Source organism: Magnolia sinica, chromosome 9, assembly GCF_029962835.1.
Source record: "Magnolia sinica isolate HGM2019 chromosome 9, MsV1, whole genome shotgun sequence".
Lineage (NCBI taxonomy): Eukaryota > Viridiplantae > Streptophyta > Magnoliopsida > Magnoliales > Magnoliaceae > Magnolia > Magnolia sinica.
Genome location: NC_080581.1, coordinates 88,102,916 through 88,216,639, shown reverse-complemented (window position 1 = coordinate 88,216,639; position 113,724 = coordinate 88,102,916). Strand labels below are relative to the sequence as shown.

At 39.5% G+C, this 113,724-nt stretch overlaps 4 protein-coding genes across 8 annotated transcripts; 2 read left to right on the top strand and 2 right to left on the bottom strand.

Annotated features, from left to right (window-relative positions):
* Positions 1-9,569: 9,569 nt before the first annotated feature.
* LOC131255992 (ras-related protein RABB1c-like) lies at positions 9,570-18,264 on the bottom strand. The gene is made up of 6 exons (XM_058256966.1): positions 18,016-18,264; positions 15,690-15,829; positions 11,969-12,051; positions 11,293-11,497; positions 10,835-10,903; positions 9,570-9,875 (listed from the first exon to the last, which is right to left on the bottom strand). The coding sequence occupies exons 1-6, from the start codon at positions 18,059-18,061 to the stop codon at positions 9,783-9,785; spliced, it is 636 nt and encodes a 211-aa protein (XP_058112949.1). The 5' UTR covers positions 18,062-18,264; the 3' UTR covers positions 9,570-9,782.
* Positions 18,265-21,658: 3,394 nt separating this feature from the next.
* Positions 21,659-34,992, bottom strand: LOC131255991 (probable galactinol--sucrose galactosyltransferase 2). 4 transcript variants are annotated; one of them, XM_058256964.1, is made up of 14 exons: positions 34,539-34,992; positions 32,193-32,437; positions 31,671-31,761; positions 31,510-31,558; positions 30,643-30,734; positions 29,869-29,976; positions 29,172-29,300; positions 28,646-29,056; positions 27,102-27,243; positions 26,942-27,009; positions 26,495-26,629; positions 25,883-26,112; positions 24,240-24,328; positions 21,659-22,223 (listed from the first exon to the last, which is right to left on the bottom strand). In XM_058256964.1, the coding sequence occupies exons 1-14, from the start codon at positions 34,853-34,855 to the stop codon at positions 21,936-21,938; spliced, it is 2,394 nt and encodes a 797-aa protein (XP_058112947.1). In that variant the 5' UTR covers positions 34,856-34,992; the 3' UTR covers positions 21,659-21,935. The 4 variants fall into 4 exon arrangements, with proteins under 4 accessions (XP_058112947.1, XP_058112945.1, XP_058112944.1 ...); XM_058256962.1 differs by lacking the exons at positions 30,643-30,734; positions 31,510-31,558 and adding an exon at positions 33,360-33,456 and having other exon boundaries at positions 34,539-34,774; XM_058256961.1 differs by lacking the exons at positions 30,643-30,734; positions 31,510-31,558.
* A 3,552-nt stretch (positions 34,993-38,544) lies between these two features.
* LOC131255989 (protein DNA-DAMAGE INDUCIBLE 1) lies at positions 38,545-63,397 on the top strand. 2 transcript variants are annotated; one of them, XM_058256959.1, is made up of 16 exons: positions 38,547-38,751; positions 38,868-38,900; positions 39,413-39,543; positions 40,566-40,674; positions 42,778-42,894; positions 49,020-49,085; positions 50,204-50,266; positions 50,340-50,384; positions 53,800-53,861; positions 55,630-55,723; positions 58,346-58,438; positions 58,516-58,585; positions 58,804-58,868; positions 60,072-60,129; positions 61,188-61,213; positions 63,140-63,397. In XM_058256959.1, exons 1-16 carry the CDS (start codon positions 38,686-38,688, stop codon positions 63,266-63,268), a joined length of 1,227 nt encoding a protein of 408 aa, XP_058112942.1. In that variant the 5' UTR covers positions 38,547-38,685; the 3' UTR covers positions 63,269-63,397. The 2 variants fall into 2 exon arrangements, with proteins under 2 accessions (XP_058112943.1, XP_058112942.1); XM_058256960.1 differs by lacking the exon at positions 61,188-61,213 and having other exon boundaries at positions 38,545-38,751.
* Positions 63,398-81,275: 17,878 nt separating this feature from the next.
* LOC131255988 (subtilisin-like protease SBT5.3) lies at positions 81,276-108,922 on the top strand. Its single transcript, XM_058256958.1, has 11 exons — positions 81,276-81,646; positions 81,870-81,979; positions 82,127-82,224; positions 82,319-82,483; positions 85,780-85,888; positions 101,921-102,458; positions 103,005-103,099; positions 104,254-104,499; positions 104,622-104,736; positions 104,976-105,189; positions 107,804-108,922. The coding sequence occupies exons 1-11, from the start codon at positions 81,560-81,562 to the stop codon at positions 108,346-108,348; spliced, it is 2,322 nt and encodes a 773-aa protein (XP_058112941.1). The 5' UTR covers positions 81,276-81,559; the 3' UTR covers positions 108,349-108,922.
* Positions 108,923-113,724: the final 4,802 nt, after the last annotated feature.

Here is a 113,724-nt window from a genome sequence, read left to right as displayed (position 1 = left end):
GACACGCGAACCTTTGACTAGGTGTTGAAACTACTCAGAGTCTACCACCGGAGCAAAAGCAAGGATCCATATTTGGAAAAAGTGGTGATTAATATATGTTTCAACACCTTCATCCATTGCATTTTTCACCTAATTAAAAAGGTTGGATAGTAAATAAACATTGTGGTGAGCATTTCGGTGGGCTTAAAAAGTTTTAATGGTAGATGTTCAATCACCACCTTTTCTTCTAGTGTGGTCCACTTGAGATTTTGATATGCTTAATTTTAATTCTTATGCTATAGTATGACCTGGAAAAACAGATGGACGGAGTGGATATACAATACATGCATCAAAATAGCCCGATGGTAAGGGCTGCGGAGGTGGATTGTGTACTGAGTAAACTCTGCGGGGTCCGCTATGATTTACGTATTTTATCCCATCCATCCATACATTTTATCAGATGATTTTAGGGCCTTATGCGAAAAAAATGAAGTATAAAAAAAGCTAAATTGGACCGCACCACAGGAAACAGAGTGAATTGAATGTGTACAGTTGAAAATTTCTTGGGGGCATAGAAGTTTTAGATCAATCTTATATTTGTTTTTTCCCATTCATCCATGTTTTTGTGATCTTACGAGAAGTTTGGATGACAAATAAACATCACTGTGGGGCCTAGCAAAGTTTTAATGGTGGAAATCATTATTTCCACTGTTTCCTGTGGTATGGTCCACTTGATCTTTGGATAAGCTTATATTTTGGGCCCAACTCCTAAAATGATCTGGAAAAACCGATGGACGGTGTGGATAAACCACGTATAATCACAGTGGTCCAAACATAGTTTACTCAGTACGATAAGAGCGTACCGAGTAACTCAGTACGCAATCGGATTTCCAGGGCTGCACCGTATTGGGTGAGACTGGTGCGCCATCTAATCCGCTCCCTTCCCAAAAGGACAGAAGTCACAGAACGCTTATGTTGTACGCACTTTCCCGTTTGGTGGAGACTCCTTTCTCGAGATGAAAAGGAAATCATGCCCAGCCACATAGAAGCTGATTTTTCTAGTCTGACATGTGCACCCCATATTTTTTTCATCCAAACCGTTAGTTTGATGTGTCCCATCATAGATGGACTATTTATCAAAATTTCCTTCGATTTCTACACTACAGATAGGCGGAAAAGAATTAGAAATAAAGCAACGGTTCATATTCAACCGAAAATAATCCTAACAATGATCAATTAGACTCTCCAATCCATAAAGATAATAGAGCAAAGGCAACATACCAATGGTCTGGATTACCAAGAAGTGGCCCCCACATCCCCATAATAAAAACCTATGTACAAATTACAAAAATGCAGGGCCCACGTATGATATAATTTCGCCATCTCACAGAAGGTCCCAAAATCCACCAAACCCAAATCGAAAATCCACCAAAACCACTCTCAGATCTAACTCTCTCTCTCTCTCTCTCTCTCTCTCTCTCTCTTATCTTTTCACGGGCCGAGCATCAAAGAGGAAGAAGAAGAAGGAAAGCCCGAATAGCAACAGAGGATGTGTTGTACGGGCAAGGTGTGCAGGATCTGCACGTGTTTGCTCCTGATCGTTGTTCTGATTGGGTTGCTATTCGGATTCGGGGTTTTCAAGCACGGATTTCACAAGATCAAGGAGACGCTTCATGAGGATGTCGGTAGAAAGGAGAATTTTTCTTCTTTTCCAGCCTCAGGGCGGCCGTTCTTGGGTTTTGGTGCTCCCGTTCCTTTCTAGGGTTTTTTTTTTTTTTTGGATTTCTATGATTTTTTTTTGCCATTTTTTATGGCTTCTATGTAATGAATGACGATTGGTTTGTCGTAATAAATTGTAAGAATATGGGTTTTTTTTTTTTTTTAATTGGAATCTTGATTTTATTTTATTTTATTTTATTATTAATGAGATGATAGGTTTCATGACCATTGATCTGGGACATGTAAAAGAAAAGCGAAAAACAAAAAATCGTGAGTTTGGAAGTAATTGGGAGGGATAATACGGTATGTCTAGCCATGGCTAGTTCTTAAGGTTTGAAATAGCCTAATGTAAGGAATCTTTTGGAGTTGAGGAATCTGAATGGGCCCAATATTCTAATATCCACTACCTCACAAAAGAAATTTTTACAAATGATTATTAATGGGCTTGGGCTACTAATCTTGGCCGTTAAATTTAGGGTCCAATGTTAGGGCTGAGTGGTCCAAGATTAATGATTAATGGCTCATCCTGGCCGTTGCCCCAATCCAACCCATTAGGCCATGGGCAAGGTCCACTCATTTACAACTTGTTTATTAGGGTTGGACTAGGGCCAAGGGATCAGGCGGCTAAGGTCAACGACCATCAGACTTTGTTGAGGCCATTGTTAGAATTTTACTCCAACACCAAGTAAAGATTTTTCAAATCTTGGCTTAAGATCACTAGATTAAAGTGATTTTTTAGAGGGGAGGGCAATTAAAGGTATGAGAACCACATTATGAAGTGTCCAAGCTAATGATTAAAGTGGAGTATGATCAATGTGGGGGTTTACACTTATCTTGGTGTAGTCGACCTCAATTACCGAGCCACAATATGTTGGCACACTTGCACGAGTGACATGTGTGGCTTTTAGCATGCTAAGGAGACATCTAGAGAGACCATCATGCTTAGAATCATACAAACGCATATATAAAAAAAGGTAGTGACATGTGTGGCTTTTAGCATGCTAAGGAGACATCTAGAGAGACCATCATGCTTAGAATCATACAAACTAAGGTAGAGCGGGTCGCGGACAATTACATGGCCAAGATGGATCAGAAAAGGCCCGGTCGACGACAGAAGTGATCCAGACCATTGAACCTTAAATCGGGCGTATCTTACAATCCAGAATGAGTTATCTGACGTAAAATCTATGATTTTGGGGTAGAACGAGCTACTAAAGCCAACCAACCCCACTACGCCGGGTTGCGCAGCTCGGAATTGCGAAAAACCCCTAGATTGACGGTCGTTTCCCTGTTTTAATTTCGTTTTTACTATAAATAGTAAGTTTTAGTTTGATTATAACTCTTCATCCGTCGGGCTTTAGGAGTTGCGCCCAACGTGAAAAGAGCTTAGAATAATTAGGAGAACGGTTTGGTGAAGCCAAATAGGACACTTACTATTTTTGGCCGAAAACCTTGCGCACTAGTAGACATCATGACCGTCTATAAATAGTAAGTTTACTATTTATAGTAAGTCGCGGATTCTAAGAGTTTGAGTTGTAGTTTGATTCTAATTTCTTTCCCATTGCTTGGTAGCCCTATTTAAAGGGTTGTAAACTCGTTTTTATTTATCAAATTAATCAATTTTGAATTTATTAAAATTTATTTCTATTTTCTGCTTTTTTTTCCTCGTGGATTCGAGAAGTCTCTGTGAGGAGTCCAGAGAAGCTCCGTGGATTCGGAGTAGTTATCCTCATCACGTTCATCCCTGCGTCACAAACGCATATATAAAAAAAGGTGAACATTATTTGCAAGACACGTGACTCATGTACTCATGACATGTGTGACTTTTAGTGTGCGAAGGAAGTTTTCAAAGACCTACTAATGTTGAATTCTTCACAAATCAACTTGTGCATAGCATAGCAATCGATCAACCTGGATCTTTCATCTTGCTCGGGTGGTAGACTCTCAGGAGTTTCAACACCCAGCCAATGGTTCAAGTATCCATAGGTGGTGAGATCTCACTACAATGTGGACGGGGGTGTAGAAAATAAAAATAAAATAAAATCTTGGATCAACCTGAAAAGGAAAATTTTCCTATAAAGACATCTAGAATAATCTTAGAGGCATTAATGAATTAGGAGAAAATAATTGAAAACCATCCGTAATTAGAAGCAGATCACATTAGATGACATGATATACCAAGGATTCCAAATCCTGCTAGGATATGACCTCTACATAATCGAAGATTCATGCAGCAAACCACGAGGCTTGAGCGCAGCCAGGCCCTTGCCATAAACCATTAATATCTCTATAGCTCGACACTGCCTTCTTCTTAACTTTAGTCACTTCACTTCTGTCCAGCTATGTTCAGCAAATTTAGAGCCATTAGGGCTTGTTTACTCTTTTTTAGGGTGAATCCACCACTATTAAGCACATTAGTCGTTTTACTACGTAATATGGTGAAGTCTCGACCCAGGATTTCTTAAAGCTTAAGTTGTTTAGGAACTTCCTCATGGGAATAGCTTTCACATGGGATATTAATCTGCCTCCCAACTCAATTCATCCCTAGTTTGAGATAGAGGAGAGATTTCATATACAATTCCATTGAATAGAGTATAAAGTTTCCACGGTCGATCTATCTAGACAATGACAGATGCGCTCAGTTTAAGAAAGCAAAGAATTGATGCTCTACGGCTTTACTTGAGGCCGAGTTCGCTAAACTTAGCCTGGACAACATGAATTTCAATCTTCGCAAGAAGTTCGAAGGCATGCATTTTGGAGGGGTTTTTTTTTTTTTTTTTTTTTTTTGAAATTGTTAGATCAGGCCACCTGTTATGAATGGATTCTTCAAAGAATGAACTCTTCATAGAATATATTTATCATTACCCTTACTATGAATTGGTCGTTGTTGAGGTGGTGGCCAAATGAACAAATGAATGTTCAGTCTTGAAGAGAGCAGAGGCATAAACCTTTGCTAAAATAAATCCTCGGAAGGATACATTTGAATTATCCAAACGGTACTCTTTCAACATCTCCAATGACAATGCAATCTTTGACCTCCTCTTCAAAATCAAGTTTATCAAATTGCCAGAATATCAAAATATTCATTTGGCCGAATAGCAAAAGAATTACAAGCTGTGTAAATGGCATAGGTCTGAAACTCATTCTATCAAAATTTGTATCATTCTTAGGAATATTATTTTAAAAATATTTACAAGTGTCAAACCCCAAAAACGACACCTGGGTCCCTGACTCCGCTCTTGGGATGTGACTTGGGTAAGGATTTTTATTTTTTATTTTATTTTTGCAGTTGACAATGATCCCTACAGTTATGATATCAATGTGATAAAAAAGCAACTTATGACCTTTTATTCCACTACGAATCATTTATAATTACATTGAATATACAAGTTTTAAATATATGATACATTGTAAGATTTTCAAAAAAATGAAACATCAAAGTATGCTACGTGAAGTCCATGTTACGATACTCCTGGTACCTGCCTTGCCCCCAAAAATGAAAATAAAGAGGTTAATTAGCTAAAATCCCAGCGAGTGCATCTCATGTGTATAGTGTTTCTATGCCATGTCATGAAACTCACAAATACCAGGGCAGGCAATGTATCTTAATTTGATGCAATATGATGCAATGTCACATCATGCCGATAAATGTGATGCACTGCAATGAAATTCTAATGCAATCATGTATAGCACACCTCCAAGGCCAAGTATTCAACACATCCGTCTAGAAATCCAGCACATGACAGTACAATTACCATATGGAGAGCACTGGGCCGATACCCGAATGCACCATGGTGTATGGTCTCACATACCCACCTCATTGATGGGGCCAAATATACCATGACCGATAAACTAATCCACCAAGCCTCCACTAGCATACCCTATTATACTTCTACGCACCAGGAAGTCAACTTGAACCCATATCACACATCCACCGGTGTTAGGCTGGTCAGACCTCTTTCCACCCAACCTCAGCAATGAGAGTCGAATGCACCATGACCCATGTGTCCGCTCGGCTAAACGATGAGGCACCTAATGATACCAATGTGGTTTAGAGAACTTCACCTCTGAGGCTTAGTGTATTAACTTTTAGTACTAAATCATATTTTCTAGTGTTCTTGGGCCACATATACAATTGTGGTATCCAAACTATCAAAAATTGACGCAGAATTAACGTGATGAGGATAACTACTTCGAATCCACGGAGCTTCTCTGGACTCCTCACAGAAACTTCTCGAATCCACGAGAAAAGAAAGCAGAAAATAGAAATAAATTCTAAAAAATTCGAAATTGATTACTTAATGAATAAAAATGAGTTCACAACCCTTTAAATAGGGGCACCAAGCAATGGGAAAGAAATCAGAATTAAACTACAACTAAAACTCCTAGAATCCGCGACTTACTATAAATAGTAAACTTACTATTTATAGACGGTCGTGATGTCTACTAGTGCGCAAGGTTTTCGGCTAAAAATAGTAAGTGTTCTATTTGGCTTCACCAAACCATTCTCCTAATTATTCTCAGCTCTTTTCACGTTGGACGCAACTCCTAAAGCCCGACAGATGAAGAGTTATAATCAAATATAGTAAAAACGAAATTAAAACAGGAAACGACCATCGATCCAGGGGTATTTCGCAAATTCGGCTTGCCCAACCTGGCGTAGCGGGGTTGGTTGGCTAAACTAGCTCGTTCTACCCCAAAATCATATATTTTACGTCTGATAACTCATTTCGGATTATAAGATATGCCTAATCTAAGGTCCGACGGTCTGGATCACTTCTGTCATCGACCGGACCTTTTCTTATCCATCTTGGCCATGAAACCTGTCCGCAACCCGCTTTACATCAAAAATCCACAACCATCACAATAATGTTATAATGAAGCATTCACACTGCATGTCATGCATGATCCACATCCAACAATGCAATGCAGACATCATGATATGAATGCATGCATGTATAGTGCGCCTAATCAACTAAGGCTCCAAATATGTATATACAATATGCCTAATCAACTAAGGTCTCCATCCTCCACATGTTAAGCAACATAAAGTAGGCCCATGAGTACACATAAAACCAGTCATAATCATGTCTCATAAGTGCATAAATAATCACAACAACCATGGCCTCTCAGCCAATGTCTAATCCATATCACATATACCATGCACTTACTAGGCTGTGTATTAATCCCCAATAGAATAGCATCCATAATCATGAAGCCATACATATGACCTCCCATATGCCCCATATACACATGCCATATATCGAATCAACCATAATGTGCATGTATGCATGCTCAGTATATCAAAATGCCATTGTGAAATGTAAATGCGCTCAGTTAACCTTATTACCATTACAAAAATTTCACGCCATCATACAAACCAATGCTCTACCTTAGCACTTAATTTTATCCAAGGATCTCATGATTCAATAGTTATCATACCAAAGCTAATCCACACATTCCAACATATTTACGCATAGTGAAGCATCAAATATTACATGTCATTACATAGAATTAAGTCATACAGTTACATTAGCATAAGTTAAGTGGCCATAATTCATTTTATTCATTACATAGTTAAATGGCCACAATCTATGACATACTAAATTTCACCAAGTTTATCTAGTTTCATTGAACTTTTACATAACTTCTCGACCTAGTACTACCCAAGTTTTAGATAGTTTTATAACATTTGTTTTTAGTTTAATTATAGTTTTACCCATTTTAATGAGTTTTACATACTTCTACTTATTTTTACTAGAGTTTGTTCCTCTCTAATTTTGCCCAGCTTTGCACCCAAGTATTAGATAATTTTATTAGAGTTATAAATCATGTTAAACATTCATCTGTCATTTTGAAAATTAGTCGGCTAATTATAACAATTTTAAATATGAGTAGTTTGATTAATCCCATACCGAAGATAAATAGTCCAGTTTGAATGATTTCAAGCATGAGTGGTGTGATTGTGCTAATTTTGAAGATGAAAAGTCCATCTTGCATGATATTAAAGATCAATCATCATTTCAAACCAGTACCGAATATGATGGGATCTCTTTAATTCGAACGATGAAAAGTGGAATCAGTCCGTTTTACATAGTTGTACACACTTTTTACAAAGTTTTAACGGCTATACCCATCATTGCTCAGTTCTGCCCAATTTTTACCCACTATACTAAGTCTCACCACCTTCAACCTGTGATACCCAAGTTTTTATTTTTATTTATTATTATTTTTTTTTCATTTTTAGTATTTTACTCATTTTACTAGAGTTACCCAATTCCATCCAATGTTACCTAATACTTCCACCCTAGTTTTATCCATTGTCTTGAGTTTTACCAAGTTTTATCCAATGTTACCCAGTTTTACCAAAGGGTTCAAATATCACCACTTCCAACATCAATTGTCTGACATGGGTAGTCCTATTGGACCAATTTTAAAGAAAACGTATTTTATCATTTGTCTAAGATGGGTAGTCTGATTGGACCAACTTTAAAGAAAACGTATTTTATCAGACTAATCTTGAAGATGTGTAGTCTATTTGGCCCATAGATCAATGATAATTTGAATGATATTAAGTATGAGAAATCCAACTAGGTAAATGTGACATACCAATGGCCGGATTACTCCAATGATGAAGTTGAATGGTAATAATATTCAATTTTTAAAAGATCGTGAGTTGTATTGGACAACTTTTACTTCTACCTTGCTCTACATAAGTTTAAACATTGGTATACCAACTTTTAACAGTTGTACCCACTATCATCCAGTTCCACTGGACTTTTACCTAATTTGCTAGAGTTGTACCAAAATGCATCCAAGTTCTTGGCTAGCTTTATCTACATTTTATCCAGTTCCACCCAATTTTTACTGGATTTTATCCAATTCCACCCAAGCTTTATCCTATTTTAGGAGACTTCTACATAATTTAACATAGTTCTACAATGTTTGACCAATTTTATTAAACTTTATCTAGTTTGGCGCAGTTTTACCAAGTTTAACCCAATTCTACTAGAATTTTACTCATTTTAATAGAAAATTTACCTCATATGACTCATCTTAATAGAGTTTTACCCAGTAATTCCATCCTAGTTTTTTTTTTTTTTGCAGGCACGGATTCACGCGGTAGTGGGATTTCACTACGTATGGGTATCGAACCCAAGACCTCATGTTGAAACTCCACAGAGTCCACCACGGGAGCAAAGACTCAAACCCTAGTTTTTGGCACTTTGACATAAGTTTTACCAAGTTTTACCTTATTCTAAACAAAATTTACCAATTGGACCACAATTAGCCCAATGTTGACGATCAACCATCTAACCAAAATGATTTTGAAGATTAGCCCTCCTACTAACCATAAGTATAAGCTCTATGTGACCCGACAATGATGGTGTGAGCTCTATGTTGCCCAACCGTGATTTGTATGCAGGTTGTAAGTGCTGGTACACAGAACCTCCATCCATCAATATGCCTGATCATTTTGGCGCCGGCAAATCCAAAACTCAAGAGGGCTACACCACAAGACAGTGAAGAATGAAACCCTTTTGGGCCCATTAAAATTTTTGAATTGGAAAAGTTTCAATAGTCGCTGTTTCCATCCCAACTATTTCCAGTGGAATGGAAATAATTGGGATGGATCTGCCTCATTTTTTGGTATGAGGTACTAACATGATCAGGTGAAGCTGATTAATGGAGTGGATGTTACATGGACATCACGATGGGGACCTCACGGAGCTGGGGAATTTGACTGATTCGAAAGTATGTCATCATTCCCAGAGAAAGTGAAAGGATGCAAATGAATAAAACTTCTTATATTCTATTCTTTCAATGCCAAGGGGAACACAAGGGGGCACACATAATAGATGGGTAGGACATCATTAAAACACCATGGTGGGCTCCACAAAATGTTTTGTAGGGCTTTGTAGTGGATCCAGCCTCTTTGCATATATGCCACTTTGGCTAGTGTCAGGTTCAAAACAATCTAATTCAATTCACACAATCAAAAGAAGAAGAAGAAAAATAAATAAATAAATAAATAAATAAAAGAACTTATGACAGAATTAATTAGTCCTTTTTGGCAGCAGCATTCAACTGCAACATGCTCCAGCTTGAGGGGCGGAGCCATCTCTCCCTCCTGATGAGCCCGGGATTCCTCCATACCCAACCTTGATTCCGTAGGACTGGGAGAAGAAAACCATAGAAAAAAGTGTCAGAAAAGGTTGCAAGCAAGGGTGGTGGAATGGGTCAGGTGGAGCTGGGCCAAAGGATGCCAACTCCAGCCAATGAGCTCGGGTTCTGTGTCCCAGCCTGGCCCACCCAGCTGAAGTCAAGCTCATCTCATCCATAGTTTGAAAACACAAAACTCAACTAAAAAAAAACCCAGTCGAGTCGAGGCAAACAATTTTTATTTTTATTTTTCCAAATTAATGGAGTTTTCTTTGGAGTTGAATGAAGTTTTTCTCGAGTTTTGACTGAGTCAGTAATGAAATCAGGTTCTTTTCAAGTATTGCTAAAATACGGTTGTGTGGATGCATGCCCATAATATTCAGTTCCAATTAATTATCTGGGCTAAAAGTTCAAGCTTTATATCCAACCGATGGGCATCTAGACTCGGCCTAAGCCCAGCACAAAAGGTGCGTAACATCCTAAGGTAATGTTTGGGTGTGCTCCCGATCCGCATGGGAGAGGGGATCTGCTGAATGTCAAACTGTGATAGAGATGAGAATGGGACCCCGCCGTAATTGATCATCATTCGGCAAGGAGGAAGCTGGAAAAAGAAAGCCGCTGCCAGACATGGTTTCCATTTTCCGTGCTTCCCAAACAATAGGCATGTCAATCAATTACGCTTAGGAGCCTCACCAACTGCAATTTGGCAGTACGCCCAAACACACTCCAGAGAGCATATCAGCATATGCACCATCTTAAAAACTGAAGTTGGATACAAACACAAACTTCATTTTTCACATCATTCCAAATAAAACATGCAGAGTTTCAAAAACACAGACACAATGGTCTAGAAAACCAGGGGCACTCTTCGAAATCTTGGATGGTTGAGATTGTTCAATAATTGGTTTGTTTCCTTAATGAGACTGAAAATGTAATCCATCTGGCTCATGAAATGAAGAAGCAGGGAACTAACCTCATTTGATACGTCAAACACCCCATCTTGAATCTTCTTGTAGATTGTCACTGCTGTGCTTATGAATGCCTAGAAAGTTTTTGTAGACAACAAGAGAGAGAGCCAAGGTTCAGTCAGCATAGCATAAAAGCAAAAGATTCCATGTTTCAGCATAGCATAAAAGCAAAAGATTCCATGTTCCTATTCAAACTCAGGAAATGGTACACTTCACAATCTCTAACAGTCCATTGGGCACAAATCACGTTTGCATTAAAAATGGGACACTATCGGCATTCTGGGAGAAGAGGGGATCCCTGTTTGAATGTTGATAAGGATTCTGGCCAACTGCCAATGGATGGTGGAGATTTTCGAATCTGACCCCATATATTTTTGCTGAACACTATAGTCCAGCCCTAGAATAATGAATGAGATTCATACAGAAAACGTTCTTCAGCATGGTTAGTTAAAAGGATTATCACCTCCTCGACGTTCTGAGCAGTTTTTGCAGAAGCTTCCATGAATATCAATCCATGCTCCTTTGCAAACTGCTCGCCCTCCTCTGTGCTGACAGCCCTTCTGTGTGCAAGATCACATTTGTTCCCAATTAACATGATTGTCATGTTAGCATTAGCATGCTGCCTTGCATCTTCCAGCCAGCTCGCAAGATGGTTGAATGTCTCTCTCCTGAGATTAGCAAACAAAGTAAAATCATTTAATTGAACTCTCGAAAGAGGAACCACAAAGCCTACTAAGTAGGACATCAAATCCTACTACTCCCAACCATGTCAACGTGGCACATGAACATGACATGAGGGTCCTCCATCAGGCAGGCTCCAACATGGATGTGCCATGGCATGAAAATCAGGCCTGTCCATTCATCAGGTGGACAACATGTTTACAGAATAAATGGACAGTTAAATAACAATCTACATGTGGGCTGTATTTTCGGGCAGTCGCATGACATACATGTGGAAGCTTGCCTTGTGTGCAACCAGGGTCCTGCATTGACAGGTGGGGAGTAGCTTTCGAGTTCATAGTCTAGTAGAGCCATAGAAGCAGTCTCCTCCTGGATTCATAAAATTCAAACCCTCGATCTTGTTTTCTATGTGGGGAACATGAAAAGTACCATCAATGTGCTTCGAATAGGGATGGTACCTCGTAATATCGTAGACAAGAAGTGCACCAGCAGCCCCTCTATAATAGGACCTTGTGATGGACCGGAAGGATTCTTGGCCCGCCTATCGTATGATAGAGATATCAGCATCATACGCATTAAATACCGATCAGTAGAAAATGAATTCATGGTTTCTTAAAAGAATGGTTGAAATATTACACTGATGAAATGTCATACTTATTAATTAATCTATATGATCATTGGCCTAGTATGCTAGTATGATAGAGTGCTATCATCAATTTCTGATGCTAAAATCAAGCAACCACACTGCAAATTAGCCTTTAATATCTACACATCATGGTCAAAAGACTTGACAACTTGGACAGACTCATGTGGCCCTGAGTCGAGTTGTGACTGGCCTGAGCAGGGGATGACTCAGAGGTGACTCGTGGTACCAAACCGGATTGGGTCCCACTGAGTCTGAGTTGACTGTTCACTCTTCCAAGTCACACCGACTCAGATGGGTCTTAAAACCATGCTACATATATAAAGACCAAGATCCAAGATATCAATATCATAAGCTAGAGTAACCGACGTATTCATTATGAGGACTATCATTCCAACATAAAATTTAATCAGCAATCACTGAAGTACATCATATAAGGATGTTGAACTACTAAGAATTTCACAAACTCTTGGGCTGTATCCATGCTTTCTGGAAACAGTCCCACACAAGAAATTGAAGATTTCACTATGAAAAAGGTATTCTACTTGAACACCAAGTCCAATCTGGTGTAAAGGTCTGTTTGGAAGCTATTATATTTGCATTGAGTAGAGTGACCATTAGCAGAAATGGCCATTTTGCTCGATTTGGCCACTTGCCACATTGAGCAAGCTTGGCATTTTCAAACATGCAGGACTTTCTCCACTACACTTAATGCAGCATGCAGTTTCCACTCAAACGAACACCTATTTTGAAACATTAAGTTGCAACAGCTTAATTAGAGCAAAATGCATATGCCATTCCAAGCAGTGCCTGGATTACAGACTATTATAGACACGGTTCATGACAAATGGAAGAGAAATTGGATAAGCCCTGGCCCTCAGCGGACTAAGAAGGTCTGAGTACCAGAACTCACACTGTGACTTGTGAGTTGAAAATAAAAGCGTATCATTAGAATTAAACAACATGGTAGAGAATTTCACTTGGTTATCATTAGGGGTGGCAGCAACGCTAGGCTAGGGCGGCCGGGCTAGGGTTGGCCGTAGCCCAGCCGTAGTCCACTAAGCCTTGGCACTAATCAAACTAAGAAGGCCTCGGCCCTAGTCCTAGCCCTACAGGCCCAAGCTGGGCCGGGCAAGCCCTTTAAGTAAAAGAGGGCGACATGACCAAAGGTTTGAAATAGTCCAAATCTAAGAAGAAGAAAAATTGTGTCTTATCTCCTCCATCCGTGATGAATCCCCTCATATAAATGGTTTTGATCATAGAAACAGGATCCCATGTCTAAAAGTGCCTTTAAACTACACACCTACGTCGAATGGAACCACTCACAGGTCACGAGAATCTTTAATTGTCCATTCTTTTGTATAAAGGTGACCCACGTGATGACTGGACTGAACGAACAGGCAGGGCCGAGACCGGCCCAGCCATTCACATTGAAACTAGCACGGTCCGGCCGGCCAGGGCTAGATCTCAAGCCAGGGGGCCAAGTTTAGGGGCCCAAACCCTGGCCCTATGGGGCCAGGTTGGGCAGGCCAGAACATTGCCACCCTAGTTATCATCTGCTGGAAGTTTTATCTACCCCAAGCCTTAGTACTTTGGTTTCGGCACACAGAGACTTTGTGTCTAACATTCAAGCCAAAAGATCCAAAAGATAGGATCTCAATATCATTTTGATTCCAAATGGGGAGAACACTAGGTAAGTCTTTTCACAAGTACGCAGGGTCAGTATCAGGCATACTGTATTCGTATGTTCTTTACTCAAATCTTATCATTTGCTTAGTTCATAATCCATGTTCAGTTAAACCAAATGGAAACCTTACTCGATTAGTATAACTCAGTGGCTTTACAACGTATATATGCTTAGGGTTCAATGGTACCAAATATCTGGAATTTTGTGATATTGGGTGCAACCAAACACACTTTTAAGTAAAACATGAACCACTATAAAGCCATTCCTTTCCTTCAGTAATAGTGCTTGAGCTTTAATGAGAAGGAGGCCTCTGTATTACTACATTCATCAAGCCTATTCAATGATTAGAACTTTAGGCGGAGCATGGAAGGAGAGACTGGGCTGCATGCAGCCACTTGTAAGCAATCGGTTCTCTTTTAGGAGGCAGGGCCCACCATTTGTATACTGTCAGGTCAGTTGGACACTGCTTTGGTATGTAGGTGCCATTGTGGCAACTGTGTGCAAGATGCAGGACAATCATCAGGTTTGATCCACCATTAACATGCTGTGGTCCAAAGTTCAGACCGGTCCAGTCACTAGGTAGATAACACGTGGGGATGATTTAAATAAGTGAATTATGCCTCGGTGTAGTTATACTGGAAAGTGAGAGTTGACTGCTCATAGCCAACTTATGTTTTAACGTCTCCAAGACCAGGTTCGGGCACGATGCATTCAGCACATAGCTAGAAAGGTAGGCTATGATATTCTCATGGGTCAGATCCCCAACTTGCAACCCAGCAACTACTGGTCAATTCCATATTGCTCACAAAAATTTAACTGCAGATAACATGCGTAAAACCCATAAAAACTGGCTGTCAGTCACATATGTACCAAAACCTCTAATTATAACATGGATCTCAAGCTCTCTAACTCGGAACAAGATTAGAGGTAAACCCCATAATCCTTGAGATGACTCCATGAGAGTGGATGTTCGAGGCACCAAAAAAGAGTTGACGTTCAAGGCACCAAAAAATAAAAATAAAAAATGACGCCATCATATTTTAAGGGATTTTAACTGCAAAATTCCTCAAGAAATCTGATTTTACCAAACAATGCCTCAACTTATTCAAAAGATCAAAATGTTCTTTTTTTAACAAAATTTTTTTGCTTGCTCTAAAAAAGAAAAAAAGAAAAAAAAGTAAAAAGGAAAAAAGAGAAGACCGAACATCCTATTCTACCTTTTAAAGCCTAAAAAGCAGTGGAGTATAACATCCAACAAGTAGACCTCATCATGACAATCATATGAACTAAAACTAGGGCAGATACAGTTATCAGCTGGGATACATTTTTCTGAGTGGTCTACATTGTTTTTGATGCTGGGATTATTTTTCATGGTGGGGCCCACCTAATGATTGGATCAGCCTGATTTTTTATTTGCATGGTTATCATGGTGGGTTGCACCCGTAGGAATTGTTGGATGTCCTACACACTGGACCCTAGAATGCTCAACTCTGCCACTTTTTAGAAAGAAAAGGTTGATGAGGGACTTTTGGCCGATTCAGTGACCATAAGGCATGTTCTAGTACTTTTACAAAGTTCAGCCATTTTCCTGTAAAATCAGAATTCCTGAGGAATTCTGCAGCAAATATCCCTATATGCAAAGTAAGAAAGGGGCAGAATAAATTTATCTCGACAAGAACCACTTAGACAGATAAAAATAAAAAAATAAAAAAATAAAAAAAGGAAGAAAGATGTTGATTTACTAACAGTTCAACGAAGCAGGGGCATTGAATTGAAAATCTATACAAGAAAATACGTTCAAAGATTCATCTTGCAACCATCTTCCAGGAAAAGAGACAAGATTACGTACCGTGTCCCATATTTGCAGCTTTATATGCTTGTTGTCAATTGTAATCATTCTGGCTCCAAATTCAACACCAATGGTTAAGTCATGCACTGGTTGGAATCGCTTGTCAGTGAACTGTAGTAGAAGACATGATTTTCCCACTCCTATGAAATAGAAAACGGAATGCAATAGTGTCAAGCCAAATGGTAAAACTTAGACATAACTTGTCTTAAGCACTGAAAAGAAACCGAAAAAAGCAATTTGTCTTAAGACTTAAGCACATGGGTTAAAGTGAGAACTGAGCAAGAGGTGTCAAGAAAGCTTTAGCATTAGTAAAACCAATGATAATAATTAGTGAAAAAGCATTCATATCACTTGCCCGAAATACCTGGCTTAACAGTCCTAATCAAACAAGGGGCAAAATTCTAGAAACCACACCACACCAGCAACAAACTATTTCGTCAACAAAATGCAGTTTTTAATTTTTGGAAAGGTAAAAAGAATTGGACAGTAAGAGTTCTTGTATATGTATGTGTGTGTGTGTGGAATTCTCTATGTATTTTGTTGACATTCTCCATCTCTAAAGATCCCACTGTATCTCTGTATCTTTACTCAATTTAACTTACGTACATGATATTCTCTATCTCTACGCTAGAACAACCCTCAAATAAAGGGTGTCCCACAGCCCATTCCAGAATATAGCCTTTTACATTATGAAAAATCTGCCCCTCCAATTTCACTTTATCATTGAAAGTTTATTTCTTTAGCAGAAATACCCAAAATGCATGTGAAATATCCACTATAATCTCTAACCAGGCAATCATAAAAACGCAAACAAAATACAGATACAGAATTGCTAAATCCCCAGGAGAAGTCAGCAATGCCATTCATCAACACGATGCAGATACAAATTTCCACAGCATATACATCGTAAATTTTATTTATAATGAAAACGAAATAAAGGACACCCAAGAAATCCCATCAGCCTACAGTGTGGTTACTACACAGTCACAAAGGATATGCACTATTTTCGACATGTCTATCGAAATTGCTAAAAACAAATAAATTATTTAGAAAAGCACAAGAACAGTGGGACCACAAGAATAACATTAGTTCCCAAGCTTCCACAGATTTCAACATGTATCAGAACAGAAAATTCGAAGTACAAGAAAACCTTACAAGATATTGTATCATAAACAACCACTGATTCTAAATCAGAAGCAAGCTTAACGTGTAATAAACAAAATTCTAAAATAAAGAAGAAAAGTAACACAAAAGAACTGCTAAAATGCTTCAAAGAGATGGCTGGATTTCTGTATTTAACCAGCGGAAACACGAGAAGACAGAGAACAAAAGTAAATGCTACATTCAAATGCAGGCTTTGTTAGCCCCACATCCACCTATACATGTAGCACATGTGCCAGCTTGAAAAGCTTGTGGGACATATGTGCAAAGCATAAGCTGGGCCCCGCCGTGAAAGGTGGCCATCTGCAAAGGTCAAGCTGATCCACTCATCAGGTGGTCAACACTATATGTGTGACCTGTCCAATTAAGGGACAGCACAACATCTGGACAAGATCATCTCCTCTCTGGTGTTCCGCAATGGCTAGGCTGGTACATATTCCACATATTGAGGTGATGTATGTCTACCAAAACAAGAACAAAATCCAAAAACCTTACAAGGTTTTGCATCAAAAACATGATCAGACTCCATGTCGATGTAGACTCAAACAACATATCACACCACAACTCTTCCTAAAATTAAAACCAAAGCCTTTTAAACAAAAACCAAACCAAATTCGTATAATATCAGAAATCCCAGTACACAAAAAACAGAAGCTTCAATTCCATGATTACCTCTAATTAAACAGATATTGCATAGAAATTAAAAACTTGGAAAACCCACCAAGGTTCTATAGGGGGTGGAAAACACTTATCTAGATCCCAACATGGCCTTAAAATTCAATACATAGACTATGCAAACTTCCATATAATTAATTCAAAAAAAAAAAAAAAAACTTGAAGCATAAAACCCATCATGCCCTTGCAGCAAGATATCATGATTAGATCTCACAGCTACGCCAATTCCAGATTCATAATATTTCCAAAAATTAAAACCCATCAAAATGGACCGATCATCTATTGCGTGAAAAACCATCCAATCTCATCGATCCCATCAATTAGAAAACCCAGGAAAAACTCAACAATTGTCTTCATAATAATAAAAACCCAATCCAAGAATCATATACTTCCACTACATCCAATTCAAAGAAAGAGAACAATACAGAAAACGAAATTCAAAAAGAAAAACCAATCCACGATTCAAAATAATCAAATAAAAAAAACTCACCAGTATCTCCGATGATTATATACTTGAAAAGGTAGGCGTAAGACATAATTCCTCAGATTCAGATCTCTTAATAGAGACAGATGTAAAGAGATTTACAGAGATGAGAAAACAGAGCTTTTTCGAATGGAAGAAAACAGAATAACGGAAAGGGTTTGATTATTATATATTAAAGAGAGAGAGAGAGAGAGAGAGAGAGGTGTTTGTGTTTTGAAAGCGAATTCCAAAGAGGCGTGGATATTCGAGAGCTGTCATCAAACCGACCATGATATGAAAGCAGTCTCCAAAAACAATATGGATTTGTATAATACGTTTGCGGTCGCAACTTTAACAGTGTCCCGTTACAACTATAATTTCAAATGAGGCCATGATTCGGTAATCCAGACCGTTCGTTTTATGGATTCTATCATGGATTAAAGATTAGTTGAAAAATATTGAAGAATTCATTTAATATCAGATCATTGGCCTATCACATAAATGGTAGATGATCGACAAAGGATGAGAGATGTCTGAACAAACTCCCATACCAGACTATTGGAATCAAACGGTTAGTGAGAAAACACGTCTACGGTCCAAAATAAAACAATGTGGTCCCACTTCTGATATAGATGGATGAGGACGTTTTTCAAGTTTTGATGCATCAGGATCTTATATTTCCTCCAAGGTAAAATTCTAGACGTTGGATATCTAGGATCTTTCAATCTGGAATAGTTTTGGTTGGTCTGGATTAGCCAACCATGGGCCCACTTATAGCCATCAGTTTGGATCCGATAAAGCGACCCGATGTAGAACCGTGGGGGTGATATCGGGCCATATACCCCTACTGAGGCGCGGATTTGCCTCCGACCCCGACTGGAGACTGGAGAGAGTCCCTGCCGTTGGAACTTAGGTGAGGTCCACGGCGATGTTTTCGAGGAATCCACGCCGTCTATCCGTTTTTCCAGATCATGTTTGGTCATGAGGCAAAAAATGGAGTAGATATAAAACTCAAGTGGGCCACACGATAAGGAAAAGATGGGGATGGCAATGCCTACTGTTGAAACCTTCCCCGGGTCCGCCGTGATGTTTATATGCCATCCAAACCGTTCATAAGGTCATTACCAGTGGAATGAACTGAAAACATAAAAATATCAGCATGATCCAATACTTTTTCAGCCACACGATTGTTTAAACAGTGAACGTTCAATCCCCACTGCTTCCTATCGTGTGGCCCACTCGAGTTTTGGATCTACCTAACATGAGCTGGCAAAACGATTTGACAGGTTGGATTTCTCACAACCATCACGATGGGCCCCATCTAGGTTCCTACCATCTTTCCCATACGTGGTTGTGGCCCACCTGACGATTGGAATGGAAACAACCCAAAGCGAAAAAAAATCCAACGGATGATAAGAATCCCCTCCAACGGATGTATTTCTAGCAAGTCTGATAGGGGGATGCCGTTGATTCGCCCGTGTAGGTGTGGAAGAGGCTATTCGCGGTACAACCTGCCAACGTATCACACGTGCCAAATCGGGGCCGCTTATCAGGTGGGGACCAGTTCGAGCATGCCGTGGACCAAAACCTAAGCCAGTTTAGTTATCAGGTGGGCCACTCATATGTGTTGCGTATCTGAATGTAGCGGGCCGTTATCTTTTTCTTTTTTCTTTTTAATCCTGACCGTAAACTTTTTTGCATTGGACCACGACTATTTAACGGCTGGAGTGAATATATGTTCACCCAGAGATCACGCGGGTAGACTCGTTGGGTGGACACGCGTGTATGGGAAAGGACGGTTGGAGTAATTGACCAGCGGTCTTCATCCAACCGTACACGCGTCGGTGACATGATGAATGGATAAGCATGTTTAGGTGATGGAATGCTAGTGGGCCCCACCCCTTCAATGATTTTTTTAACTCTGGTGAATCGCGTTCTTGAAGAGGGGAGAAAAGGGAGTACACGTGGCAAGGTGGCAGGTGTTGGAAAGATCAGGGCCAATCATTAAGTGGGGGCTGACTGCATGGGGCGAAAGTTAAGCATAGCCACTCATCAGGTGGGCCACAGTTATAAGAAGAAATTGGACGTTCGAGAGAAAACCGCCAAGACTGTACGTGTTTGACCCACTGGATCAGTGGACCAGATTGGATTTTGAGACAGGGCAGATTCACATAGGGCCCCACATGTTCGGATCTTACTCCCGCTTGCCGAAAGTTACCTGTCCCGCGATTCACCCGTTTAAATCCATCCTCACGCGAATGGACGCGGATTGCGTCCTACCCCCACCGTCTCCAGCTGGGAACTGGCAGAGCTTTGACTGGCCACCGTGATGTATGGTCTTATCCACACCGTCCATCCATTTTTTCGTATCATTTTAGTTTGTAAGACCAAAAATTAGGAATACCACAGGCTCATTTGAACCACACCATAGGAAGCATCGGTGATAATGATTGTCACCGTTGAAACTTTTCTAGGGCCCACCGTGATGTTTAATTTCCATCCAACCTATTCATAAAGTTATATAGACCTGCATTAAGATAAAAAACAAATATCAACTCTATCCAAAACTTCTGTGGCCCCCAGAAATTTTCAACGGTAAGAATTTAATCCCCAATGTGTAGTACACTTGAGCCTTGGATCTGCCTCATTTTTGGGCTTATACTCTAAAATGATACGAAAAAATGGATGGACGGTGTGGATAAGATCCATACATCACGTTGGCCGCTCAAAGCTCCTGTCCGTTCCCAGCTGGAGACGGCGCAATCCAAAAGTTAACTGTCCCGCGGTTCACCCATTTAAATCCACCCTTAGGCGCATGGATAAGGTTATTTTGGAGATTGTCGTTGTTCACACAGACATACAAAGTGGTCCGATGGTTCAATGATCCAGACCGTTGATATGATTAGAAACTGTGATCAGGTTAAAAAACTCAGGTGGGCCCATGATTTAGTGATCTGAACGTGTTGGATGTGAGCCCCACTGTGTGTAGACTCTTCACCAAAGATCTGTCACATCAGAAGATCCTAAAACCTTCAACTAGGTGCCTGAAAACAAGATCAAGAAAAAGAATACAGATTCCCAGTTGAGAAAATGCCAGAGACTGGATGGCTAGGATCTTCCGATCTGAAACATTTTTGGTGCATTGCATGCATGGTGCATCCACAATGGGGGTCCACTAGATCATTGGTCTGGATCACTAAAAAGTGGGATCCGCTGTAGCCGCAGACGATCTGGGTCATTCATTTAGTGACCTATAAATCACATTGATCAAGCTATGAACAGCATGGATTTTTGATCACCTAAAGGTGGGCCCACTTGCTGTTGTCTAATAGATTTTGGTGCATTCTGTGATCTGGACCATTAAACAGTAGGCCCCACTGATCCAGATCATTCATTTAGTGGGCTATAAATCACATGATCAAGCAACGAATAGCCTGGAATTCTGATCACCTAACGGTGGGCCCACTCGAAGTGGTCTGGCTGAGCAAACATCTGCACAGCAACTTATCCACATGTACTTCAATCAAGACCATCAAATGGCATGCCCCACAGCAGACCATAGCCTGAGAATCATACTCATCAAACAACATTCACCATCTGATTTCCAAATTCCCAAGTTCATTCATGCTACATTCTACCAATATTACAATCTCATTTGTATCCAAATATATTTCGAAACAACATTCACCATCTGACTTCCAAATTCCAAGTCCATTCATGCTACATTCTACCAATATTACAATCTCATTAGCATCCAAACACATTTCCAAATTGGCGCGTTCAAAATTCCCATTGAATGGGCAGCATTTTCAAATAACGAATTCTATCAAATTGCAATTTGATCAATTTCTGATTCAGAGACTTTTTCATTTATTACATTTATTGTAACGATGATAAATGGGCATAAGAAAATTGCCACGAACAATGTAAGACTTGGCCTAGAAAAATTAGGACTTGAAATGAATTGCAATTTCCCAGAAATTCGTTTTCTGCGGGACGATCACAGTCAAAAAACAATCCCGATTGTCGAATTCGAATTCCACTTCTTTTGAGTTCACAGTGCAGAAAGCTGGTTTTGTGCTTGAGTATGCTCCGAAAGGGCCTGGTCCTTTACCTTTGATGTTCAATTGGCAGTTTGAAGAATTGCCAGTGAAGTCCATCGATTCAACGGCTCCTCCGGAATTGTACATCTCTGTCAGTCCGATGGGCGCGAACTGGACGGTTTGATTGTAACTCTGTTGACAACATATGAGAAATTATTTAGGAGAAAGTGGATTATGTAACTCCAACAGTTCATGGACTAGAGCAAAACTCAGTGGCGTCGACTGAACTTGACTCGGCAAGATTTTTTTTAGCTGAGTCATTGTGGAGTAAGCCCGACTCAGCTTCTACTCAGCATGACTCGCCAAGTCAGTTGAATCAACATGACTCGAAGGGAGCCCATAGTTCTAAAATTCGATAACTCCACTTGAAACTCAGCTGAGTTGACTCAATTCAACTTGGCAAGATTTCGAGACAAGTCTTCGTGAAATGTGGTTGTAAGCTTGACTCGGCATGACTTACCCAAGTGAACTTGACTCGAAGTCACTCACTTGTGAAGCTTTTTAAGCCAAAAAAGTAAGAGCTCCCAAACCCAAGACCTGAAGCAGGAGCAATGCTCTAACCAACAAGCCAAGCATCATTTGTTTGCTTTTTAATTATCAGATAAAGAGTCTAAGTAAAGACTCTTTTGAGTCTTTGAGTCAACCTGACCCAGCTAGCATTAAGTGGAGTCGAGTGACAACCTGGCATGTGTAGCGTTTATCCAAGAAGTGCATCGGTGGGCCCCACTGATTAGATGATCTGGCCAGGAAGTGGGACCAATCAACTCATCAGAAGGGTTGCATGTATGGTGCAGATGGGCCAGGTCAAGTTAGGTTGAGGGGAGTTCCAGACCTATCTTTGTAGTAACCAAGAGTCCAAGACTAGATTTTCGTCTGAAACGCAATCCATTAGTATGTGGGATTGGTCCGGAGTGGGTCCAAGTCCAAATAAGATGGGTCTTGGTTGGGTTTGGATTGGATCTCGGACTAAAGGGGGTCCAGGACTGACCAAATTTATGTTAAGCACCAAACTACATGTTTTTTTTTACGGAGGTGCTTGTATTCTACTCAATCATCTTATTTATCTTAATTGAAGGAATTTTAAAAGTCCATTCCAAACTAAGTCCTGGTCATTTTTGCATGGTCCAAATCCAACCCATTAAAAAGTCAGATCTTATGGTTGGGTCAGGTACACTTTGAGAGGTTCCACAACCACCCATTTGATAATCTAGGCAGTTTATTTGGACCAAACTTGATCTAGTAGGTCCAGTTTCAGATCCAAACCAAAGTATCATCAGATGGGGTCCTGTTGTGATAGATGTCTCGTATTCTACAGAACAGTGTAGGGGAAGTTATATATAAAGCCCTAGCCCCCCCTACATGATCCGATCTGAAACCCGATCCCAAGACGACCCAACCCAACCAAATCCGATCCAAAGACCTGACCCGACTGAATAGGATATGTTGAGTACGAAGTTGAATTAAGGTTACGTAAAAGAAGCTTTTTCGAGATTCTTTAGGTGTTAGAAAGTTTTAGGGCTGTAATCCTTCTTTTAAGAAGATAGTGATCTCGACCAGGTCTCATCCATGGAGTAGGTATAATGCCGAACCATGTAAATTTTCTGTGTTTTCTGTGTTGGTTTTCTTTGTTACATTCAGTTTGTTTTTTACAGGTCTAATGACCCACTATGTCAACTTGATCCATTTGATATATACATTGAATGTGGATAATCAGCAATCTTTTTCTAATCCATACATTTTTCTTGTAAACATGTGACCAACTGATAAGATGACTTGCCCCTCCCTGACACACTGACTGGATATTGGCCAAAAGCACCGGCATAGAATGTGTCCACATATGCATGCCATCTGAATCCTACTTTCTGAGAGATCCAAGCCAGAAGAACAAGCTGATGTGATCATCAGGTGGGTCTCACATGTATGGAGAAAATGGACATCTACCAGACCTTGACCAAGGGTCCACATCTAATGCCCCTGTGCAATCCATCCAATGATGGTACTGTCCTGATTGTCAGGCCACAATACCAATCAGGGCACACCTGACAAACGGCTGGATCTCACAATCATGGTTGGCATTGGCATGTAGGATTGGATGAGAGAGAGAGAGAGAGAGAGAGAGAGAGAGAGAGAGAGAGTTGATGAACTAACCCTGATTGGAGAAACTGTAAATATTTCACATTCCAAGACCTTTAATGAGACGTTGAATGACCTGTTTTTTGGCAAAGTAGACAAAGATCCTGAAATCAAGTAAAAACAGGGGCAGATGTTAGACTACAGATTTTAATAAACATAGAAAATGTGGTGGTATGTTTATGCATTTCTTTTACATTTCAAGTGCACGTCGAATTGAAAAAGGTAAAGCAAAACCAATTACATATCTTAAGCTGTGTTTGGAAACTGATTGGAGAGGCACGCACATGTAATATTTACAATGTGCCCGCACATTACACTTGAATTCTTAGCTTCATGTGGGACCCATATTTAGATGGAAGATTTGAATAAATATCAAACATTGCAGTGGCATGTTCAATCATTTTTTCCTAGAGAAAATCGTTTTCACATTTCAAATGCACCGGGAATAAAAAAACTTTAAGCAAAACCATAGCAAGGTGCACGCATGTAATATGTATAATGTGTTTGCCCCACTATCCTTGAGTGGTTAGTTCACGTCATGTGGGGCCCACATAGGATGTACCAAGCTCTGAAAATACCCTCCATGGGATAATATTAACCCTTCAATCCATGGACTCCAAATAGATGACAAAGAGAAGAAACACAACATTGGTCCACATTCAACTGAAAATGGTAAAAGATGACAGAGAGGATCTTCCAATCCGAAGATTTTCGAGGCATGGTCTACCCAGTGGGGCTCATTAGATCAACAGTCAGATCATTGATCTATGGACCCCACTTGCATAAACTGAATGTAAGGACACTATGCATATCCTTGGCACAATGACTAGATAAATACATTGTATATCACACTTGAAAAGAATATCACCAGAGGACTCCAAAACTGATATATTAGCAAACAAGTTTGGCTAAAACTAATGAATTTCAGATGAAAGAGTAGCGTCAGATCCTTTATTCAAACAAAACTCTGCCTATCTGAAATATTTCATGGCTCTGTATCTTGTACATGAATAGGTTCTGGTGTCTGAAAATGATATGAGGAATCGGTCAGGATGGGACCCTAGAAAAGCCAACAAGCTGACACATCCACGCGTGTGGCCATATGGAGGTTTGCGTCAGGTTGGCAACCGGTGTGAAACTTTTGCCGTAACTTTCATCCTGAATCCTGGTGCTGATCCCATTTCATTAGGATAAGCCTTAGATGACGATGATGATAATTTAAAAATGCATTTTTGGATAAATATATGCAAGTTTTCTAAGCCCATGCAAGCACACATACCAATATGGCATACGTGTGAGAAACATGGTTTAGATCTTCTGCCCTGAAGATTGGGCTGCTTCACTCCTCAGGTGGGCCAAAGTGCATAAAACAAATGGATGGCTGGAAAATTTTGTTTTAGCCATCTGTTCAGTTTGTGCAATGTGGACCACCTGAGGGTTGAAATGGCCTGAATGTTAGGCCATAGTATCTAAACAGTGTGGCCCGTGCAATGGAAAACTTGGATTCACAGTACACACCATTACATTTCGGAAAATGTACTCAAAGATGTACTTAGAAAACTAGAAATATGTAAGGACGTGTTACCATCACAGAACTGACCATCCAATGTTTCTATATATTCTAAGCAATAGAATAAGATTAGTGAGGCGGAATATACCACCATTGAAGGAAAAGATGGCACAGGCTCCTGTCCAGTTCTTCCCAGCAACCTTATCTAGAAACTCGATATCAACAGGACTAACACGTTCTGTGAGGCATGACTCCTCAGGATGTGCATTGTTCTGATTCTTCGGAACAGTGGTGGTACATGGCCAGGTTCCCGCTCCTTGGCAATTGAAAACACCTATAACTCCAGTTAATGTGTTCAGGTTCCATATCTTCAGCAGACTGTGGTAAGCAAATCGGTTATGAGAAAAGGAGTAGGAAACTAATGGTGTGCTTCGTTGCACCATGTTAGACTATATAGTTTTCAATGCATGTGTTGCAGTATATTTGAGTGTAAGAGTGCACATATATTCAGCTGTCCTGTGGTCCACCATATCCTTGGAGATACTTGCAAGGATATGGTGCACTACATGACAACTGAACATATTCCTCTGTCAACACTCAACTATATTGCAATGCACATGCATCGAAGACTGTATACTCCAACACACAAATATCATGAGAAAATAAGGGTGCGTTTCGTTGGACCAACGTGTCACGAAATTTCATGAAATTAGGTACAACCAAACAGGCCCTAAGCTAATACCATGTAAATGAAGTATACCTTTTCCCGTCCATAACTGGGTCATTGAATAGACAATCTCGCGTGGGCCGCCCAGGGTACTTGGCTCGGAGGAGTGACCCATCAGGAAGCACAAGCTTTTTAAGAACTTCAAAATCATGATGACCTGGCTTATCACTGCAAAGCATGATGCCGAGGTGGGTATGTGATTATGCATGGCTAAAATCATTTAGGGCAGGTTTGGATGCACAGGCAACTTGTATAGAATTCAGTTAAAATCAGTGATGTTTCCTAGTAATGCATAATGCAAAAGTAGACTTGAAATTGCAGTTGTATGCTTTCAGGTCCAACTTACTTCTGATATGACAATTATCAAGGAAACTACAATTTGGTTATTTCCACTTCATGAGATTAAAATTGCAATTCAATTTGATTTTGCATCCAAACAAACCCTTAAGAAACAAAGCATCGATTGCAGATGAAACTTACCTAACATAGACTCCACAACCCCCCACAGCTCGAGCAGCTGCATGAAACTCAGCTGAATCATGGAGGCTCTGAAATTCAGTTAAGTTAAACTAGCATCCCAAAAAAAAGGGCAAAAAAGAATAGCAGCATTTTTATTATAGATAGCGAGGCCATATCTTACATAGAACATGTCCCAGTCCGGGACCATGACTTCTCCAAGAAAGATGCTGTTGAAAGCCACAGCGGCAATATGCAATGTCTGAGACATTTTGTTTTTAGGATAGTAATCATCCGATGCTCTCGTAACGGCACTTACTTTTGAACTGAAACAATGTGTAAGCCAGAAAATTCACAGTTATTACAGGTATTGCATAATGGATCCAGACCATTCATCAAGTGGGCCCCATGATGCATACACCATGGCTTGGAAAGCAGGCCATTTAGACCAGAGTGGTCATCAGGTGGATCACACGTTCATGGGAAGGATGGACAGTTGAAAAGATTTAGCAACGGTCCATGTTCAGCATAAAATTGGGCCCACCAGATGATCTATTAGCCTGACTTTTGGGTCACGATACATCCATGGTGGGGCCCACCTGATGAATAATCAAGATCTCATACTCATTCCATGTTGGCATGTGTGAGCAAGTAGGACCCAAAAGACTACCCTTATGAAGATGTATATGCCATGGCACAGAAACCATGCAATTTAGGCTAGACTGGCTGTCAGGTGCATCAAAAGGATGAATGGTTGGAAAGATCTAGCAATTGTCCACATTCAGCATAAGTTGGGGCCTACCGGATGATCCATTAACCTGACTTTAGGGTCATGACACATAAACGGTGGCAATGTTTACAATATCGAGAATATTAGCAGATATATCCCACGATATATCTTGTATCCCACCTGTGCGATACGAAATGCACAACTAGTGTGATACATCCGACCTATTCGATCCGGTGAGCATTTTCGATTTTCGATTCATTATTTTGCTGTAAATCATGTTAAATCAGTGTCAAATAGTTACAAATCTACATAAAGAATCATGGATTTGGAGCTTCAATTTCGAGATTTGGGGAGATGAGACAAGTTGCGGAAAATTGAAAAAAAAATAAAATTTTTCCAAGTTCTCACAAATCGATTGCAATCCCGATGTCAAAACACAAAATCAAACATGCATGTAACCTAATCTAGTGATTCTTCTTTTGCTTTTGAATGTATTGCTTATGTTTCCATACATGCCTTTTTACATTTATAAATTATATGAATAGACTTTCAATATACTTGCATCAGTTTAGTCAGACAACGGATAGATTAGGACCCCATACAAAGGAAACTTATTATGTGTACTTGTTTTTTTGTAATGTTTTGATTTCCAAGTGTGTATTAATGTCTTTTTTTAACAATTCCAGAAATTTCATTGAAAAATTTGACAAATTTCCCAATGTTTTCCCCACATTTCCGAGCAATAATGAAATATTATAGGATACAACTGATATATCCCATATGCTAATTGATATGTATCCGTATTCCAAGGGTGCAATACATTACATGATAATGATATGGAAAACATTGCATGGTGGATCCCACCTAATGAACTACCTAGATCGCATGCTTGTGGCCATGTGGCATGCGAGGGAGAGTAGGATTCAAAATCCTACTCTTATAAGTAGCCTTTACATTTCGCTTGATAGATATTTGCGATTTCAAAACTGTTTCTTTACCTGTAAACAGAATCTGTGTTATGGGCCATGCAACAGATTATACTGTTGTCTCGAAAGTTCCTGGATATGGAGTTTTCGAGTGCTTCATGGAACTGTCGAGTCAATGATACCCGGCCTCCGAAGCCCATGCCAAGAGTTTCCATTAAACTCTGCACATCCACCTTAACCCCGTCCACATTCTGAGAATCAAGATATCTGTGTAGATCATCATAAAATTCAAATATTTTAGCAGGATCAATCATACCAACACCATACTTCTCCATGCTGTCCATAGATATATCCCTTATATTTGTTTGAATTCCCAGAGACTGAACTGGGTACACTAGTTTCGGATTGTATTTCTTGGTTCCTGGCGCATTTGGATGGAGCCCTCCCCAATATCCCATCAACGCATGCCACATGTATACATACCTGAAAAAGCAGTAAATTCCAATGATCAAGAACTTGGTTGTGGGGGACTAAAGCAGGGTGAAGTCCTTGTGTAACGCATAGAAGATAAACACCCATAAGGAAAAGGAATTCATACTTCAAGCCAAAAGTCCTTTTAATGGATGTAACGAAATCCTTTAGATCACTAGGTCCCTCATCAGCATCCCCTTTTGAAGTTCGTCGAAACTTGTTGTTTTCTTTGATACTAAGTAATCTGGCCCCAAACCTGTAAATTGAAGGAACATAACCATTAGATAGCACTTGAGTGTAATCAATCTATGTAATGGTATATAACACAGTGATTGTGGGAGTTTTATGCTCTCATAATCTCATTGCCAGTCCCAACCCGGGATAAAGGAGGGTTGCATTGGGTCAGCAGCCAGTGTCAATCTTTTTCCACAGCTTTCATCATGAATCCAGACAATATGACATACCAAACTCATGCTAGGGCATTCTCTATAAGTGACCCGCTGCATCAGAACCCAGGTGCAGAAAAAAAGGGGCAAGGGTTGGCTAGGACATCCCCAAAAGTGATGCGCCATAAAAATGCCTGCTTGCTGTGAGAAGTAGGCAAGTATTCCCACGCCATTGTGGTCTAACTGAAGTTATAGCTCTTGATAGAGTAGAATGATGGAAAAGGATTCGTGTAGCCGACACAAATTAGTTGGATTGAGGCTTAGATGATGATGATACTTGTGTGTGTGTGTGCGTATCAAAAAATTGTACATGTTGATTAGGCCCACATAAATGGAGCTCATTTGAAAATGGATGGAAGAATTTATGCATAAACTTACTGAGACCCTTCAACGCATGGTTCACCTTCTTTCTGGAACTCATTAGCTGTATCTTGCCAACCATCATCTATTATCAGAAACCTTGCTGGAGTTCCACCTTCAGATAAACTATAAATCGGCACAAAACATTCTAGTAAGACAATTTGGAAACTTTTCTGCAATCAACTGGGTATAAACTTTTCTAGTTTACCATATGTTTGAGTGTTCGCAATTACCAAGGTCAATGGTACTCACAAGCTCATTGAGATATTTAGAAATAGGGAAGTAAGAAGAGGCGAGAATGTGTATCTTATCCTTCTCTGGAATCCTTTGTTTATAATGATAATCAGCTACAAGAGATATGGTGCATAGCAGGAAAACCGAATATACTAATACTTCCACGGTAAAAAATACCGCAATGTACATACATTGAAGGCTTTACACTCTAACAAGATAAAAAGGGGCCTTCCGGTTATCGTCTCATACAAGTTTTGAGCAGGAAAATGCTAGCCCGCATAATGCAGGTTGCGTCTTCCGCCCCAAACACTAAGCATAATAAATTGGCATAGGAGGATCCAAACACTACCTAAAGTAGGATAGAGAAAAGGCAAATATAGAAGAGATAATTAGATACTGACAAAGATTGTCTCAAGTAAAACTGCTTTGTATTAGATGGAAACCGTAGCGTTTTTTTTTTCCCGAAAGATGAAGATTAGTGTTTTGAAATTATATAAGAAAAAAAATTTGATAACATAACATGGCGAAAAGGATATGTACAAGGGGATGGCAGTTCACCTCTTTAGGCCATCTATAATTCCTTGAGGACTAACTTCAGTATAAAAAGCATCCCACGTGCACCAGCCAAACCAATCTAACATTTCAGGCATCTGCTTGAGCAAGCAAAAAAGGCCATGGTTCTCAATATCAGTAACATTTCGCTAATGAATATGACAGAATTGAGAGGCCAAGATACTTTGCTATGGAAGCTCATGGCCATCATTCAAATATGCAAGAAATAGGTGTGTGAAACATATTATTTTACATTATTAGTCAGACAAATTGTTAGAGAGGCTCATGAGCTACCTTTGAGATGGCTTGCTTGTATCCAACATCTCCACACCATGCACAATGACACACTATTGGAGCACTCATAGTGGTTGATCCAGTGGGCCACCATGTTGAGCGACTAAATTGAAAAAACAAATCATGGTGATTTGATAATCCTAGCCATCGTGCTATGCAGCTTTCAGTTGGGGAAGCACAACTTATTTTTCAATTATTTATTTCGCGATCACTAATATCATGCTAAGATGGTCCAATCACTATGTGAGATACAACCCCCTTTACAAGATGGCCCACCAGATCAAATGATTGAGATTGCACTGTTATTCTTCAATTATGTGGCGGAGATGCTGGGTATGAGCTAGCATTCATCTTCAAGGAGGCTTGAGAAGACACAAACCTCTTTAGCAAATCTCAATTTGTTATATTAGTTAACCAAATGCAAGAAATGGGAAGCAAGATGCTTAGTGTTTTATTTTTATTTTTATTTTTTATTTGGTAAATTGATTTCACACTATAGGCAGTGATGACTGGTTAATCAAGCATGCAAGTCCCAACATTTTTTGTTTTTGTTTTGTTTTAATGCAAGTCCCAACTTGCCCTCTTGTCTGCACGATGTGAAAAGCTTCCCTTGTGCTTCTCCAAAATCCTGCAAATGGCTAAAGGTCCATAAAATGGTTGATATAAAGAAAAATTCAAAATCTTAAAAGTATTGAGAATTTGACAATCCGATCTATTTCATGCCATGAGAGGGAGCCTACTTCATAGATTCCGTCATCAGATTAAACGGATTGTCTCCATAGTTTATAAATACAGCTTCAAGGAATCGGGATGCCACTACATCAGGATCACCTAAAACCATATCAAAACACATCAGAATATCTCCCATCAGTAGACACTGAGATGCATGAGGTCTACAAACCTAGCACGCCCACCTACCTCAACATACGCTAGATCGAAGCCATTCATGGGGCAAGTCCCACCATGCTGATGACCTGGCTCAAGCACACTGGCCATGTATGTTGAATGTAGACCATTTACAATTTTTCAAACCATCCATTTTTCCATAAACACGTGGTGTCTGATGAGTGGACCTGATGGATTTTTCAGCCAGGGAATCTCCACTATAGGGCCCACCTGATGAACAGCTTATATCTTGTGGGTAGGTGTTGGGTAGGATTAGCAAACCTCTGAAATATAGATAGAGATGACTTTGACAAACAAACACAATTTCTTGTGATCAAAACTAAAGAATGATTGATACATTTTTTTAACAAGCTCACCGCTTTCTATGCAGAACTCAATTTCATTAGCTGAGTTTCCTTGCAAGCTGCTTCTAAAATCACCATCTAACACTGGTAAAAAGAGGATATAGGAAACCTCACGACTTCCCTCATCAACAGATGAGTCTTCCCTTGCTTCCAAGAGCAACATCTGTGTCTCTACAGGAACGTCGCTTCCTGATTTCCCCATTCGGGGTATCATCCAAAATATCTTAAATCTGAACAAGCAAAGTAGTCTATAACCCCTGCATTAGGAAACACATAAGTCAATTGCATTGAGCCTGTGTCTTTCTGTTTGAAATCCAATTTCAAACTTCACTTCAAATGGAAATTCCAAAAGAATGTCTACGCACACAACCACATGCCAATCCATGCATCAGGGGACCCCATTGTGAAGATTACCTGGCAGCATGTAAAGAAACAATGAGCGGAATTAATTAGTCATCACTTGTCCATGTTCAATGAACATGTGCGGCCAGTGTGTTGAGGCAACGGGTCTGATTTCTGGGCCAGGTCATCTATGTGGTTCGCCTCACTTGATGCACGGCTCAAGATATACATCACACGTTTAATTGAAATGTAACTATGATAAACTTGTGCCATTGAAGAACATATCGAACATGCCAAATGCAAATCATGCACTTCATTTAGAGAACTAACTGGCACCTGCACCACTCCTTGTGGGACAGAGCATTTTCAGCCCTTGGATTTTTTAAGCATCTAAGGCCTGAAAACACCCTGTAACACAAAGAGTGGTGCAAGCACCTCTAGGTGATCAGTTCTCCTTCGATTAACTATACTTGCCAATGAATTTTTTATTATGTCATAAGTTAATCAATTCAATATACAAATAAAAAATTCAGCCACCATTAGGAAAATAAGAAACACAGTTTCATCCCATGAAAATCAATGCTACAGTGCTATATACCATTTAATGAGGAATGAAGCATGTCTTGGTTAGTGTAGCTCTACTTTGATTTTTTTAATTGATGAAAAAGGCATGAAACTTTGCATGCTGCAATCCGAAGCCACCATCTGCTGATGTGTGGTGGGCCTCTTCTGTCAATGGATCTCTTTTCTTCCTTCTTCATTTCTAACATTGCCCATCCTGCCATTTAAGTTATTCATCTATTGAATTCTTTAAAATAAATAAATCTCTTTTCTTACCTAGAAGAATGACAATCTTCGACAATGTTGTGGTTGTGTTCTAGGAATAATGTGGTTGAGGAAGTGAAGCATTTCATCATGGAGAAATATAACCGGACTATTCAGATAAAAATTAAAAAAATACAAATTTCAATCAAAATGAAAAAAAAAGAAAGAAAGAAGAAGCTGAATGGTGGAAATCAACATGCTGCAGACACCCACTTGAGAAATCACTGAAATAGCTGCATTTATCCCAATGCTGATACTAGAAACAATCTCCAAGATGTGTACACACATGCATGCAAATGGAAATGAGTGTACTACTAATTTACAAACAACCAGAAGCAACTAAATCAATCCAATAAAATTGATGCATTAAGGCTGTGTTTGGATGCCTTATCGAGTTAAACTGCAATAATTAGTTTAACGAAGTAGAACTGTGGAATTGCATTCTTTCCTACATATTCATCTTGATGGACTAGGCTCCAAATTGCAATTTTTTGTTACTTTTCAAGTCGGCATCAAAGGAATGTAACTGCAATTTGAGCACTGGTTCCTCGTTACGAACACTACGGAAGGCAATTAAAATTTGGTTGTTTCCTCTCTATTGAACATAATCCATACTGCATCCAAACGCAGCCTAAAGGATAATACAATCTCTAATTTTTCACAATTTCAGAATTTTCTGCTTCTCAAAACCAAACAGCCATTGTTTTTTGCAGCGATCATAAATCATAACATAACCCAAATAACAGACGAGGCATCATTTGTATATTCACTCAAGCAACATGACATTTTTTATCAACCCAACAGCTTGACAAGGTGGGTCCTGCCTTTGGGTGATTTGGACCGTTCTTTCGGCAGGACCCATTGTGGAAAGCCCTTGTCACAGAAAGCTCTTCCATCTGCTGACCTAACCGTTGGTCTGGTGGTCTATGCAAACAGACAATTTCTCCAATGGTCCACATTCATTGAGGAAAAAATATCGACTGATCATACAACTACAATTTGCAGTGGGGGAGAGTTTTGGGGGATGGCCAATTCATGATTGGGCAAACCTGATGAACGAATGGATCACAGAAAGGTAGGCCCCATTTGAAGCCAGAGCAAAATAAACAACATTTTGCTATCATCAAAATTCTGGAAAAATGCATAAATCTCTCTCTCTCTCTCACTCTCAAAAAACAGGAAAAAACTTACTGAAGAACGCCAAGCTTGAAAACATGCCGACAACTCTTCTCGTCAGAAACCGCACCCAAGAACGCCGACGTATCCACCGACGGCGTGACAATGACATTCTCCGGCACACCCGTCAACGCCTCCTTCCCATTAATCCTCAAAACCCCATCACCAACGACAGGATTTACAGTTTTCAGGCTCAAACACATGGAATGCTTCCATATCTTCCGAAATCTCAAAGACCCATTTGGAAAACCAATGTGATTTGGTGGTAGGAAGAGAGAAAATGGGGCATTGAGTTGCAACGATGGCCTCAAAGACGTAGAAATCATGGTCATTTATCCTGTAGATTTTGAATTCTGTAGACCGTTGGATAGAAGTTCGTTGGAATCTCCCGGGAAAAAGGATACAGTGAGAGCGGATGTGCTTTGTCTGTCTACAGTTGAATGACGAATTGCACATCTAATCCGCTTTCCAGACTTGGTATCCATGTGTTTATTCTTATTTATTTATTATTTTATTATTTTCTTTTTGGGATTTTGATAGAATGAGGGGCTCCACATGTTAGGTGGAATGCGCGTCCTCGTTTCCACCGTTGGATTGCAAGCATGTGATGGATCTCGGCCATTCATCAGCTTTGATATATTCCACTCGTTACCTGAACTATACCCCATGATCTTTATCTCATTAAGTGAGCCGCACTCAATAACACGTGTTAGCTGGGTAACACGTTTAAGGGTGTTTCCGTGACCGTGGGCCCACCTTGATAAGGTCACACTAACCTGGATGAAGGGAGAAATACAAATATCAGCTTGATACAAAACTTCTATAGTCCCGGGAAGATTTCAATGGTAGATAATCAATCCCTGCTGTGTTGTCCACTTGAGAATTGAATCTACTTTAGTTTTAGGATCATGATCTAAAAGGATCTTACTCTTGCTCGGGTGGTAGATCAGGAGTTTCAACACCCGGTCAAGGGTTTGAGTATCCATAGGCAGTGTGAGGGTGTATGCGCGTGTTTTTTTAATTAATTTATTTATTTTAAATTTTGAAATTTTTTAAGGAATGGTATGGTAAAACTGACGGACGGTGCGTATATATACTATATACATACGTTAAGGTGGGCCTTTATTTATTTATTTATTATCAAGATAATAAATATTTATGTTTTGCCTTCATCGTCTACGTTAATATTTTATGTTTTTTATCCTTCATATCTAGTTCTTGCTTTCTGGTAAAACTGATGGACGGTGTGGATATATACTATATACATACGTTAAGGTGGGCCTTTTTTTAAATTTATTTATTATCAAGATAATAAATATTTATGTTTTGCCTTCATCGTCTACGTTAATTTATGTTTTTTTATCCTTGATATCTAGTTTTTGCATAGGGAAATAAAGCTCGCTGATCCTGAATGATCTTGGGAGAACATCAATTAAACGGTTAGGATTTTTCCGTCAGCTAAATTTTAAGGGAATCCCCTATCTGTGATGGCGCCCATCAGATCAACGGTCTGGATCACCGAGGCATGTAGAGCCGGAAGAACCAGAACATGATGATTTTAGACAACCGAAGCATTAAAAATCAACGGTAGAAAGGAAAGCTCTTGATGGTCCACATTAAATTGAGGAAACTAATGAAAAATCGACAGCTAAAATATTCAGTAAGTCATCCATGGTGGGCCTCGCTATATGAAAGGCTCCGATGGATTTATAACTCTGCCACGCGTACTGTAGTGAGATGGGTGCACTATGTTCCAGTTTAACGTATGGAAATAACAATTATCAGTACCGCAGCTGTTTGATCTGGGATCACGTTCCGTAATCCAAACCGTTGGTCTAACGAGATACAACAACAAAGGTGACTCCTCAAAAATCTTAAATTTTCCTGGACGTTTTAATCACTGACCCCACAAAGAAATAGTAAAATATACGGTCATTATGAGGAGAATCTTGCTAACGGTTTGGATCACTAAACCTGGCTCTAAATCAACGGCAATTGTCCCGACGTATTATATATCAATCCGTAGTAATGCATTGTAGTGAATCTGTTTGCAAGAGTAGATACCGTAGCTGACAAGGCAAGGCTACCTAGCAAAACGTAAAAGATTCTTAAGTAAGATTTCAAATCCGGAGCCAACAAGCACGTTCCGGCAATATCCGAACCGTCAATTCGATTCTGGTGGACCTGATTATTATGGTAGCCGAAATTTTCAGGCCATGCCTCTGATCAGATCGGTATGAACGGCTAGAAGGAATTTGTGACATTCCACGTGCAAATCTGGCCTCCACTCTCTTGGGGGGAAGCGGATTGGGTGGTGACGCTCACATAGAGGTAGGGCTGTGAGTGCCAACATGATTCATGTGTTTTATCCATGCCGTCCATCCATTTTACCAGCTCATTTTAGGCCAGGAGCCCAAGAATAATCAGATCTAAAGCTCAAAAGGGATCACACCAAAGGAAACGGTGGTGATTGAATGCCCACTATTAAAAACTTACTAGGGCCACAAAAGTTATGGATCAACCCGACATTTGTGGTGGGGTCCACTTGAGATTTGAACATATTCATATTTTGGACCATGGACTAAATCGAGCTGCAAAAACTGATGAGTAACATAGATATAAAGCACATTTATCAAGGTGGCCCTACTGTTAATGAAACACCCACTAACGGAAGCGGATTGGCTGGTGTACCACACATCAGCTATATAGCTGGTGCAGATACGTGTCGTGCGAAGACGAGCGCCGACTCTCCTCGAGCTCCGAGTTGCACGGACGGTTCAAAGGAGATCAAAGTTACATGGCCCCCACAATGATGTATTTATTATATCTACACCGTCCATCTATTTTTAGGGATTATTATAAAGCATTAGACAAAAAATGAATTACATCTGAAGCTCAAATGGATCACACCAAAAATACATGGACGGAGAGAAACAACAAATTCTGATATGAAACTTCAATGAGCCCAAAAGGTTCCAATGGTAGACATTCAGTCCCTACTGTCTTTTGCCGTGTGGTTGATCTTTAGATCTGTCCTATTCTTCAGTTCAAGACTTAAGACGAGCTCTCCAAATATATCGTCGGTTTGGATATAACACATACCTTATGATGGGACCTACATAACTTGCTATGTCAATACACCGGGTACACCAGCCAATCCGCTTCCCCGCCAAAATGTTTTTCGGATAATACCTAATCCACTCAGAAATTCTGATTAAGTAGTAAAATGTATAACGAACAAAGTATTTAAACTCATTTAATTATCTGATTATGGGATTGATGGACATTCATTGGACGGCTAAGAATGAAAATATCCATCTGCCGTGTTTCCAAACACGGGCGTCCACGAATCAGAGGTTAGTTTGCTTAACCAATCTAACCGGTTTTATTTATTTAATATATGCCACGTGTAAAATTCTGAGTGCCAGCGTCTCATGCGCCTTACGTAGCCTGAGTATTATGGAAGCTGTTTGCATACGGAGTAAAATATGTGGGCCCTCCGTGATGTATTTGTCTGATCTACACCGTCCATCGGTCTTAACAGCTCATTGTAGAGCAGGATTCCAAAATTAAAGCATATCCAATGATAAAATAGACAATACAACAAGAAACAGTATGAATTGAACATCTACCGTTGAAAACATCCGAGGTGCCACAGAAGTTTATTTTTTTATCAACCTTACATTTGTGTTTTCCCTTCGTCCATGTCTGGGGTGACCTTACCAACGGGTTGGATGATAAATGAATATCACTGTGGGCCCTAGGAAGGTTTCAACGGTGGAAGTAATAATCCTCAATTTTTCCAGTGATATGGTCTACTTGAGGTGTTGGTATGCTTGCATTTTAATCGCAACCCCTAAAATTAGCTGAAAAAACGGATGGACGGCGTGGATAAGACACATACATCCACGGTGGGCCCCACGGAATTTACACAGTACGCTTTTCAGCGAGCAATCGGCTTCCGAGTGTCATGTAGCTCCTTTTTCTTGTGTCTTTGTTTTTTTCTTTGCCTTTTCAGCTCTCTTTCCTTCTCTCTCAAGTCAAGTCAACAAAATTGAAGAAATTACTGAGAGAGAAGCTTCATAAATCCCTTCCAAAAGCCCTAATTTTCAGAAATCCAATCTAATCGAAGAAGAAGAAGAAGAAGAGGGAGGGAGGGAGGATGAAGATCACAGTAATGACAGCCGACGAGCAATTCATCACCTTAGATGTCGATCGTGATGAATCGGTACGCTCTCCAATTCCCATCTACCACTATAAAAAACCCTAACTCTAACGGTCCTGATTATTCGATTTTTTTCTGATTTTCTTCTACTTATTGATGATATATGTTGTGTATAACAGGTTGAGAATGTAAAAGCGCTTCTCGAAGTGGAGGTTAGATTTCCTGAAAGATTTTACTTTTGTTAGTTTTTTCTATTTATTTGATAAATCTTGAGAATTGATATTTAGGCCCATCTTTTTTTTATACATACACCTTCTCTCTACTCTTGATAATGCAAATAGTACAGTTTTGTGTTGTTTCAATCACCAGAAGTAGATAAAAAGAGGGTCTTTCTGTCGAATTATGGGGGCATATGCTAATCCTCCACTTTTTTTTTTCTTTTGGTATACTTGTGTACATCTGGTAAACATGTGTCTCAATCTAAGGCGTCATGTGGCGGGGTGTAACCCGAATGCTGTGATGAATGGATAATCCCGGTCATCCGATCAAATTGTGGACTAGTTTAATATTTTGGGTTCTGCTCCATCCACAGCAGGGCCCACAGTTTGGACGGTTTGGATTGAGATGGTGTATGACTGCATGCGTATGGTCCACTACACTGCAAGAGTATCACATAATTCATTGGTTATTTTGCTGTTAATTGCTTGATTTTCCCTGCGCGCAGACTCGTGTATCCCTTCAGCAGCAGCAGTTGCTTTTCAATGGGAAGGAGATAAGGAACACTGAGCGTCTGAGTTCTCTTGGTGTTGGGGAAGGAGACTTGTTGATGATGAGTACGGTTTCACCCGCAACTCGGTATTGCACTTTCTCTTCCCCCTTTAAATCCAAAAATCTCTTTTTATATTTCAAACTATTTGGAACTCTACAACGAGTTAGTGATATAGAGGAAGAGATCTGAGAAGGGGAAAGAAAAGGATTCCATGAAATCATGCATCAGGGGTTTTAGAAAGAATGCAAATTCCAAGTTGTTATGAATTTTTTTTTTTTTTTCCATAGGTCCAATTTCCGTCCTTTTAAAGATTCTAACCATGTAAACTTCCATGGAAAAGAAAAATTAAAATAAAATTCAAGTGATATTTAGATGTATCCAAATGACCCATTAGTTCCCCAGGTGATTTTTGTGGAGTTGCATATTGAATCCTATTTGCACCCATGGACGCACTTTTTGTTCGTTTTCCATTGTAGTTATGTTCTTGTTACTCTTGTGCTGCTGTTTCTCTCATCCTACAGTTTATTTAAGATGTTATGCTAGTTATCATTGTATTTTGCCAGGCACAAGGTAGCTTTTCCTTCTTTAACATCTTCTTTAATAATTTTATACATTTATGCCTTTATGCCATTTTCATAGGCTAAACAACTAAGAAATGCTTCTTGATTCTGACAATTCTTGGCAACGTGGGGCTTACGTCTCTGTGTCTGTCTTCAGGAGAATGGACTTTGAGAGTTGATAGGTTCTGTTTTTGCTCTGGGCAAAAAGAAAGAATATCAACATTTGGGCCTCTCAAGGGAAAAAAGAAGAAGAAGAGAATATCAACTTTTGATGTTTTCTTCTCCATGAAACAATGGAAAAAGGTTTATGTGGAGCCTGTGAGAACTTGTTGGAACACACTCTGCAATTCATTCAGTTAATGCGATGAAAAACATAGCCTTGATAGCTTCTTGTCTTGGCATGCATAGTTCTGCTTTTTCATTTAATTTAGTTTTATTATACATCTTGCTTTTCATGGCTTATTCTTTTGAATTATTCTTCTGTCCATCTGAAGTGGCATTTTGGATTCATTTTTTATTGCTGATTCCTTTTAATCCATTTATTTCAGTGCTCCTACGAATGATTTGAGCTTTAACCCAGATGGCTCTGCTGTGAATCCCGAGGCCTTCCAGCAGCATCTTCGGCGTAATGGAGATATGATTGCACAACTACTTCAGGTAGGTTGGGTCATCCTTTTTTTTTTTTTAATTTTATTTTATTTTAAAAAAAAAATTAATTTTTTAATTTTATTGACTGTCTTATTTCTACTATCACAAAATACTTCTGTTTGGTTGAAGAACACACGCTGACCTTACTGCGTAATACGTTTGGATTCATCCATTTCTTTCTATTTCTCTAGGAGGGTTGCCAGTTTCCACAGGCCACTAGAAAAGACAATAAAATTTAGGTGGACTGATTGATAATCTAACCAAAAGTTTTTTTTTTTCCTTCATGGTAAATACTTTTACTAAGGTAAGGCAGGTTACAGTCCACAGTCAAAATTTGTCAGAACTTGCACATAATGAGTGGTCTTCTTTCCATTTGTAAAGGTTCCCATAAATTTTAGAGTCTATTATGCTTTCACAGAACTTGTATGAACTTCAATATGTCTGTTGGCCAATCTGAAGATTTACACAAGTAGTGGGTTGGCAGCTGGTTCAGGTTTAGCCCTCATTTTCTTTCAAAACTGATTCTGTACTTTTTTGTTCTCTAAAAAAGAGACAGAATCAGGTTGAAGGAAAACAAAAAAGATTAAAAAATGAAAAAGTTTGGGCAATTAAAACCAACAAATTGCGATCCCAGGCAATGTTCCATAGTCTCCTAGGTTTGGCTTATCTAATCCTAAAGGGGCAGCTTTCTATAGCTCAGTCTTCCACTTGTCTGTGTCATATTGTTCGGTTTCATGATGCTGGCTTCCAACCCTATGCAACCCTCCTTTATCTGGGCTGGGGACTGGCAATGAGAGTACAAAATTCCCTAGACACAATGTAATAGACTGTTACATAGGTTGATTACAATCAAGCCCTATCTAATAGTCTATTACATAGGCTACTAGTCTAGAAATGTTTCCAGCAAGATCCAGCAATCAGGGGATGGTTTCCGGTGAGATCTGGTGTCGTTGGGAGGTTCCTTGTGCACTTCCACAACGTTGAAAATTAGATCTGGAGGTGTTTCCGGCAAGTTTTGGCTGGTCTAGGCTGGTTTCTAGCTAGATATTGTGGGGCTGGAGTCTCCTCTGGTGCAGATCTAAGATCCCTTGTTTCCCGAGGAAATTGCCAGGGGAGATATCTCTTCTGGATGAGACAGAGATGCGTTAAGATTGCATCTGTAGGGCGGTGATGGGGGGTTTATCTCACGTTCACCATCTTACAGGGAGGAAGTAAAACGAAACCAAAAAAAGAAAAAAAGAAGAAAAACAAACTTGCATCGGCTTTCAAAACCAGAGCTCTCTACATAAAATGGGAAGGAGAAAGAAGAAAATATGGGAAAAAATGGATGGATGCCAAAATGTTGTGTCTACACCGTGGAACTTTACTAATGATTGAGAAACTTCAATTCTAGGAAATGGATTAAAGATGACTCCATACTAGTAAAGCTGGTACTAACTGAAGCACGCCAACAGAATGTTATTAGATTGATCAAGTAATTCCATAATGACTGTTTGAATGCAAATGATTGGACTTTCTCATGTCATAGGAAAGCCATGCAAAAGGCACATTGGGTTACAAACCAAGTACCATATTAGTTAGATATATGGTTTGGAATTATGTTCCCATCTTCTTCTTCTTCTTCTTCTTCTTCTTCATTTTTCTAGAGTTATGATCCTTGTAGGCGTGGTGACTGAAATGACTCTTAATGGTTGGCTTAGATGACTCTTCAACCTCTTGTTTTCATGTGTTTTTGTTTCCTTGATTTAGAAATTTTCATTTACCATTCTGAAAAATGTTAGCCCCTCTTTTTATGCAATTTAGTCGTTATGGATTCTTTTTTGTTATGTAATATGTCCTGTAATTACCACTGGTAACTAATTTTATCTCTTGGCAGCTTTTCTGCTTCTGCAAAAACCTGTTTTGTATATTTTTTTTTATTGCAATGTACCAAGAGGAAGTAAAATTTATAGAGGTGGATGCTTTGTGAGCAGTTATGATTAAGAACAACGGTTTTCTGTATCTCAAATGTTTCATTAAATCCAGCCTTTTGACTTGTAATATCTCATTCTTGGTATGCCATTACTTTATTTGGAATTCATATACCCTCATTAGTATTTGTTCAACTTGTAGAATGATCCTCCATTAGCACAAGCTATTCTTGGGGACAATATTGAGAACCTGCAGAACCTTTTAAGGGAGCGTCATCAGCAAAAAATGGAGTTACAACGACGACAAGAGGAAGAGCTTGTAAGTAGTTCACTACAGTGTTCACATGTTCTTCTAGCTTGGCTTTCTAGGAAAAAAGTGCTGGCTCTTCTATTTCCATTGCAAATATTGAAATTAATTGTTAGATTTTTTCTTTTTTTCTTTTTTTCACCAATGCTTCTAGTTGTACAGATGTTCCGCAGTTGAAAAATTGTCAAAAGTTTGATCAGATTTAGTTTTAAGTGGAACTGAGCGCTGCTTGTTGTGTGGCTTGACATGCTTCTTATATTCACTGCAAGGAATCAAAGCTGCAGAATCTGAGTTGACTCTGCTAGAGAATGACTGAGTTGCTTGCGTGAAATTCAGTTTCACTGAGAGGAGTGAAGCAAAACAGAATGGAAATTGAAACCGAAATGAAAAGAATTCAAATTGGAAATTTATGCATCAGATCTGAAGTAATTGTTTGTAGCAATCCTTCCTATAAACTACACACAATTGCAGAAGTTCAAAACAGTTAAATGGACTGTTGAATGAAGTTCAAACAGTCTTCTAGGGCATCACACTAGTAGAAAGGATGGAACCTAACACAGCTAGAAAACTGAGATGCAAGGTGGATCAAAGAAAAGAAGAGTGTTGATTGCAGGCAAACCCATCAATCCCTTAGTCTATACTAGAGATCATAAAACCACCATCTTCTTTTCTTCCAAAGGCAAAAGCACAAAAAACAACTTTTATTCACGAAGTAACATCATGCTTTCACATGTCTAATGTTAGCTCTTGCATGATACGAAAGAGATGCCCAAAAAGTAATGAAAGGATGAAAATGCTCACCCTAATGGAGGCTGGTTTTTCAGTCATTAAAATTTCATAAAAATGAAATCGAGCAATAGGATAACCAGTCCTATCAATCATATAAGCACAATGTCTACACGTGTGGCCAAGTGACATGTGATGAAGTGGGGCCCACCTTGAATCCCTTTTTGATTTCATGCGTGCAAATGGCCTGGTTGCACAAGAATTAGGGCATTGCACCACTATTTTGGAGAGCATCACACCTCGCCATCTATTTAGAGTGGTATTCAAGTTATGGAAGATGAAGGTAGATTCTTGTTGCATCTAAGAAGAGAAAATGGCTTTACAGCATTTCCAGTTCTGATAACCAAATTGGCATGCTTTGGTTTTTTCTGGAGTCTATGCTGGTTCTAATTGATATTTGGATGGCGGCACCTTGGGGATCCATCAGGACTCATAAGTTTGATGTGAGGTGTGATAGTGCAAGATACATGATGGTCCATCTGGCTAGAGAGAAATAAAAGGGTCCTCAGCAGCAAGGGGATTTTTAATCCCTTAGTTCTTTGGGCGAAGTGTAATGTAAAATTCTCCTCTTGGTTATAGTAAGATTATCTTCGATGGTGTTCTTTGGGTAACCCTGGGCCAGAAGGGTGTGGGAGGCAGTAATGTTTGTGTTCTCAGTGCCATTGGTCATATATTGACTCCAATTTCTCCAAGGCAACGCTTTTGTAAGCTGTTAAATTCACTGTGGACTTCGTTTATTCATGGCAATTTTTAAGGGGATTCTTCAAATGCCAATTCTTGGGTGATCCTTTATGTGGAAGCTTGCAGATTTAATCCAGGAAATGGCGGAACTCCGTGTGAATCAATCAGTCTCTTTTGAGTAAGTTCCTAGGGAAGCCAATGCCAAGGTGGATAGTCTTATCACTCTTGCTAAGGCCATAGCTGTTAGTGTGATCCTTTATCCTTCGAATCTTCAACAATAGAAGAAGCAATCACGGCTACTTTGTTTTTAATTTTTTGTTTGCTCGGGATCCTCTGTATTTATTTTTGCTCATTGCTTGGTTGGGGCGTTCTTTGACACTGCTAATTGCATCTTATTTGCTTTCTTTTTGCTTCTAATAAAATTCCTCATTAACCATAAAAACCCCACAATCTTGATGCAACCCGGTTATCAAGTCAATGAGATCTTTACACCTAAATCACAAAGAAATGGACAAGAGTAGACCCACAAGAATATTTAGAATGGAGAGGGAGTGAACTTATTGGTATTAAACTTCTTCTCTTACAATACTTGAAATACTTACACTTAGAAAAATATTGGAATGACTAACTCCTACACCAAGAAAAATATTGGAATGACTAACTCCAGTGTACGCAATATCGATACTATCGGCCGATATTATCGTTATCGCTGTCCAGCGAGACGAAACCCGCACGAAACCACTCGGAAGTTCCAAAAAAGAGAAAAAATGATTTTATCGTGCGATATATTGTAGGATATCGCCCCATTATGATCGATATCGTGGATATCATCGATACCATCACTCATCGTTGGATCTGTGGGGTTCGTAATTACCAAAAAATCATAAAAAAAATATTTTAAAAAAAAACAGAGGAAAAGTTGGAGGGAGGATTTTAGTACCTGTAGACTCAGATTGCATGATCGGAGGTTGAATTTGATGGGCCACTCCATCAACGGCGGTAATTACGATTTCCCTCTTTATTTTTTCTTTGAATCCAACGGAGACTTCGCATCAAAACGAAGATTTCGGCAAAGGGATTTCTGCAACCGAGATTTCGACGAGAAATCGCGCGTATTGAAGACAAGATTTGAGATTTTTAGGGTTCGGAATCTCCGGAACCCTCTTCCCTCTTTCGAAATGCGGCTTCCTCCGCTGAAATCCCTTTAGAAATCCGATTGCGTACTGAGTTACTCGTACGCTTTGATGTACTGATGAAACTCCGTGGGGCCCACTGTTAATGTATGTGGTTTATCCACGCCGTCCAACTGTTTTTACAGATCATTTAAGGGGTTGATCCCAAATTTTAAGCATATCCAAGCTGAAGTGGACCACACCATATGAAACAGTGGGAATAATGATTTCAACCGTTGAAAGCTTTCCAGGCCCCACGGTGATGTTTATTTGTCATCCAACCTGTTCATTAGATCACATTAGGATGAAGGGAAAACATAAATATAAGCTTGATCCCAAACTTCAGTGGCCCTCAGGAATTTTTCAATGGTATATATTCAATTGACACTGTTACCCATGGTGCGGTCCATTTGAGCTTTAAATGTGCTTCAATTTTGGGATCAAGCCCAAAAACTATCTATTAAAATGGATTGAAGGAGTCGATAAAATATATAAATCACAGTGGGTCCCACGGTTTTTACTAAGTGCATAAAATAAAACGCACCCGTAAATGCAGTCGGTGGATTGGTGCTACATGAGAAACTAACTTATTGGGTGTTACGCTTGATACAGGGACCACGTCGATGAGATGTTGTAGATCCACTCTGTTCATTCGTTTTTATAGCCCATTTTATGATGTTATCCAAAAAATCAAACACACTAAAATATCAGGTGGACCGCACCACATCAAACAGTGATTAATAACACTTACCATTAAATGATATGCATCTGCTTAATTTTTCTGGTGTGGCCCACCCAAAATTTATATCTGCTTAATTTTTGGAATAATATTCTTAAATTATATGAAAAAATAAATGGACGGCCTGGATAAAATATATATACAGCAAGGTGGACCCCACGAGACGGGCTGATGTACCACACAGGTTGTGTTGTAAGAAGACGAGCGCTGACGCTCCGAGTTATACAAATGGTTCAAATGAGATCAAAGTTACATGGGCACATAATGATGTATTATTATATCCACTCCGTTCATCTATTTGGCGAGATCATTTTAGATCATGACCCTAAAAATAAGTCATATCCAAAGCTTAAGAGGACCACACCACAAATAGCTGCGGGAACAATGATTCTCACCATTAAAATGTTTGTAGGACCCACCATAACATTTATTGTCCATTCAATCTGTTCATGAGGTCACACATACCTGGATGAAGAGGAAAAAAAAATATCATATTGATCCAAATCTTTTGTGACCCCAAAATGGTTTCAATGGTAGACGTTCAATCCTCCACTACATTTTGCAGTGTGGTCCACTTGATAATTGGATCTGACTTATTTTTCAGCTCAAGTGTTACGACTAGCTTGCCAAATGGACAGCCAGTTTGGATATAAAATATACCTCATGATGGGACCCACAAAACTTGTTGACATCAACACACCAAGGTGATGTGTGGTACACAAGCCGATCCACTTATGCGGATTTCCTGGAAAGCCTTTGGCAGGAAATTCGCATTGGAAACCTAGGTGGGCCCACCATAATGTTTGTAAGAAATCTACCCCGTCCATCCTTTTTGTGAGCTCATTTTAGGACTTGGGACCAAAAGTGAGCAAGTTCCAGGACTCGAGTGGGCCGCACTAAAGGAAAAGGTGGGTAGGGAAATTCCTACCATTAAAACCTCCCTGGGTCGACGGTGATGTTTAAATGCCATCCATACCGTTTATAATGTCATTCCTACTGAGATGAACTGAGAAGACAAATATTACCTAATTTAAAACTTCTGTGGCCCCACGAATATTTCAATTGTTTACGTTCAATCTTCACATTTTTAGCACACTTGAGTATTTGATCGGCTCATTTTTGGTACCATGTCCTAAAATGAGCTCACAAAACAAATGGGTAGGATGGATTTCTCACAAACATCACGGTGGGCCCTATCTAAGTTTCTAGCGCATGAAACGGTATAGGCCACAACGTCCCTATCATTTATATGTATATTTATCCATTTTTATTTCTTTTGTTTTTCAATAAATTGGTTGTGTTTTCATACATGTCTTCCATACATTTATAAATGTCATGCATTCAATTTAAATATAGTTGCATTAGTTCAATTAAACATCACATAACTTAGGACCTTATACAAAGAAAATTTATTATGTGCACCTTTTTTTTTGAGATGTTATGATTTAAAAGTGTGTATTAAGGTCCTTTTTAACAATCCATGAAGTTTCATTGAAAAATTCAACCATTTTCTCAATGTTTCCCCATGTTTCCCAAAAAGTGCGATACATTATGCGATACAAACGATATATCCAGTGCGATAACCGATACGTATCTGTATCCCAAGGGTGCGATACATAGCGCGATACCGATATTTCGAACACTGACTAACTCCACCACCTCCCCTTTTATAGACCCTAAATGGATCTTTAATGAAAATCCCCCCAACTAAGAGATTGATTTAAATCAATCATAATTTATTTCTAACCAATCTAATCTACGTAGGATGGTAAGAGCCTAATAAATAGTAAAAGCAAACATAGAAAGTAATCTTAATTATATCTCTAAATGAACCCCCATATCTTCAATCACATGAATCACATCCCTTTATCTTCAATCACATCAGTAAATTGCAATCACATCAGTAAATTGCAATCCTTCTTTTTGTCCTCCCAAATCTATAAATAAACAGTCCAAAAATTAGCACAGTTGGGCCCTACAATGGGATATTGGTCTGTCTTGCTGTGGTACAGTGGGTCTAGATGGGCCTAAGGGGGTGACCATAGGGCATGCTTTGATTTTGAGGGTGTGGCTTGCCTTATGAGTGGCTGCCCGATTTCTTCACCAAGTGATCTTGAATGTGGGGCCCACAAGATAGGATACAACCGGCTGTAGATTATCGGTTTTCAAAAAAGAAGAAGAATATGGTATTGCACTTTCCTAATTTAACTAAAACTCCAATTCCTTGCTTGCTAACCAAGTTTTATACTATAGAGGAAACTAACCAAAAAAAGCAAAAAAAACAAAACCCATTTATGTGTATGGATGAACAGTCTCTGCATCTGACCAATGCAGATGTATGAACAATGAGCGCATGTGAACAGTACACACACAAACAATGCACTCATGTGGGGTCATAATCGAATCTCATCTCCTGTGGGGCCCACCAATCTGATCTCATTGCAATTGGGGGCCACCAATCTGATCATAGGTGATAGCTTGTGATTCAGGACCTCAATGAATTAATTCGTCACCATACTGCTCGTTGATCTAGCTGAACTGAATTTGTTATAGCAGTTTTGGTTCTTAGGCTAGTTTCACTCTGAAACTGAATTTGTTATAGCAGTTTTGGTTCTTAGGCTAGTTTCCCTCTGAAACTGAATTTGATAACTTGATTTACTGTTTCTTAAGATTATTGACAGAAGTAATATGTTCTAGGCTGGAATATCTGTTACACAAGCGATCAATTCATTAATGGTTTTCTTTTTTCTGGTTCGCAGGCACTCATGTATGCAGATCCTTTTGATGTTGAATCACAGAGAAAAATTGAAGCTGCTATTCGGCAGGTCAGTACTTTTTTTTGTTATCTTTACTGGTTGCGTAACCTATTAAACTTGTTAGTATCATTACTCATGCCTGTACATGGATACTTGGTTTATGGTTGTTTCTCTCTTCTGGGTTCCATTATGTGGGATGCTGGAAATATGGACTCAATGCAATTAATAGTGAATCTAGCCAGAATTGGTGAATCAATTTGCAGCTTGTAGTAGGTGGTGCGAGTTTAGGAATATGATTTGTATTTTTCTTTTTTCTTGTTCGGGAGGTGGTTTCTATCATTTGGTGTTTCGATGGTTGAATTTGGCTATCTAGAAATTGAACATTTCATGATAATTGACACTCTTTAGATGTTTTCATAGTATTCTAACTCAATGATGTTTTTCTTGTAGAACTTCATTTTTATGTATTGTTGCATTGCTTTTTTAATTTATTAAAGGTCCTTTGCCAATAGTGTATACATTTGGAGAAATTTCTATCCTTTTTTAAGTAGTAGTAATTTGTAGTCTCAGGCAATGCTATTTAGGCCTGATGGGTTACTCCTGCTCTTCACCCTTGATAAGGACATCGTATCTGTCTCGCATACATTCATGGGCTTGGGCATGTCCATGTGCACACCCACATGTTTCTCTTCTCCCCTTTGCCATTTGTTGAAGTCTACAATTTGGTTGATACAGTTCACGTTATATATTGGCATTTGTCTATCAATGATCCTTATTCATCGGAAGATTGCTATTCTCTCTTCCAGTGTTGCTAGGACATGAGTTGCGTACTTTGTCTACTCGATTGATGGGTCTTTGCTTTTGGGTGAGCTTATACCAGCCTGATATATATTTTCATGTTTCTGCTCCAAAGTTACCGCTGAATTTTGGAAAGGAAGAAGTTTAAGTGTCAAAACCTTCTGCCAAGAATCTGAAGAAGTTTCTGATTGTATGTTCTAAGCCATGTAATAGTCTTCTGCATGTCGATATTGAGAAGGGACATCGGGTCACTAGAAAACATTACTCCTTTCCCTTTTTCTGTTGAGAAGTATCTTGGCATTATCAAAGTATTGTATCATATCTTCTTAAGAAAGTTGTGGTCTTGTTTTCACTACTTTGATTCTTGTTACCATTCCTGTGGATTGCAGAAAGGAATTGATGAGAACTGGGCTGCTGCACTAGAGCACAATCCTGAAGCTTTTGCACGGGTGGTATGAGCCATCTCCTACTGGTTGTGTGATCTCTAGTTTTTCCATGTCCAGGCTTAATTCTGTGTTTTTTCAGGTCATGTTATATGTGGATATGGAAGTCAATGGAGTACCTTTGAAGGTCAAGGCACTATATCTTATTTATCTTTCCTTGGTCTAGGCACAATTGATCTCACTATCGTTTCCCTTTCTGTTTAAATTCTTTGCATGACAAGTAAGATTTGTAATGGTTTCTGTATGCCTTCTTTTTTTTTTTTTTTTTCTGGTGATAATGTGTGAGAGCAATTTGGCTGAGCACACTTGAAGAACTGTATTGTACAACACAAGAATTCTACGATTTGGGCATGAGTGTTGGGTGTTAACCAACATGCTGTTCGGCTCTTATAATATTTGAGTTTATCTTTTTTATTAGTTATTTATTGTTTATGTTATTATAATGATGTGCTTTTCTACTCTGTATGCTATTTTGCACTAATCCTAATATGATACACACACATGAATTTTTAATGTTATTTCAAGGATAATAAGCAGATGGACAACATATTTATGGGTTGGGTTATGGAGGAAGGTGTGTCTGACATCTTGCATCTGTTTTTGACACCAACACACGTCTAACTATATTGTTTTACCTTCTTCTTTTTCTTTTTTGGCATTGGCATGTTTATGTATAAGTTAGCTATGATTGTTATGGATCGGTTGGTTCAATCAAATATAGAAGTATTGACAAAATTTATGGACATCATCATCATCTAAGCCTTATCCCAACTAATTTGGGTTGGCTACATGAATCTGAAAAAAAGTGTATACCATTTATGGGTCCAGTAGCAGTCAGGTGCTCAGACTAGTCACGTCTTCTCCTAGGGTTGTGATTGTTGGTAGGACATCCTTGGGATGCTTGACTGGAACATCAATAGTGCTATGTCGGTCTTTTTCCTCCTGCTACCCTGTAGTGCGTCTCCTTTGGCTCCATCTTCTGCTGGGGCTCGCTTATTGTTTTCTGCGCTAATAGTTTGGTTGAGTTGTCAAACCTGTTATAAATCACTTTATGCTGGGGCTCGTTTGAGTTGTCAAACCACTAAAAGACTCTTTCCCGCTAATGTTTCGCCTCGCCTCCAACCAAGAAGAAGCAGTGGCTGATGTTTTTTCCTCCAAAAACAACAAGCCAGTTTGGAACCTGAGGTGCAGAAGAAATCTGGAGGATTGGGAGATCCCTGAGCTCGTGAATCTGTTGGAATGCATATACAAAGTCACTTCTAATCAGGAAATGGAAGATAGAATCATCTGGAAGCTGCATAAATCATCCTCCTTCACTGTCAAATCCTTCTACAATCAGCCCCATCCTTCCTCGAATCTCTTACCTGATCAATATCCTGCTCATGTCTGGTATTACTCAGCCCCTCTGAAGATTGTAGCTTTCAGTTGGTTGGCAGCGAAAAACAAAATCCTCACGGTTGATAACTTGTCGAAGAAAGGGATGGTGCTCCCCAATATCTGCCTTTGCTGTATAAAATCCTCGGAATCGGTTGATCATTTACTGATCCATTGCTCATTCATATCTATCATTTGGGTGGAGTTTCTTTCTCGCTTCCAAATTTGTTGGTGTTTTCCAGGTTTTGTCGACCTTCTCCTTGAAGCCTGGCACGGCATCAAGATTGGGAAGAAGAAGACCAGGATTTGGAGAATGGCTTTCCTCGCCAATTGGTGGGCTGTCTGGGTTGAACGCAACGACAAATGTTTTAGGAACTGCTCTAGTCCAGCAGAGGCTGTAGCTTCTAAAGCTAAACGTTTCGTGATTGAATGGGCCGCGAATATTTCTGCTTTAAAGGATGAAGATCTCTTATTCCTAGGAGCTTAATGCCTTCGCCATCTCAGCGATCAGTTTCTCTCCTTTTTTTCCTGTTGCTGTTTTCGTTTTTTTTCCCTCTTTTTCTCTCTTTGTTTGGTTGTTTGTTTTGTTTTGCGTTTTCCTCTTAATATACATCAGTTATCTTTCAAAAATAAAATAAAATCACTTTATGCATTTTGAGTGACTATACACTGATGACTTCTCTCACATAAAGAAGGATTTTGCAATAATCTGTATGCGTCTTATGTTTTATATTATCATTTATCGTTAGTCTTTTATTTTCTTTCTTCTTTTTTTGGGTGCTTCAGATTAATAAAATCCACTTTATGTTGGTAAATAAGGGGGATGGAAGTTTAGACTGCAAAAATACTTGAAATCTTTGCTCCAACATTTACTCTTCCACTACTATGGCTCAATATGATCGTTTAAATGGTTCTTTCCAATTGTTAGCATCTTTAAAGTCTTCACAGGATTTTTCCCTCTTATTACCCCAATACTACAAAGGGAAGCTTCAAAGATGAGCACGAGCCCCTAAGATTTGTTGCATGCAGAAGCAGCATCAAAATTTTGCTTTCAGCTGATGCTACTAGATTTTTCTTGCCAACATCTCCTGTTTGTGCATTGACATATGCCCATGATAGCTGGGTGGGGAATATGTTTTGTTAATGATTGTGGGTTGTACCACTGTACAGCCCACATATTTCCATTTTATTATATTTTCCATTATTAGAGGTTAGGTACATAGTAGGTATGCTTGCTTTTGTTATTAAAGGGTATAGGCGGTGTTTTTGCTTTTGTTACTTAAAAAGATGTATTCATCATTATTCATTAAGTTTAATATAAAAAGGAGGGGTGGGAACGTTTGGTGTATTCCAAACCCTAACCCTTCTCTTTTTCTTCTTCTCTTCTCTCTTTCTTTGACTCTCTTCTCTCTTCTTCTTCTTGTCAATTAAGCTTACAGGTTAAAAAGTCATTGTGATCCATAGTTGCATTTTTTATTTTTTTTTGGTGGCCTCAGCATGCTTCTTATCTATTAGTTGCTTAATGTGGTTGTCTTGCCATACCCGCTCCAGTGGAGAAGTTTGAGAATTATGGCATCCCTAATCCCTATTGTCAACCCACTGGGTCTGACATCTTTGCAAAATGTGAACTTCAAGTCATGCATCATGTATAGCTTAGGAGACTACTTTTGGCTACTTTTAAGCATTACATCATAATGCAGAGTTATGATAAACATTCAAATAATGTCCTTTGCTGCTACTTTAAGCTAAATTATTGAAACCGTGGGAAGAAATTCCTCTTTTAGTAATTAAATTGTATGTTGGTGATGTGTGGCTTACTCCAATATCAATGAATATCACTCTGAAAACATACTCTTCTGTAACTGAACTCCTGAAAGTTTGGCTTGTGTTGAACAATAGTGGGCTGATACTTCTGATTATCTACCGGATATTTATTTCAGTTCTTTCTATTAAGTTGGTTTACTTCATTTGTTTAATTCCAGTTAATAGTCTTAAAAGAGCACATCTTATGCCCTTTATTTATTGTTCCTTTTTTGATAGTTTTCTATTTCTTGTCTGCACTGAGATTCTAATTTGTTTGGTTGTAAAGAATTGGATTTTCCTTGTTCTTTAGCACAGGGTATAAGAATCTGTCTTTTCACTGCTATTATCTGTTTTCACTGTTTTAGGCATTCGTGGATAGTGGAGCACAGTCTACAATAATATCTAAAAGTTGCGCTGAGCGTTGTGGGTATGCCATCTTATGTTCCTTATTTTACATGGTTGACTAGTAATTGTCATGTCTAAAGTTGCTGTGTGATATATCAGATAGGATATTAAAGCAACTCAAAGAAAGTATAACTAGATATGCAACTGGAAGGAACACGCAACTAGATTGATCATATGCTTCATATAGAAGGCTGTTTCAGTTACTTCCAGCCACTACAAGATTCCTGTAAATTTGTCTTGCATTTTGCTGGCACTATCGATGTTCACCCTAGCAACTTAAATCCTGTATTAAATATCTCAATGTTCTGTAAATGCAGATGTATTGAGAGCTCTTTTATGGAGAAACTATTTTATGAAATTTCCGTTGTTGTATAGGGTATGGAATCTGTTACAGAAAGATCTGCTTGCCAGTCAAGAATTTAGATCTACACTCTTGCTTTGCAATTTTGAGTTTTGCAAATCCTGAAAAAAAAAGAAGAATATAAATATATATATATATATATATATATATATATATATATATATATATATATATATATATATATATATATATATAAAAGACAATCAAAAAACACAATGAATGCCATGTTTTAGACATACAAAGCACTCTCTGTTACTTAATGGAGGCTATTTTGACACTAATTGTTGGGAGCTAAAGATTTTGTTTCATTTATGGCTGAACTTTGGAGATTAGCAAGCATCATTAAATGAGATGTTTAGTTTGATTAGTGTCTTGGACGCTTCTTTTTGTCATATTTCTTGAGCAGCCAGTGATGTAGCAGATACTCTTGCTAGGAAAGGTGGTTTTGGGTTGTCTCTTTATATTAGCGATCTCTACGCTTCTTTCCTGTTCTTTCTTATCAACAAAAGTTGCTGTCTCTTAAAAAGTCACCATGATAATAAGAGTAGACAAATTTTATATCTGATAGACTGCAATGGAAGCTGGGCCTTGGATGTGATGTGCACAAGTAGAGCTTTGTGACCATTACCAATAGATCAGAGAACTGTGGGGTTATTTGAGTAGAAACTGAAACCTTTCTCCACAAGCATGCAATTGGTTTTCATCCTCAATAAAGGGATCAAATTCACCTGATCCTTCTGTCAAAGATAGAAATCAAGCTGCTTGAGAGAGGAACGCTGGGTGCATTCAGTATTAGAAGAGAACTTTCATGACCTTGTCATGTTGGCTTTACTGTGTTAGTTGCAATTTTGAGGAACTTCAATCAATGTTCCCATGTGGAATTTTGTAGATGAAACCCGTTGATCAAGACTCCTGTAACTCCTATCATGCGTTTTGTGAGATGGAAGGTAGGCTAGCATTGATGCATTGAAAATGGAAGCTTTTATTATTTCAAGTCTTCTACTACATAGATATCACTGTGTTCTTATCCATGTTGATGTGATGTCAAGCACACGGAATTTCCACCTTGAGAAAAGTGTCCAACATGCAAGCAATGTGCAAAGGCATTGAGATATTGATGGACCTCTTGATAGAATCGGTTGATCATTCTGCAACACTTTTAAAGTATTGTTCTGGTTCACTGGTTGTGCAATGTTTTCTAGAAAAATGAGTAAATTTGAACAGATGATGCAATATCTTCATCATTTGGATTTTCTTCAATCAGTTTATTACCACTATAGTTCCTTTAATTTCAGAATTGATGGGGGTGAACATTTGCCATTAACCATATATGCATGTTGGAGGTTCACCTATCCACAACCAAGTCTTACTGGTTTCTTTAGGCACAGCTGTTCACTGATCCTGGGTTTACTCGGCAATGTTTTTCTAGGTTATTGAGACTCTTAGATCAACGTTATAAGGGGATTGCTCATGGAGTTGGTCAAACAGAGATACTGGGGCGAATCCATGTTGCACCAATTAAGGTTATTTGTTTACCAGACTTCTACTAAAGCAATATGTATAGCAGATTTATCATTCTTGTTGTACTCCTGTACCTGTATTGCATAATCTGCATGCTATGGAACATTAACTTTAATGGATAATGAAACTCATGCATCTATTCTTTTCTGATAATCATGCATGTTTACCTGTATCTTCCTTCTAATAATTCATTCAAGTGGTACACATTCAGACATATGTCAATAGTGCAAGATTTGCAGAATACTGAGATTTCTACAAGTATTACTTCAAAAATGTATGCTGACATTAAATTGAAAACATCTAGATATCATTTATTTATAGGAATTAGAACTATTGGACATCATTCGATCTGTTCTCTCATTTATTTGCAGGACTTAAAACTATCTTAAACGTCATTTGGTGTCCAGGAAATCTACAAGAACTTGTAATTCATTAATATTTCATTGCTATTCTGTTTCATACCATCAAAATGGTGTTGAGAGGTTTTGAATTAGAATCTTTAACAAGTGTTTTAAAACCTTCCAAGGACCCCATGCCAGTACATTATTAGCCATTTTAAGGTACTGTATTGGGTTCACAGTTGTTGGTGTAGTAGTTTATTTTCCATGGAAAGATGGTCCCCTAATTACCCTCATCATTTAAACTGTCATCATGGATTAGCAGGTTCATGTAACTTAGGAAATTGATTGTTATTATTATTATTACACCACCACCACCACCACCACCACCACCACCACCACCACCACCACTACCACTACCACTACTACTACTTTCCGCGGCTGCCAGACACCTCACACAGATAAAACCTATAAAAACTGCTAGAGATCTTCCCAACTTGACATTACCTCCTGCAGAAACTCCCTGGAATTGCTGATGATGCAGTCCTTGGTTAATGATGCAGCCCTCGGTTAATGATCACACAAATTCTTCTGTTGATTTGCTCAGTCAATGACTCCTTGCCCTAAAAAAAAATCTGCTATTCCTCTCCTTCCACACAAGCCAAAGCACCCTAAAGAATGACATCATCGACAAGTTCTCCTAGTGCCCTTTAAAGAGACTGCCCAACCACTCCAACAGTGAAGTCTTCAATAGAATTGTTGACCATCCACAAGACCCCGAAACGAGAGAGGATAGATGCCCACGCCATTCTCACAGCCAATCAGTGAAAGAAGAGGGGTCACAGATTCATCCTTTTACACATGCACGTACTGAGGAAGGACAAGTGCTTCTTTAGGTTGTCTAGAGTAAGAATTTTATTAGCCGTAGCCAGCCAAACAGAGGCCTCTACTCTCTGGGGGCAGGAGCTTTCCATGCATTAGCGCATGGAGGTACTGCACTCTCACACTTGATAAGTTCCTTAAGAACGAGCTGGTTGAAACGTCTCCACTTGCAACCATTTCCAAACCTTCCTATTTTCAACCAAGCTTTCGATGACCACATTACCCAACTTTAGCAAGTTAGTGAAGACTGAAGAGCATATATTTCTCTCCAAAAGATTCATTCATAGCCTAATTTTCCATGCCGCACCACCCCCATGATCTCATAACAATCCTCCATCATTTCTTTTTTAACTATAGCAAGCTTAATCCTCCATTGTTTCTTTTTTATCTATAGCAAGCTCGTAGAGGTTCAGAAAAGTGCATTTGAAGGCTTCATCTTCCATCCAAGCAACCCTCCAAAAACAGTCATTTTTTCCAACTATAAATCGAATGCCTCTACTGAAAACCTTTTCAACTCTGCTCCACAGTTTCCCACTTGGGCTTCTGTTGGTAAGATCTAAGCATGCTTCATATTAGTTGTATAGATCGCCTCAAAATCCTTTCTATATACCTTCATTAAAAAGAGCTACCTTAGCATGGTCCTTAGGGTGTTTTGCTTTGCACCTCAAGATTTAGGCAGTGTGATGCAGGACAATTAACCACTTGCTCTAAAAGCTCGAACTGTTAGAGTATGACGAATTAATCCCTTTATCTCATAGCCCAAGCCCCACATCTCATGGGTTAGGATCTCGGCCGAACCCCCCTCGTGGGGCCCCAAATCACATGGGTACCGCCTCACATGGACCGCCCACCCCGTGTGTGTCCCCACATCCCACAAGCTAGCCCACTCGAGCCCGGTGTGAAATGTGCATTAATCACCTCCGGTGAGGAGTCTCGAACATGAGACCTCCCCTGTGGGCCCCGCCCACCCTGAGTGTGCCCCCACATCCCACAAGCGACCCCACTCGAGCCCGGTGTGAAAATGCCCCTGCATTGTAGTGAGGTGTTTCTCTAGCATTTTTCAAACCACGTTCCTTTGCAATTGGCTCCTATTTGTGGCAATCTATTATTACAATTTCTTTTCATTATTTGGAGGTGAAAGTGTTCATTTCAAATCCTTCCCTCCCCCTTTTCACATTGCATTACTTGGTAGAACTGTCTCATTGGAAATGAAAGAACAATATTTTTATTATGCAAATGATTGGAGTTTACTGGTTCCACAATATTTTTGTACGTGCAGCCAAAAATTTTGAACACAGATTGCTTTGTTTTGTTTTACTTGGATATTCTTTTGTCGGTGCATGCTACAGCCTTACATATTTCAAGGTTAACCTTTATCTCTTAGTGCTGTTTTATATGTGGCAGATTGGTAACGTATTTTACCCTTGCTCCTTCATGGTATTGGATTCTCCCAATATGGAGTTCCTTTTTGGGCTAGACATGCTCCGGAAGCATCAGGTAACCTGGTTAACAGATCTGATTTCTTGTTTATTATCAGAATGGATATGTCTTTCTAATGATGTAAGTTTGTGCAGTGCATAATAGATTTGAAGGACAATGTCTTAAGAGTAGGGGGAGGAGAGGTTTCAGTGCCATTTTTGCAAGGTTTACATATGTTTCCCTGCTCTATTGTTGGTTATTGCATATCTTGTATGCTAGAAACTAACCAATAGTAATCATGAACTACCTGATGGTTTCTGCTTTGTAATGTGTCATTGTGCTCTTTACTTTCCTTTAGGGTGTGCAATGCTTCTTACATAGTTTCACCATTTATGCAACACCTTTTTTTGAGGAGTCTACTGAGAGTGATTACCATTTTTCAGAGAAGGACATTCCATCACATTTTCTTGATGAAGAAAGATACTCTAGAGGCGCAGGATCAACACCAGTAAGTAAACAGAAACCATTTGTTTTGATTATGACAATAGTTTCTATACAATCTTGTGCATCATTTAGTAAGTTTAGTTGTGCTCTTACAAATATATATATTTTTTTTGTCTCAACTATATGTTTCTGATAAGTTTCCCATCTTAATTTACTCTTGTGTGCTAATTTTGTTAGCCATAATGTAGCTTTCTAGTTCTCTTAAAAATGTTTTTAGAAAAACAGGAAATGGAAAGTGCCTTCTAACTAGGACATTTTTTGTAACATGGAATGCTCTGATGGCTTTTTTATTTTATTTAATTATTGAGAAAGTTCTCTAGCAATTGAGGTATATTATATATCTTCCCTGATGTTTAGGTATGCATCCACATCAAAATCTGTCCTGTTATTATTTTTGTCAAAATCAGAGCTAAGAATCTGTATCAGTCTCGAAATTACAGCTTGGACCTGCACAGTGCTAAATTGCTGTAATCTTTGAAGGGGCACACTCCAATTGTCCTGGTGCCACCATAGGCTACAGTGGTACGGGGCAGCTATGGGACCCACGTGATGTGTTTATGAAATCCAAATTGTCCATCAGATGCATCAGAGAATATTACCCCCAGATTCTGAAAATCAGGGTGACACTTGGGTGGGAACACCCACTCTTGATTTTCATGGAGGGCCCACCATGTTGTGTACATGGAATCTAGGCTGTTCTGACGCTTCATCTGGCCTGGATGAAGGGTCAGATCAAACTCAGGCTGTTTTCAATTTAGGTGGGCCCTGTGAAAATCAACAGTGGGTGTCCTGTCTCACATTTTTTCTGTGTTGGAGTGAACCTGACCTGAGTGTCGTATCAGGCCTATTTTTGGCAATTTGCGTAATATGATGTGACATGTTTGATGGACAGCTTGGATGGCTTGAATACATCACGTGGGTCCCACACATGCCCGTTACTGCTGGAGCATGTAGCCAAGCTACATTGTTAAATTACTATTTGTTGGCAAATTTAGTTTGGCTCTTTTTAATCATGCAAACTGCCTCATGTTGGCCAGCTATGATACTAATATATTCCAGGCTATCAAATTTTTTGGGTCACTATATCTGATGATGGCTTTTAGCATGATTCTGTCTTTAATCTTATTGGTTGGTTGTCTGTGATTTGTTTTTTTTTTTTTTTTTTAACTTTTCTTTCTTTTTTGAAGATTTGCCTGTGATTTTTCAGGGGTCATCAGGAACAAAAGAGAAGAAAGAAAATTTGCCTGCAGCAGCTGGCAGTTCTGGTTAGCTTCAAAATTTTCTCAAACTTGGCATGCTTTTTGTGCTATTTTTGAAACATTTTCAACTCGAATGAGTTCCTTGCCTTCTTTCCTAGGACCTCATCTTTGTTTCCTTTTAGTGATTTAATTTCAAGAAAAAGTTTTAAAACTTGGTTTTGGAGTGCAACTTTTCCTTGTACTGAACCCGCAATGTGACTGGCCCGATAAAAGACGAGTTTCCCTGGACGAAATGAAAAAAAAGAAAGAAAGAAAGAAATACCTATACGACTCGGTCCATATTGGTCTTGCAATGCAGGGGCATTTTTACACCGGGCTCAAGTGGGGTAGCCCGTGGGATGCAGGGACACACTCAGGGTGGGTGGCCCATGTGATTTGGGGTCCACGAAGGGGGTTCAGCTGAGGTCCTAACCCATGCGATGTGGGGCCTGGGCTATGAGATAAAGGGATTAATTCGTCATACTCTAACAGTTCGAGCTTTTAGAGCAAAGTGGTTAATTGTCCTGCATCATCCTGACTCATCCAAACTTGTTTTGCTTGTCTCAATTCATGATGAGTCAGACTGAGTCGGAACCAAGTCACCCGATTTTAACACATAGGTGGTCTGACTCGGACTGGCTCCTGATAAACAACCACTTTCTCTAAAAGCTTGAACCATAAGAATATGGTGTATCAATGTATATAGACTTTAACTCCACCCCTGCACAGGAACATGCTGGGCAAGGGTGGAGGAGACGCACAAAACTCACACCATAAACGGTCCCCGTGGAAGAATATATTACCGAGGCATATTTGCTGCTCCCGGGATTCGAACACAAGACCTGCTCAGATACTATGTCAAACAACCACTTGATCTAAAAACTTGAGCCGTTGGAGGATGGTGTATAACTGTATATCAAGGGACTTTAACAGCTCCCACCAAAACCAATATGGCTTGGGTGACACTGAGTTGTGTCAAATGATACTTAAAACTGTGATCTCAAGGTGCATCATTCTATTTTATTCTTCTAATAATGTTCCATCGTGATTGACTACTGGCCATGGTTCTTTTTTCATGCTTGCAGGAACCACTCACGGTGGTCCAGCACAGGTAAAAATTAATGACTCTTAGAAGTAGTTTCAGTTCTAATAATTTCATTGTAGAAAATTCAGTTACTTCATGGCATTATTATGGGGTTATCCATTGAGTGCACTGTGTACATGCGCTCCTTACCGTGAGCTCCCACAAAAATTGGGCACGTTAAACATAATCCATGATCCTGACAATTCATCTGCTGGATACTACTCTGGACCATCCACAATGGGAAAATCTCACCTTCAGGATGATCTTAACCATCTGGTTAATGACCTATGAATATTTGGCAATTGTCAATATTAAATAGAAGACGTCCACTACTCGGATGGGTGGGATTGTCCACCTGGTGATTTGTGGACAGTGGTCCACCCACTGGACCCGCCCCATGAATACTTGAATGAGTAAGTTGATTTTTAAGCATTATGATCGATCTGCACCTGTTTTCATACTCAACCTGTCTATAAGATTAGTGAAGGAAAACACATCCCCATGCTTGGCGGGTGCTCTATGAGATCATATTTTGATGAAAAATGTTTGTCCATACACACCATTTGCATGGATTTGTGTGTGTTCTCAGCTGTCCACAAGGCCAATTACTTCAGTGATGAGTGCATTAATGTGTCTCCGTGATTATCATAAATGCAAACTGGTCCATACAATCAATCCATGCTGGCAGTCATCCTATTTTCACGCTCTGCCTCTGTTCAGTTTCATGTGCGTTAGACATCATAGCCAAATGAAGGTTTGAAGCCAATAGCAGAATGGGTTGAGTTCTTTTATGTGGGCAATGCGGTGATCCATTACCTCTAAGTGGCATATGTACACCTCAATCCAAACTATCAAAATAGTGGGGCCCATTGGAGATGGGATGTAGACTCATATCAGATTTTGTTTGGATGATCCTCGCCTCTTGGGTGGACTCTGTGCATTGCATTTGTTCCATTGGTTAATGTTCATTTCTACTGTCCATTTGATAGTTGGGAATTGGGCAGTTAGGATTATCCGTTGAGAGTGACTTGTTAGTTCCATCCATCTAAAGTGGATTCCTGATTCTCCCAGTTTATATTACAGTCCATGTGTGCCATTTGTGCAGTGGCTGTATGCATGCATATGAATTTTCATACTATACATGATATGTTCCTTTTTTTCTTTTTTTTTTCGTTTTTTGTAGTTTTATTGTAATGAACTGCCCTAAGGGCATGTTTGTTTTTCTCCGTTACCTTTGAAAGGAAAACAATATCCACAAAATCCTTCTTTGATGCCATTTGTGAAAAAAAAAAAGAAAAAGGTGTGGAAATCATTTTCCATTTCAAATGTGGAATTCAGTGTCACTGACGTAACTTGATTTTGAACTGCTGGAAGGAAAATGTAGAAATATAGATTAAAGAGAGAAAATGAAGAGAAAGTTGGGAGAAGAGAGGAAAAAGAGTTAAGAGCTGGACATCCTCACTCTTCTCCTTTGTATTAATAATAAAAAACCAAAAAGTACAAAAATACCCTGACTAATAATGTTCATATTCCAAACAAGTCCTAATCTAATGTAAACACTAAATGTAAAAGTGAATGAAGCTAGGTGGGCCATCCATTAGTTGGGCTGTACAGCTGTATGGCCCACATCCTCATGCGTTAAACAGAAATGAAGCACTGTTTGACTGTTTGCCTTTTCACATAGATTTCCTTATTGAATGCACACTATTCCATTCCTGTGGATTCCATGTCTGCTTTCCAAATCCATAAAATGATTTAAACAAAAACAAGCACTCTGTAAATGGTTTCCAGACTTCGAATTTAGCTGTTGCTGCAATAAATCTGTGAATCAAGTTCCAATTGGCATTGTGCAAGGGTAAGGAAAAAAAACACAGAAGAAAGGGACAATTGTACATATATAGAGTTGAAATCACTAGATTCTTTTGCATATGACGTGTGTTTTTCCTTATGCAGGGACCGGACTTCGAAGCCAAAGTTGCAAAGCTTATTGAGCTTGGGTTTGGACGGGAACAAGTGATCCAAGCCCTTAATTTCTTCAATGGTAATGAAGAGCAGGCTGCTGGTTTTTTGTTTGGAGGTTGATGTTGTGCAACTTATTGAACATTCTGTGGTTATTCATTGTGGAAACCGGGCCTCCCATGATAATTTCAACTGTCCATTACACCAATTCAACAGTCAGGTCCAATAAGAACAGAACAGTTATTTTTTTGACGTGTGATTTTGTTGTCATCCACATATCGGTACTGTGATTTAAACAATGGCTGCTGCTGTTGTTTTAGCAGTCTCCGGGGGTGCCTGGAATTTGCCCTTTATTTCAGTGTTTGCTGCCTCTGCTAACTCCAAAGTCAATTAATTCACACACTAGTTGTAGAGGAGAAAATTGTGCAGTTAATTGCATGTGGGGTCCACTGCAGTGTTTGTGTGAAATCTTCGATGCTTGCCTATTTGTTTTGTGGTGTGGCCCATGTGATGATTGTTGGATCAGCCTGGTTTTTGAGGAATCTCATTTTTCATGATCGGGTGATGGATAATCGATGTGGACGCGAGTGGGATTCACTCATTTGTTGTACAGGTGGCTTGCATCCGGATGGGATGCATAGTGGTTCCACATACTGAGATGGTTTGATGATCAGAACCCTCCATTTACTGGATGATATGCTGTGTTGGCCACCTTAAGAAAGTTGCAAAGTTGGGACTTGGGATCTTCCTTGACACTGAGATTATTGGACCGTAGCTTATGGTAGCTATGAGAAGATGGACGGTTTCATTCATACGACTATCTTTGCATGTCTCCTTTTGAGGCGGAGAAAAGTAATGCCGTGCTTCTGCTGATCAGATATGTATGATTCAATGGTTCGGATAAGAGATATTCTCTAATACCATATCGTTAAAAAAAAAAAAAATGATAATCTCTAATACCATGTCAGAACTATGCAAGAAAAATCGGATTTTTTTTTTGGAGAAGATGTATTTTATTCAATTGGATTGGCATATATAAATGTACAGGGTAGTGATAAATCCACCTCGTCCATCCATTTGCCAGCAAATGTTTGAACATGAGCTAAAAAAAAAGAAGCACATTCAAAAGTGGGCCACACAACAGGAAACAGTGGGGATTGAGAGTCCACCATAAGGCTAATATTTGTGTTTTCAGTTCAACCTAGTGAGAATGAACTTATGAACGGTTTGGATGGCACGTAAACATCCAGTGGAACCCAGAAATGTTTCAATGGTAGGCATTTCCATCCCCACTTTTTCCTGTAGGGTGGCCTACTTGAATTTTGGATCAGCCTCAACAGCCTAACTTGAGTTAGTGAAACTGACGGACCAGGTGGATTTCTTACAAACATTGCTGTGGTCTCATCGCATGGCAACTCGCATCCTGTATAGGGTTATGAAATCTTTATTTATTTAAATTTTTACACACACCCTCACACCTACTAGTTGTGAAATCTAAACAGATATATTATTGGGGATTTGTGTTGTGGAATCACACAGATCTAGAATAGCAATCCAATGACGCCAAGCAATCACAAGAGAACACAAATATTTAACGTGGAAAATTCTTACGGGAAAAACACCACGGCACAAAGCGACAGAAATCCACTGTGAAATAGAAATTACGAGAGAGGACTTACCCGATTCAAACAACCTCTCACCCTTGCTACACCCTTTGATAACGCTAGAACCCTTTTAGAAACCCTTAGAAAACCTTTAGGAAGCCTTAGAATACTTTAGAATGGCCCTAGGGACCCCTATTTATCGTTTAGGAAACTCTACTTATACACTGACTTTGGAAATGTCCGGAAACCGCCTCAAATTTATGCAGTCTGCGCGTAGTCTGCGTAACTTTCGACTAGTTGATGCAGGGCTTCGACTGATCGAAGAACCCTTCAATTGATCGAGCTTGACCCTCGACTGGTCGAGCGTTCCGGACATCTAAATACATTCCTTGCTGGACTTCGAGGCGAGCCAGCCCCTTGACTGGTCGAGCAACGCGAACAGGCAGATTTAAGACATCTACTGACAAAAATCTCCACCATGTCTTCAATCTTCAATTGTGTAGTTTTTTAACATTTTCTCTTATATCTGCATCGTGTCACAGCTTCAATCAACGCTTCTCGTGCACACTCCGTTCTTCTTTTACGCCATCACCAAGCCCAAAGAAGTTGCAAAGAATTTGAAATTGTTTATAAGAACGACCTTGGTGAGCATGTCTGCTGGATTCATGCTGGTGTGAATCTTCTCCAGTGTTATGCCTCCTTTCTTAACCACATGTCGGATAAAGTGGTAACAAACATCAATGTATTTAGTACATGAGTGATAAATAAAATTTTTAGCCAAATTGATAGCGCTCTCGTTATCACAGTTAACCGGCATGGCCTCCTGTTGAAGACCCAACTGATTTATCATGCCTCTGAGCCAAATACTTTCTTTAAACACTTTCATCACTGCCATATATTCTGCTTCGGTCGTGGAAAGAGCCACCATGGACTGAAGCTTTGACATTCAACTGATTGCTTCACCTGCTAGTACAAACGAGTATCCTGAAGTAGACTTTCTGGAATCCACACTGCCTGTGTAGTCAGAGTCCACATACCCTACTAACTTTGTCACTGTCTTCTCAAAAGTTAAGACGTAGTTTTTCGTACCTTGAACGTATCGAAGTAGCCATTTCATCGCCTCCTAATGTTACTTGCCAGGGTTTGACATGTATCTGCTCACAACATCGACTACCTGTGAAATATCTGGTCTCGTACAGACCATGACATACATTAAACTGCCAACCGCATTCGAATAGGGCACATGATACATAACATGTTTTTCCTCATTTGATTTAGGACATTGTTCTGAGGAAAACTTGAAGTGAGCCGCGTGGAGAATGCTCATCGGCTTTGCCTGATCCATCCCATACTTGATCAACACATTTTCAAGGTATTTTTCTCGGATAACCAAAGACTGTTCATCTTCCTATCTCTATGAATATCTATGCCGATAACCCTCTTTGTAGCCCCCATATCTTTCATCTCGAATGTCCCTGATAACTGAGTCTTCAGTATGTTGATTTCAAACAGTACTAGGATGATGAATCTGCCATCACTTAGTGTCTTGTAATAGACACGGTAATCGTATTCACTCCGAGTAAATTTCTAACTCACCATGAAAGAATTAAATTTTTTAAACCAATGCTTAGACAACTGTTTCAGGCCGTACAACGACCTCATTAACCTGTAAACCTTTTTCTCTGCACTTTTAACTTCGTAGCCCTCTAGTTTCTTCATGTAGATCTGCTCTTCCAACTCCCCATGAAGGAATGTAGTCTTGACATCCATCTGTAACAGCTCGAGATCATATTGGGCAACCAACGCTAATACGAATCTGATAGACACATGCTTAACCACCGGTGCGAATATCTTTGTGAAGTCGATTCATTCTCTCTAAGTATAACCCTTTGCTACCAACCTTACTTTGTATCTATCCTCTTTTCTTTTGAATAACTATTTGCATCTGATCGCTTTTCGGCCCACTAGAAGCTCTACCAGCTTCCATGTGTAATTTTTATGCAACGAGTCCATTTCATCATCCATAGCCGCCTTCCACTTTTCTGCATCAGGCTCACTAAGAGTCTCCTAAATAGTAGACGGGTCCCCATCATCTGTAACGAGGGTATATGCAATATTAGAGTCGTCCCTGTATCTTATCGGTAACCTGCGATCACGTGGTGGGTTCCTCCTCACAGGTGGCTGCTCCACCTGATCTTGTACCTATGTCTGCCTGAGTATCATCTGTATCCATCTGAACGTTTACGATTAACTTTTCTGGTTCCTCTTGCTTCTCTTGATCATTCTTGCGGATTAAGAAATTTCATCGAATCTGACGTCACGGCTAGTGATGACCTTGTGTGTGACCTTGTCGAATAATCTGTAACCTTTCACACTAATACCATAGCCAACAAAAATATACTTTTTGGCTCTATGATATAACTTATCTCTATCAACTGACGGTACATGAGAGTAAGCCTCACAACCAAATATGCGCGAATCTGAGTAGTCGATCTTATGACCACTCCATACTTCTTCTGAAATTTTACATTCAATTGCCGTTAAAGGAAATTGGTTCACCAAATAGCGGGCCGTGTTAACGGCCTCTGTCCATAGGTCCTTTCCCAACGTAGCATTACTTAACATGCATCTAACCCTCTCCAGGAAAGTGTGATTCATTCGCTCAGCCACACCGTTTTGCTTGGGCGTGTAGCGCGTTGTGTTGTGTCTGATGATCCCTTTATCATTGCAATAATCATTAAACTCAGTGGAAGTAAATTCTTCACCATTGTCAGTCCTTAAAACTTTTATTTTTTGCCTTAACTGTTTTTCCATTATTGCCCTCCATTTTTTGAATATGTTAAAAACTTTGGATTTACGTTTTATGAAGTAAACTCAAACTTTCCTATAGTAATCATCAATGAATGAAACAAACCATGTCGACCCTCCAACGAAAATTTCTGACGACGGCCTCCATACGTTATAGTGCACATAATCAAGCATTCCCATACATACATGTTTTCCAGATTTAAAAGACATTATAAATTGTTTACCATATATATAATGCTTGCATATATCTAAATTAGAATTTTTAAAAGCTGAAATCAAACATCGATCCAAAAGTACCTTCATGCCCCACTCGCTCATGTGACTCAGATGAGTATGCCACATTTGTAGAGACGTGGAGTCTGCAATAGCTGCTGCCGCTCCACCTGTTGAAGTGTTCCTGATCAACCTGTAAAGGTTTCCGTACATTTGCATTCTCATAACCACGATTGCCTCTTTTGAAACTTTAAGGATACCATCAATATTAGTAAACTTGCATTCTATAGCCTCGAGTACACTAAGAGAAATCAAACTTTTCTTCATATCAGGAATGTGCTTGACATCAGTCAAGGTACGCTTCATCCCATCAAACATCTTGGTGCTCACTGTACTAATAGCCACAACATTACAGGCATTGTCATTGCCCATAAAAACCTGTCCACCATCACATTCCTTATAAATGATAAACTAACTCCGATGATGAGTCATGTGATAAGATGCTCCTGTGTCAAGTATCAACTCGTCTTTATGATTGTCGTGTAAGTGACCAATCATGAAAACATATAGAACATCATCACCACTTGTTTCTTCATCAGATGTGACAACATTGGCCTCCTTGGAAGAATCCGTTGAATTTTCTTTCTTCGCTTTAGGATATCTATAATCCTTCTTCATGTATCCAGACATCCCATAGTTCTAACACTTTAATTTTCCTTTGCCCTTGCCTTTGGATTTGGATATAGGTCTTGAAGATCCTGTACCTGACTCAAATCTCTGCCCCTCGTAATTAGTGCATCGGAAGTTGCCCCCATGTCGCCGTTTAACTTTCTCATAGCCTTCCCTTGAAAGGCGAAGATAACGGTGTCGACACTGAGGATTTTATTTGCAGTACACATTGTGTCCCTGAATGAATTATACGATGCAGGAAGAGAATTTAACAATATACATGCTTGTTCCTCATCTTTGACCACTTCCTTTATATCTAGCAATTTATACATCAATTTATTAAAGTTGTTGATGTGGGCTTCTAGATCTCTACCCCCTACCATCTTAAAGGTAGAACACTGCAGCTTCGAGTGTAGGAGATTTTCAGAGGACTTCTTTGTATAGATGTTCTTTAACTTCGCTCATAAACTAGCCGCAGTTTTCTCCCTTAAAACATTATAGAGAACCTTATCCGTGAGATATAAATGAATAGAAGCTAAAGCATTACTATCAAAGTTTTTCCGTTTTTCATCTTTCATTATAGATTTCCGCTCCTCAAGAGCCTTAATCTCGCCTTGCTTGGTTAATAAGCTAATCATCTTAACCTTCTATAACTCCAAATTATTGTTACCTGAGTACTTCTCAATATCAAACTTTCTGTTTCCCATTATTACTAATCCTACAGATTCAGATCTGTGCCCCAACGATTGCTCTGATACCACTTGTTAGGGATTTGTGCTGCAAAATCACACAAATCTAGATCTAAGATAACAATCTAATAACGTCAAGCAATCACAAGAGAACACAAAGATTTAACGTAGAAAACCCTTCCAGGAAAAAACTACGGCACAAAGCGACAGAAATCCACTATGAAATAGAAATTACAAAAGAGAGGACTTACCTGATTCGAACAACCTCGAATCTCACCTTTGCTACACCCTTTGATAACCGTAGAATCCTTTTATAAACATTTAGAAAACCTTTAGGAAGCCTTAGAATACTTTAGAGTGGCCTTAGTGACCCCTATTTATAGTTTAGGAAACTCTAATTATGCACCAACTTTGGAAAAGTCCGAAAATCGCCTCAAATTTACGCAGTCTACGCGTAGTCTACTTAACATTAGACTAGTCAAGCCAGGGCTTCAACTAGTTGAAGGACCCTTCGACTGGTCGAGCTTGACCCTTCGACTAGTTGAGCGTCCCAGACATCCAAATACATTGCTTGCTGGACTTCGAGTCGAGCAGCGCGAACAAGTAGATTTAAGACATCTGCTGACAACATATATATGTATATATACATGATACATGGCTGAGGACACGGCTTAGACACAGCTGTACAGCTAACATTCTCCTGATGGATCCGGACGTGATTACAACCATGCAAAACAGCTGATTTTTTATTTATTTATTTTTTAATTGAAGATTAGTGGTCGTTGACAAAGATGAACTTAGATATGCATTAACGTGTATGTGTCCTTAGAGCAAGGAGAGGACTCATTAATTAATGTGTACGCAGAATCTTGGGTGTCGAAACTGGCATTCACCTTGTGCGGCCCACCTATGCCAGGTTGTAAATTCTTGTCAAGCAGGTCAAAGTGTGTAGATCACAAGGGGGATCTGATTATCAGGTGGCGGGCATGTGTATCAGCAAAGGGGGAAAAAAAGCAACAATGGATGAGATTTAAAAAGTTTTTATAAAGGAGATTTGAAAAATAAAATAAAATTACAGTTATTAAGTTACTTCGTCTTAATTGGATTTAGTTTTGTGACGTGTAAAAAAGTTTACCGGGCTGTTTTCTGATCTCCGGATTAAATTTGACCATCTGCTCTAATACCATATTAAATTACCAATCACTTTAACAGCTCGAGCTGCCATATAATGGTGCATCAATATATATCGAAGGACTTTAACAACCAACATGCTCAATAAAAAGAGGATAGTGGTACACACAAGGTAAGAGTGGTGCTCGGTTTGCTGTCTTCATGAGACCACGTGTGGCGCGTGACTAGAGTAATTTAAAAGCAAGATAGTTGTCATTTAAACATGGCAAAGCATGAAAGTTTATAGCCATGTAATGGCTAAAAGGAAGCCCTCGCAACCACTCATTTGGCTACAAGCATTTCTACTTGTGGCAAAACATGAAAGGCCATAGTTCTTTTAAAGGTAAGAGGCACTGTGTTTTGCACGCAATCGCTAGCCAACTACTACCGTTTCTCCAGCAGCCATTCCGTCTATAAATAAAGCCAAGATCGAAAAGCTCCAAACCCATGCCAACCCAACACAACCTACTACAACATTGCTTATCCTTCACTCCTTATATATGCCTTTAGATTAGTCTTAATCTAAATCCCTCATTGTTAGCCAACACACTGCTACTGTCACTATGAGGGCAATTAGATTAGTTATCCTTTTACCCTTTGTCCATGATCACACCGCTAGATGGTAACGAAGAACAGAACGATCCCTACGAAACTCATCTCACCAAACTCTTTCAAGATGGGTGGCTAGATAGATGGTTGTTCCATAATGAACTCAGCCTCACGATCTATTTCAGCATCTAGGTTATAAGCGTCATGTTCAATTTGAGCCGCACATTTAGCTCAGACATGCTCGACAAGTATGCACAACACACATGACAGAATTTCAGCCAAACAATAACCATTCACTTAACAATAGAAAACTTATGTAGCTAATGCCTCCAAAAATCATTCTACATGATGATAACTAGGGGTGTCAATACACCCTGATCCATAGCTCAAGTGGTAGACTGAGTAAAAGATACCTCGTTTCAACACTGAGGTCTTGGTATCAATTCCTTAATGGGGGTTAACTGTTAGTGGGTCTACTAACAAGCTAACAAAATAATAATAATAATAATAAATAAATAAATAAACTAGGGGTGTCAATGGGCCGGGCTCACGCCTAAAAAATCGTAATTTTGAATAAGGCCGGCGGGCGACCAGGCCCAAAACAGTTCAAATTCGAGGCCAAGACTTACTCTAAGCCCGGCCCAATGACAGCCCTAGTGACAACCATCCCATCAAACCAACAAAACTGATGGACATAAAAATTAAGGCCAACATTTTGATGGTTAGAATCATTTGATGAATGCGTTTTGTTAAAGGTGGCTCTTGAAGAACAGCAACCACCCAATGATGGGTCCAGATCGACGATTGAACTTTTCAAGTGTTCAAAGGCTATTTTGAACCACACGTGTAAAAGATAGGCAGTTACTTGGAAATTTGTATTTAAAAAAAAAAAAAAAACCTTACATCTGGCTTAACTTCAACGCTCCTACATTTTTATGCCACTCTAAAATATTTTAGTGCCCGCACATCAACCATTCCACTCTGCAAGATTATTTTAAAGTTTTTCTCCCTCCATATAAGACCCGCCAATGGTTCCTAAGACTCTGCAAGTCAACGGTCACACAAGTCATGTTTTCAGGTGGGGCCCATGGAAAACCTGATTTAAAGACCTGACTTGAGACGACTTGTTTGGGATTGTGACGCAGGGGAGGGCGTGAGGTCGAGCACCGTCTTCCTCAAGAGGATAACTATTCCGAATCCACGGAACTTCTCAGGACTCCTCACAGAGACTTCTCGAATCCACGAGGAAAGAAAGCAGAAAATAGAAATAAATTCTAATAAATTCGAAATTGATTGATGAATTGTTAAAAACGAGTTTACAACCCTTTAAATAAGGGTATCAAGCAATGAGAAAGAAATCATAATCAAACTACAACTCAAACTCCTAGAATCCGCGACTTACTATAAATAGTAAACTTACTATTTATAGACGGTCGTGATGTCTACTAGTGCGCAAGGTTTTCGGCCAAAAATAGTAAGTGTCCTATTTGGCTTCACCAAACCGTTCCCCTAATTATTCTAAGCTCTTTTCACATTGGGCGCAACTCCTAAAGCCCAACGGATGAAGAGTTATAATCAAACTAAAACTTACTATTTATAGTAAAAACGAAATTAAAACAGGGAAACGACCGTCAATCAAGGGGTTTTTCGCAATTCCGGGCTGCGCAACCCAGCATAGCTGGGTTTGTTGGCTAAAGTAGCTCGTTCTACCCCAAAATCATATATTTTACGTCAGCTAACTCATTCCGGATTGCGAGATACGCCCGATCTAAGGTCCGATGGTCCGGATCACTTCTGTCGTCAACCGGGCCTTTTCTGATCCATCTTGGTCATGAAACTGTCCGCGACCCGCTCTACATCAGATTGTGACTTAGGAATAGGGCCGTTGATTTGTGCACCTACGGTCGAGCATGGCCACTCATTTACATTACCTAAACCCTAACTGTCCAAACTTGTGGTCCCCACCCTATACTGCCAATCTTCTAAATCAGATCGATTATACCTAATATCTAATTAACAGACAATCAGTTCTTCAATTATATATATATATATATATATATATAAATCAGATCGATTATACCTAATATCTAATTAACAGACAATTATTTGTCTATGCTGGATATGAAAACTCTGCTTCCATAGTTACTAAACCTAATTTGTATGAATCATCCATCCATCTAGTTTTAAGAAAATACATTAGATGTGTAAGAGATCAAGGAGAATAAAATAACCATATTGTTATCTCAACACTAATATTTCTTAACTTTATCTCATCTTATGTACACAGGATTTTTTTATATTAACAAACCACCTAAGCTTTTCATTTTAAATTTTAATTTAGTAGTGCATCCATAAAGAGGACATATCACTATCTTCTTCTTAATATAGCCCTTAAATGTATAAGGATATAGAAATCAATGGAATTTTTAAATAAAGTCTTCATAAACATGATTTATATAATTTATAAATCTTAAATTTATAACTTTTTCAAAGTATATATATATATATATATATATTTGAGATAATGAATTTATTAAAAATAGTAAATGACTAGTAAACAAACTCAAATTCTTTCTCGTTACTCATATGAAAACTTTAACTTATTATAGAATCCTAAAGAATCAAAAAAATAATTAAACTTATTATAGATACTTCATCCATACCAAATGTTGGACATGGGCCTGTGGGGCTCACTTGTGGGCAATTACTACTAGATGGGTCCCATGAGACTTTTTCAGTGGTTGATGCTTTCTCATAAAAAGGAAGTTCTATGGTGAAATCTAGTATAATAAAAATACAAAGAAGTACTGTATACCTTAAATGTCCATCTAGCTAGCACTTTAAAATGATTAAAAATATTAATTGTAGTATGGAGCCATTTATACTGTAGAATTAGAGGGGTGATTGCTTCCATAGTTGTTAGGTGGACCATTGGATTCAACTTTTGCAAAGGTCCCATATTGTGTAGACCATCAAATCCTACAAGCCCACCCTTCTAGAATGACTTTCACCCAAAACTCGGGTGAAACACACATTGAGACCCAAAACTTAGGCGAAACACACAGCGAGCAATATACAATCATGCCTACAGGGAAGTCTCGTTTACTCTCTCGGCTCACTTACTTCCTAATAACTTACATCAATAGATAGGAATTCTTCAATCTTTCTAATCAAAGAAAAGAATTGAGGCATCATGTCCAGCAAGAAGCATATGAAAAAGCAAGGAAGGAGAGTGTCACATGCCAACGATAGACTTACAAGTATGCTAAAGCAGATCTACCGTGAAGATCTAGGAGTGTGAGCAGTACAAGCTGAAAGGCTCCCATGGTGTTTGGAGGGTAATATATATATATATGTGTGTGTGTGTGTGTGTGTGTGTGTGTGTGTGTGTGTGGAAATGAGACAATGAGGTCCACCTCAAAGTACCTTTTCCCATATGGCATTGTGTTTCTCTAATTTTCAACTTAGTGAATCTCAATAAGGAAAGTGGCCCAAACATTGCCATCAATTTGATATCTTTTCAAAAAATGGGAAACCTTTTTGATATTGAGTGTTGCTTAAGAAAGAAGATAGAGTTGGGCATTGCTTCATGGAGGTGGATGTTCCGTTAAGACCACCTACATTGTCGTGGGAAATTTTCTTTCTTAAAGATAGTATCTTAAGTGGTCCAGCTTGCCTTATTTCCTTAACCGTGACTCCTCAAAATCCTCCTTTACGAATTGATACATGTTATTGATGCCTTAAATTTATAAACAATAGGGTTAGTCGATGCCATCGAAGTCCCATCGAAAATACCATTGAGCAAGTGTCGATGCCATTAAGAAAATCTAGAAAATTCACGTTCGTTACTGGAACTTTTTAGTATTACTACTAGATGTCATCGAAGTAAGTTCGAAGCCATTGAAGTAAGTTCGAATCCATTTATAGATCCTTGATGGGTAGTTGATGCCATCAAAGTCCCATCGAAGATGAACGTAGAAATACATAAGTACAGGGACAAATGGCTAGGGTTACTAGGGTTTTTCTCCTTTTATAAGAAACATCAGCCGCATGCATTAATTGCCTACATTAAATGCCGCAGCTGAGGAGGCGCCACGATGCACGTGCCCTGCCACGTGTGGCTCTCCATTTAAAGGATGACCTGACTTCCAAGATTGTGCCACACGTCCGCACCATACAGGCTGAGAACTGAAAAGACTCAGTGCCAGCACACGCCTCCTCAAGTGCACCATCATTATCATTATAGATCATCCTCGATCTTTGTGCTCATCGCCTCTCCTTCTTCAGTAATAACAACACATCATTCTGACCTCTTAGACGGAAAGAAAATAGATAACTATCAGTCCTCAGTAGTTTACCTCCCAACCTTATAAAGTATAGAGCTCAAAAGTAGGGGGGCTACTGTTATAGGTGAAAATGGACTGACTTAAGCAGGCACTAATGTAAAAGAAATGATGAAGCGGCCTTAAGTAGTTTGGCTTTGATGGCCGAGCACGACCTTTGTGAACAACTCGGTGATCCACAAGTAGAGACACCTATCTACCAGCAAGCTCTTGCTGTTACAAAGGCTCGACCCACTCATCAAAAGTAGGTCGAATGGTGAATTGGCACCTAACTCTGGAAGATCGCCCTCGGGGCAGCATCTGACCCCAAATCGTGAGGTCGGCCTCGGATCGTCACCCTCAATTATTGACCCCAATGTTCCCAGGGCCTGACCACTCAACCTTATTCCCAAAATTGTCTCGAGATTTTTACCGGATATCTCGAAAAATAGCTACAATATGCACCTACCGAGTAGGAGAAATTTTCATCTACACGACTAACTCTAGGGCTATAAAAAGAACCCTACACCTAACTCAACTAGGATCCTTAACTCTTGCTCCAGTGGTAGACACCAAGGAGTTTCAACACTTGGTGAAGGGTTGAGTATCCATAGGTGGTGAAATCCCACTGGCGTGAGTGTGTGGGGGTGTGTGCGCGTGTAAAAAAAAAAACATTCTGTATGTGTGTTATTCGCTTAGTTGATGAACCTATAAATGAGGCAGATCAAATGCTCAAATGGACCATAGATAGGAAACAGAGGGGATTGAATGCCTACGGCTGAAAACCTACCGTAGGCCACAGAAGTTAGAAGTTTCAGATCAAGCTGATATTTATGTTTTCCCTTCATCTAGGCCAATGTGACCTTATGAACAGGTTGGATGACAAATAAACATCATGGTGGGCATAAGAAGGTTTCAACGGTTGGGGTCATTGTCACCGCTGCATTCTTTGTGTGGTCCAATGGATCCTTCAATCTGCCTACGTTTTGGATTCAAACACTAAAATAATCCATCAAAAAGGAAGGACGGCTTGGATAAAACATATATATCACGTTGGGTCCCACAGAACCTCCACAGGACCGTCCATCTTTAGCTATGTCCTGTTGGGGTAGTACTCAATACGCTGCCGAACTAACCCGAACGTTTCTGTTACCCTTTTCTGCCGTTAGCCGTTTTGCTGACATGTGGGGCATCCATGTCAGTGTATATGGACCATCCAGGGACGGGCCCACGAGATTAACGGTTTCGGTTAAGGAGTCATGGGCCCCACTTTTACAAATGGAAAACCCCAAGGTAACGTACGGTATACAAACCTCGGATTTAGGGTTGGAGAATCCTAACCGTTGATTTTGGAGAAAAAGATGGACGTTCAGGAATAGTTTGACCACCATTTTCACGTGCAATGTATTTATTGAATTTTATAGAACGTGAGTACTATAAATGAATTTGAAGAACTTCCCATCGTCCATTGTACACCACATGTATATGAGAAATGGTTCATCCGTTGGTTCAACTGTGGTGAGCATAACACTAAGATCACATTGACTGGATGATCTTGACCGTCCGACTAGTGGGCCTTTTCCCAGCGAACGTGGACGGTTGCACTTTCCTTTGATCATCCATTTGTTGATCAATAGTCACTTGGGTTTTTTTTTTTTTTTTTTTTCATCAGAGTGCATTCGGTTATGGCATCTACGTGGTGGGCCTCATCTAATGGACGGCCTAGATCTCATGTTCGTATGCAGCATACCTCTATAAATGCTCATGATTTTCTTATCCAAGTTGAAGCGGTGGGCCTCATCATGGTGGAGGATGCCTATGCTTTGGAAGCGGATTAGCTGGTATACCGCCGGCCAGCACGAATGGTTCAAAGGAGATCAAAGTTACGTGTATTTATTATATCTACACCGTTCATCTATTTTTAAAGATCATTTCAGAGCATTATGCAAGGAATCATATCCAAAGATCGTATGAACCACACCACAAATAGAAGGTAATGATTTTCACTATTAAAATATTCAAATGGCGCACCACAACGTTTATTTTCTATCCAATCTGTTCATAAGGTCATGAAGGCCTGGATGAAGAGGAATACCAAATTGTTCCGAAACTTCTGTGACGCAGAAAAGGTTTCAATGTTAGACGTTCAATCTCCCACTGCCTTCTGCGCGGTCCATTTTTTAGTTAGATCTATCTAATTTTCTGTCTTAAGCCTTAAGACAAGCTCGCCAAATTGAGGGACGGGTTGGATATAACACATACCTGGTGATAAAACCCACGCCACTTGCTGACGTAAATACACCAGCTACATAGCTGGTGTGATGTACACCAGCCAATCTGCTTCGAATGGGTGAGTCACTCACCATAGGGCCCACCTCGTGTTTTATATCCTCGCCATCCATCCTTTTTTCAAGATCATTATAGGGCCCACCTCGATGTATGTGTTTTATATCCCATCCATCCTTTTTTCAAGATTATTTTAAAGCGTAGGTCCAAAAATAAAGTAGATACAAATCTCAGGTGGACCACACCACAGGAAACTCTGTTAATTGAGACCACCACTTAAAACTTCCTAGGGTCCACCTTAATGTTTATTTTCCATCCAAACTTTTGATAAGGTCAAAACGGCCTGAATGAACGGATAACACAAATATAAACTTGATCCAAAACTCTTGTGGCCCACAAAAAGTTTTTAATGGTGAGTCACCATTGTTTCCTTCATTGCGGTCCATTATAGATTTAGAACTAGTTCATTTTTGGACCCATTCTGTAAAATAAGCCAAAAAAACTGATGGACGGCGTGGATATACAAAAAATCCTTCAAGGTAGGCCCCACGGTCAGGTAGTCGCCCACTAAACTGCTACCCTGTTCTCACCTAATCCGCGCCCCTAAATGTTTGGACTTTCTTCTGCGTGGAATGTGGACTGCCGTTGCAATTTCTCTCAGCCGTTTATTTGACCGTTGATCAAAATGTTAGGATCTTTGAATTTGCCAGATTTTACGGCCATCAGCCATCCATGGAGGGCCCAACACTTCTTCAAGGATAAGCTACGGAATATGATAGTTCATACTCATGCACTCATAAATTATATATCCATTAAGTTAAACAGCTAAAATCATGGGACCCACTTTCGATGGACCACTAAACAAAATTTACATTGGACGGTTATCCTGGGGAGGCAATTATTGGAAGCTAAAATGAAAAAAAATAAATAAATAATAAAAATAGTAAGTGGTCCAAGTTTAACCAACAAACATCTATTAATCAACGGTTCAGATTGTCCAATTTATCTGATTTTTGGATTGTGATTTACAATAAGTCGGTCCCACTATTTGAACGGTTTCATTTGAGTTACATGTAGAATTGTTGAATGCATGAGTATGAACAATCACCCTCTGCCAGTGTATCAATGTTGTCCATTTGTTCACCAAGTAGGATGATAATCATAACCGTTCAATTAATGGCCTTTGCATTGACGGTTTAAAACAATGAAAATTTGGCCGATGGAATCAAACGGCTGATATTATCTATCATTCAGATCTCTGGCATTTGCTCCATCCACAGTGGGACCGACTGTTTGGACTGTCTACATGTACGGTGGATAAGTGTCCACCATCTATTCCATCTAAAAAATGGTGGGGAGCACAGACCTAGCCCATCACTGAAGTGGTCGTTTCTAAGTACGAATAAGTGCTAGCCAACGTTGGTTATTGCCTGAAGGGTGTGTGGCCGCCCACCACATCAGGTGTGGCCAACAGTCCGATCGTTGACCAACAAATGGAACTCTGATAAGGTATTGAGAAACAGCTAACACTCGAGTCCACCCAAACAGTGAGTATCGTACAACAGTGCTTTAGGTTGTGGCTTCTCTGCAGTGCGACCCACTAGATGGATGGTCTAGATTACACATGGGTCTCATGGATATGTAAGGTATAAATGGATCGGGTAGTCATTTCGGGTCCTCAGACCCGGCTCCCTCCTGGGCCCGATGGGTCGGGTCTGGTCTGAAACTTTGGGCCTGATTAGAAATGGGCTGGACTCAGGTGTAGCTCATTGATGGTTGAGTCACCCCACATTGCCTTGGATGTGTTTCATTGGAAAATCCTTGGTGATGTAGAGCAGGTCACGGGACACTTTCATTGCCAAGATGGACCAAAGAAGGCCCGATTGGAATCGGAAGTGATCTAGACTATCAGAACGTTAAAACAATCAATCGTATCTCACAAATTGGAATAGTTTTTCGACATATCAGATATGATTTTGGGTAAGAGAAGATACTTCACCCAACCAACCTCGCTACCCTAGTTTGCCTAAGCTGGATTTGTAAGATTCCATTAGATTGATGGTTAAAAGTTTTTTTTTATTTTCATTTTTACTATAAATAGTAAGTTTTAGACACTTACTACTTTTAGCCAAAAACCATGAAACTGATCGTGTATAAATGATAAATTTACTATTTATAGTAAGTCACATCTTTAGGGAGTTTGAGTTGGAGTTAAACTTCTATCTAGGTTTGAAATTACTATTCAAAGGATTGAGAATTTGTTTTTATCATGAATTAATTTAATTTCAAATTTGTTATTTTCTTACTTTTCCTCTTAGATCGGAGGATTCTTTGTGAGGAGTCCAAAGAAGCTCCATGGATTCAGAATAATTATCTAAGGAAGATGGTGATTGACCTCATCAAGTTCATCCCCGTGTCACTTCCTATGAGTGGGGGTGGGCATATGTGAGCTTAGGCTAGACCCAGCTTGCATGGGTCAGGCTTTTGTAGAAAATTCGATGGCTTGGTCAAGGTTTGGATTTAATTAAGGCCGGTCGAGCCCAAATGCAGACCTGTATATATCTTTCATGCAGTGCTAGGCATTGACCATAGTTTTCAAAACTTACCGACTCATCGTTCAGGCCTGAGTTGAGTCTCGACTCACTTGAGTCAGGCATGAACCGGTTCGTATTGTCGAACCTGGATGATTACTACCAAGTCGAAGACAATGGACGAGTCGGATCGACTTGTCCAAGTCATCAATCCATGCCTATACCTTTTAGGGTTGCATGCCGGGGCTGGGCCTAAATTCCAGACCTAAAATTAAAATGAGCTGGGCTGGGGCTGACATAGGCCTGACATGACCCAACACCGTGGGGCCCAACATGGTGCTGAACCCTTTGGGGGTATGGCTAACTTCCATGGTGTGATGGGTGATGCATATCAAGTCCTTTGGTATGGTTGATCCCCGGTTACTAGCGATTTTATCTTCATCAAAATGAGTTGCAACCTGTAATTCGAACTAAGGACAACTTTTTGGAGTTAGCTCAATCAGATAAGATTGCGACCCTTTGTCCTAACCATTGTAGCATGTGTGTCATGGAAGCCATAAGAGATGTGATTACTTGATGTCATTCTCACCTTCCTTATCACCCACTAATCAAAGGTTAAGATCAAAGATTTGAGAGATTGTTGGTATTTTGAATTATGCTCATCTAACCACTTATCTTGATCACCAGACCATGGGCCAAAGAAATGCTGTCCATCTAATCAATGATGTTGATTTCCAGGGCCAATGCAACAGCAGATTGTAGGTACAGAAGAGACCATGTGAGCCATGGCTTATAATCACCTAAGTTAAAAGTTTTAAAAATGAGCCCATCATCTATGGACAGCAAGCTTGCATTGTATACTTCCATTTCTAATTCTGTCAGTTGGGGTTCGTGTTTTCATAATCCAGACCATTGATCTAGTGAGCCGCACCGTAGATCGCAAATGACCCAAAATCCTTGAATATTGAATGATGGCTTTCAATATTAGGACAGTTTTCAGTTGAATGTTTACCATTATTGTATTTCTCTTTTAATCCATCGAACTATAGGCCACAATTCAATAGCATAAGATTATCGGGTCGAGAATATTTTTAAGTCATGTTCCATCTATAACAGGAAATAACAGATAAATGGTCTGGATTAGAGAACCATCGGCCCATCTGTGAGAATTGAGAACAAGCGTATTTTGGGCAAAGATACATCACTTACATAACTGCAATTCACTTAAAAGATGTAAACCGTCCGTTTCCATCATCTTTCCCTCTCTGATCACTTAAAAATGAATGAATTGAGAGTAAACCCAAGAGTCTGTCCCCCCCTCTCTCTGCTAACTGTAATTTAGGAACAGAGCCATTCCATCTTTAAAAGCCCAAGAGAAACAGTATCACACAACATTATTTTCTCCTTAAAAGGGAAGCTTTTGAACAGGAAAAGGCTTTCCCACTACTTTCCGTTATTAAAGAAGGAAACAAGGTTTCAATGGAAACAGAGCTTTTGAAAACAAGGGAAACAGAGGAATAAGAGAGAGAGATATATAGAGAGAGAGCTTTGAGAAACGAGAGAAAGAGAAACGATGAAGATTGAAAGGCTTTCTCTTTTTCTTCTTTTAGTGTTGCTTGTCTTCTCAATCTTGCAAAGACCCACCTTTGCTAGCAAAAAGGCAAGCATTATCTTCGTTTTTCATGTATAAAAGATATTGATAGTGCAATAAGGGTGGAGAAATTGCTTTTCAGTTATTATTATTATTTTTAATGATTTTTAGTACAAATCGGATTTGGGTTTTCTTCTTTTCAGTCTTTTATTTGATAATCTGAATTCGGTTTTTCTTGTGTTTTGGTTTTGATATGAATTTTTGATGGATTTGTTCTCTTTCTGTTTTTCAGTCTTATATCGTGTACTTGGGAGGGCATTCTCATGGGTTTTCAGCTTCTTCGATTGACTACGAGCGAGTGACGGATTCGCATTATGAGTTTCTGGGATCTTTCTTGGGAAGGTGAGGAATTATAGTAATCATTTTCCCATTTCTATCTTTTTCTTCTTCTTATTTATTTATTTTTTTTTTTTAACTTTTGAATTCTCCTGAAGAATGTACTTATTTATATGTGTTTTGTTTTTTTCAATTTTTTTTTTTTTTTCACAGTAAAGAAAAGGCGAAAGGCGCTATCTTTTACTCCTATACTAGACATATCAATGGTTTTGCTGCAAATCTCAAAGACGAAGAAGCAACAGAGATATCGAGTTTGAAACAATCTCTATATCGTCATTCCTCTGTTTTCCCCTGTTGTTGTCTTTTGCCTCTTATCTATGTTCTTGTTTGATTTGTTCTCTGTAGAACGGCCGGAAGTCTTGTCTGTTTTCTTAAACCAAGGAAGGAAATTACACACAACTCGGTCATGGAATTTTCTTGGGCTAGAGAGAGACGGTGTAATTCCTGCAAGATCGATATGGCGAAAAGCAAGATTTGGAGAAGATACAATCATCGGGAATCTCGACACTGGTAATCTTCATCTTATATGCTTTAAATTCTCATATACTGTTCAATTTTCCATTTGAATCCAAGACCATCTCCATCTGCAAACGTCAATAGCAATCAAGTAATTCACCTCCAAAACATCTAAATCACCCCAAAAAATATCATGTAGTAAATATTAAAAACTCCCATTTTCGAAAGTGTTTGTTGTTTATATATATATATATATATATATATATATATATATATTATATATAAAATATTCATGATGGTGGGCCTTTATCATGGTCGCCCTTGGTTATCTTCTACAAAAAGAATGCAAAAAAAGAAAAAAAAAAGGAGATATAGGCTAAAATGGAAAACTTATAAAAATGTACTATTTTGATGTAATCTCATGTTCAAGGAAAAAGAAAAAAGAGAATAATTCATCTCAATGGAGTCCTAGTCATTGAATATTTTTCCACAGTTTCATGCTTTTGGGCATTTGATGTTGAGAGGTTTTGTTTCATTCAATGCCCATCTGATTTATTCTTTGACAGTTTCATGCATTTGGGCACTTGATTTAAGTGGGCCATGTGAAACTTCTCTACATTTTCCTCCAGAATGCTCAGTATTTCAGTTTGATAAGGATATCTCACTCAATTGGAGAATCCTGTAAGATATCCCATTCCCTATCTCAAACAGATAGGCTGTAGTAGAGATATGGTATATCTTTGATGGAGAATCATGTGAGATATCCTTAACACAATTAAGCTCCAGTGGGTTAGGTAGCCTGTCTGATCTTTAGACCTGGCTACCTGGACCAGACCATATGGGTCTCTGGCCTAGGCTTCTTGGTCTACATCTAAAAGTTTGGGGCTGAATGGTGATAAGACCACCTAGGGGCTTAGGTCAAGCTTTTTAGTACATATCACGTGAGGCTGAGAAAACTTAGCCAAGGTCATGAAGATAATCATATGTATCATCCATATATAATTTTATTACATAAAATTAATATTTTTATTATATAAAATTAATAGTTTTATTATATATAGGTTTAGGAAATTTTTGCCCATGTAATTAGTCATAGGGAGGGAAAATCCTTTGGCTTTTTGTATGGACCTTCAACCTGAGGGTATTTTTGTCCTTTCAACTCCTGAAAGGAGCCCACACCCACCTCTCTTCTTTGCATGTATTTTAAGCGAAAGACTGTTTACATGTGTTTCAAGTGAAAGATATCATTAAAGAGCCTACGTGTGGCTCTCTCTCTCTCTCTCTCTCTCTCTCTCTCTCTCTCTCTCTCTCTCTCTCTCTGGTATTTTTGTCATTTCAACTCCCGAAAGTAGTCCGCACCCACTTCTCTTCTTTGCATGTATTTCAAGTAAAAGACATCATTAGAGAGCCTACATGTAGCTTCAACCTCTCTCTCTCTCTCTCTCTCTCTCTCTCTCTCTCTCTCTCTCTCTCCCTCCACGCGCTTTGCAAGTGCATAGCCCTAGTATTGCATAATGGGCCAGCCTTATGCTCCACAAACTTCTAATCAAGTTGAGCTTTGGCACTTGTGTCTGGCTCTGGCTCAAGTTGGGTCCATGTATTTTGGGGTTAGATTCAAGTTCAAGCTTGCATCTTTACTTAGCCTTATATTTTTGGGTCAGGCTTCTTATGGTCTAGATCCAGCCCAAGCCTGGCCCATGGACACCCATAATTTCTATTAGTAACATGATTGAGAAAGAGAGAAAACCTGTGATTTGTATTGGAGACTTTCCCTCAACCTATCTTTTTGGGCAATGATCACACTATTTCGACCTTTGTAATTGTCCTAAGTTCGCACTGTGTGGTGCCTTTTTATGATGTGTATGCCAAACCATGAAGTTGAAACGCCTTTTTAATGTTCGCTTTTTATGGTGTATGCCAAGCCATGAAGTTGAAACGCCTTTTTAATGTTGATCGTACTCTACAAGAATCCCTTTAATCCAGTGGCAGACACCATGAGGGCCTGTTTGGCGGGGCCAATCCCATGGGATTAGGAGGGATGGGATGGATTTTAAGGTAATGATGGTGGTGTCAATGGATTGGTTTAAGATCCATGGGATTGCTATATCCCGGGACAAGTTCACTGGGTCTGTTTGGCACGCCCGGCATATCCTGGGATTTTACCTTCCAATCCATCCAACCAAGGGATGGGATCAATTTTAAGGTAATGATGGTGATGTCAGTAGATTGTTTTAAGATCCATGGGATTGCTTATATCCCGGGACAAGTTCACCAGGTCTGCTTGGCTCGTCATGCATATCCCAGGATATCGCGATCCCATCCCTCCTAATACCATGGGATCGGTCTGGCCAAACAGGCCCTAAGGAGCAATGTATAATCATGCCTAAAACCCATACATTCGCTTTTTGAGGCCCATCCCAAATTTGGAATGTCTTGAGTTTCAGTGTATCCTGTGATATCTTAATGACCAGATGGAGGACATACGCAACATGGTGAACCCCACACAGCTCGAACATACGGTAGCTTACTGTAAATTTTCGAAAATACATACGTGATCAATCTCCTTTTTAAAATCATGTTTCAAATGAACTGCTACGTTGTTGATTAAAAATTAGGCTATTCACTTCACCATATGCTCTAGTGTTTGAATTTAGATTATTTAATAGTTCTTTGAATTTGGGTTATTTGATTTTATAAAATCCATAGGAGATTCCTCTTATTTCTTTCAATTATGCCATATTTATACTTTTAGATTCAGATAATGTTGCGTGTTATAAAAGGTGCCTACTGTCGTCAAAGCGGGCCATGGGTGGGATCCACCACTTACACGATTCAATCAAAGTACACGTGGGCAACTTTATCATCCTACGGTCATGTATCACCAGCATTTCTACCCTAAAAATGTTTTCCTACCAATTAATGCCTCCCTAAGTGATTGACTTTTGATACCCTAACATTTTCTTCATTTTGGACCTTTTATTATTATTTTTGGTCACATGATATTGCCCCCCATTAGATTGTCACAAAAGTGTAAGTGTCCACTAATTAAATGGGGTTTGAATGAAATGAACAATACCATTAGCTCCTTATATTAATATCAATATAATAAGTATTCAAAAGTGATTGGATTTTGATACCTCTAACGTTTGATTGATTTAGGCGGCTTGGAATTGATTGGCCCACCTCATATTTTCCACCATTAGGTTGTCAAAAAGGTGTATAGTGTGAAGTAATTAAATGGAGATTGAATGCAAGTACCATTGACTAATTATAATAATATATAACTGTTTCATTGTCAATCCCTATCATGTTTGACATTTTTCTTTTTGTGGGGTTGTGTCAATGGTCAGGAGTGTGGCCAGAATCGGAGAGCTTTAACGATGATGGAATGGGACCAATTCCATCAAGATGGAAGGGAATATGTCAGAATGACACCCAAGTTGGAGTTCGTTGTAACAGGTCTGTTTTCTACCACCTTTTATATATGCCTTGCCTTGTATAAAGAAGAAAAAGACCCAAATGATCACAGTTTCGGTCCTCGAGTGAGTCCGACTCGAACGACTCATTCGAGTCCACTTGGATTCAGTGCTACCTAATCCGATTCGATAGTATAAGTCATAATGACTTGGTTCGGATTAGTCTAAGCCAGACTCGGACTCGGATCGAATCAGGCATGCTAGACTCGGTACTGAGTCGGGTCAAGTTCGGGTTAGGTATATGTCAAAATCAGATCGAGTTGGGTCAACCCTAGCTCGGTCCAACTTGACTCGATGCCCAGCTCTAACTCTTTTTTTCTTTTTTCTTTTTTTATTTATTTTTTTTTTAAAATTTTATACACGCACTCACATTATAGTGGAATTTCACCACCTATGGGTACTTGAACCCTTGACCAGCTCTAACTATGAGTCAAACCCAAATCACTCGACTGGGGCGAGTCGTGAGTCAACTCGAGACTAAACGAGATGATCCAAGCCCGAAAACCATAAAAATAACTGACTTGTCGGAGTCATCTTCAATTCATTACTATTCGATCTGTTTCTACCATTAGTCGCCTGATTCAACCCCAACTCAGGTGAGTCATGATTTGACTCGAGACTGAACAAATTCTGCCTAAAAGTCATTAAAATAACCCCCATTTTAGCTTGTGAAAATGGGCTTGACACATCACATTTTCATGTGATATTCCATTATAGTATTATAGAAGTGAAATGCTCCATTGCTTTCAAAGTCCTTTAAGTTATAGTATTCCTGGTTGCTTTAGGACACTTATACATGTCTAATCCGTTGGGAACAGATATCATTTGATGGGCTAGCATGCACAATCATGCAGAAAAGTTATCCATTTGATCAATGGCCTTCAATATGGACAGCCAATACCATTTAAAAGGTCCTTTCAACTTTCTAATCCATCTATCTGTTAGTTTCCATCATAAATTACTAAGGATTTTAAAGAATCAATTTTGTTAGGTGATCATAACCATCCCATCCATCTATTCCAAAAAGGATGCGGCTACAGAAAAAGGCCAAACCAAGAATAGATTGGATCATCCGTTCAGGGTGATTTTTTCGCCCTCCGTCCCATTAAATATCTCTCGGACTTAATGGACAGTTCAGATTGATTGATTAGACTGTCCAATTAAACCTATACAATTAGGAACACCATAACTTATAGTGCTAGATATTGGTGGAACATTTCTCATCATGGCTGGTAGGGAAATTGGTTAGTGCATGTGATACTGTCTCAAGAAAAACAAAACTAGTACATTTTGTTTGTAAGAAATATATAAATGTCATCTAAAGTGGAGGTTCATCCAAATTAAGTAGGCCCATCAAAAATCAACTTTATAAATAAAGTTCAAAAACAATGAAGAGAGGAAAGTGACATCTGTACCCACCTTTTGATACATGAACCTTTGTTTCTACATTTGGTATCTGAATAATAAGCTTTTATACCAAAAGTTAAAGTGAAAATGTGTAGGTATAAATTAAAAAGAGAGATGCTCATGTCTCACCTGGTGGACCACTTATTTGTGGTCCAACTATCGGATAACTTACGTCAGTGCCCCGTCTAGCCTGTCTAAAAATTAAGGGAAAGTGCTAAGTGCTTATTGGGGTTAGTTTCTCTAACATGAGAAAATCACTTGATGTCCATGAAATCTACACCGTCCATCGGATGCCCCACTCCTTGTTAGGCCTTTATCTAAAAATTTGCTGAGTCAACACTGACACAGGGATGGACTTAATGAGGTCGAGAGTCTTACCCAGGGAATAATTATTCCGAATCCATGTAGGTTCACTAAACTTCTTCGCAGAGATTCCTTGAATCCATCAGGAGAGAAAAAAAAAATTAGAGATAAATTCCAATAAATTTCGAAATAAATTGATTGATGATTAAAAAAAAAAAACGAGTTTACAATTCCTTAAATAGTGATATGAACCCTATGAAAAAGTTTTAGAATCAAACTACAACTCAAACTCACTAAAATCATGACTTATTATAAATGGTAAACTTACTATTTATATGCGGTCATGATCCCTACTAGACTTCATGGTTTTTGGCCAAAAATAATAAGTGTCTTGTTTGGCTTAAATATGTTATTTTTCTATTTTTTCTAAGTACTTTTCATGTTGGACACAACTCTTAAAGCTCAAGGGATGAAGAGTTATAATCAAACTAAAACTTACTATAAATATTAAAAATGAAAATAAAATTGATTTTTGACTGTCGATATGATAGAATCTCGTAAATTCAGCATGTGAAACCTGACCTAGAAAGGTTAGTTGGCTAAAGTAGATTCTCCTATACCAAAATCATATACGGTATGTCAATTAACTCAATCAAGCTTGCGAGATATGCTTGTTTTAAGGTTCTGACAGTCCGGATCACTCCCGACTCCAATCAAGCCTTCTCTGGTCCAACTTGGCCATGAAATTGTCCGTGACCCGCTCTACATCAAACACTCAGGTGGGCCATGAAAAAACCTAAAACCTTTAAATTTATGTGATATGGTCCCTTCCAAATGTACATGTTATGGTCCAACTTGGGTACATTCTAGATACTTATTGGGTTTACTTTCTCTAACATGGGAAACGACTTAACGTGCATGAAATCAACACCATCCATCAGGTACAACACTCCTTGTTTGCCCTTTATCCAAAAAAACAGGTTGAGTCAACACTCAGGTGGGCCACCATGAGAAAATGCCGAAGACCTCTAAATTTATATGGTATGGTCATCCTGAGTTTTAGAATACCGTGATTTTTTATTTTTGGGTGGAGGCACACAAGGTGAATGAATTGGATGACATATGAACACATCAGTGGGCCCCACATGAATCTATCCAAACTCTTTCCTATGATGTGGCCTACCTGTGTTTTGGATTATCCTACCTGTGTTTTTGAGTTCAGTGTTTAAGATGAGGCATCATACCTAGTGGACATGGTGGATCTCATGAAAACACCATCCACGTGGCTATTTGTTTCTGTACCTAGGGTGAGGTATGACAAGCACCGTTCATTTGGAACTGTCCACATAATGTTTGTGATGGTTGAGCTCTAAGGGTGCAAATGGGGTCAGATTTCTTTCGAGTCAGTGGAAAAATCAGCCCAATCCACCCCATTTTATGTGTGTCACACTTGTATTTTTTTTAAATTATTTTTTTTAATGCCTGAGCCTATTCATCATTTTCTATGGTGTGACCCACCTTTTGAGTGGATCTGGCTATTTTTTGCACTAGGTGACATTCATGATAGGGCTAGTTTTGGCAGATTAGACGTCGTTGCACATCTATGATTGGTTGGTACTTATCATAGCTTGAATGGTAACTTATTTTCCGACTGTCGGCATTAGCATTTATCACAAGAATATTAATTTTAATGCCTTTTGTTATATATATATATATATATATATATATATATATATATATATATGTGGAGAATATAGTTCTAAAATTCATTGGGTCGACCCGAAATTCATCTGAGTCGGCTCAGTGAGTCACGTGGTGACTCAAATGAGTCACGAGACGAGTAGTAAATAGGAGGAAGCTCTACTACATGGAGGGATGAGATGAACCTAACTGGTGCATCAGATCTAATGTTTTCTTTTGTATTTTATGTTACTTATACTATTTTTAATTATGTTAAATACTTATCCAGTCGAGTTGGGTGGAGTCTTGAGCCAATTTAACTTGTTTGAACATCGAGTCGAGATTCTAGGTTTTTGGAACTATGTTATGACACCTTTTTTGAAACATGGACCATAGAATAATACCATGTTTGTTGTATTTTAATATTAAGCACTAGAAAGGAAGGGGTCATATATCAAAATCATCTCTCTTTATGGGTTAATTTCATTAGAAAACAAAGACTAGATTTTGTTAAAAAATAGAAAGAAAAAAAAAAAAAAAAAAAAACCCAAAAACATGCTGCTAAAATGGCAGATACTATACCTTATCTTGGTGGGGCCCATCCACTTTATAAAATAAAGTAATAAATTCCATCCACTTTTTTTAGTGAGGAGGATCAGTGACATCAGCCAACTGCAAAAAGGACCTATTTGTTAAAAGGCCATCCATTTAGAATTCCTGTACAAAGTTCATGGAATCCTACCTGGGATTTGACATTTAAATCCACGTTTTGATACACATACCCCGTTTTTTCTTCTACTTTCCAAAACATATTAAAAAAAGTATTAAAAAAGGTGTGTGTGGGTACAGACGCTTTTTATGTCAGTGGTCATTTGAGAGAGATCACACGTCATGCATGCATGGTTAGGGTTGTTGTCGGGCGGGCGCAAATGAATCTGTATGCGCTCACTCGACCAAGGGAATCGAAGTCAGGTTGTATCTTATTCATATGTGTACCACCGTATATGTATGATGGTCAACTCGGCACGCACATATACACATGTAATATAGTTATTTTATACTTTTATTATAAAATATTAGGACCATCAATGCACGGACTGGACTGTCTGCCTTTTAGGCCTGGTCTGGCTTGGCCGAGCTTGGGATTCGAGATATATATATGTATACATATATGCGCACTTTTGCAAACTTTTTTGATAACTCATCATATGTGATGTTAATCCAAAATTTGAATGGTTCATGTAAAGCATGAACTCATGAAACCCCAGACTTAATTTTTTACTTTGATCCAAAACTTTGGTCGACCATAAAAAATGAAAACATTTTCTTCCCTTAATTTACATTTCTCTTTGATATGGCCCACTAGAATTTTAGATAAGGGTAAAATTTTATACCTTGGGCATGACACGGGTGCAAAGGTGTGCACGTGCATAGGTGCACCGGTGAACATGAACATATATATATATATATATATATATATATATATATATATATATATATATATATATATATATATATATATATCCCTTAAACCTCAACTGCTGATCGGCCCAAACCGGGTTGAGCCAGCCAATTAGGCTCGAGGACTAAGCTGAGTTAAGCTCAAGTTGGGGTAGCCTAATAGTTGAGCCAAGCTGAGTTGAGCCAAAACATGGTCTATTAACACTCATATTCAGAGCAGGTAACCTTGAAATATTTATAAAAAGATATTTAGGGAAATTTGTTAAACTTTGTTCTATTTTAATTTATACTTATTTTCTAATAAAATATTTAATTAAAATCCACAATATTACAAAAATGTATAATTACTGTTTTATTAAAAGAAAATAATTAATATTTTACAATATTTAGCCAACTTGGAAAGGTTGTCTCTTTTAAAATATTTAAAATATGACACAGTAAATAAATAAATTTACATATATTAAGAGGTTATAAGGTTTTAAAACATTTAAATTTAAATTATTTTAAAATATTGCATACTAAATATTTAATTAGAAAAAATTTAATTGTAAAAGAAAATATGCTTATTTTACAAATTCGTGAGTGGGCATGATGTGATGTGTGTATGAAGTCCACTTCGTCCATCATATGAATCACGAGTCCAAAACTTAGTTGGGTCACACCATATAAAATATTTCTTTAAAAATTCATAAATGTCCATGGTGTGGCCCCCCTAAGTTTGAAATATCCTGATTTTTGGGTTGTCCATTCATCCTGGTGCGATGCATAAATGGATCATTTGTCATATTAAAAATATGATAGACCTGGCCCACAATCTAAAAGGTTTTAGTGTTGGATGTTCTCATCCCAAACGGTTTCCTGTGGTGGGACCCACATGTTTTGAATTGACCTAAACATTTATGTAGTGGTTGAATTTGAAAGGACACACCATGTGGATGGAGTAGATGTGGCCCCTACACCATGTTTTCAATATACGTCTAAACACTTAGAAAATACCCAGATACCATGCACAGTCCCAAAAATATGCTTTTAGATGTAATCAGATGGATAGAAATAAAAAATTTCTGTGGTGGGCCATATTCAATATAAATGCATTGCCCGGATCATGAGTTGACTAGCTTGATTTTTAAGCTAGAGCATGTTCCTGGTGGGTCCCAACTGATAAATGGCCTGGTTCTCACACGAGTGTGCCTCAAGCCCACTCCAAAAACCAAGTCGATCTAACCATTAGACCGGACACATGGACTTGTTTTTTATGCTATCACCAAGTGATTTCACCCTATTTTCATGGTGGGACTACCTTGTTAGGTGGGATGGATGTTATGCAAACACAAAAGGGGGGCCACGAACAAGTAGTTGTATGTGGATTGGGTACTGCCCCTGCTAGAGGTGTACATGAGTTGAACCGAGTCGAACTTAGCATAGCTCAGCTCAACTCGACTAGTAGGTAACCCGAGCTCAAATTCTGCTCGGCTCGGTCCTTGAGCCTATCTAGCTAGCTTGGCTTGATTCGATTAGCAGCTCGGGACATTTCAAACTAAGTTTGAGCTTGTGCGACATTTTCTCATTAACAACACTTTATATATATTTCATCAAACACTTGGCAATCAACATCAAAATCAACATTGAGGGTAGTCACATTTCGTTGAGTCATTTTATCAAACACTTGATGAGGAGCATCAATATCAAAATAATCGAGTCACCGAGCTGATTTTTGAGTTGAGGTTCAATCTGAGTAGAGTTGAGCTCGAGTAAGCTCGGCTCGAAATTTTTTCGAGCTCCAAAAACTAATTTGACTCAATTCGAATCCAATTTCAAGCCGAGGCGAGTCGAGCTTTTCCAAGTTGAGTCAAGGTGATGGAGCTAACTCGAACCGTGTACAACTCTAGCCCCAACCCCTCCCTAGCTAGGAATAGACTGGGACTCTAAGGGCCACCATAATGTATGGGTTTTATCTATACCATCCATCTATTTTTCTATATCATTTTAGGGTTCCAGCTTAAAAATGAGGTAGTTTGAAAGCTTAAGTGTACCACAACATAGGACGCAACATTGATAATGACACCCATTATTGAAACCTTTTTAGGGCCCACTATAATGATTAATTGTCATCCAACTTTTTCATAAGGTCACACCAATTTAGATGAAAGGAAGACACAAATATTAGCTTGATCCAAAACTTTTGTGGCCCCCAAAATGTTTTCAACAGTAAGTGTTTAATCCACAATCTGGTCCACTTGAGCTTTGAAACTCTCTCACTTTTCAGTTTGTGTGTAAAATGATATGGCAAAATGGATGGATGGTGTGGATAAAACCCATACATCAGGGTAGCTCTCAGAGCTATTGTCCCTTACTAGTTAGGACTGGTCCCGTAAGTAGGGTTGTACACGAACCGGGCTAGCCCGATTAACTTGCTCAACTTGGCCCGAAAAAGCTTGACTCGGCCTGACCCGGAACTGACTTTGGGTTGGGACGGATCATTTTCTTTGGCCCGAAACTGAGTTCGGGCCGAGTTCAGACATGTCCCAATTCAGCCCAACTCGGCCCGAAACCCGACTCGACCTAGCCTGACTTGGTCAAGTGGTGTATATATGTATATATTTTTTTTCAAACCCTACCCGTCCCTTTCCCCTTTACCCTTCTGGGATAGTTTATCGCCCATCTTTGAAGTGACAGTGACTCATTCACCTCACAGACGTCTAATTTGAACGACTTAGATTCATCCAAATACAAAAAGGAATTATCATTTCCTGACTAGTTAGATTTTTTGTGGAGTCTATAGTTCAACTATTTAAACCGTTGATCGAGGGCCTTATAATGGGATGCGGATTACCTGCTAAAACCCTTTCCATGAACTTGCTGTAAGGTCCGAAACTGGCCCGAACTCGCCCGATTGCCGACTGGGCCGGGTTCGGGCAGGACGTGTTGGCCCGGTGACCGGGCCGGGTCGAGTTCGGCCTGCTGACCGGGTTGGGCCGGGCCGGGTTTGGCCCAGTTCGACTCGGATCGACCCGTGTACACCCCTACTCGTAAGTACCCAATCCAAATCTAACCCGAGTTATCGGGTGTTTGTTTATTATTTCATAGGTGTGGCCCACATGTTCACCTGACAACCCTGCTGGACGGGTTGGATATCATGTAGACGCCATGATGGCCCACACACTACTAAGCTAGCTGTGTTTGAGCATTTCTCATAATATAATATATTATTTTCCTTCCATTTTTCCCGATGACACTAAAGTCGTTTTTACCAACGAATATAGGAAATATTCAAAGGCACATGTTATTGCGTGTTTAAACAACTTCAACAGTCCATTTTTCCTAGGGTTTTAGAAATCCAACCACGTAAATAAACACTATTTCCAAAATCAAGCTGATTTCATTATCAGTTGAGCAACACATGAACGTTGTCTGTTGACCGTTCATTTCTTTTATACTCATGCTCCTCACCTGATAATCAAATCCACGTGATTTCACAAGGCCAGTGGCAGTTTCAACACACACGATTGTGTGCCCACATTAATATAGGAGTGGAGCACTTATTCTAATCCTTCTCAAGTCCAACCGCTTGGACCATAACTTATGGTCCACCCACTTGATAAGTTCCAACTTGTTTAGTAAATGTGAAATCCAACACTTAAAATAGGTAGGTCCCACCATGAGGAACACCTATATTAAAAAATCAGCCTTATCCACATATCAGGTGGGCCACACCATAAACACAATCTTTAGCCATTGAGAATAGAAAAATACAATTGTGGTCCACTCAATAAGTGGATATAGTGGATTGTTTACATTAGTTTATCCTCATGATGGGGCCATATCATTGCATGGGTTGGATGCCCCATGCACATGAAAGGTTGGGAATTATCCACTTATTATAATCCTTCTCAAGTCCAACCACTTATTATAACTTCCAACCTGTTAAGTATATGTGAAATCCAACACTTAAAATAGGTAGGTCCCACTATAAGGATCACTATATTAAAAAATCAGCCTTATCCACGTATCAGGTGGGCCACACAACAAACACAATCTTTAGCCATTGAGAATAGAAAAATACAAGTTTGGTCCACTCAATAAGTGGATATGGTGGATTGTTTACATAAGTTGATCCTCACGATGGGGCCAACTCATTGCATGGGTTGGATGTTCCACACACATGAAAGGTTGGGAATTATCCACTTGGTTCAACGTGACGTAGATTACAACCGGTTGAATTTAAGACCTCATTATAATATATACTCATTGATGTAGATGTAACTTCCATCTTGTTCAAGCGTCCACTAAATGCATTTTTCTAAGATTTTCTACTTTAAAAAAGTCAGCTGTTTCCTGTAGCTTTGACGAGATGCGGTCACATCAGGGGCAGCAGCTCAACATTTTTGGAGGCCTTAGGCAAGTCATAAAAATGAGACTTTTTTTGATAAAAATAAAGTTAGAATTTAATTTAAAAAAATGAAATTAGAATTTATTTTTTTCATAACTTAATTAGCAATAAAATAGGTAGTTATGGTTGTAGGTTTTAGGAGAAGAATTTATTGAGAATGATGCTGTTATTTTGAAAAGAAATGATAGAGTTATACTATTATTATTGATAGTTTTAGTTTCTAGAATTTGTTTTTTATTTTCAATTTCAAATTCGTAAACTAATTTTTAGATGTTCCTAATTTGTAGGTGTAACGCCCTGGAAATCGGGAGTCGTGCATACACTCGACTCCCGAGTATCACTTATAACTGATTTCTCTTATTAAAATACGATTAATCAGTTTTAAATACGCAGCCTGAAATTTTCTGGAACATGAAACATAACCACACATGTCTACTGAAATAAAAAGGGATCAAGTATATATATACAGGTCCAAAAATATACATAGGTCGCACTAGACGTGCCCAACAAAATCACAAAAGAATAGTATGTCCAAAAGAATAAAGCTGATTCTACTACTCAGCGATCCAACGTCCCATCTACTGAGTCGATGAAGACCCCCTCATCAACTGGAAGTAGGAGAACTCGTCCTCCTCCTCAAGGCTCGCGTCGCCAGACTCCTCATACTCTACATCACCTGCATCTACGAGCGAGTCTGGTTGATGTTTTAAAACACCGTCCCAGAGTAGGAGTAAGTGATCAACTCAGTGGGTACTATTAGTTTTAAGTTGTAACAGACATCAATTATATTATGCGTTTAATGAAAGACAATCATTCAAAAACACTTAACTAATCTTATTAATGTGTATGCATGATAGATGATATGATGCATGTCCTCGCCACAATACTCCCTCAAGCGACTCCGTCTAACGATTGCGTATGAATAACACTCCCTCATGGCGACCTCGACTGCCAAGTCGCCAACCTAGCTAGTGCGATGCGATGGTAGCATTAGCCGAGTTCTTAATTAGTTCCATTCATCCATTAGGTTAGAAAAATTGATACACCCCACGTATCAATGCCCTCAACTAGTTATGATGCCAAGGCTCCTCAACGTGCGAGGCAAGGGCACCGCGATCCTTGATCCCGTCGGGTCCCCAATTCCGGACTTCAAGCACATGGGGAGTGCTGAGAATTGGGATTGTTCGCGGTCATTACGGGGAGGCTCGTCACCCTAGCGTAGGCCGACAGCTCGGATACATTGTCCCATTCCACCATGCCCAGCTCATGAGTCGGTGGATCGGCTCCAAATAGTTAGTAATGGGCTACAATGGTTGAAGGGTGTTCCAGGTTCTATACATATGTGAGCAAACAGGGTTAACGAACAAGGTTGGTCAGTAAGTAGGCTAGACCGCACGAGTTAGGCGAGTATGGGACAGACGACATCGGGTACGAGCGACCCATGTAGCCTAACTACTGTCGCCCACACGCACCCACCCAAATCCATGGGTTTAATTTCAAGACAGTCCTACCAATGAGACCACCTTCACTCTTCTCATATTCCTGACGAACCCAAGGATTTGATGGTAATCTATAGCATGTCAACTAGCAGGGTTATCATTTAGTATAAAACAATATCATGTTCATATTTTCTCAACATACAATTTATATTTTCCTATTAAGTAAAGCTACCAATATCATGAAACAAAAGTGCATGTATTTTGTGTGGGTTAGTGAGGAAGCTAAGCACTTCCTATACCTAATAGAACCAAATTACACAAGAGTTAATAGATCATACATGCTATGAGGCAACATCATATGAGAACTAAATAAGACAAGTACATGCAATCATCCATTGAAACCAAATCATACGAAAGGCAACAACATTCCATAACCATTCCATGTGAATCGATAGGATCAAGGGTAGGGTCTTCCCTAGGTTTGTCTAGATTCTCCAAATGCATCATCTAAGCAAGCAAAATTATTAAACTCATACTAAAATTGGTGCTAGGCCACCTAAGAACAATAGTCCGCACCTATGGATCGTTGGAGGCTTGGAAAACGACCTAGGAGCGCCGAACTCGGAGTCGATCGGCTGAAATCCTAAGACAATGTACTTGCATGTTAGAATCTCATGCAAATCCACCCTCAACACAAAGGATTACAAAAAGATGGGCGCTTACCTCCCCAATCGGTTGAGAATCGAGCTTGGAGTGTGGATGTGGGAGAAAGGAAGGAGATTGTCAAAGTTCCAAGTTTCTTTAGGCTCCTCCACCAACAACACCCTCCTTCACTCTCTTCTTTCTCACTTATTTCTCCACTTTCTCTTCTTCCTTTTCCTCATAGGGCAAATTCGTATGGGGAGAGGGGTGCCTCAAAGAAGCCCCTTTTATAATGCCAGATTTGGTGCAAATGGCTCCAAGCGTTGGGTTTTTACTATACTAGCCCTATGGGAGAGTTTTTCTAGCTTCTAAGGCCCATTATGAGGTATATATATTGATATACACTGTAGGATAGTTAGCCTTAATGATGATCTATGTATGGACATGTTCAGCCCGCCATTTGGATGCCACGATGGATGTCAAGCCCAGTAAGACAGACATTATTTTATAGTTTTGAAACTAGTAGCCTGCCAACAAGCGGTGCAGAGTTTATTCGAAAAATCAGGGCATTTATAGAATGAATTAGGTATTGAGATTTCTCTTGAGTAATGATTAGGGTTTGGATTAACTATTTTCATAATGTGACATATTTATAACTAGTAAAAGTGGAGATTTAATCAAGATTACTCTAAACCGTCAGTTTTAGGCTAAAAGAGTAACAGAGTTGATTTGGTCTATTAGTCAAGATCCGGGGCTGATCTGACTCGGCTTCGGTTAGATCTTTACTTTACTTATGATTGTCTTAATTAGTTAGCGATGGGTCGGTTAGATTTGGGTCCTATGTGAGTAAATCATGGGGCTAAACTTGGTGTTCAAGTGATCGGGCGGATTCGTTGGCTTTCTACGGTTGATTAATCGAACTTGTGCGGTTCTTTACTGGTTCCACTCGTGTGTAAGCTAACATTAAGTGCTAATGGTCAGTAAGTGACTATATAAGTTAATTACAAAAAAGAAAATTTTAAGGATTTTTGAAAATCCAAAACAGTGAAAATCCAGGATATTACAGTAGGCCTTTCAATAAGTTTTATTTCAAAAAATTTAAACTTTTTTTCTTCTTCTTAATTTTAATTTTGTTATAATATAGGACCTTTATAATTAAGAAATTTTAATTTTGCTATAATACAGGGCATTCATAACTAGGGGGCCTTAGGCAATTGCCTCACTTGCATACCCCTTTGAGTCGCCCCTGGGTCACATCCACGAGATATCCAGACCCTACATCTATTGTACCTGTAATTGGATAGGACACCCATCATTGAAACCTTTTTAGGGCCCACTATAATGGTTAATTGCCATCCAACTTTTTCGTAAGGTCACACAGACTTAAATGAAAGGAAGACATTGGGTTCCAGTCCTTACCTCAGTGGTGGACTTTGGTGGCATTTGGCGCATGGTATTAGATGCGATTAGCTGGGATGGAATTGCATTTGCCCCGTGCCAAATCCACTCCATGTTTGGGAAGATTGGAAAAGCTTGAAATTAAATTAGATGGAATTGCATTGGTCCTGTGCCAATTCCACTCAATGTTAGCAAGTTGTGTAGGTCCCACCATGATTTGTGGGCTATATCCACACCGTCCACCCATTTTTCGAGATCATTTTAGAGCATAGGCAAAAAAATAAGATAGATCTAAAGCTTAAGTGGACCCCACCATAGAAAGCAGAGGGGATTGAATACCTACCATTGAAAACTTCTTTGGGGCCACATAAGTTTTAGATCTGATCATTTTTAGGCCCATGCCATAAAATGAGGTTACAAAACAGATGAACAGTTTGAATATAACATGTATGTGTTATTCTCAATGGTTTCAAATGATGGTGGGTATATCCATTCAATGTACCACCATATTACAAACATGGCATGGAATTAAGCTTATCCCATAGTATTAGGGGACGATCCCTCTCATATATAGTAATTATGTTTTTTGAATCCCATCCCACATAATCCTTCCCAATACAATGCGCCAAACACCCCCTGGGGAGTTTCAACACGAGGTCTCGGGTTGGATGCCCATAGGCGGTGAAATCCCACTATTGCATGCATGGGGTGTGTGTCTGTGTCGGATGCAAGATGAAACAAATATCAGCTTGATCCAGAACTTTTGTTGCCCCCAAAATGTTTTCAACAGTAAGTGTTTAATCCGTAGTCTGGACCACTTGAGCCTTGAAACTACATTTTTTAGTTTGTGTTAGAAAATGATATGACAAAATGGATGGATGGTATAGATAAAACCCATACATCAGTGTGGCTCTCAGAGCTGCTGTCCATTACTAGTTAGGACCGGTACGGGGAAGTACCCAAGCCCACATGTTCACCTGTCAACCTTGCTGGACGGGTTAGATATCATGTAGACGCCGTGATGGCCGACACACTACTAAGCTAGCTGTGTTAGAGCATTTCTCGTAATATAGTATTTATCTTCCTACTATTTTTCTCGATGACGCTAAAGTGGAGGAAATAATCAAAGGCACATGTTGTTGCGTGTCTAGGCAACTTCAACCGTCCATTTTTTCCAGTGTATTAGAAATCCAACCATGTAAATAGACACTATTTTCAAAATCAAGCTGATTTCATCATCAGTTGATCAACACATGATCGTTGTCTGTTGACCGTTCATTTCTTTTATACTCATGCTCCTCACCTGATAATCAAATCCACGTGATTTCACAAGGCGAGTGGCAGTTTCAACACACACGATTGTGTGCCCACATTAACATAGGAGTGGAGCACTTATTATAATCCTTCTCAAGTCCAACCAGTCGGACCATAACTTATGGTCCACCTAGTGGATAACTTCCAACGTGTTAATTTTATGTGAAATCCAACACTTAAAATAGGTAGGTCCCACCATGAGGAACACCTACATTAAAAAATCAGCCTATCCACATATCAGGTGGGCCACACCATAATCACAAGCTTTAGCCATTGAGAATAGAAAAATACAAGTGTGGTCCACTCAATAAGTGGATATAGTGGATTGTTTACATTAGTTTATCCTCATGATGGGGCCATATCATTGCATGGGTTGGATGCCCCACGCACATGAAAGATTGGGAATTATCCACTCAGTTGAACGTGACTTAGATTACAACCGGTTGAATTTAAGACCTTCTCATTGTAATATATATTCATTAATGTAGATGTAACTTCCATCCTTTTCAAGCGTCCACTAAATGTATTTTTCTAAGATTTTCTACTTTAACAAAGTCAGCTGTTTCTCGTAGCTTTGACGAGATGAGGTCACATCCACGAGATATCCGGACCGTACATCTATTGTACCTGAAATTGGATAGGCCATGCACAGAGAATCAGACCAATCAGATGATCCTAGCTGTGGATTTGGAGATATCCATCCAATCAAGATCAAGGGTTGGCTGGAATTATTGTTAACCGTTTAATCAGGAATCGAGGCTCCAGGTCCATGTGATTTTCGGGCGGTGGTCCATCCACGGTGAGGCCCAGTAGATGAAAGGTCCGGATCTTGAAAACGTGCACAATATGTTTGGATATTGAATGCATGATGACAAACTTATATGATTATTTAATAACACTAGATTCTCTTATTATTTTATTATTAACACATTATCAAAAACTATAGGATTAGATAATGGGATATGATACGGTGCAGCCGTAGGGAGCGGATCACCGGATTAAGGTAGAGCCATCTCTCCATGGTGTAGATAGTAGGACTATGTATCAATCGGGTCCGTCCATTTACTTTTCCGTACCGTGGGTGGAAAAAGGTTGTAAAATCGCATGGATCAGATTATTCTGTCCATCTATTCGAAGGATCTAAAATGTATTGGATTGGATTGCATAATAGGCCTGATTTTTGAAACATAAGGCATCTATGATATGTTCCAGTAGATGGATGGACCCGATTGATGAGTACCCGGCAAAATATACTTGAGGAGAGATGGCTATACCATACGGCAGACTACATGTTTCTGTGCGCACGCGTACCGGGATTTAGACGACCATATCTTGGTAAAGGTGCGCTCTTGTGGTGGGACCGGTTTTCTATGAGGCCCATGTCAACTTTTAATATGATCCACTCCGTTGATATTTTTCTAACCATGATTCTCACCGTAGAAACAGAAATTAGGGCTGGTCGACAACTTAGGTGGCCCACAACATAGGGAACAATGTAAAACCATTGCCAAGACCTCAAAATTCACATGGTGTGGTCCACCTGGGTTTTATAATGGTCAGATTTTGGCGTGTCCATTTGTCCTAGTGGACCGTTGTTCTTTTGGGCCCCTCTTGAGTGGACCAGTGGACCACCTTGGATAAAAAAAAGTCTATTTGATGGGATAATCCTAACCAGTCGATTTTGACATCCAAATATTCCAATGGTTTGGATCACTGAACAATGGCCCCACGTGTACAAAACTCTCCGATGTAACCCTCAAATCCATGTCCTACATATAGACGGTTGGAAAAAAAGAGAAATACCAACGGCCTATATTCAACGTTTAAAAAGGTCCAAATATCGTAGGCCAGGATCTTCTGATCTGGAAGATTTGTGAGGCATGCAACATCAAAGATGTAGCATAAAGGATCAACGGTCAGGATTACTAAACCATGGTCCCCACGTCAAGCTACGATAATCAATTATATCCAATTTCTACAGGAAGCTGATCGGGGCCAGATATTTCAATAAAGGCTACGAGGCTTATGGGGGTGTAATCAACGCGTCCACATCCTCCGCACGTGACACCGAAGGCCATGGGACCCACACTCTATCAACGGCCGGTGGTGGCTTTGTCCCCAGTGCGAATATCTACGGCTATGCTAACGGGACAGCGAAAGGTGGGTCACCCAATGCACGTGTGGCCGCTTATAAGGTCTGCTGGGAGCCGATCAACGGTAGTGAATGCTTCGATGCAGATATCATAGCTGCATTCGATACAGCCATCCATGATGGGGTTGATGTACTGTCCGTATCTCTTGGTGGGGACCCCAGCACTAGTTTTTTCAACGATGGCGTGGCCGTCGGATCATTCCACGCCGTTAAAAATGGGATCGTGGTCGTTTGTTCGGCTGGGAATTCAGGGCCCACTCCAGGTACGGCCTCAAACACAGCACCGTGGATCTTGACGGTGGGGGCCAGCACCATGGATAGGGAGTTCCCATCCTACGTTCGGCTCGGGAACAACATGCAATACAAGGTTTGATTTCCTTCCATACATATAAACAAGTCAGAGTGTGCGCCTGGTGGGCCACAGATCGAGGTTAGCATGCATTTAAAGAAAAAACATATGATTAACGGTCATAATTATTCTTATTAACGGTCTGGATTATCAATATGTGGGCCCCACTTGTCAGAATCGAGTATGAGCGGCATGCTCGAAAGTGGTGGGTCGGGTATCATATGATTCCTCCACTTTAGTAGATAGCGTCGACTTTGAAGTGGGTGGTTGACCGTTATTTTGTCGTTATATCAGAAGTCCAAGCAGGTGGGCCCCACGGTGGTCCATCTAGTGGAATTTCGCTGTGGGCAGATCTTATCACCATCGGACGGTGATGGATGGTGATAAGATCCAACTACGGTGGAACTTAGCTGTTGGTGGGGCCCACTTCTTCGGATGTGCTTTGTGTATGCGATCCAACCCGTCCAACAGGCAGATCCAAATATCAGATGGGTATACAGTGGGACCCACGTGCAATTGGACTCAATTACTTTTTTTTTTTCTTCTAATTTTTATATTTGATAGGGACAAAGCCTTTCCAATGAAGTCCTACCAGAGAAGTTCTATCCTCTGATCAGCTCCGTCGATTGCAAGCCTTCCAACTCGACGAGTCATGATGCGTAAGATGGAATCCATTGAACGGTTGAGATCTGTTAACCTTCACCAGGTGGGTGCGTAAATCTTCACCAATGATAAAAGGTGCTGATCGAATTAGCCTCTTGTATTGGAAAATTGATGAAAACCAGGATAGATTGGATGATCTTGAGGTGGCCATTCTATTGGACGGCCCAGATTAGATAGCACAATCACCTATGGTTATCGTGAAGGTTTACACACTTCACCCATGTCTTTATGAAATCCGAGCCATCCATCATGTGGGTCATCAGGTGAACCACATGTGCGCATTGTACTACCCCGACTTTCTGCGCAGACCATCAACAAGGCAGTCCCACCTGATGGAGGGCTCGGATCTTTCACTCTTTTTTTCCTGCATTAATCTTCTATCAAAACTAGGGCTGAAAATCAGGCGGGTTCGGTCAGGTTGGTGCTCAATCCTAACCCAACCTAAGGTTCCTATACCTCGGCCCTAACCCAATCTCAACCCAAGCCCAACCTAAGTGGGCTCAGTGGTGTTGATCAGGTTGGTCGGGTGTATGCGAGCTAATATTTTCGTTATTAAATTAATTTATTATATTTAAATATAGGTCCTATTTTTTGTATTTATGATTTTATTAATTATATATGTGATTATTCATTGTAAAGAACTTCATTTTTTTTTTTAAAAAAAAAGTTAAAATATAGGACAACTACTCATTTACAAGTCATGTAGCATAGCACGCAATCTATTTGAGAGAGAGAAATCGGGCATATCTTGTTAGCTTAAGTCTTTAGAAATGACATGGACAAATGAGACCCGACATCACTAGTGTCCTTTCAACACAAATGATCCACATTCAATTATATTTTATAAGTAACTTATATATTGATCAGGTTCGGATTGAGTAGGGCAACCCGAGACCTCAACCCAAGCCCAACCCAACCCAACCCAACCCAACCCAACCCAAGTTTTATCGGGTTGGTGTTTGCATGGCCCAAGCTTGAGATAGGACCGGATATATCTTGCCCGAGCCCAACCCAATGCTGGGTCGGTCACAGGTCAGCCAGGTTGAACCCACCCAACTTTCAGCCCTAATCAAAACCGTGCGTTTTCTTGCAACTTGAATCTAGCCACATGATCAGTGTGGCCCATTTTGATTTGATCTGATTTTTGCAGACAACTGTGTTACATTGGATGCCTTGATCCCAACAAAGTGAAAGGAAAGATCGTGGCCTGTCTTCGTGGTATTAATGCAAGAGTAGAGAAAGGTGAAGCCGTCCGTCAAGCTGGTGGGGCTGGGATGATCCTGGCCAATGATCTAGCCAGTGGAAATGAAATCCTAGCCGATGCCCACGTCCTCCCAGCCACACACATCTCAGCCACTGATGGGATTGCTGTGTTCGCCTACATTAATTCAACAAAGTAAGTTCTCGTGTATGGATGGATATCTTCATTGTGGGGCCCACCTGATGATCTTCTTGGATCTAAATGGTGGGCCACACTTTAAAATCCATTTTTAGCTTTATTAATATTTTTTTTTGTAGGGAGCCTGTGGTGTACATTACGGGTCCCACTACAAATCTCAACACGAAACCTGCACCGTTCATGGCTGCCTTCTCATCTCAAGGTCCCAGTCCCGTCTCGCCCGAGATCCTTAAGGTTTGTGATCAATCCCACTGATTTAATTCATCTGAACCGTTCCCCTGTTATGCTTCAAGATCCGACCCGTTCAACCGTTCGATGGGTAGCCTATCATGTAAAGGTCCACCTGATTTTGATGATCCAGTGGGTAATGGAAAAAATAAAAGTAGATCTCAGTTGTGGGACCCATGTAAAGTGGTGTGGCCCACCAATCTTGTACTTTTTTTTATTTATTATGATTATTATTTTTTGGACAGCCGGATATTACAGCACCAGGGCTGAGTGTTCTTGCTGCATATAGCGGAGTATCGAGCCCAACGACCCTGGCTTTTGATTCACGTCGGGTCCTTTTCAACGTTGTATCTGGAACGTCCATGTCATGTCCTCATGTTTCTGGGATTGTGGGCCTTCTCAAGACTCTACATCCTGACTGGAGCCCAGCAGCTATTAGATCTGCAATCATGACCACTGGTGAGAAATCTCTACTCTTTTATAATTCAATTACAGTTAGGAGTGGCACTGGGCCGGATGTGTCAGGCCCATCTTTGAAATGGGATTGGGCCTTTTAGCTTGGCCCTGGACTGTGATTCTATATCTTCCTTGCCACCAACCATGCTTCGTTGAGTCATTTTATCAAACGCTTGGTGAGCAACATCAATGGCAAAGTAACCGAGTCATTGAACTGGTTTAATCTGAGTTCGATTCGAGCTGGATTCGATCCGAGTCGAGTCGAGCTGGGGACTGCTCGAAGTCGGCTCAAACTCATCTTCGAGCTCAAAAACTCTGCTCGACTCGGCTTGTACTCAGCTTTAAACCGAGTTGAATCGAGCTTTTTCGAGTCGAGTTGAGCGAGCTAACTGAGCTAGCTCGGTTTGTGTACACCCCTAATTACAGTTAGGAGTGAAACTGGGCCTGATGTGTCAGGCCCATCTTTGATCTGGGCCTGGGCATCACTTTATGGGCCAATCATTTTGAATATGGGCTTGGTCTCGAGTCATTGTAGCCAGACTCAGCCCAACTTAGGATGGACGTGTGTTTTATTTTGGGCAACACATGTACCTCATGTGCAAACCATTGGATGGATTTTCTAATTATCTATTTCTTTGTGCATGTGTGGCCCACATGATCAATTGATGAATTTGGAACATTCATATGGGAAATTAGGAAATTCACCAATCTTCGATCTGGGTCCAATTTTACAGGCTGGCCTTAAGCCTAATGTCATAGGCCCATTCTGGGCTTGGGTCGGGCTCACAAATCAGGCCTCTTAAGTGTTGGGCTGGGCCAAGCCTACCTTGAGACAGCCCAAAATCCGGCCATTGCCACTCTTAAATTACATTCGATAGCAAATTGGGGAGGGCTGATCTAAACCTAATTTGGGTTAGGTTGTTAAGGTCCTCAGGTTGGGTTTGGGTTGAAATGCATCAACTGGATTCAGGATGGGAATAATCACATGTACAGAATTCAAGTTGAGTCCAGTTGGAGGTTGGACTTAAGTTTATCTACAACCTAACTCAACCCAACCCAAATCACATAGGGAATGACGTGATGAGGTCGATCACCGCCTTTCCTCACTGAATAATTACTTTGGATTCACAAAGCTCTATGTATTCCTAAAAGAGTTTCCTCGAGGAATAAAAATTGAAATAATTTCTAATAAATTTGAAATAAATTAATTGATAATAAAAAATTAAAAAAGGAAAAGAAATTACAATCCTTTAAATAATGAGCTTAAACTTAGGATGAAGTTTGAAAAGTTTTAGACTCAAACTTCCTAAAAATAGTAAACTTAATATTTATAGATGGTCTTCATTCCTACCGGACTTCATGGTTTTCGGCCAAAATTAATTGGTGTCCAATTTTGCCTAGTTATTCTCACATGACCACTACAACTCAAAAGGATCAAAAGTTATAATCAAACTAAAACTTACTGTTTATAGTAAAAATAAAAATAAAAGGAACTTTTGACGGTCAATCTGATGGAATTTCATGAATTTGGCACTGGCATAGCTGGGTTGATTGGCTAAAGTAGCTTCTCTTATCCTAAAATTATATAGGATACGTCGAAAATTAAACTCATCCCAATTTGTGAGATATGCCTGTTTAAGGTTCTGATGGTCCAGATCATTTCTGCCTTCGGCCATCTCTTGTCCATCTTTGCCATGAAAGTATCTGCGATCTGCTCTACATCACCAACCCCACAACATGTGGGGTTGGTTTGGGTTGAGGGTTAACCAAAGCCTGATCCAACAGTAAGAGGACTCAACCTGCAATTAGACCAAACCCAATTTCCAACCCAACTAAGGTTCCCAGAATTTTTCTGTGCTAAAACTAGACCGTCCAACCAGACATGAACTGGCCCAGCCTGACAAAAATACATGTGGCTATTCCCACCGAGCCTGAAATATGTTGGCAATTTCCAACCCTGACCCACCTTATACGGACCATGACAGCCTGACCTAACCTGACGAACCAAGTTACAGCCCTAAATCCAGTGCATTTTTCAATTTTCCTAAAGAAGTATAATGGTCCATTATCCTTTTATTTTCCCAAATAATGATGACTAGTCCTTTTATGAGTGTATGACAATCCGGACCGTCCAAAATGTGGGCCCGTTTTGGGTGGACCATAGCCAAATAATGACACCAGTCGAGAAATCTTGACCACCTGATTTGCCCATTTTGTATTTGAACTGTCTACTGATTTATTATTAACCATCTATTTGATGGCCAATAATTGGATGGCCAGGATTGTTCGATCTCTGAAATTCCCCTTCTAATAGGTTGGCCATCGTGAGGATCACATAGTGCAAAAATCAGCCCTATCTACTCATGAGGTGGGCCACACCATGAAAACAATGTGTAGCCATTGATAATAGATAAGTGATTAAGGTGCACCTAGTTGCATCCCAACAATTGAATGATCAAATCGATCAATCCAGGCTGTCCATTAAGTCTAGCTGTCCATTTATGTATGACCATGCAAAAATGACAATATCAGATGATCTGATCCGTCCATTAGCTGGCCATCTTTTTTAGTTAAGATCTGAATATTTTGTACTAACTCATCCTCACATGCCTTACAGCAAGAAGTCGAGATAACATGAGAGAGCCCATGAACAATTCCTCCTTCATCAAGGCCACACCTTTCAGCTATGGCTCCGGCCACATTTGGCCTAACCGTGCGATGGACCCTGGCCTAGTCTACGACCTGACCACCGAAGATTACGTCCACTTCCTATGCGCCCTTGGCTACAATGCAACCCAAATTGCAATGTTTACAGACCACTCTTACTCATGCCACCCTACCAAGATGTCCAGCATCCTAGATCTCAACTACCCTTCGATCGCGGTCCCTTATCTCATCACCTCCACGACCATCAAACGAACAGTCAAGAACGTTGGCTCACCGGGCACTTACACGGTCCGTGTTGATGCACCCAGAGGCGTATCAATGTCGGTTGAGCCGACTAGCCTGGTTTTCGAAAGGACAGGCGAAGAGAAGACATTTACAGTTAAGCTGACAGCCAAAAGGCATTTGGGCAGTGATTATGTTTTTGGGAGGCTTATATGGTCTGATGGTGTGCACTATGTGAGGAGTCCAATTGCAGTCTCATCTACAAGCATATAAAAGAAAAGGGTTTGATCTTTTGGTCTTGATGACTCGAGTCGTGGTTCGATTATGTAAGGGTGGTGGTTGGGTTGCTCTTGACTAAAATTAGGTTTTTTGTTTTTTGTTTTTTGTTTTTTTTTGGGTCATTTTGCCTGTGTGGTGACTAAGGATTGCCAACATGGGTTGCCCCATAGGACCCACATGATCTATGATTAGAGTCGTCCATATTCTCATTGCTACCATAAGCTATGGTCTAATAATCAGGCTTTAAGATGGTACTGAGTCCTGGCCTTCGTTTTTAGAAGTGGAATGTGAACCCCTGAAAACTTTCAGCAAGTGTTCTACATTCATCTATATAGTTAGAATCATCCATTCAGCTTAATTCTATTAAGGTGGGCCATATAGAATAGCATCCAATGCTGGTGAGGCAATCTCAAGTTGGCAATCTTTAAGTCATGAGAAAACATTTTTATTTTGTAACCGTAGCGGAATAACTGCAATGGAAGAGGCTGTTGATTGGCGAAAGATGGTTGATTATAGATAATTATAATAATTAAGTGAAGGGATGAGAATTCATACCATGCATTTGTCTTAGAAGATACTGAGGGGAATGATATGAATGGTGATAGCTTGATCTACATGTATGCGTTAGGTTTGATCCTACCACCTCTTAAAAAGAAAAAAGAAAGAAAGTGGGGCTCACTTCTCATTTGGGTCCCATTCTGTAATCAAACAAAAAAAAAAGTGTTTGGTTTGATTACAGATGATTATAATAATTAATTAAGAGTAGGGATGAGAATTCATACCATGCATTTGTTTGGAAGATATTGAGGGGGAATGACATGAATGGTGATAGCTTGATATTCATGTATATGTATTTGGTTTGATCCTACCACCTCTTGAAAAGGAAAAAAAAATGTAGGGCCTACTTTCCATTTGGGTCCCATTCCAATGCATGCCACATGTACAACAACAGATGAATCACATTCCCGTGGTCATGGTCGATCATGCAAAAAGGCTTACACCAAAGAAAATGTAACTTTTGGTTGTTTTAGGCCTTGAACGATTTTGGGTGTGTGAAGAAGGCCCACTTGAGAGATGATAATATCAACCACTCCAATCTAAGATCATATAAAATTCCATGGTTGGCTGAACCCATGGCTTTTAAAATTGTCCAGATTGCACACTAGCTATATATCCAGGGGTTCTGAAGTTCTAAAAGAATTCAAACTCTTCAAATGTATATTAATCATGCAATGCATGATTTACTCCCAAGATCCCAACCCTATTTTATGTTAACCTTAATATATAAATGGATGCATGTGGATATACAATATAATATATATATATATATATATATATATATATATATATATATATATATATATATATATATATATATATATATATATTAATCATATATATATATATATAGAAATGGTTCGAGCTGTGTGGGCCCCACCATGATGCATGCCGAACATCAACACCGTGCATTTGATGGGTCCTCTTTAAATTATATGATATCCCAAAAATCAGCTGTATATGGAACTTGGGTGGGCCATACCATCTAAAATCATGTGAAGACATGCCTAAAACATATAAAAGCACTTGGCGGGATGCACCTAAAATTTGGCTACATCTGAAACTTGGTCTGGCCCCTCATCCAACCAGGACACACATAATGGATCGGCTGAATTTATGAATCACATCTTGGTGGGTCCAAAAAATGATTATGAATGTTTTAATGGGAGGGTAACCCCTCTCAACTTTTGTATGTGGTGTGGCCCAGAAAAGTCAAAGATTGACTTGATTTTTAAGCCCTAGGCCCATCGTGGAATGGTGCATCTGATTGATGGGATAGATGTTTGACACACATCACAGTGGGCCCACACAGCTTGACTTCATGGAAAGTTCCCATGAGCTCGACTGCGTAGAACCATATATATATATATATATATATATATATATATATATATATATATATATATATATATATATATATATATATATATATATATATATATATATATATAGAAACACTTAGTTATGCATCGGTTCACACGTCATTACATGCGAACCTTGTTATTAACCGTTGGATAAGATAGACAGTTTGGATGGAGACGCTCTTAACGGAAAGAACAAGTTTCCTTCTCTCGCACGTTTCTTCACCCTATTCTCAAACTCTCTAAACGATGCGGCAAAAGCGGTTTCGGATGAAATTCTTCCACTAGGATGCTAGGTGGGTCCCACCAAGATGTTAGTAATAAATCCACGCCGTCCATACATTTTTAAAAATAAATTTATGGTATGAACCCAAAACTGAGGTAGATTAAAATCTCAAGTGGGCCACACAGTGCTGATTGAACTCTCACCATTAAAAACTTCCTGGGGCTATCAAATTTTTGGATCAAGCTGATATTTGTTTGTTGCCATCATCTAGGTCTGTATGACCTAATATACAGATTGGATGACAAATAAACATCACGGTTGGCCCTTAAAAAAAATTTAACGGTGAGAATCATTATCACTGCTGCTTCCTTTGGTATGGTCCACTTGAGATTTGGATCTGCCTCATTTTTGGGATAATGCCCCGAGATGATAAGGAAAAATGGATGGACTTTGTGGATAAAATCCATACATCAAGTGACCACTCAAAGCTCCTGCCCATTCCTAGCTGCAGACGGGCTGCGCTAGGACGTAATCCTTGTAATCCCTCAGTGGTTCTTTTTTACCCTATTTAAGGGTGAACAGATGAGTAGTCGGCTTCTGACTCTTCTTACCAGAGATAAACTGGGTAAGGAACAATCTGCTGAGCTCTGCAAAGGAGCTGATCGATTTTGGTTTAAGTTGTCGATACCAACTCCCAGCAAACTCGGAGAGAGTTATCGAGAAGGCTGGGCACATCATGACATCTGTGGTTGACTGGATCTGCATCCACGAACAGTATGATTCCACATGCTCTGAGGGGTCTCCGGATCCGGAGAATTGGATGACAGGGGCATCCTGAACCTCGACGACATCACCTCCTCCCTGATTGCAGAGGTGAAAGGAGGCTCAATCTCTTCCATCATCGTCTGAACTGTAGTTGGGACAGATGCAATTGCTGGTCCTTTTGAAACGTCTTAAACTGATCTCGGAGTTCCTTAAGCTGTGCTTCCAAAAGGTTCTGATTCTCTACTACTGTCTCTCGGGAGACACTCATCACCTCGGATGTTCTGCCACGTCAGCTTCTCTCCAGCCGATGGCGGAGGTCGATAAGTGCTAGAGCCGAAGTGGCAGACACATAAGACTGTTCCACGTCTAGAACGGGTTCTGGGATTCGGGTGGATTACTTTTGGGGCACCGTGTTGTGCATAAGGTCAGGAGCGCATGCAGACCGTGCTTGAGATCCTTTGGCCCGAGAGCTAACTGGTTGCGGTTGTACTTTGGGTATTGGGGTGGTTTCCACCAGGTTTAATGGCAACTGCTGATTCTGTTGCGCCTTCCTTCGGCTAACTTTGTCTTTTAGTATCTGGACTTCGTTTTACAATGCCTTATATTTTCCTCCTCGGCTCTGAGTCCGTTGATATGGTCCTATCGGAGCCGACTCGGTGTGCAGTAATGAAGAGGACTGATGTTGCTCGCTAGGTTCGGGTTCCACTACTATCGATTTTTTCTTTTCTTTCGCCATTTTCGGTAAAACCTTTTAGCTTTTCGTTTGTGTTTCCCACAGATGGTGTCAAAAAATGTTGAGGTTAAAATCCAAATCACCATCCACTCAATGTAGTGGACCTTCGACGAACCTTGGTAACACACAAAAGGGTAAGCAAAGGAGACCCTGGCTAAGCCGGGGGACCCTCCGATGCCTAAGTCAGGCTAAGGAATCTGGGTTTAAGTCGTATATAGAGAGAAGGTGTGAGATCTTGCGTACCTGTAGCAATAAGGTCCCCTGGTATTTATACCTGGGGTTTGAATGATCCATGTCCGTCAATCTCGGCATGATTTACTCAATCAGCAAGATATTATGATCGTGGAGATATTATCCTTAATCTTTGGGTTGTACGGCGTATCGTGTCTTAAGGGCACATATCCTTGGGCGAGATCTTCGGTCACATCTGTATTTAGGTTAGTTCTCAGGCTCGGCACACGGTGTATCTTTACCAAAGCTCGGCCTCAGGCTGTGTAGATTGGAGAGCGAGTACTTAATAGTCGGAGTTTACTGAATGAAATAGAGGGCGAGGATCAGAGCTTGACTCAGTCATCCTTCTTCGGATGAGGACGAGGGTTCGGATCGGCCAATTAGGACTGCAGTCCCGAGTTGGTATCCATTAGTGGAGAGCTTGTCTCAAATAACCTACAGTCGTAACTTAGGGGTTGGCTCATACTTGAAGTGGTATCCTCCTTTCGAGGCCTTATTAATTGATTCGGGTAGCTCAGGCCGACTCCGATTATCCCTACGCAAATTTCCCCATAACAAATTCATTGGAGAATATGCATCTCCCAATATCAGATGTATGCTAGAGGTGACAACTGTGCAATCTTCTCATTCTTCTCAATAATATCATCCAAGCTTATCATCTCAGGGCCTCAACACAAATTATTCAACCATTTCATTTAACTAACCACCGCAAGGCCGCCATATAAACCATCCTTTCAAATATGATGTAATAACATTTCATGTATGGGTGCTCATGTAGCTAAGTCACACAAGTCATGCTAGCATATTGTTATTCACATGGAAAGGAATAAAATCTAACTTCATAAATTTAGTCTTACCATACTAGCTCTTGTCATTTTCTTAAGGAATAAAATTCAAGTAAAAGTCTAAGTGTTTGTCTATGACACATTTTCAATCTCATCATGTCCCATTCCAAGATTTATGGGCCCACTAGGGCCTTCCACGGAGTAGCCTATTAGGCCAATGGTTTGGCTAAGTCAAATGCCCCATGCGCTCATACTTGTCATCTCTTTTCTTTCTAGCTTTTAAATGGGCTTGGCTAAGGTCCAAGCTTATATTAATTCAAGGGCTATTCCTTCAACATATTACATGTACCATCATTCAAGACTACAACATACTCAATCATTCATCTGGGTGGTCCACATGATTGGTGTGGCCCATGATCATGATTTAAACACTCATAGAATTATAAGATTGGGATCCACTGAGTGTGGGTCCATGGCCATCAAAGACACAAGTAATGGTCCCTTGGACCATGAAAAGAATAATATAATATAAAGCAAATCGAGTGTCAAAAGATTCTCTTTTTATGTGGAAAAGACCGGTATCAGTAATTATGATCTTACATATGGACAATTCCTCAATATCTTGTTCATTCACAACAAAATATTTTCTCTGTGTGTCGGTAAAAAAAAACATGTTTTTTTTTTAGAGAGATACTATTTCACCAATTGAGT

What these genes read in the sequence shown, in the direction of transcription:
- LOC131255992 (XM_058256966.1), bottom strand. Translation starts at nt 18,061, where the DNA reads ATGTCTTACGCCTACCTTTTCAAGTATATAATCATCGGAGATACTG. An exon ending in CTTGTCTACGATATTACGAG is followed by an intron (nt 11,498 to 11,968) that starts GTACCATCCCTA and finishes TGCTAATCTCAG; the next exon opens with GAGAGAGACATTCAACCATC. An exon ending in TGTTTGACGTATCAAATGAG is followed by an intron (nt 9,876 to 10,834) that starts GTTAGTTCCCTG and finishes TTCTTCTCCCAG; the next exon opens with TCCTACGGAATCAAGGTTGG.
- LOC131255991 (XM_058256964.1), bottom strand. Translation starts at nt 34,855, where the DNA reads ATGACCATGATTTCTACGTCTTTGAGGCCATCGTTGCAACTCAATGCC. An exon ending in TGAGTTCTGCATAGAAAGCG is followed by an intron (nt 31,762 to 32,192) that starts GTGAGCTTGTTA and finishes ATATGGTTTTAG; the next exon opens with GTGATCCTGATGTAGTGGCA. An exon ending in CGGACTGGGACATGTTCTAT is followed by an intron (nt 27,010 to 27,101) that starts GTAAGATATGGC and finishes ACTGAATTTCAG; the next exon opens with AGCCTCCATGATTCAGCTGA.
- LOC131255989 (XM_058256959.1), top strand. Translation starts at nt 38,686, where the DNA reads ATGAAGATCACAGTAATGACAGCCGACGAGCAATTCATCACCTTAGAT. An exon ending in GACGACAAGAGGAAGAGCTT is followed by an intron (nt 42,895 to 49,019) that starts GTAAGTAGTTCA and finishes TCTGGTTCGCAG; the next exon opens with GCACTCATGTATGCAGATCC. An exon ending in GAGGCGCAGGATCAACACCA is followed by an intron (nt 58,869 to 60,071) that starts GTAAGTAAACAG and finishes GTGATTTTTCAG; the next exon opens with GGGTCATCAGGAACAAAAGA.
- LOC131255988 (XM_058256958.1), top strand. Translation starts at nt 81,560, where the DNA reads ATGAAGATTGAAAGGCTTTCTCTTTTTCTTCTTTTAGTGTTGCTTGTC. An exon ending in CTGGGATCTTTCTTGGGAAG is followed by an intron (nt 81,980 to 82,126) that starts GTGAGGAATTAT and finishes TTTTTTTCACAG; the next exon opens with TAAAGAAAAGGCGAAAGGCG. An exon ending in GCCTACATTAATTCAACAAA is followed by an intron (nt 104,500 to 104,621) that starts GTAAGTTCTCGT and finishes TTTTTTTTGTAG; the next exon opens with GGAGCCTGTGGTGTACATTA.